Genomic DNA, 144,179 nt, shown 5'->3' with positions numbered 1-144,179 from the left:
TTGGATTATCTAATAAATTATATTACAAACTTTGACTACTGATATTCTTACTATTAGTTTGATTAATCGTGATTTTACTTGTAATTTAATCTATAATCACAAATATTTTTTTTATACTATTTTAATAAAGAAATTGAATTATTATGAAAAATTTGATTTCAATGAAAACTTATATATAGCAATGTATATATAGAATTACTTATTTTTGGATAAAAAATTTTTTGAGTGTGAAATTATCTCTTATTTTTCCATGTTTTGCATATAATTTCTTCTAGAAAAATATTTTGATCTCCGATGATACAGATAGAATTCAATATTTTATAATTTAATATTTTGGTTTATCTTGAATCATTACGAAATGAAAATATGTAAAAAAGAAAAATAATATTGAAACTTGAAAAATTGATTTTACTGTTTTGAAATGATTCCATAATAAAAAAAATTGGTATTATATTGTTATACTCACAATATTTCATATAAAATAAAATTATTGTCGATTTTGATAAGATAAATTCAATTGAATTTATGTAAAATATAAAAACTTCTGTGACTAATGTTCTTATTAACAAATTAATAGTGAAAAAGAAAAATAAATTTTATAAAGTGGATTATATTTAAATTAAAAAAAGTATTTCTGATATATTATCTAAATTAATTTAAAAAAATTAAGGCTGATCTTATTTTTAGTGTTTTTATATATATACATATATAGTATATATAATATCTGTAATGGTGAAAATTAAAGAAAAATTAAAGACAAAGAAAAAGATTTTTGATAATATAAATAATTTATATTTTTATAAAAACGGTCATATATCTACTAATATAAGTATTACTTTTTCGATAAATAAATTCATGATATCATATATTTGATAATTAATTAATTAGAACTAATTATATATCAAAATTATGTTAAAATAATACTGTTAACAGATATGGTACATTATTAATTTATAACAATGTGATTGATATATTGTATATATATATATATTTATATTTTATTATATATATATTATTATATATATAATACTTAAAATCATAAAATTTAATTAAATGCTGTTGTAGAAGATTTGTTTAGAAGAGCTAAAATATTAAGTTTAAGTTATTTAATTTAAATATCGTTTCTTGTCGTCACGTTTAATTATTTTAATAATTATTTTTAATAGATATTCTGTGAATTTATGTTTTATAGATCATATATGTATACACGAATATATACACATGTATTAATAATATATTTAAAAATACGATATAAAATATAAATTATGAAAATGTAAACAAATTTAATGCATAATTTCAAAAGATTGCTATGAATAATACATAACCTTAATGATTATAACCTATACGAAAGTTGAAAATTTTGTTGAAAAACAGTAAAAAGAAATAAAAAAAGAAAATCAATGGTTTGAAATAATAAATATTTTAATAAGTACTTAATGAAATGTTTCAGTTTTCATTAGTTTCCTTTATTTGTTTAATTTGAAAGTATAAATAATTTAACTATTTTTCTATGAAATATTTTTATCAATTTGTATTATAAAATTAACAGTTATTTATATAATAAAATGTTGGAACATATGTAAATATAAATCTCACATATAGTTTCTCTCCAATCTTAATTTTCATAGTTTTGTTATTTTGAAGATTATACTTTTTAAAATTATACGATATAATTAGAAGAATTATAATAATATAGAAATATTTAAATTCATAATAATTTTGGTGCTTAAATATACTGATAAACATTCGTAATAATAATAATCCATTTTAAATATATTTTGTTCCATAATAAGATTTATTACAAATTAAGAATAATATTATTTATCTATATTACGTGGAAATCGACAATGTGTAAATATACGGCAATGAGGAATTTATAATGGCCTCTCGTGTAAAAAATGTCGTGTAAGTTTTTCTAAAATCATAAAATTAAAAATTAAATTCTTTCTATTATTGCAATAAGACAAATATTAACGTCAATTTTATGTAATAAATATATCAATATTTTTTTTACATGGAAAAAATTAATCCAATATGCCTGTGCACACTGTCAACGTATATAGACAGGCTTAAGATGTTATGCAGAAATAGACCGTTAACTTTGAGGTTATTCTATTTTATCATCTTTAAACATAAATAATGAAACGAAGCAAGAAATTTGGTTACTAGATATAGGAACTTTTGGTACAACGTGTATCTAAAAATATAATGGCAATAAAATACAAAGCTTGGACATCCATGAGGTTAAAATATTCATTTTTCTCCTTCTGTTGTTAAAATTAAAATAGATAGAACCTAACATCATTATTTTTGTTTTTCTCCTACGTTTAATGTAAACGTAGAGATACTAAAAGCAATATTTATTTATGGTTAAAAATATTATTCATAAAAAAAATTAAATGGAATTAAAATCATATTTAAATATTAAGAAATAAATATAAGAGAAAGAATAAAAAAATCAATTCGATTCATTATTATCTGTATCACGGCTTATATCATTCGATTTATTTGACTCATGAAATGGATGATATTCACGTTGACCAGCTGAGGGTTACGACATCGGCATTATAATCGTATACGATATCCATGACTACAGGAAGCAGCTAGAAGTCGTTATAAGACCAACGAAGTCGAATTATCGAGACATCGTCCCAATGACACCCAATGACAATGAAGGAATTGGAAGTCATCCTAGAACCACCGAGGCTGATTTACACTGCAAAACCGCATTCGACGTACGGAACCAATCTCAAATTAATTGGCATCTAAAGATACCAATCAATAAGCGCACGGAACTTTGAAATATTCCGTTGGCCATCGGAAATAGAACATCAGTCCGATGAAATTGTGCAATTTTTGCGTGACGATTGATGGACAATGACTCGAATTAGAAAAGATAGAATTATTAAAAAGATAGTAATACTAGCTGTATAAAATCGATAAATTAAGAAATATAGAGAGTTTTATATTTCGCTTTTATATTTCGTTAAAGAGTATGTTTTTATACGAAATGCGCTTGCAATGAACTTAATCTGTGTATCTTGTAATCTTAACTTAAAATTAAGACGCACGCATTCTGCGATGATCCCACGACGATGTCACGACGCTTCCGATAATGATATAATAAAGTAATACTTGCAGTCCAGTCTAGGCGACCGGAAAATATTCAAAGGAAAATTGACACAATTTTCTGAATTGAACTGCAGGTACTGCATAGTTCTTAGCTTGATATTGATTTTTAAAAATTTATCTCTGGAAAATTTTCGAAGGAAACATTAAATTTAATAATTAATATAAATGAATTCGAAAAAGTAAAATATAAATAATCGATCGAAATGAATTATAATTAATAATTAATGTTAAATAAATTATGAAAAGAATAAGAGAAGAAAAATAAGAAATAAAAATTAAATAAATTTAAAAAGAAAAATTAATTCCGAATGAAATGATTATTTAAATTAGTATGTTTTACAATAGCAATTTATCACTCGCAATTAATCCCACGTTGTAACAACAACGAAGCTTAATTTATACCTTAATTTTTTCATTTAGTTTCATTTATCTTAATTTATTTATTATAATTAATTATTTATTATAATTAATAGTAATATAATAATTAATAGTTATAAATCTTAAATTTAAAACGCGTAACAAAGATCTTATTATATTATAAGACTCTTATTTCCGTTAAAGCGAAAAGAAGAAATTGTATAATTAATTTATTTATATTATTATTTATATTATTATTTATAAAAATTGCAATGCTTAGTAAGAGAAAACTCAAAATATTGTAAGAATTGTGCATGCAATCTAATGTAATAATTAAGAAAAATAATTAATCATGTAAGGTTTAGATTGGAGTGCATATACGCGCAGTTCATGGCTTGTCATCGATTTCCATCATAATAAATGATGAAATATTTTTAAGTTTTAAAATATTTTAGAAACTTTTTAATGAAATATTTTCTTTTTACGTGGACAAAATTTTGAAAAAAAGAATTAGAAATCGATTGCCGGATCTCACCAGCAAGGAAATAATTATATCGAGATCCACTCATTCAACTATAAATTAAAAAATAAATCAAAAAATAAATATAGAATAGATGAAAGAATAAATGAATAAATAAAATGAATAAATAAATAAATGAATAAATAAATAAACAAATATTACAATAATAAACTATAAATTAAAAAAAAAGAAATAAGAAAATAAATAGGTAAAAGGATAAATGAATAAATGAATGATTAATTGATAAATGATAAATTTTTCTAATAAAATATTTTTCATATACCTTTTTTAAGGGAAGATTTTAAAAAGAGAAATTTTGAAAAATGATGCCTATTACCAAATCTTACCATGAGGAGATAGTGACTATGCATCGATATCCATCTAAAGCTAAAAAATAACAAATAAAAAATTAAATAAATTAAAAACACGTAAATAAAGTACGAAACATTAAAATTAATAATTAATATAAATGAATTATGAAAAGTGTAAAATACAAATAATTAATATTTGGAATAAATTGTAATTAATGTAATTAATGTTAAATAAATTATGAAAAAAACGGAAGAAGAAAAAACAAGAAATAAAAATTAAATAAATCTGAAAAATTTGAAAAAAAAATTAATTCGGAATGAATGATTATTATTTTATTAAATTAGTATACAATTGTTTTTACAATGATGTTTTGCAATGATTAATCGCTTTTAATTAATCTTACGTCGCGTCGTGAAACAATGAGACTTAAGTCTAATTTAATTTATTTTAATAATATTTTAATATTATTTACACATCCATCTAATAATAATATACACTTTAAAAGTAAATCTTAAATTTATAAAGCGTAACAAAAATACTATCGCTTAACATGAAGCGAAAAAAAAAATTATAATTAATTTATATCAGGAATTATAATACTTAAAAGAGACATGATCGATACATGATCGATAAAAATGAAGAAGAAATTTAAAAAAAACCAACTTCCTATAAATCATTGCCATCTTCGTATATCACGACTTACATTGTTGGACTTACAAGAATCAGCATAATTTCACAAGATACATAAAAGATAATTTTATAACAATTTTACATACTTCAATAGTCTTTTGAACTATTTTGCGATTTTGCGATTTAGCAATTAACTACCAATTGAAATAATTGAATACTGGGTAATATTATTTAATTGTTTTGGAAGAAAAATTAAAAAAATCTGCCTTTGCACACTACTATATATTGTGAATTTAAATTTTTCAAATTAAATTATCGAATATTGCAGTTGTATAAATATTCTTATGCAAACAATTGAACCATCGAATGAATAAATAATACATATTGACAAAAGTATCAAATTCATCTAGAACAGAAATAAAATATAAAATATATTGTTAATAAAAAATAATTTTTACAAAAATAAATAAACTATTTTGTTTGTTTAAAATATATTATAAAATGAAGAAGATATCATTTTTTTGCAATATGCAATTTTAATTTTTAAATTTTTAAATTTTCAAGTTTAGAAAATTTAATACAAAACTAAATATATATTGTTTGGTTGTATATAATTGAATGATAGAATTAAGTTATTTGATTATTTATATTATATGTATCATTAAAACAACATTAACATAATGTTATAATATTTTTACGTGAATTTTTATGCGAATAAAATTAATTTTATTTAATTTTTTTATTGTTCTTATTTCTTAATTTCTTTTTAAAATCTTATAAAAATAATTAATGAAATAAAATCTAACAAAATAATTCAAACATAATAAGGAAGATAATTTCTTTTTTTCAACTTTTGCATTAATTTATCTATTTTATAGAATTATTTTTGTATAAATAAATTCATATATGGTAAATTCAATAATACAAAATATTAATATAATTATATTTGCGAACTTTGAAGAGTCAATTCTAGAAACCAAATAAATACGAAAAACTCAGTTGAAACTTTATTTATTAAATTACAAGAAATTGAAGTTTACATTAGATATAAATAGTAAGAATTGTATTATAATTGTTGTTTTCTTTTTCCGCTTCATTTAAATTATTATTGAATTTAAATTATTAATTGCTTAGTAGATAAATCTTAAAGAAAATGAACACAAAAATTTATATCAATTTTTGTGTTTATTTTATGTATATTTAGAATCGACCAAAAGTATCTGTTCCCGAACACTTATTACTCATGAAATTTATTATATAAAAAAATTAAATTTTTCATATAAAAATTCTTTTGTTTTTACCGCGCGCGGATCTTTTTAAGCCTAAATAAATCATGGTGTTATTTGAGAAGAATCTCTTTAAAAATTTAGTCGACACTTATATTGTATATTTCTGACGTACTTCAGACTAACTGAATCGATTCTAACAGTGATATTCCAAATAATATTGTTCTAGTTCGAAGAATTTATAAAAGAGATTCGCCGATCTGTTCTATTTATGAGATCTTTGAATAAAAAATCACGAAGCGAGGAATTTCCTCGAATTTGATGGATATCGCGTTATTATTGATTATTGGCGTGCCACAGCGAGAAACTATGACTCTCCCAATTGAATCAAAAAAGGATTTTTCTGAGGACACTTGCTAAGAAGAAGATCTCGTTGTGAACATGTCGTAATCCGATTGTCAGAAAAACTTACATTAGTTTTGTTTTAACACTTCATCGTATCTGACCGTAGACACGATTGCTTGCTGCTCACTTATTTTGATGAAAGACCGTGATCTTTAATAGACACGCGCTCCGCTTGTGTAACCATTTATACAATCCACTCATCTTTAAGAAGTACTCATCTTTAAGTCTTTAAAATTCCCATTTGTTGAGAATCTGTCGAAGGATATTTGATAAGTATTCAACTATTAACTTATATCCACCGAAATCGTTACAATACTATTATTACGGGTGCGAACAATCGTATTATATTAATATTTATTTTAATTTAACTCATTTTAATTTATTATTTTATTTTAATTTATTTAAATTAATATATTGTCAATTAATAATAATATTCAGTTATTCTATACAGAAATGATAATCCAATGTAAAACTGAATAACCATTAAGTTAAAATTTTAATTATCTCTATCAACATAGTCCTTTAATGCATAATATATAACGCACAAAATAATTCCCCAACATTTGTGAAAATATCCCAGAAAGTCTAAAATGACACTGATTTTTATTTATTATTTGGGATTTATATTTTTGAAAGTTCATTTTGCAACATGTCTATTTTAAATTAATAAAATTCGCACGATCATGATATATATTAATTTTTGAAGTAACTAATAAAAATATAATTTAATAACTAAAAATATATCCATAAATTGTTCATCAATAAATCTCGAATATCTGCATATGTCGATAACTAATAATTTGTTTACAGACTAACTCATTGGTACTCGATGTAATATAATATAAAGACATGAAAACATGTTTCGCGAATCTATTATACATATTCTCGCGATCTCGAAAATAATAAAGTTAAGAATGAATAGAAGGTGTAACTTCCGTTGTATATTCGATTTTTAAGAAGTTGAATCAATATTTCAAAAGAATTTGTGATTTTCACATCTCACTATGATTATCAAAATTAAGATTTCAGGATATGAATTTTAGAGAAAAGTACTACATTATTTTCTGTAATTGCTGTAATTTCTGTAATTTAAAATGCTTAAAATAAATAATTCTTATTTTTAATTTAAAAATTTAAATTTAATAATTTAACATTCTAAAATAAAAAAATGAAATCAGGATTCTCTTCTGATGTTTTTAGAAGTATTCTAGATTTACCGATGATATTAAAATCCTAATATCAATATCAAACAATATTTTTAATATTTTTAATACTTAAAACAATTTAAAATAAAAAAAATTTTACTGAAATAACAAAACAATAATTTTACTGAATATTGTGCAATTTTTAAGAATTTCAAATCATCTTATATAAAGTTCTATATTAAAAAAAATTAATTAGAAATAATTAAAAAATTAAAAAAAATTTTTGAACTCAGTTATTTTTTTTGTAAAAATTTTTTTAAAAACTATAACTAAACTTCATTTAGTTGATATCCATCTTTTTTTTAATATTCCTAAAATTAATTCTGTTAATAAGTTAATTGTTTATTCTCGAAAAAATAAGACGATGGTAGGAAAATTATCTGGAATCATGCAACAAACAAAATCGTTGAACAGTGGTGTCCCGTGGCTATAGACGGTAAGCAGATTCATGAAGTCAGCATCTATTCGCATGCATGCAAATGCAGAATATGTCTAATGCGTCGCGAACTACGTATTAAGATGCATAGTGAAATATTATTATATATAATTGTTATATATAAAAATTATCTTTATCAAATGATCGCAATTTTCTAGATATGTGTGTACACATGATAAGCATTAATCCATTGAAAAAGTAACTATTTAAAAATTTTTAAGTAAATATTTATTAAAATATTTAAATAACATTTATGCTATTTCATTTCATAGCTATTATAGTTGATCCGCTTTATAACCTTGTCGTTTAGCATTATAGTTATTTGCGATTATGATTATGTTTTGAACAATAAATTATTGAATAGTTTATTGAAATAACTTTATTCGTTACTTCAATTATTAAATTTTAATTTTGCCTATTACTTGACGACTCTAGTCATTAACTTTTAGATGGTTTATTTTTTTAATTTTTACTTTTGTTCTATTTTTATTCTTTTTTATTTTTAATCTTTCCACATTATATCGTAGTAGCTTAAATATGTTTCTATAAACTGTGTTTCTCATCAAGAAATGTTCAGTTTTGATAACATTTAAATAACACTTAATTATTCTTTTTTTCAATTAATTGATTTTCTATTAATATTTTTCGTTATTAGCTATTTATTAATCGTGAAGAATTTAAAAAAAAATTGAAAAAATTAAAATATTCCTTAAGTAATTAATTTAATTTTTATTTTTGAAATATTTTAATTTTTAAATTTTCAAATTTTAGACTCTCACAATTTTGGATATTTCGATTTTATCAAGTTTCAAATTTTCATTCGAAATGAATGAAAATTCATAAATTTAAATTTTATTTATAGAATTAGATATATAGATTTAAGAGATTTAAAAATAAATCGATTTTTTTATTTAATAATTTTATTTTTAATTTCAATATATATATATATATATATATATATATATATATATATATATATATTAATTTTAAGACCAAATATATTATCAATTATTTTAGGATGAGATGGGTTAGGTTTAATTTCTTATTGTTTAGTTATTTATTATATAAAAATAAAAGCTTTTACTTCAGGTTTTAATAATTTTTCAAAGTTTCAATTTTTTGGATGTAAAAATTTGAAATTTTAAATTTTGACAAATTTTAAAATATTGCGTTTGCTGTGATAAACGTATCATGCAAAGTATAATTCATATATGTGAAACAAATAAATCAGTTAAACTCTACAACACGTGTGAACGTGCATTCGTATTTTAAAAGGATCAATCTATTCGAAAAAAGATCTCCGGTATGTAAGGCCCACACTGATCTATACGCGAATATAGTTTATACGTGTTGCACCATAAACCACGAATTCTTGTTTCTCGTTTCTATCCAACACATCAACGGCATTTTCTGTACACCTATATCGACATATCAAAATTATTATGATTTATTAGCTCACGAATTTATTCGCTGTTCATATTGCGATACGATGGGGAATTACTTCAGTTTCGATCAATAATAAATTGAATTGAATTTGAAGAAACGAGATTATCTTTCTTCTACCGATTAAATCATAATTATAAATACTTAAATTTGTCTTTTCTACATGATTTTGGAATTGAAAAAATTAGGTAAAAGATACTACTATAACGAAGAGGAGAGTAAGTATTAAAAATATAATTTAAGACAATTTATTTGTTAAAAGATTTCAAAAGATTATTGAAATATTAAATAAAAAGATTTCTGATTTTTAAAAATATTCTTTACGCTTTTTCAAATTGATTGGTATTATCAATTAATACTGATGAAATTTTTATGTTTTTATATCTCAATCTAAGTTTTTCATTAAACAGATTTTTAATATCTTAAAAAAAAATTAATATAAAATTGAATCAAGAAATCCAGAAAAAAATTTCTTAAAATTTTAAATAAAATATATAAAAACACATAACGAAACTAAAGAAAATTTTATCATTCTTGCATCATCATTTCTTCTCTATAAAATATTAAATAATATTATGTTAATATTAAATAATATTGCGCAACTAATTTAAATATAGCGAACAAATAAAATCAATTCTATATAATTTTAAAAGTACATAATCTAAATAAATTATTTAGTTATTATTAAATAAATAAATTTACAAAAAAATTTTTAATTCAAATGTATCATAGTCTATAACGAATTCATAACGAGAAAAAACGAATGAGACAAATCTAGCTTATAGCTCTTAAGATTATCAATGATATCTATAATATAGTGTTATACAAATATTTATTTCGTCTAGAAACACAAAATAGAAGAAGAAAAATGCAAAAACTGTAACGAAAAATTGTGATTTCTTACTGTAAGTTCTTGTGATGGCACATTTTACGTATTATAGAAAAATCACGAGAGTCATATGAGACAATCACGACTCTTAAACATTGATAAATAATTTATTTGAAAATATTATCTTAACGTTATTTTAGAACAGAGAACATAATTCGATTCTTATGAACAGTATTAATTCTTTCTTCGTCATAATTGATATTGACATGATCTTCATAAATAAAGATATGATTTACTGTAAAGTAAAATGCATCCAAAATGTGATTCTTTTCTCTCTTTTTAAGAATCTTTTTACATTGAATATTATACAAAGAACTATATAAAATATAAAGAATAAATACAATTGTACTATACAATATATTAAGAAAATTATCAAATATTCTTGTTCTATTTTAATGATTTTTTATCAAGTAAATTAGTGAGAGTTTTTGTAATTGTATTTAAAATAAGTCGAACTTTTATAAACCTGTTTGAAAAATTGTATAAATTAATTCTGTAAAAGAGACATATATTACTTAATATATATGATTTGCTGAACTTTTTTTTTATTGTACTTATAAAGAATTGTATTTCCATTCTTTACTTTTAAATGATAATATAATGTAATTTCGATTTCACATAAATTTGTTATATACGATGAAAATTATAAAATAAACATATCTTTATTTTTGAATATTGATTATTATTAATAAGAGGAAAAATCAAATCAAACTTGAAGTAAAATAGCATAGAATTAAATAATATTAAATATTAGATAATTTAATATAAATAATTTTTGATAGATATATAGATCATAGAAAAATCAATTTCTTTTTTTCTTTAAAAATATAATCCTTTACGATTTGTTAAAAAAATTTTAAGATGTATTTATATAATAGTTTAAAATCATTCAAATCACTGAAAGTCAATTATTAAGAGAAAATAATTTACTTTACACCAACAATCGAATATATAATTCGTTTATGTAATTGTGATTTATTTATGTATCAGAATATTCTTTTGGATATTTCTTCATAAAAGAACGATAAAATGTATGACTTACTTATACAATTTATCTTCAAAAACATGATAAAAACAAAAGAAATCATATAGTTACATATAGTTACAGTGCAATCACTCGTTGAGATCTATTATTACTATATCTATGTGTTACTATTACTATATTACTATATTATATTATTATATTATCATATATATAAAGTAATCTATAATATTTTTATAAAATAAATATTTGAAAATATTATATATAAGACCAACTTCATAGTTGATTTCTTTAAAAACAAAATCTTATACCAAAATTATGTTTTTTGCACGAAGAATCATTCTTTTTCAGCTTGTATCATTATTTTCTGCAAATCACTGAATTTTTTCAGGATTTCATCATTTTTTTTAATAAGTCTACATTTTTGAATCATAATATTATTATTAAATTAATATATTAAATCATTATATCCAAATATCAAAATATAAAATGAAAAATAAAAAAATTACTTGCGTATCATCGTAAAACGTTTGAATTAATTTATAGAATTAACTTGATCGATCTTATTTGGTGAGATGAATCATTGTTTGACGCGTCATTATATTCTGTAATCGTAATGTATATCCATAAGTTTCATTGAGTTTATACAAAAATTCATGTAAAAATGAGTTTCTTGGCTTAAAGACATAATAAATCGTTCATATGTAAATTGAATAGATAAATGAATACGTATTGAGGCTTGCTTAAAACCTTCTGTGAAATAAGAGGCAGAAATTAGTACCTTTTAGAATATATCCATAAGAATTGTAATAGATTTTTCGCGAAATAAATTATATCTGTACAATATCAAACTACCTACGATATCCGAAAATTTTACATTTCTTCGGAATTCTGGAAGAAATATATATCGAATATGTATTAATACGTTATTATTTAATATGCTATAATTTTCTCAATTTTGTTTAATATACTTGTGAAGGACTGTATCACTATTTCCATTTTATATATATATATATATATATATATATATATATATATATATATATATATAAATTAAAAAAATCATTTAAATTGTCATATTAAGTAATGATTAATTGTTCCAATAACATAATTAATAAAACGATTGATTGTACAATTTTCTATAAATTAATAACAGAAGCTAATGGAATATTTAATTAGTTGAACAATATTATTAAGCAAATAAGAAAAATATATTTTATCTATATAAAGAGTATTATACTTATAAAATATATGTTTCTTTTTAATTATAATTATCTTCCAAACCATTAGCTAAAAAATTTTTATTTAATTATTTCCCAACATATTAAACAAGATTTTAAATAAAATTTATTTCGTTTCAAATTGAACATTATTTGATATAATTTTTAACAAGTATTAATGAATAACAAAAAAATATAAAATATAAATCTGGTATAATTTTGATTTCTATGCATGAAAATACGTGAATCAACAGAAATACTTTGTAAATGTTTTACGTATTAATGTATAATGTATAAATATCAAAAAATAAAAAAATATTTTATTAGAAACTATCTAATGAAAATTATAAAATCACGAACAGTGATATAATCGTGAAAGAAATAATTTTACATGAAGAATTAAATCGAAAATATAAAATTTTTATATTTAATTTCAACTTAGTGATGTTGAATCTTATTGAAATGATGATAGTTCATTAATAAGTGCTGTTGAAGTGACTTCTTTTGCGAATGATACTAATCAATCTTGTTTTCGCGATGATTGAATTTGTTTTGTTTTTTCCGTTGCTTATTCCGGGAAATTTCGAAATCGTCGTGTTTGCCTACAAATTAATATAGAATATAAAAATAGAAATTTTGTGATATCTAGTTTATTGTTAAAAACCTTCTAAAAATTTTCACTTTTCAAATTTTCAAGATAACCTTATCGCAGGTATATTAAAACTAACTTTCATGTATTTTTTTATATTCTTTTATAATTAATTTATTTTTTTATAATTCTTCTTTTTTCTTTTCATATATGTTTTTTTTAATAATGTAGAGTATAAATTTGAGGCTTTGTTTTCGAACAAATTAATTAATTAATTCAAATATTTTTCAAATACAAATAAAATTCCGATATAATACGAATGAATAAGTTAAATCTTTTTTTGAAAATCGAGATGGAACATTTATAATCGTATTAACAAATTTTCAAATTCAATTTTCTTAAAAACTAATTTTTGAAAATTTTTATTTTATATTTTCTATTTATTTTCATATATTGAATTTTTTTCTATCAATAATTAATTCGCATATAGTCAGTAATTAATTTCGCTTATACTTGATAAATTTTTGAATTTCATTTATTTGAAAAAAAGTCTCAAAAAAAAATTTTTTTCGGTTTCTTCTTTTCTATTTTTATCTCACTTCATCTAATATAAATTTAGATTTTTTAGAACTTAATAAGTAATATTTTTTTTTATATTAATCTATGCTTATTTTAGTCAATCGACTTTTCCACAAATATCTATACTATTATATTTTTAGATGACAGAAAATAAAAATTTTTCAGAATATAAAAATAAAAATACTATTGTTTAATATTAAAAGAAATTTTTTATTTATTTTTATATTATTTTAAAAATAACGAAAGACTTAACAAATTTAAATTAAAAGAATTAAAATATGTTATTTTATAAAGAATATTAAAAACTGAGTATTTAATTTCATTTGTTTATCATCATGTTTTAAATATTTTTAATATATTAAAAATTTCTTTTTAATCAGTGACTCTATTATATTCTTTTGCTAAATGAATTTCAAAAAAATTATTAATTTATTTAATGCTTTAAAAATTGATAAAGTCGAAATGAAAAAAATCAATCTTAATTTAAAATCATTTTAAAGGGATAAAATCAATCTTTGAAAATTCAGCTATTTTCCGCTTTTATAATGTTGTAACTTCCAAAAGAAATATAAAAAAAATATAAAAGACAAAGAACCAAGTCATAACTAATATCTGATAAAACATTTTTTAATTGTTTATTTAATTAAAAAAATTATAAAGAAAAAAATTAATCATTTTTTAAAATTTTTCAACATAAAGTTTTACTCAATAGCTTAAATAATATGTAATAATATGTAATAATATATGGAAATATTGTTTGTTTTTAATAAATAGCTTTATTGTATTTCGTTTGTAAATTTTCGAAAATAGGGAAATTTATATTATATGTTTATATATAATATGTACTTTTGTCTTTTATTAAATATTAAATCAACGTATCATATAAGAATAGAAAAAAAAAAAACTTATATAAACTTTTTATAAGAAATACTAATTAAATACTAAGTAAATACTATTAAAAATATTAATTATACTTTTTTTATTTTTACTATATTGTTTTTACTATATTTTATATTTACTAAAGTGTTCTATAATTTTTTCGCACCACGCTAGGAATGATTTTAACTGGTTATTTTTATATGAACATGCAGGCTTATCTATTAGCTGTTTATATCGGTTTCAATCATTCCAAAGCTCTTTTAAAGTCTTTCCATTAATGAAAGTCTCTTTTAAAACTTTTTTCCATTCAATGAATAGCCGAAGGAAGCGATATGTTATGTTATATTGTTTTAAAAAAAAGATAGTGCAAATGATACTGCAGATTTGTACTGTTTACGGGAGTAGTTATTACAGCTGTTACAACTATTACGACCATCCGCAATTGATTTAAAAGATTTAGAGCTGACAATTTTGACTTGAAAGATGAAGGTTGCAACGCCCATCAACGATGAATACGGGCTTTATCAAGGTCGTACTCGCTGTAAATCCGCAATAAAGTATGCAAGAGATAGTGGATGTCATTAACATTTTCAGGAAAACGGTAGATAATCAAGATAGAATATGTCAATCGATATGAAGTTTGGATTCCATAATTATTAACGGAAACCGATGAATCGTGTCTCTACATACTTCTCCAGTGACATGAAAGAGATTTTTTTTTAAAGAGGAGACTTGTATTTTGTATCAAAATATGCATCGAAAACGTACTTTATTTAAGGACAATAGATCTTCAACTATCACGAAGTTGGAACTTCACCCGAAGAAAGTTCTTTTATCCATTTGGTGGGATTGGAAAGATATAGTCTACTATAAACTCCTTTCTCAAGGAAATGAAACCATCAATTTTGGAAAATATTGCAATCAGCTTGATAAATTGAAACACACCATAGCAGGAAAACGGTCAAAATTGGTGAACCGACAAGGCCATTATAACAAAACCGCATGTTGCATTGACTGTAAGAGAAAAGCTGTTACAATTTAACATTCTATCGCATTTTCTGTACTCTTCGGATCTTGTTCTATCCGACTATTACTTGTTTTTGTTATTAATAAATGAAGCTTCCTGAAAGATGGAAGAAGGTGTTGAAACAGAATGATTCATATATAATGCAATAAATATTTACAATATCGAGAAAATTATAGAAATTATATGTGATGTGTTTAATGTTTATGATTTTGTATATAGAAAACTTATATAGAAGAATTTTACATAAAAATTTTATTATGTTGTTATAGTATATAATTACAACGTAAATCTACATCCATGTAATAATAATATTATTAAATTACAGCTTCTCATAATCAACTTTCGTCTCAAAAATATTATAAACTATTTACTTATGCATGATTAAACAGTATATAATGATGAGAATAATTTTAAAAATTCGTTAGAATTCGCTTTTTTACAAGATTTTGGATAACCGTTTCATTTAATATGCGATAATATTATTATACGATGTGTATAGTATTAAATTTTTTATACAACGATATATGTAATAAATTTCTATTATAATATTTTTCTAAGAAATTTCATTATCATGTATATTATAGAATAATTCATAATATTATTTATGTTATTTAAAAAATGTTCACTTCATTCTTGTTATTCACTTCATTCTTCATTGGATCCCTTTATTATCTATATTATTATCTATATAAAAAAAATAAAGAAGTCTGACAAGATAAAAATAAAAAGATATCATAAAATAATTATACATTATCTAATATGTTGATCCAATGTTTAGTAAAAGATAAAAATATATAATATAAATTTTTCTATTTTTAAAAATTTAGCAATGAAAATCAACACGACAAAATTATATTTATTAAAAACGAAAAATATTTTTTTATACTATTATAATTATTTATGCTGTCATTTAAAATTTTTTATTGAAAAACAAGTTTAAAAAAATTAATTTCTTTGTTTATAATTTTTTTAATTAATTCTATAAAAAATATAACAATTGTATAAAAATTAATTGTTTTATGTTATGTTAGATGTTCTTATGAAAAAAAACTTTTATCTAAAAACATTTTTTCGTATTTCTTATAGTTTGGTTATAAGATCGAAAAATAATTTAAAAATAGAATTTTCAAGAGTTGACTTTCTTCTTGAAGTAATTTCAAACAGGAAAAAATTATATAATTATGCATATCTACATAAGGATATATCTCGAAAAAAAAAATTTCATAATTATTTGAATCTCCAAATTTGAGATCTTTTCTTGCTTAAAAAAAATTGAAAAAAAATGATTGAACAAGAAAATTTTACAAGTTTCAATAAAAAACAATTACAATTTCAATAATGTGTATATAGAAAATGTTTATAATTTTTATAATTTAATAAATTATATATAAAAAAGGATTTCTAAAAGGAAATATAAAAAAGATTAGAAGATTTTGATTTACAGAACGAATTTAATACAGTTTCATGCTGATTACCGCACTAATTAAAAATAATTACAAGAAGAATAGATTAATGATACGAAATTCTTATCTAAGTGAAGAACTATATATATTGTATAACTATATTGTATAACTATATAATTGTTATGAACTATTATGAACGAAAAATTCATGCAACGATCGATAATATGCAATGATCTCAACATGATTTATTTTAATTGAATTAGATTTAGATTAGATTTAGAGAAACAATATATATGCGATGTATATATATATATATATATATATATATATATATATATATATATATATAAAGAAGAAAAGGAATTAAATTTTAGTTAATATTTTATAGATCTTTAACATCAATTTTAAAAACAAGAAATAATTTTAAATTAAATTATTAACGTTATAGTTATGTTATATATTGTTAATAAAATGAAAAAAGATGGAAGAGAAAAAGATCTCTTTTGAAATAATTATAAAATAGAATTAAAATAAAAAAGAAATTGGAATTTTAATTTAGCAATTTTAATTAAGCAATATTTTATCTTTTAAATTATTTCAAAAATTAATTATATTATTATATTATATATATAATTTTATTTTTATCATTAAAAATATTTTAACAATGAAAAATACATAAAATTTCAAACAAAGAAAAATATGAAAAATTGTCAATATATTTAATTTTTCTTTTAACATGAAATATCTTTTTACAAATTCAGTTATTATTTAATTTATATAATTTATATAAATTTATAATGATAATGGTAAAAAAATCAAAAATAATAAAAAATAAATCTTGTGAACTGATATATAAAAAAATTCAGGATCTTAGTATAAAATTAAAATTCATATACATATCCCGCATATCCACAATCTTTAATATATCTAATATATTACAATAAATCAAATCATTATAATCAATACTAAAAAGAGAATGAAGTATTTTCATAGATAATATTATTTGTTAATATTATTTATTAATAATTTATCGTCATTTTCGAATGAAAAAAAATTATGGAACAAATAAAACAAAATCGAGTATTCATAAAAATTATGAAATAATGCATGCTATAGATTTGATATTGATTTATGTATAATTAACTCAAACATAAATCACAAGCAAAAAAAAAAAAAAAGAACAATTAAGAAGTGTCGTCTAACACACTTTCCAAATATAAAGAATCCAAAATTTCATGCTTGAATTTTTTAAGAAAAATACGAATTATAAATATATTAAACATTTTAAGTTATATACTACATTTTTTAATATTACTATATTTTAAAATAATTTTTTACTAAATAAATAATTTAAATAAATAAATCAATAATTATAATATTGATTATATTAAAAATTCACAATATAAGAAAACAAATTTGATCTTCATACATTTTCTAAATATTTAGTTACAAAAATTGCGTAAAAATGAATTAGAAATTGTAAAAAATGAAAAAATAACATTAATTTCAAAATAGATTTATTAATCAGATAATTTTTCGTAAAAATGATCTATTTTTGAAGCTTACATATTCTAATATTCTTTGTAATTATTAATTCTAATATTCTAATATTCTTTGTATTATTAAAAAATATTTTAATTTTTATGTTCCGATATTACTTGAATATTGAATCAAAGTTATGTCATCAAGTTATATAGCTATCATAAAAGTTTCCAATCGCGTAATGTAATTTTATTATCAAACAATATTTAAATTTATTTATATAATATATTATATTAAAATTATTTATATATTTTATTATAAATTTTTTTTTTAATTTAATATATATTTAGAATAAATCTCCAATTTCTATTTTTCATTGTAATATAATAATATTATCCTTTGCGTTTAAATAACAACTTGAAATTTTAATTTTAAGAGAAAAACATTACCTTGTTTAAAAATTCAATAATTTAAGTGTTGCTAAGCGATTCAAATGAAGTGAAAATAACTCGAGATAATCAAGGATGCAAAGTCTAATCAATACTGCATGCAATTATGATAATAAAATATCACCATTGCGCGCATCTTTAGCGAATTATCATCTTTAGCATAAAATTATTATCATGAATTACTATTTTTTTTTAACACACAAATTTATCAGTTTATTTGAAGTCTAGAAGGCCAAAAGGCGATTAATTATTAATTAGCTAGAAAATATTGAATACAATGCTATCGCATGATAAATTCATATAATAGTAAACGATAGCATAATATCAATTGTATAGATTATACTTTGTCAATATTTCGATTGATGGTAACTTATTAGTTATCGATTTCTCGCATGTTTGCATCTTCTTCTGTGTATATTTACAATACATGCAAAAAGATTTTTTGGATAGAGTATTAGAAACTGAAACAAAGAAAATATAGAAATATATTATAATTATAAATATATTTATAATAATTTTAACATATTCATACTTTAAATATTTTAAAATGTACAAATAAAGATAATCAAGATAAAATAATTCTAGAAAATAAGTTGTTAGATAAATAAGAAACGATAATTCCGATAATTAAATTATTTTGAAAATAAATTGAAAAAATTTGAAATATAAAGAAAAATATCAAATTACATTAGTCTTGATTTAATCATAAATGATTTAAAATGTTTTTATCTCAAATACGATCTATGATATTTAAATGATAGATCAAAATATCCTTTGTAACAGCCTTAATAGAAGAAAAAATAGAAAAAAAAATTGTTTATATTATATATATATATCTTAATTTTTCGAACTTTTAAACTTCGTAATTCTCGAACTTATAGAACCTTGTGAATTCAATGATAAACGTAAATAAACTTTAATAACGTATAAATTTCATTTTTGATCGTTTTAAAATAGAACTTTGTAATAAATTAATTTTATTATTATATATCTTCAGGGATGGATCGAAATATAATGCTTGTGTTATATATGAACTGAAATAATTAATATTTAATAATATTTCAATTACGCTGCTTGATGTTAAATTGTGTTACTTTCTATTTGAGATTTGTTAAATCATTCGATAATTGCATGGAATATGCATGCACGTGCATATGTTTGCGAAAGATATAACAAATGTGATATTCGATAAAATAAAGAAGATACAAATATAGATAATATGAAATTAAGAATTTTCTGAAAGATTATTGTAGAAATGATTAAACATAGGATCAATATATATTTCATAGATTTTTAACTTACAATGAAAAGCAATAACTTTTAAATATTTGAAATATATTTATTCTAGAGCTCGTATTGAACTCGGGAATTTCAAAACAAATTTTGAAAAATAATTTATAAGTGACGATATTAAAAAAAATCGAAATAATTTATAAATAATATTCTTGAAAATTAGAATTATATTACAAGTTTTAAGTATATTAACGTTTTTTTTTATATAATTGCATTTAATTTGTTGAATTTTTAAGAAATTAAAAATAATAATTAATTTGCAATTTGATTTTATTTCTTGGTTTTATTTACCTAGGTTATTACAAATGAAACATATATAGCACATAAAGAATGCAAACAAGTTCAAAATTGAAACGAAACAATGCCTGTAAACATCTACACGTTATGTGGAATAAATTATAGATAAAAAAAGAATATTTATTTCTCAATACAAGATATATTATTTATAAAATTTATAAAAAGAAATTATTTTTTATTATTTAAAATTTAAAATTAGATTTAAAATTATTTTAAAAATTTAAAAATAATTAATTTAAAATTAGAAATTAATTAATTCATTAAAGTTGAAATTTATTCTTGAACGATCCCTTTCTTTCAAAATTTTGAAATTTTTTGTTCATAAATTATTGATTATTAAATGGATTAATTTTAATTATAATATTTAACAATGAAATTTCTATCAGGCAATTTAGATAAAAACTGATTTATTGAATCAATTATAATAGATCAATTATAATAAAATTGAAATTCTCCAATTCAAAAGACATAATATTTCAATATATAAATTAAATAAGTCTTTGATGCAAAAATAACATAATTATCACAAGATTACTCACAAAATGTATTCGATCCTTTAACTCGAACATTACAGTATTTTACTGTTGATTCGAGATACAATAACAATAACAACAACAGCAACAACAACAATAATAATCAATATCTTCCAAAATATAGAATACATATTTCTAAATATAATGAATACATATATATACAAATATATACAATTTAAAAACTATGATAAACTAGATGTAAAAATATCTTCAAAAATTAATATTTTTCGTTTCCGAGAAATATAATTTTATAAATACAGGAAGAATTTGTCTTATAATTTCGTGAAATGTATCGCGCATATATTCCGGTGCATAAATCTAAATGATCTTATGTATTAGATATATGGCTCATTATCACATAATGCAAATAGCAATCGCACCAACAGATTCTGAAAGCATTTAGTGATATATCTATGTTTTTAATATGAAGGATATTACCTCAAAATTTTTTGATGCTAGATAAAACGAATATTTTTTCGAAACAATCTTTTAAATTATTAAAGAACAGTGCCGATTAAAAATAATAATTTATTGAATATTTTGATCGATGCATCATGATATGAAAGCAAATCATTTCCTTTATTCGATAAAAGTTTCTTGAAATGAATCAAAACCTATTCCGTCGTTGTCATTTTTTTCAAAATAACGAATAAATTCATTGTTATCGGAGCAAAGTAAAATTCTAATATATATATATTTTACATTCTGAAGAACTTTTGAAATCATCTTTATAATAGATTGATAGAGAATCGATAATAGATTAATAGAGAATTTTACATTTATTATTATTAATGAATTTTTTTTACAAATTATGAGATTATCATTCTTGCTTTAAAGTGTTTACTTATATATAAAAATAAAATCATGCTTTTTCCATTTAAAAATGTAAAAATATAAAATATTAAAAATTTGATATTATATAATATTAAATTGATATTGGTTTGACATTATAAAAATGTAAAGTAAAAAAATTTTGAAAAAAGTAAAAATTTTTACATTTTGTTTATTTTTAATGTTTTTTTTAATGTGTTTCCTATTGCTTCCTATTTTTATTCATTATAATATACAAGTTAAATCGAATTCCTATTTTACTATATCAAATTAAATTTCTCCATATTTTTTATTTCTATCAAATTCGTTTGCAATTTTCTTTAGATTGAGAATTCAAATTATATCTAATATAATGATAAGTATTATATCTAATATTTATATCTATTATCAATTCATTCTCTGTTTTGTGATACCTTTCCTTGATAAGTTTGAAAAAAATAACGAATTGATCAAATAGAATGAATATCAAAAAAAAAAAAGATGATAATTGTCATAAAAAAATAAAAAGGAAAATTTCGAGTCAAGGATAGATTCCAATAAATCTTGAAACTTAATAATCGACGTGCAAATGATTGGCGTTAAATTATAAAATAATTGAATGAATTATATTTAGATATAAATGGCGAAGAATTAATAATCCCACCGAAAGAAACGAAAAAAAAATCGAACAACTATATAATCAATTTGTTTGTGATATGCAGACATAAAACAAATTGAAAAATATCAGAAAAATGAGTGTATTTTCGAAATTCTTTTATTTTTGATCATTATTATTATTTCATCTTATAATTGCGATAACTATCTACTTATATCGTTTTGTTCAAGAAAATTCACAAAATCATTTTTTCCTTTAGAAGAAAATGAATAACCATTACTATAAAAATATAAAATACTTTCAAAAATAAAAAATTGCAATTTTTTAAAAATTGATGTTTTTGAAAACTGTCGATTCTGAAAAAAAGCGTTTGCGTATTCGTATTTAACACATTAGAATATAAACAAATCACAATATCATTAATATATCATTTAATATATAAAATCGTTTTAATATGATCATAGTTATATTAATGGAGAGAATTATATAGGATATTTAATAAATTTTATTAATTCTATTATGGAATGACATTGTGATTAAATTAGATTTTATTGTTACAAAAGATTTATATTTTTACACATAATAAATCATGACTTACAACTAATTTAATTCTGTTTAAATAGCAATATGTTTTAATATTTTAGATATATTATATTATATTATATTATATTATATTATATTATATTATAGATTATATTATATTATATTATATTATATTATATTATATTATATTATATCATATTATATCATATTATATCATATTATATCATATTATATCATATTATATCATATTATATCATATTATATCATATTATATCATATTATATCATATTATATCATATTATATCATATTATATCATATTATATCATATTATATCATATTATATCATATTATATCATATTATATCATATTATATCATATTATATCATATTATATCATATTATATCATATTATATCATATTATATCATATTATATTATATTATATTATATTATATTATATTATAGATCATAATTTAAACGACCGTTTTTTAAATAAATTTTCATAATAATATTAATATTAATATAAATTTAATTATTTCGATGTTTATTTTTTTTTAATTTAAATTTATTTATTAATAATATAACAAATTATTAAGAAAAGTTTTTATTTTTAATCTTTTTAATTACTTTTTTAACAAGGAAATTTTAAATTATATCATTAAATTATGTTTTTCTCTTTTTAGTTGTATCCAAAGAAATAATAATTTTTGGTATATCAAAATTATAATTATAAGATAAAATAAGAGATATCGATATTATTATATAATTATACAATTATATGATTTTTGTCATATTATTGAAAATTATAAGATAACAAATCATCGAAATTCTTTTTTGATATTATTAACAATACTTGTAATTTATAAAATGGATGATTAATTATGCCAATAAATTTAACAATACTTTTATTTTAATTTAATATCAATCGGAACATAATCACATAAAAGTAATCTAAAAAATTTAAATAACATTTTCATTTCAATTTAAATAAAATATATCAACTTGATGAAAAATAAAATAAGTTGTGAATGATGAAAATAATTTTTAATTCTAATTTTTCTTGCGTCATTTTGATTCCATTAATAACTAAAATATCAATACAATTTCATTATTAAAATGAATTTTTCAAATTTATTTTTATTTCTATCAAATTGTTTATATCAATTTCTTATTCTTTCTATGCATTAATTTGATAAAAAAAATTGGATAAATAAAATGAGAAATATATTATGTTATTATAATTCTCTTTAATTTTGAAAATATTTAATGTATCTACTAACAAGCAGTATACATATAATCGCAATATTACATATTAATCTAAAGGAAATATATAATAGATTATATATCATATCAGGTTTAGATTTCTTCATATTAAAAAATAATCAATGGTGTTTCAATCTTTTTGTTAGAATCGTTTAAGGATGATTTATTATTATGCCGAGCTATTTAAAATTTTCTCTTTCCTTTCTTTTTATAATGAATATTTTTGCGATCATCAGTATTTCATATCCACGAGAAAACAATAATATCGGCGATATTCACGTTGAACATTTTACAATGTGGTACGTTGTTGGATCGGAATTGTATATTGCGTGCGTATCAACTTACCCATGACGGATCGAAAACAAATGCAAAACTATATGCAAAACTAAAATATTGAGAAAAATAAGAGAAACCGATCGTGGAAATATGTATATGGGAAAATATCATCATTAGAATTAAATGATTTATAAAAATCAAAATTAACTCGACATGTGTCTACTGTCATCCTTTGTAAGTTAAAAATCATATTTAGCATTAAAAACATAAAAACTCATATTTCAACTTTTCTTATAATGTTTTTTTTAAGATTCTTGCAATAATATTTTGAAAAATAAAGAAATATTAGATAGAACATTTTAATTAAGAAGCATCATCCTTGAAAAGAATTATTGCAAACATTTTTAGTTTTCTGGGAAACGGCGGATTCTATTAGTGGCGTAGTTTTTCAGTCTCATTCTAGGAATTTTTCTTAGATTGGGATTGTCGCTCAATCAGAAAGCTGGTCCGCAATATTATTGATCATTTGTGTATCCCATTAAAGATTTGCAATCTCGCGAGATAAGCATGGAAGAAGTTTTAGAATAAGTATGAGTGTTTTGAGAGAATTTTGAACTTCAGAACTTTTCGAACCATTTTAATCTTCAGAATTTTCTGAACTCCTCAACTATCAAAATTTTAAGAACATTTTAATTTTTAGAATTCTTTTGAATTTGTAATTTCGAATATTGTTAATTTAGAGATAAATGTGAACTTTCATTAGCATATGAATGTTGCTTTTGATCTTTTTACAATAACTTATTAACAATGAATCTTGTAATAAATGAATTTTATTATTACATATTATAGCTTCAAGAATGAATCAGAGCTAACAAATTCTATCAAAGCAAAAAATTTAAAATTGCCAATATTTTCTGTAAATTTAAAAATTTAAAAGTTAGTTAATTTAAAAATTAGAAAAGTTAGGTTAAAATTTTATAAATTTAAAAGAAATTTTCTTTTTCTTCTTTTAATGAAAAATTTATTAATAAATGAATTAAAACTGAAATTAATATCGGCATCTTTAATTTCTATTAATTTTTAAATTCAAGAAATTGATTAAAAATTAAATTAGAATTTTATAACTACGAAAAATTCTTATATCCAATATCTATTGATATAAACGAAATTATGCTATTGATATTTATAGCATTATAGCTTTTGAATTAATAACAAAGAAAAGCAAAAGATTGCATTATAATAGAAAAAATTATTATTATTCTAATTAAAAATTTAAAAATGTTTGTATATAAAGACAAATTATAGATTATTAATTTCTTTTTATATCAATTAATATTTGTTAACTGGCTTAATATGTTCATTAGATCTGATTAATTTCGAGCAAATTCAATTTTCAATGTAGATTCAAAATAGATATTCCAGAAAAACTTTTTTAGGAAGCGCAAAACAACGAAACTAGTCTGATCCCTTATCATTGCTGATCTTTCCAGGAAGAAGAAACCTACATGATTCTGTAAAACGTGGTCTTTATCTGGATCCTCAGAATGTTGTTTAGAATATTCGATATATTGAAATAGTTGGATGAACCTGTACACAAAATTCTGCAAAATTCCTTGATATTAGCACAAGAAAGACAAGATATGACTATCTTTTGTGAAATCAAGATCACCGAAAATAAAAAAATTGCGATCACTTTTAAATAATACACAAAATAGATTTTTAGACGGAAAAAGTGAAATTAGAATAAAAAGAAAAAGAGTCCCTTTTTGTATTAGTAATGTATCTTACAGAAAGTTATTGATTATAACCTGCTTTATGGTAATTTATCATTATTTAATATATGATGAAATTTAATATATTGATGAAATTTGTCTTTCATTTTCTGTTTCCACGAGAAATCCACGAGAAACAACTAATCTAAGTGTTCTTTAAATCCATAGTAATAATGTAATAAGAAGTATTGATAATACACTCCAGAAACAAATTCAATTATTAAAAATAGAATAATTTACTATTATTTGTGTTTGATATGATTGAAATTATAATTATCCTCTTTTGTTTACCATTTCATGTATAGTAATGCACGTTGGAAGCATGTTTATTATATGTTAATTACTAGTGTGTTCATAGCAGTTTAATGTTAAAAGAAATCATCTAACATGATTTTAATATTTATTATTCATTTTTCTTTTAACATTTGCTCTTTAAACCTTATGGAATTAAGTAATAAGAAAAATTGTGGTAGAGAACTCTGACATGATTTATAGATATCTTTTTATAGATTTTATTTATAATATCGTTTATTGTCATATATTATATTTGGTATAATGATAGGATTGAAATTAGTTATTTTAAATTTCAATTTTGCAGAATTAGACATCATTCTTTAAGATATATTTTTCTAAAGTAAATACTAAGAATATATTATAGTGAGATATCATTAGTTTATTGGTTTTAATTTTTAACATTAATAGTAAATATTGGAATTGAAATTAAATATTAAACATATCCAAAGTTGAACGTGATCGTAAAATAATAGCTACCGTTCTATGAGAAATTGTTCTTTTTATGCTTTCAACTGATATGTACGAGATACTTTTATCTTTAACAATCAAACGAAATTGAATTATTATTTGAATAATTATAAAAATTCTCTAATTATTAACATTGTTATATTAAGATTGATAAAATAATATACAACTTTAGATTTTTAAAAATGAAAATAAATTAATGATTACTCTAATATGTGAGATATACATCATTGTATATCATTGGTATTAATGAGATCGAAATTGTCATTATCGTGGATATTGTTTCAGTAATTTTAAATGAACTAACGTAATGGACTTTATGCTTATGCTCAATCATGATTCTCAAGATATTCAATTGAGATTACTGCTTGATTAGTTGTGCGATCGCATTTCACATTCCAAAAACACAACGAAATGATGTAGAACTGACTTTAAATATTTTAATATTACGAAATGAAATACGAATATTACGAATATCTAAATTTGTTTGAATTTTTTTTCTCTTTTTCAAATATTAGAATCGTAACATTAATTTAAATTATGCAAATTTGTTGAAAATTATTTAAATTTCATGTAAATATAGTTCTAAAAATCTAGATTCTGTTTTTAGAATCACTTCCTAACGTTCCCTAGCATATATTTTGTCGAAAATATTTAAATTTAATTTTCATTTCTAAACGATAAAATTGAAATAATAAATTGATGAAAAAAACATGATTCAAATCTAAGTTATATTTTTAATTGAAATTATTTTTAAGAGAAATTTTATTACGAAAATAATACTTGTTTATTATAAACTGGAATATTTTATTATAACATTAATATAATTATATTGCAATATAAACGTATTGAAAAATTTATTGGCTATTATACTATTGTATTGATACTATTTACTAGATTTCTTTAGAATCATTTCTTAGTTCTTCCTAACATTTTTATTCCGCCAAACTAAACACATTTAAAAAAAATTATATTTAAAAAAATTTAATTATAAAGTCTTATTAACATTTTTGCATTTTAAGTTAGAACATTCCACAATCACAATTATATATATTCCACAAATTTTTACAAAATTTTTAAGCCTATTGAAAATTATATACACAGTATTTCCTAAAATTATCCTTTAGTGCTCTCTAGAATTCTTCTAGAACATAGAAATAACTTAATTAATCCTTTTTCTCTCTCTTTTTCACAACCAATAAGTCTCGTTTAGAATACGTATCCAAGACAGAAAGGTGTAGTCATATACGTATTCGATACAGCCTCGAAAACCATCTTCGTCTACGGCATGGCTTCCGGTCAGTATCGTTCTATCGTTCTCAAATCGTCTGTGTGAATTATATCAGGAGAAATATCCTTTATCTTCTCGAACATTCAGATGGCAGTAATTTTCACTTATTTAAGCAGTAGCTGAAAATTATATTATCGATAAGAACCTTGAAATGAATTTACAAGAAAGAAGATTCATGATTTCGGCATGAAACCGAAGAAAATGGTTATCTTGGGCATGTTCTCTTCTTCCAATATGAGCGTGAAGCGGATATTTAGATGGAATGCGATCAATCCTTTCGATCCAAGATGTTTCAAACAGATATTCACAAGTTCAGAATACAACATCATCACTTACGTTACCGATTATGCGAAGGAAAGCACAAAAATCGAATTTCCCGGAATATACATAGTACATACATATATACATATATACATAGTACATATATACACAGTACAGTCGAACATAACTTATCGAAATCTATTTCTCGTTGCTGAATTTGTTGCAACGGGGCGACAATTGGATAACGTGTCTCTGAACGTTTTCGATTTAGAATTCGATTTATATTAGGCGTATAATCATTTTTCTTGACCAAAATTAACAATTTTCATACAAATTGATTTTTCATGGAAGAATTTGACATAATAATGCGAGTTTATGTTAGATATCGTATCTCTGATTTCAATTTCGATGACGGCGAATTCGCCATAACAGCGATTTTCGTGTGTATTTTTACAATTTTAATCAAAATTGATTATTCATAATATATCTTTGTTATATTCTAAGATTAAGCGATTTTAAGATTATAGAATTTGAAATTCTATTGATTCCAGAATTTTCTTTTTTTTATACACAGATAGTGTTTTAGTCGCTCGTCCTAGAATAACCAGCGAAAATTGGGTGTAATATTTCTCGCTTACAATCTGCACAAAAATCGCATGTATCTCTATTATCTTCGGAGATACAACCGTTTTAATAATACACAATTAAAGTTTCTAAAATTTTCCCATCTTTATTTGACAATAGATTTGAAACGTTTATCATAGAATAACTAGAGAAAATTTAGTGTAAATGGCAATCTTTTCTGGTTGAAATTATAACAAAAATTATATATATCTCTACTATATTCAATGAATCATCTTATCATCTTTAAATTACCGAATTCTAAGGATTCCAAAATTTCTTCATACGAGTATGGTATTCGAAACCCATGCTTGTTGAGATAATAATACATTCAATTTTGGCTGGCTATTCTACATTATGATCGTATAACGAACAGGAAATTTTGAAATCTTTAGAATTAGGTAATGTTAAAATCACTTTATCTCTGGATATATAATAATAATATAATACATAAATCATATATATATAACTATTTTATTATATTACAGTTACATTATAGCTATATACCTATTCATATATAAATCGTATAAGTACATATACAAATTCATACACATCAGAAATAATACATATACAGATACATACAGAAACTATATATATACATAAGATAAAAAGAAAACATATTTTCATTCGTTACTTTACGTTCCTGGATTTACGTATTATATTTAGATAAAAAGAAAAAATTTCATATTTAAAACTGTTGAATTTCCGAAAATATATCGTATATACAACGTAATATAAATATAGTAAGTAAACGATACAGCGCTATACAAACGCACAAAAATAACATATACACACATACATTCGTTTAAGATATACATACACATACACTATTCGAATAATACATGTGTAATAGATATATAAAAATGATACCTCGAGAAAAGTTTTAACGTTATTATATTAAAGTATTAAGTTCTTACGTATAAGAAAGATTAAGAAACACATAAATACGGACAGACAAAAATGGTATATATATATATATATATATATACACACGAGAGTTAAAACGATATATATGTATAAATATAGTAGGAATATAACATAATATAATACGATATAAATATAGTAGGTATGTAATAATAATTTTTAACGAATATACACACATATAAAAATCATATATACATAAGCACACACAGGAACGATATATACATAAACTAAAAGGAAATGTATTTTCCGTCATACTTTGGAAATATAAAATATATATATAATAATAATAAATATACTGTAACATAAATATACCGAATATATAATAATAGTGATATACATTCGAACATTAATCACATACGTATATATACATACGTATATATACATATTTATACACGAACACATACAGAAAAGACGTATATACATACAAATAAGAAGAAGAACATTTTCATTAAATCATCGTTAAGTATCCAAGTTTAAATACATATATTCCGATATATTTCAAAGATATATAACATATATATATATAATAATAACATAATAAATATAACATAACGCGATATAAACATACGCATAACAATAGCAATGCACAAATAGACGAAAAAACCGTATATATATTGAATGAATATGTAGTAAATACATATATACATATATACATATAGGCATATATTGAATAAATATGTAGTAAATATAAAAACGATACAATACATGTATAACGAAAGATATAAGAGATTACCGAATTATAAGGAATCCAAAATTTCTTCATCTTTATACGACTATAATATATAACTTTTGAAATCCCTTAGCGAGAGGAGCTCTTTACACTCAATTTTGGCCGTTTACTTCTCTACAAGCAGTTCATATATTACGATCGTATAAAGAAGAAAAATTTTAGAATTTTATGAATAATGTATTTTTTAACTGTATTTTTTAGTGTATTTAATTAAAACGATTGTAAATCTCTGAAAATAAAGGAGACAAATATAGTTTTCTGCGTACTTTACAAGCGGGAAACGTTGATCTTTATGCTCAATTTTGGCTGGTTATTCTGCGGCAAGCGATTCGTACGCTATGGTACATTATCATGCTTTTAACATTTCATTTGTGCATTTTTAAAATAAGATACAAGATGTCAGAGGAATTTAGTTGTGAATATTAATTTAGATGAAAATTATTTAAGCGTATCAAAAGAACATTAATGTATCATGTAACAGGATGAACAAGATAAAATAGTAAGCATTGGAAGTAATTAGAAGATTGGAGAAGATGAAATATTTTTATGAAAAATTCATTTTACTTAAATAAAATTTTAGATTTCGATAATTTAACTACGGATGATGCAGATACACAAGTTTTCGAAATGATACTTTAATAGTTGAAAATTTAGATGGAAATAGATTATATTTGGATTTAACAACTCAATACAATTTAGAATCTACAATTTTACTACACAGTATTGAAAATTTTGAAGTTGTATGTTATCGTTCCTTATTAAAAAATAATACGATATCTATCTAATATATTTTTGTATATTTATATATTACATATATTCAATGCTTATATATTACATATATTCAATGATAGAGATTGGCATGATGAAATTAGAAAATGATAGAAATTTGAAAATAATATGATAAGCGATATGTAATTGAACGAATGAGTCAGAAAAAAATTGAAGATAAATTTATGAGCGAAAATAATAAATATAAATCTGATGATATCTTTCTTAACACTATTCCCAAGCATTTAGAACTACTGAAAAAGAAAAAAAAAGAAGGAAATGCAATATAGTGCTAGCAATTTAAAAAAATAATTTGATACATAAGAAGGAAAAGAAATAAAAAAGCTGAAAAAACTGATTGAAACGAACATATATATATATACATATACATAATATGTGCATACATATATATATATATACGTATATATGTAAACAGATAATATACAGTAAAGCTACACACACACACATTTCATGAAAATGTAATAATATAAATTATTGGATTATCTAAAAAATTATGTTACGCACTTAGATTACTGATATTACTACTATTAGTTTGATAATTCTTATTTGTAACTTAATGTATAGGCATACAAATTTTTTTATACTATCTTATAAAGAAATTGAATTATTATTAAAGATTTGATTTCAATGAAAATTATATAGTAACATACAGTAATATATTAAAGTTATGTATAGAATAATTTATTTTTGGACAAAAAATTTCTTTGAGTATGTAAAATAAACTCTCATTTTTCCATGTTTTGGATACAATTTTTGCTAGAAATATACTTCTTTTTATCTCCGATGATAGAGATAGACTTAAATATTTTATAATTTAAAATTTTATTTTATTTTGAATAATTACGACATGAAATTATATAAGAAAGAAAAATAATGTTGAAACTTGAAAAATTAATTTCACTGCTTTGAAATGATGTTCTATAATAAAAAAAAATAGTTTCATATTATTATACTCGCAATATTTCATAAAAACAAAATTACCGTTGATTTCGATAACACGAATTCAATTCAATATGTGTAAAGTGAATGAAAACTTCTGCGATTAACTGTACATATAAAGTTCTTATTAACAAGTTAATAATTAAAAAATAAATAAATTTTATGCAAAATGAATTTACATATTTACATTAAAAGAAGTATTTCGTTCAAACATATTATTTAAATTAATTTAAAAAAAATTAAAGACTGATCATATTTTATGTGTTTATATATGTATAGATGTGTGTGAATGTATACAATACAATGTGTATATATATATATATATATGTGCATATATAGTACGCATATATTGTATCCTTTTATAAAGGTGAAAAGTAAAGAAAGATAAAGATTTTTGATAATATAAATAGTTTATATTTTTATGAAAAATGTCATATATATCATCTGATAATATTTGTGTTATTTGTTCGATAAATAAATTCATGATATCATATATTTGTTAATTAATTTTTTAAAACTAAATATATATCAAATTTATGATAATTAAAATAATTAAAATAATATTGTGAACAGGTGTGACACATTATTAATTTATAATAATGTGATTGATATATTGTAAATATATATATAATACTTTAAATCGAATGCTGTTATAGAACAGCTAAAATACGTTTAGAATATTCAATTTAAATGTCGTTTTTTGCCGTCACGTTTAATTATATTCCAATAGATATTCCGTGAATTTATATTTCATAAATCATATTCGTATATATATACACATACATATATTAATAATATATTTAAAAATACGATGTGAAGTATAAATTATAAAAATGTAAACAAATTTAATGCATAATTTCAAAATATTGCTAAGAATAATACGTAATAACACGTAACGTTAATGATTATAACCTATATGAATGTCGAAAATTTGACAGTAAAAAAAAAAGGAAATCAATGATTTGAAACAATAAATATTTTAATAAGTGCTTAGTGAAGTGTTTTTTAGTTTTCTTTATTTATTTAATTTGAAAGTGTGAAAATGTAAATAATTTAACTATTTTTCTGTGGAATATTTTTACCAATTTGTATTATAAAATTATAACAATTATAACAATTATAACAATTGTTTATATAATAGAATTTTAGAACATACGTAAATATAAATCTCACATATAGTTTCTCTCCATATTAATTTTCATAGTTTTGTTATTTTGAAGATTATACTTTTTAAAATTATACGATATAATTAGAATACGAAGAATTATAATAATGCAGAAATATTTAAATTCATAATAATTTTGGTGTTTAAATATATTGATAAACGTTCGTAATAATAATAATAATAATAATAATCCATTTTAAATATATCTTGTTCTAAAATAAGATTTAATTGTCTATATTAATGTTATTTAACTATATTACGTGGAAATCGACAATGTGGAATTTATAATGGTCTAATCTCGTGATTTGTCTTGTAAAAACAAATTCTATGACGCAGTGTTTAAAGAATCATGTGGATAAAGAAAATTCATCAATTCCGAAGCACACGTAACCTTATTACGGGCACGATTGCCTTAATTTTTTTCTGTAGAAGATAAAATCGAGATAAAGGTCGAAAGATCCGTGGATTTGTTCAATTGTCATTAATAAATGCAAAAATTTGTAATGTAATGTCATCTCGTGTTTCATTAGAATCCATTGCATGCATTGAATCCATAGAATCCATAGAATGCATTGTATTTTCTTGTAAAAGTGGTGAAGAAAGTTTTGACTCTAGTGTTCTTAAATGTCGTGTAAGTTTTCATAAAATCATAAAATTAAAAATTAACCTCTATATATATTATTGGAATAAGTCAAATATTAACATCTGACTTTTATGTAATAAATATATAAATATTTTTGTTTTTTTATAAGGAAAAATTCATCCAATATGCCTGTCTGACACTGCACACTGTCAGAATACACAGGCAGCCTTAAAATGTTATGCAGAAGCATGACTTTACAGCTATTCTATTCTATCATTTTTAAATGTAAGTAATGAAACGGAACAAGAAATTTGATTGGATTAGATATAGGAATACTTTTGGTCCTTCGGTAAAACATATATCTGAAAATATAATGGCAATAAAATACTAAGCTTGGATTAAATGTCCATCAGGTTAAAATATTCATTTTTCTTTTTTCATTAGAAAATTAAAACAAACAGAATCAAACATTGTTATTTTTGTTATTCTTCTATGATTATAATCTTTATAATTTAATATTTAATTACAAACATATTTGCGTACATTTTTATGCTTTTTATGTTTCATTTGTGCATTTTCCAAATAAGATACAAGAAGAAGAATTTAGTTGTGAATATTAATTTAGATGAAAATGATTTAAGTATATCAAAAGAACATTAATATCAATGTATCATGTAACAAGATGAACGAGATAAAATAGTAAGTATTGGTAAGAAGATTGATATGAAGTATATGATAAAAAAAATGCTTTCCAATAAAGACTCTCCAATATTTTTAATTAATTTTATAGTTATTATTGAATTAGTTAAATTAATTATTTGACTTTATCAATGAACTTTATCAATTTGATTATCAGCAAATTTAATTTCAGGACATTTAATTTTAACATTATTAGGTATTTTTATTAGAAATTTTATTGCAATAATTCCAATTAATTTATTAATTCAAAATACATTATTAACTTTAGAAATTTTTATATCAATTATTCAATGATATGTATTTTCAATTTTCTTAATTTTATATTTTTCAGAATCAAATGAATTTTAATTAATAAATAATGAAGAAAAACTTTTCATTTAATGTAATCATAAACTGCCCATGACCAATTATTTTATCTTTTAGATTATTTGAATTAACAAGAACAATTTTTTTACTTATAATTTTAAATATAATTAATACCACTTTATAATTATAATATTTTGATTTTGTGATATTATTCGAGATAGAATATTTTATTATAAAGGATTACATACATTTTTATTATTAATTTTTAAAAATTTAGAATAATTTTACTTATTTTAGAATTAATATATTTTGTATTTTTTTTTTTTTTTGACTTTTTTTCATACATCAATTTTCCCAAATATGAAATTGGAATTGATATATTATGATCACCAAAAAATATTAAATTTTTAATTCAATAGAAATTCCATTATTAAATTCATTTACTTTAATTTCTCCAGGTAAGATTTACAGTAACATTAAGTCATTATTATTTAATTATTAATAAATTAAAATATAGAAAATTTTATTTAACACAAACAATTTTATTAGGGATTTATTTTACTATTTTATAAACAATTGAATATTTAAATTCTTTTTTTTTTTTTTGCTTTAATGATAAAATTTATGATTCTATTTCTTTTTTTTATTCAATTTTTTTTATAGCTATTAGATTTCATGGTTTACATGTACTAATTGGATCATTTTTCTTTTAGTATCTCCATATCGACTATTAAAAATTCATTTTTGAAATAAACATAATATAAATTTTGAATTAGCCATTTGATATTGACATTTTATTGATGTAATTTGATTATTTTTATTTATATTTATATTTTGTTTATTTATTGATTTAAATTTAAAAATTAAATTTTAATTATTTATATATATATATTGTATAAATAAATACGTTTAATTTTCAATTAAGAAAATTAATTAAATTTAATATAATTATATATATATATATCTTTTTATGCTTTTATTAATCACTTTAATTTCATTAATCCTTTTAATAAATTTATTTCAATAAAAAAAAAGATTTTGAAAAAGATCTCCTTTTGAATGTGGATTTAGCCCTATTAGAAAATCTAATTTATCCTTTTCACTTCCTTTTTTTTTTTAATAACAATAATATTCTTAATTTTTGATGTTGAAATTATTTTATTTTTACCTGTTATTTATTATTTAAAATCTTATAGAACATTAATTTCATATTTTTTAATTTTATTAATTTTAATATTATCATTTGAGGGAATAAACAATTATTTAGATTGAATATTTTAATTAGATTATAATAATTACAATAACTAAAATAATATAAGGATTTAATTAATTGAATCAATCTTTAAGTCGAAATTAAATGTAAATTATTACTTCTTATATATTGTTATAATAAATAAATTTTAATAAATTTTAAATTAATTAAAGCTAATTATTTAGCAATTTATTGTTAATAAATTATTTAGATATTATATTATTCTAACTAAATTATATATTATTATCTATTTAAAAATTTAAAAATTTTCATTAATATTTTCAATATTACACTCTATATATAAGCTATTTAAATAAATAATTTAATTAATTAATTAATAAAATTAATTATGTTAATTAAAAAATAAATTACATAAATTATACTAGTTAAAAATACATTAATTTTAATATAATATTAGTAATTTTAAAACTATGTAAATTTAATGTTAAAAATAAAAATTTACTTGATAATATTTTAATAATTGATTTTTCAATGAATACTTTATAATTAAATATTGATAAAATTAATTTTTTTTATAAATTCTTTTATAAATTATATTTATAAATATAAATAATATTTGCAATAAACCAATTATTACTTAATAAAACAAATTTATAAAAATTATGTCCTATAGTTATTCTTATAATTATTATTTTAAATATTATTAATTTATAAATTCATAATAAATTAATCTTAAAATTATTATTATTATAGAAATTTCCATAATTTCATCTTCTTTTTTAAATACAACATTAATTATTAAATATTTATTTGTTATTACTAAAATTATTCAAAAAGAACACGAAACGGTTAAAATTGTTCCAATAATTAAATTTACTGTTGAAAAATAATATATTTTAGAGAAAAAACATTCAATAATTAAATCTTTAGAATAATAACCAACTAAAAATATAATGTTAAAATTGAACAAATAATAATTATCCTTTTTAATGGATAAGCATAATATATTTGAAGCATAATATAATTGAATATCTTGATTTCAATTTATAAAATGTATATATCTTCCAACACATTAATAAATAAATATTAATGACTTAAATTTTGCACGAATAAATAAATAAAATAAATAAAAATACTAATTCAGTAAATCCTAGATAATATTCTTATTATAAAACCTAATTGTCTTAATGTTGAATAAGCAACAATTTTTTTTTAAATCTAATTCAAAATTTGCTGAAATTCAGCAAATAATATTGTTAATTTTGAAATTAATAAAATAATATTTTTATATTTACGCTCTAATAAATCTACATAACGAATTGATAAATAAATTCCAGCTGTTATCAATATTGAAGAATGAATTAAAAATGAAACAGATGTTGGATCTTTCATTGCCATTGATAATCAAATTGAAAAAGGAATTTGAGCTCTTTTAGTGAAAGCTATTAACAATAAAAAAATCATTATAAATTTATTTATTTTATAAAAAGATAAATTTCATCTTCCGTAATAAATTATTAAACATATAATTAATAATTAATAATAATCCAATATCACGTTTTAAAATAAACTATATGTAATAGTTAAAGTTACCTGAAGTAAATGATTTTATTTTTATGCGATAAATTACTAAAAAATAAAAAATTAATTCTAACTTATCTCAACCTAAAATAATTGATAATATATTTGGTCTTGAAATTAATATATATATAGAAATTAAAAATAAAATTATTAAATATAAAAAAATATAAAAATATTTATTTTTAATTCTCTTAAATTTATATATCTAATTCAATAAATAATAATTATAGAAAAATCCTTACTAAAAAAATGAGTATTAATGATTTATAATCAATTATTATTAAAAAATTAAATTTTATAGAATTAAATGTATAAATATTTTATTTAAAATAACAATTTTACTTAAATATAAAAATCTTAATAATATAATAAATAATCTAAATTTAAATAACAAAATTCCAATTAATTATATTTTTATGATAATTTAAAATAAATTTATATTTATATAATTTCACAAATCAATATTTTTATTAAACTATTTAAATAAATATTAAATAAAATATAATTTTGAAAACATTAAATTTAATGGAATTCAATTATTAAAATAATGTATTATTAAAATAAAATATTCAACCAATAAATAAAATTATTAATTTTAAATCTTATATAAGTTTTTCCATGATTAGTTAATATAAATAAATAAATCTAAATAAACGATATATTTTTAAAATAATAATTATAAATTTTAATCATGATACTAAACCATAAGTATTAATATAATTTCACTTACTAAATTTAATGAAACAGGTGATCCTATATTATATAGATTATATAGATAAATATAGATGAACATATTACAAATCAAAATAAAAATATTGTAGATATAAAGTTAATTATATCTTTATTAACAAATATTAAACGTCTAGTTTGTTTATAAATTATATTTACTAAGAAAAATAATCCTGAAAATTTAAGACCACGAGAAATTATTATTAAATAACCACCATTTATTCTTATTTTAAAGAAGTTAATATTCTTATAATTATTAATCCTATATATACAATTGATGAAATTGCAACAATAGATTTTATATCATACTGAGATAAACATATTAATCTTAAAATTAAAATTCCAAATGAATTAATTACAATTAAAATTTTTGTATAAAAATAAATTGATTCTTAAAAATTTTTATTAATCATAATATTCCATATCCTCCTAATTTCAATATAATTGAAGCTAAAATTATTGATTCATAATAACCATCATGCTTCAACATGAGTCTTTAATAATCAACCATGAAGTAAATAAATTGGAATTTTAACTAAAAATGATATTAATAAATACATAAATAATATTAAATTTAAATTTAAATTTAATTTTTCAATTAATATTAAATTTAATCTACAATTAATTTAATCTACAATTCAATAAATATAATAAATAATATATAATATAATTAATGAAAAAATTATTGTATAAAATATTAATTAAATTTGATAATTAAGGATTTTCTTAATCATCATCATTTGGCAATTAAATAAAAAATCAATAAAATAAATCTAATTCATAAAATAAATAAAATACCAATAAGTTTATTGATATAAAAACTAATAATAATGAAATTATTAATAATAAATTTATAAACAAACAATTTATTCTATTATTATTTAATTATAAAAAAATTAATCAAAAACTCATAAAGTTAATATTATTAAATAGTAAGAAATATTATTGAAACTAAAATTACAAAAAATAAAAATTCATTCAATTCAATTAAAAGTAAGTAAATTAAGTAAATTTATTAATAATATTATAATTAAATTTAAATTATTTTTTAATAAATAATATAAATAAATATACAAATATTAATAAAATTATAATAATCCTAAGTTAATAAATTAAATCTAATATTCTTAATTTTCGATGACATAATTCATAATTTATTCTTGCTAATAATGATATACCCAAAACTAATTCACAAACAGAAAATATTAAAAAATTAAAAATAATCATGTATTAATTTCATTATCAATAATATAAAATAAAACTATAATAACCAAAAATTCTGTTAAAATTAAAAATCTTAGAAAATTTAGATTATAGTATAATGTAAATATAAAAAATAATAAAATTATTAAAAATATTAATTTAATAAATTTTAATTATTATTTAGTTAAATAATTTAATTTAAAATATTAATTTTATAAATTAAAAATATATAAAATAATATTTTAGCTAAATTTATTTAAAATTTCAAGAAATTTAAATTATTAAAAATCGATAATTACCAAAAATTACCATTTTTAATTAAACTATTTTGAAGAATATATATTTATTATATATATATGTAATTAAAATTATAATTTATAAAAAATTATTATAACAACGATTTTAATTTTATCTAAAATTTTATCATCAACTATAATTTTAACAATCTCAATAAATATTTAAATTATATTTATAATAATCCATCCATTTTATTAATTTATTTAATTGTATATTCAGTTTATATTTCTATTATATTATTTTTAACTTGGCCAATAAGTTCATTATTAATTGTAATAACATTAATTGTTTTTTTAAGAGGAATATTAGTAATATTTTCATATTTTATTTCTTTAATAAATGAACTTTTAAAATTTAAAATTAAATTAATTTTAGAAATTTTATTTTTAATAATATTATCGTTTAAATTATATAAAAAAAGTAATAATAAATAATGAAATATATTTTAATCTAATTAAAAATATTGATTTAACTTATTTATATACAGAAATAAATATTACATTATTTATTATTATAATTTTTATTTTAATTTTCGCCTTATTATTAATAACAAAAATTACATATATTGGAAAAAAGTCTTCGAAAGAAAAAATAATTCAATATTTAAATTAAATCCAAAATAAAAATTTTTTTAAATTTATTTAATTCTAATAAATTTTTAAAAATAATTATATCAACAATCTATTTACCAACACCAATAAATATTAATTATATATGTAATTTTGAATCAATTTTAGAAATTTTTTTAATAATTAAAATTATTTCTAGATTTATATTATCAATATATTATTGTCTTAATACTGATATTGCATTTTGATCAATTACAAATATTATAAAAAATATAAATTCAGGTTGATTATTTTGATTATTTCATATAAATAGTTCTTCATTTTATTCTATAGTTATATTTTTATTTTTTATTTTATAGTTTTATTTTATAGTTATATACATTCATATTAATCGTAATATAATTTATTATTCATATAAATTACCTAAAATATGAGGAATTGAAATTTTAATTCTTTTAATATCAATAGCACCAGCATTTATAAGTTATGTTTTACTTTGTGACAAATACTTTGACAAATATCATATTGAGGAACTACTATTTATTACAAATTACTAGTTATTACAAGTTTACTTTCCCAAATTAAATTTTATATATCACTATTTTATATAATAACAATTTAATAAATAATAAATTAAATCTATTTAATAAAATTTATTATTAAATATTTATTAATAATTTTATTTTTCATGATTAGATAAACAATTAATTGAATATCCTTTTACAAATATTAATATATTATTTACTATCACATACTTTTTATATTTTTTTATATCATTTTATTTAAGAAAATTATGAGAAATTTAATTTGAAAATCTTCAAATAAAATTATCTAAATTTAATTAATTTATAAAAATAAGTTAATGAACTTGAATAAGTATATATTTTGAAAATATAATATAGAAATAAAATTTTCTATTAACTTTTAATACTTATTTTATTTTCTAAAATTATATATTTATATTTATTATTGAATAATTTCTTTTATATAATATAAATATAATAAATAAATTATTACTAATATTAATATATCAGTCCAACACATATATATTAACTTATCATAACGAATTCGACGAACTCAAATAATTAAACAAATATGAAATAAATAAATAATAATAAATTTAGTAAAATTCCACGAATTCAAATAATTAAACAAATATGAAATAAATAAATAATAACAAATTTAATTGATCAATAATTAAATCCATAAAATGTTAATCTTAAAATTACTCTTATAATATAAAAATATAATATAAAATATAATATTTATATATTCAGATAAAAAAAAATTAATAAAAATATTCTTCTGTGATATTCAATATTAAAACTAGAAACTAATTCAGACTCACCTTTAATCAAATCAAAAGATTTAATTCAATTAATATTCTAATAAATATTATTAAATAAATGGATATAATAAAATTGCAAATTTAATTTTATTTTGATAATTAATAAATTCACTAAAAAAAATCATTCAATTAATATTATTAATCTAAAAACTAATCTAAAAAAAAAATAAATTAATTTCAAAAGAAATTATTGTTGAAACTAAACGTATTAAACCTAAAATAGCACAATTACAATTTGAAATTCATCCAACAAATAGTACTGGATACACATTTAATCCTAAAATTAATAATATAAATGAAATAAATAAATTCCATTATATAAATAATATTAAGCCAAGAATATAAAATTCATATAACTAATGATAAAAAGAATATTATTATTGGTCTATAAATATATAAATTAGAATAATTAAAAAAAATCATTCTTTTGATAGTAATTTTAATGCAATCTCTAAAAGGCTGAAATAAACCAAATAAAAAAACTTTATTAGGTCCTTTTAAATCTTGAATATGTTCTAAAATTTTTCGTTCTAACAGAGTTAAAAATGTTACACTAATTAAAATATTATTATAACTATTAAAATTAATAAATTAATTAAAATTTAAAATTCAAATTATTATTTATTAATTTAAATAAATTAATATAATTAAATTTTAAATTTAATGCACTTTATATGCTAAAATAATAAATTTATTAATTATTTATTTATAAATAATTTACAAATTAAAGTTCTTTCGTACAATTAATTTATTTTTATTGTAGATAGAATATATAAATAAATAGAATATAATATAGATAGAAACCAATTTGATCTACGTCGATTTGAACTCAAATCATGTAAAATTTTAAAAGTCGAACACTTAAAACTACTAAAACTTAAATTCCTATGTTTAACTTTTATCTTAATTCAAAATCGAGATCGCAATTATCTTTATCAATATGATCTATCAAAAGATATTATGCTGTTATCTCTAAGGTAATTCATTTTTTAATTATAAAATATAAATCAAAAATATCTTTTAATCAAATTTAATTTTTAAATAAAATTTATTGAATTTATAAATCCTTCCAATCAAATTTAATTAATTATTTATTTAAAAATAATTTAAATAAATAATCTAATCTATAGGATCTTATGATATAATTGATTGGAATTTTACTAAAAATTTAAATTTATTTTATAAATTAGAGTTATTATTTCATTAATTCGTTCATTCTTCAATTCTTCAATTAAGACAATTTATTATGTTATCTTTGTACAGTTAATATACTGCAGCTATTTAAATTTTACTTCATGAAACAGATCGACCTAAAATTAAATTCAATAGGACATGTTTTTTTTGATAAACAGATGAATAATATATTTACCGAATTCCTTTAAATTGTATAATTTAAATAATTTCAATTTAAAATTTACTTTTATTATTAATTTAATCATTATTTCTGTATTTTTATAATTTTAATATATAGTTTTGTATAATAAATAAAATTTTTAATTTAAATCTTTATTAAAACAAATTAAATTTTTAAATTTTTTAAATTAAAAAAATATATTATTTCCATAAATTAAAATTTAATTTATTAAAATTTTTATATCTAAATTAAATTATTTATTTCTAAAAAAACTAGATATTAATAAGTTTGAATGACATTTAATTTCTAAATTTATATTTATAATTTTAATATTACAAAAAAAATTTTATAAATTTAGCTCTCTTATTTTTGAGATATTTCAAATTCTTAAATAAATTTTAATCAATTCTGATACTCAAGGTACAAAATTTATTCTTATATTTAATAATTTTCATTTACACTTTAATTATAAAAATAAAAATGAATTCAAAATTAATTAACTTTAATTAATTTAACTTTAATTTAATTTTTTTTAACTTTAATTTTTAAACTTTTAAAAATTATAATTTTAAACTTCAAAAGAAACTTTAATAAATTAATTTATAAAATTTAAAATTTTTTTTAATTTTTTTAATGTAAAAGAAATATTTTTTTTAAACTAAAATTTCAAATCTAAAAACACTTTCTAGTACTTTTACTACGTTACGACTTATTTTAACTTTAATGAAATAAACAGGCGATTTGTAAACTTTTTAAAACTATCTTTAATTAAAGTAATTAACTTAATTTACTTTTAAATCCTCTTTTATTTTTATATTAAAATAAGTAATCCAAAAATTAAATTTATTGAAACTCATTTATTATCTTGAATATATTACATTTTGATTTGAATTGTTATTATCTAAAATATTTCTAACTCAAACTTATTCAAATTAATTAAAAGAATAATACATAAATATAATATTTAATAAATTTAAATATTAGTTTCAAGTTTCTTATCGTGGATTATCGAATTAATAAACAAGTATCTCTAATTTAAATATAAAAAGTCGTCATATTATTTAATTTTAATGATTCATAATGATAACATTTAATTATATAATATTTAATTTATTTTTCTATAATAGAGTATCTAGTTTTTATTTAACTTTAAAATTTTAATTAATCTTAATTATAATTTAAATTTTTATATATAAATTTTACTAGAATAAATTAAATTATAAATCAAGTTTAACCGCTATTTAGCTATTGCTGGCACTAATATTTATCTTTATTAAAATTAATTTCCGAATTGAACTTTCATTTATTATTTCAGAATTATCTATTAATATTAATTTATACTTTTAATAATAATTTAAATTTTATAATTTATTAATATAATTAATAAATTTAAGAATTATAATATTTATTTTTAATATTATTCTTTTAAACTTTATAAATTCATATATATTTATATATACATAAATAAATTAAAAATTAATTATTTCAAATTTAATTTTCAATTTTTTACAAACAAATAAACATATTATTCATATTTTTTAATACTTTATAATATATATTCGTATAAATTCTTAATTCTCTTTTTTTTTACATATGTGTATGTGTGTGTGTGTTAATAAATATATTTATTTAAATATAATTATATAATTTTATATATATATATATTATTTGCAATATTTCATTATACTTGAAACATTGCAATATTATACTTGCAATATTTCAAAACGAAATTATTGTTGATTTCGATAACACAAATTCAAGTCAATGTGTGTAAAGTGAATGAAAACTTCTGCGATTAACTGTACATATAAAGTTCTTATTAACAAATTCATAATGAAAAAATAAACAAATTTTACAAAGTGGATTATATTTACATTAAAAGAAGTACTTCGTTTGGATATATTAACTAAATTAATTTCAAAAAAATTAAAGATTGATCTTATTTTATGTGTTTATATATATATATATATAGATGTGTATGTATGTATATATGAAAGAATACAATATTAATAATACATGTGCATATATTGTATCCTTTTAGATAAATGAAAATTAAAGAGTGATAAAGATTTTTAATAATATAAATAATAATATAAATTCATGAAAAACTGGTCTGATAATATTAGTGTTATTTTTTCGATAAATAAATTCGATGATGATACCATATATTTGTTAATTAATTTTTTAGAACTAAATATATATCAAAATTATGATAATTAAAATAATTAAAATAATATTGTGAACAGATATGATACATTATTAATTTATAACAATGTGATTCATATATTGTAAATGTATATATATATACATATATATAATACTTATATAATAGAATTTTAGAAGATACATAAATATAAATCTCACATATAATTTTTCTCCATATTAATTTTCATAGTTTCGTTATTTTGAAGATTATACTTTTTAAAATTATACGATATAATTAGAAGAATTATAATAATGCATAAATATTTAAATTCATAATAATTTTGATGTTTAAATATATTGATAAACATTCGTAATAATAATAATCCATTTTAAATATATTTTGTTCCATAGCAAGATTTAATTGTCTATATTAGTAATTAAGAATAATATTATTTAACTATATTACGTGGAAATCGAAAGTGTGTAAATGTTCGACAATGTGGAATTTATAATCTCGTGATTTGTGTCACAAAAACAAATACAGTGAAGTATTTAAAGAATCTGGTGAAAAAAAAAATTCATCAACCGAAGCACATGTAAACTTATTACGGATACAATTGCTCAATTCTTTCCTGTAGAAGATAAAGTCGAGATAAAGGTCCAAGGTAATATCGCATGGATTTGTTACATTGTTAATAAATGCAACAATTTGCCAGCAACACTATTATTTCATAATTGGTACTTATTTATTTTTCTTCAATACACTTACTTCAAATGTTTTGTAAGCAGATATTATGCAATTATTATAATTAAATATATTCATTTAGCTCATACTAAACATTTTTATTTATTTGTTTCACCGCTTAATCAACAAAGGAAGTAATTGTAAAAAAAATATATTTAACTTTTTAATTTGAAATATAGAATTTTATAAATTCATATAGTCAGATTGAATGTCATTCAACGATTTATTTGTGGATTTGAATAAAATGATATAAAAGATTTATTTATTAATTTAATTTTTTTTAATTTGTCTATTAAAGAAGAAAACGTATTATATAATAAAATTTCTTATAATTTTTCGCAATAAATTGTTAAATAATAAATTTTTATAATAGTTTACAAAAATTATATATAAATAATGTATAAAAATACAAGATTATTATTTCATTGATACATTGCAATATTATAATGTAAATGTAGCACACTAGAACGCTTTACTGTCATTTTGTTCTACCTGAAATGGTTATAACTCAGTCATTATGGTAAATATAGTCATTGTGGAACATATAGGAATTTTTCATTATTTTGATATTTGGAATTTATCATCCAAGAATATTTTTACAAACATTGTATATATGTATATGTATATATTTAGATTTTTTCACTTAACTCAGATATTTTGTACATTATAATAATTATATATTCAAATAAATTATTTTTCTATTTTGATTTTATTTGGATTGTTTGTTTTATATTTTGATTTCATTTAAATTTTTTTCATTTTTTAAAATATTGAAAAAAATGCTATAAATAAGAAAATATATATATATATATATATATATATATATATATATATAAAAGAAATTGGTAAGAATTAATATTTCTGAAAAAAATTGCATAAAAAATTAAATTAAATTTTTTGATTTTTACATATTTATATTTAATATTCTATTCTTTAAAAACAAATATAAATTTTTTAAATTTAACCAAAAAATGTGTTTAAAAAAGATTTTTCATAAATAGTGTAAAATGTCTCAAGTTTTCACTTATCAGAAGATCGATAAATTTGTGGAAAGCATGAAAAACAAAATAGTTTATTTTCTAAAAATTTCATAATAAAACATGTTTGTTCGAATGCTTATATTAGCACATTGTATGAGCCATTATTTGAAATATATTTGATATTAAATCCAATGCTCATTTAGTTTCGAATATAAAATTTTAAAGCAAGATTTTTATTTTCTATATTTTCTACTCTCAATACTTATATTATTTTCATTTATATTAACAGAAACATACAATATAACAAATATCATAATTAAGATTTGTTGAAGTTAATAAATATTTCATTAATAATTTTTCTTCTTCAATTTCTAGATGTTATAAAATTTGAATAAAAATCTGTTATTTTCATATTTAATTATATTAGCTGTTTGTTCTTATTAATTTATTTTCATTAATAATTTTCGATATAGCATTTTTAATGTATGATTAAGTGAATTTATTCGACAACTTTTAAATTTCTATTTAAACAACATTTATTAAAATATATAAATTTCTATCATAATTCCTTTATATAAGAATATTTATTATAGATTATGTAAAATTAAATTATTTCAGAAAAGTTTAATATATATATCAAATTTTTCTTGACTGTATGTCTCTTACCTCTCTAAATATAGAACTTTAAAACAATAATTATAACAATATTTAATTTTACTGAAACTAATAAACTGATAAAGTTGGCATATAATATTGTATTTTCATATAAAATTAATAATATTTCATAAAAATCACTATATACGTTACTATTTTACGTAAAAAAAAATGAGAAACGAAAATATCAAGGGACGAGAAACAAAAGAGACTATTTTTCAACATGTCTTTCATTATTGAAAATATATCTTTGTAATTTGCTTTTCACTTTTTTTAACATTTTAAATATTATTTCTTCATATGTATTAATTATTCTTTAATTTTTCTAATCTCATTGTATTTCTAAAGTATTTATATTGAAAGCTATTTATATTGCACGTAATCTTATCTTAAAAAATTGTATGATCAAAAATCTGGAGAAATCACTGGCCATACTAGATTATTTTCAATTCAACAGAATTTATAACGGTAAAATATAAATATAACATACATATAAATTTTGAAATTTAATAAATCCATAAAAAAAATATGAGTAACATTTTGAACATGTAACATATTTCAATATAATAAATTAATATCAAGATATATAATAAAAAATATAAAATTTCATTTAAAAATTTAAAAATTTAAAAAAAATGTGAAAAAGAATTTCCGTTTTATAGAATAATTCAAAGTTATTCTATAATTAATACTTAACTTAATACCATTACAATATATTCCTATTAATATCATACAACTTATATCTGAAATTTTTATTATTTCTGATACTTTTTATAGAAATATAATATATTTTATTATTTTTATAGAAATATAATATAACGTAAATTAAATATACTTTTCATAAATATTTACATAATTTTTTATAAAGTTTTTTCATATCTTTCATGCATTATTATCTATTGTGTAAATAATGTTTTTTGTCAAATATATTAATGGAGAATATAATAATTAGGAATATAATAAGCGTAAATATATATAAATATAGTGCTGATATACAATATAATAACAATAATATAATAATAATATATAATACAATCGTTAAGTAGAAATGCATTTAAATATTTCTGATGTATTTATGTGTATCTAAATATTTTCAATTTTACAATTTATTGATTACAAATATTCATTTATTTAAAATATTACGTAATTTAAATCTTCAATTATATTATTAAATAATATTTTCAATTATAAATTTATATTATACTTTTGAATATTTATTTTGAATATTTCGTTTATTATTTGTTTTATCAATACGTTACGAAATAATATAAATCGATAATCTGGAATTATATCTGTTCGTATATCTTTTCACTTGATTTTTAATCCTTAATTCATTTCTGAAAAAACTCGGGATTTTCGTGTTTTGTGTAATTTTGAATTATTTCTTAAATACATGTATTTAATATTTTAATCTTATTCGAATGTTTAAAGATAATACATGATTTTTATTTACTGAAGAATATGTCATATAAAATAATATAAAAATAATATATAAAAAATGTTCATTTGCAATTTGAATTTATCATAAAAATTTGAATTTATCGAAAAAATGTATGAGATAATGTGATTTACGAAGTAAGTTACGATTATATTATAAGAAAAATTTCAGATGTAACAATTTTTATTATAATTTTATTCTTCTTTAGTATATTATTATTAGTTATATAACAGATTATAAATATTAATAAATTAAATGAGTACAACATTCACTAATTTAAAAATTTAATCTTTACTTCATAATACTATATAATCTTTATTTTTAATATTATAATAATTTATTATTAGACTATATTATTTTTAGACTATATTAAAATTAATTAAATTCAATACTTAAGATAGTTTCGGATCCATACTTTAAACAATTAATATACAATTTATTTAAGAATCATAGGTTTACAATTATTCATATATTTTATAGTGCGTTATTGCATTTTTGATGAGATCTTATAAATAAAAAATTACGTCTAATTCTTTTTTGTCATTAAATTAAATACATATAATATAATCTGGCATTTTCATCATAACATTCATTCAAATTAAATTTTGAATCTTTTTTATCGTTAAGGACAAAAACCAGGATTAATTATGAAGCAGTCAATATAGTTTGAATTTCGTTTTCAATAGCTTCAGTATTTTTAATAGTTTAATAATTTACGAACGAATACAATTCCTTCATATTTTCCAAACTCTTAATAACACTCGAAACTAAGATATAACAATTGCTAGTTCACAAGTCACACTTTCATGCCAAATATTTTGCAATAAAAGCAGTCGCAAGAATTCTGATACTTATGCGTTATAATGAAACCTCGCAAGTGTCCATTTTTGGAAACCGATACTGTCATTAGTTTTAATTTGCATTTTTGCCGAAGATATCTATTGGAGGAAGAATCAAAACTTCCGACAGTTTTCCAAAATCGTAATCTTAAAATAAATTTCAGATCAGATTGTTAGATAGAAATAAAACTCAGATTGAAATTAAAATTGAGATAGAGTTTAGATCAGATCGCAGTTAAATGTTACAAAAATCGCATTTAATCATTAATCATTATTAGAATGTGAGAAATCATAGAATTTATTCAGTTACTAACCGCAAAATAGAATAAATTTTAAGATCATATATAAATATATAATCTTATATAAATTTTATATAAGATTTAAATAAATTTTATAACAATAAATGATTAAAAAATATTCCCAATATTATAAAAATTTAAAATATCATCGATCTTCTTGATACGTAAATTCGTTAAGACCGCTCTATCGCATCGCATCGCATGTATAGAAGACCGCTGCCACTATTACGAAGTTCGGCGAAAATTGTATGTTTTCTATCGGTTGCATCAAATCTGATTTTTCGAGTAAAATATCGACGAATAATCCAGCTATTTTTTAACTTTTATTATTAATTATATAAATTATTGATCAATATTAAATTCATAATAATTTATTACGATAGAAAATTGACATATTTTTATTATTTTTATTGTTTTATTATATCTTTAACAATTTCTTAAGATAGTAAACGTAATAATCGATATATTTTTATAAAATAAAACTAAATTTACTAATTAATTTCTATGATATTAGTTTTCGATTTATTCAACTATAATTGTATTAAGATATTTTAAATATCATTTTACGTGGAAAACAATTATAGATTATTCATATGCAATAGATTGTTTTATAACTGTTATATAAATTAAAATTATATTAAAATATAAATAAATATTATATTAAAATAAATTAATATTATATTAAATAAATTATATTAAAATAAAAAATAAAAATAAAAAATATTGATTGAAATCTTAACTGTAGAACTAATATGTGCAATACGAATAATACCAATAACCTCAAACGATAAAACTATCGATCGAAGGAAAAAACATAAAAAATCAAAATATTAATTAATTTTGTTGTCACAATATTTAATAGGTTCTACTAATAAATTCCACGATAATGTAAGAATAAATGGAATGAAGTATTTACCACGTTTTATGTATTTACCACAATTGAGATATCATTTGCACCGGTAATATATCTTGTCACGATGATTTTCTACAAAAAAGAATCACATTATACGCTATATAGGTTTCATTACTTAGGACTTTCTGATTGGCTGAAACGATGCAAATTTAATTTTCTTAACTGCGCGAAACTTGAAACATTAAATAAGTTAATATTAATTTTAGTTTTCTGTACATTGAGATCTTATGAATGTCCGTTAATGAAAAATATAATAAGAAATAAAAATAAAAATTAATTACCAATAAAAATTAATCAAATTAGACAGAATTAAAAACGCAATGAAATAATAATATTTAAGAAACTAAATAAATATGTAAAAAGTATAATATAAAAAGAAAAGAAATACAAAAGCTCATTAAATTAGGAAAAACTAGAACTAGAACTTAGAAAAATTAAAGCATAGTAGCTTAGCTTCATTCATAGTTCTTATCTTTTCCAAGGAACAAAAAATTAATGAATGAATGAAATGAAAATTATTGAATCTCTTTTAATAAAATATTTTCACATATTCTTTTTAAGAGAATTCTGAAAAGAAAAATTTTGGAAAATGATGCCAATTATCAGATCTCATCACGAGAAGGTGACTACGCGCTACTATCGAGACTCATCTATAGCTAAAAATTAAGAAAATAAATTAACAAACTAAGAACATATAAATGAAGTACGAAACATTAAAATTAACGCTTAATATAGATGAATTAGAAAAATATGAAATATAAATAATTGATTATTGAGATAAATTATAATTAATGTTAAATAAATTATGAAAAAACAAAAAAAGAAATAGAAATTAAATAAATAAAATGAAATAATTATTTAAATTAGTGTATAATTGTTTTTACAATGATCTTTTACAATAATTAATCGTTCGCAATTAATCCCATGTTATCCAAATCCAACAATGAAACTTAAGTCTAGTTTAATTCATATTTTAATATTATTTAATACATATCTTGATATATAGTTGATATATATACTTGATATACACTTATAGTAAACTTTAAATCTATAACGCATAACAAAAATATTTTCGTTTAATTTAAAGTGAGAAAATAATAATAATAATTAATTTATAAGAAGAATTGCAGTGTTTAGTAAAAAGAGCTCAACACATGATCAATAAAAATGAAGAAGAAATTAAAAAAAATCCAACTTTCTATGAATCATTGCCATTCTCATATCACGAATTATATCGTTGGACTTATAAGAATTAGTAGACAAATAATTATTACCAGTCGTGATTAATCGAGAGTTACGTCAACAGCTTAATAGAAGAACTATTTATTCCAACGACACAGGAAAAAGTACAGAGTTGTAGATTCTAGTCCACTAGAGCCGGATTATAAAGATAAGTTCGACCTTAAGCAAGACCTTTGATTGAGTATTCGAAAATACTAATCACGGACCTAAACACGGACTCTTGACTGACCACCAGAAATAGAGCATCCATCCAACGATTCTTGTCATCGTTGCGTGACAGTGAATGATTGACAGTGAATTAAGAAAAGCTAGAAAAACTTAGTAATCATTATAAGAATAATTATAGAAATAAATACAAGAAAAAATAAGAAATAAACGTTTCGAATAACTACAGAAATGGAAATTAGAGATGAAAGTGGAAAACGAAAACTATAATAAAACTCTAGATACTCGAGATCTATTTTAAAGTAAAAAAAATGAGATTTTTATTTTACGTTAAGTAATAAAGTTAAATAAGTTAAATGATATATTTTTGTTCGCATTAATCTATATATTTATCTTATAGTTTAATTTATTTTTTATTTGAATTATTATAACATGAAATGATTATTTATATTAAAAGTAACACAATTGTTTTTATAATAGTTATTATTATTTTTTTTATAATGTAACAATTATTATTATAATGATCCTTACAAAAATCTTTTATATTTATCGTGTGAAATTTAAATGTAGTTTAATCCAGATCTCAAAAAATTTTACGAATCTTAAATCTACGATTCAAGTATTCGCGTTAAAATTCGCATTACACTAACATTTTATTTCGCACGAAAAAAGTTAAATAAAGTTAAAATTATACTTAAATATTAAGGAATAATATGAGGAGAGAAAGAAAAAAAAAATTCGAATAATCTTCATCACTATTACATCGACTTATTTAACTCATGAAACAGATGATATTCTCATTGACAAGCAAAGGATTACGATATGGTCTTATGCACGAATACACGATGTCGACAATTATAGGAAGGAGTTAGAAATTGTTCCAGGGCCATCGAAGCCAGATTATTAAGATCTCATCCTAACGACACGCAGAAAGGAACTGGAAATCATCTTAGAACTACCGAGATCGATTTACAAAAGACCGCATTCGATGTAAAAGTTCATAATAATTTTATTAAACTATAATATTAAATTTATATAATTATTTTTATAAAATTGTAATTTATATAATATAATTATATAATTTTATAAAAATCTGTGGCAATTCATATTTATGATAGATTTGTTTATCAGAATTTTAATATGCACTTCTAGAAATAATTGATGCATTTAAAACAAAAATCTTAGGATGGACCAGAAACTTAATATGCTTCACTAATACGTATTATTATTATTAATGAAATATTTGGTTTACGTGTATTTGAATCTAAAAGACAATTACGATATGACTGATGTATAATATACTCTAGCATATGTATCATTTTATATGCTACATATATGAATGAAATAATAAACATAAGTTATAAAAATTGGTTTAAATCAAGAGATTAGTTATAAACTGACAATTAATATTAATATTAATATTATAGGCAATAAAAACTCATAATTTTTATAATTCTTGGAATGCTGAATATAGAAATAAGTATTTCTAAAATAACAATAATATATAACAATATATATAAATAATTAAATAAACTAAACTAAAAAGCTTGTTTAATTGGTATATATAGTAACGTTCGTTTTAACATTCCGTTTTTATATCAATTTTAATGTTCATTGTTATTTCCGTTAATTCTAGAAATAAAATTTCAGGGAAATGCATATACTTATTTCCAAGTAAGTATATCGAAAGTATTGAACTAAATTTGATTCTTTAATTGATTCTTTATTTCATTCGTATACATTTCCTCTTTTTCGATTATATGTTAAAATTGTATTTGTCAGATATTCGATTTGAACTTCAAATGTTAAAATTAATACTATTTTAATTAATCGTATATAAAACATATTAATACAATATGGATTAATTTTATTGATATAATACATAATATTATGCTAAATCAAAGAAATAAAACCTTTTAAAATATATTATATTTGATAATTAGTATTTACCATTATTAAAATAGGAATATTTTACCAATTTGTATTATAAAATTGACAATTGTTTATATAGTAGAATTTTAGAATATACAAATATAAATCCTTCATATAGTTTCTCTCATATTAATTTCTTCATAGTTTATATTTTGAAGATTATACTTTTTAAATTAGAGTACGATATAATTGAATACGAAGAACGGCAATAATGCAGAAACATTTAATCTATAATAATTGGTGTTTAAATATATTGATAAACATTCGTAATAATAATAATAATAATAATCCATTTTAAATATATCTTGTTCTAAAATAAGATTTAATTGTCTATATTAATGTTATTTAACTATATTACGTGGAAATCGACAATGTGGAATTTATAATGGTCTAATCTCGTGATTTGTCTTGTAAAAACAAATTCTATGACGCAGTGTTTAAAGAATCATGTGGATAAAGAAAATTCATCAATTCCGAAGCACACGTAACCTTATTACGGACACGATTGCCTTAATTTTTTTCTGTAGAAGATAAAATCGAGATAAAGGTCGAAAGATCCGTGGATTTGTTCAATTGTCATTAATAAATGCAAAAATTTGTAATGTAATGTCATCTCGTGTTTCATTAGAATCCATTGCATGCATTGAATCCATAGAATCCATAGAATGCATTGTATTTTCTTGTAAAAGTGGTGAAGAAAGTTTTGACTCTAGTGTTCTTAAATGTCGTGTAAGTTTTCATAAAATCATAAAATTAAAAATTAACCTCTATATATATTATTGGAATAAGTCAAATGTTAACATCTGACTTTTATGTAATAAATATATAAATATTTTTTGTTTTTTTATAAGGAAAAAATTCATCCAATATGCCTGTCTGACACTGCACACTGTCAGAATACACAGGCAGCCTTAAAATGTTATGCAGAAGCATGACTTTACAGCTATTCTATTCTATCATTTTTAAATGTAAGTAATGAAACGGAACAAGAAATTTGATTGGATTAGATATAGGAATACTTTTGGTCCTTCGGTAAAACATATATCTGAAAATATAATGGCAATAAAATACTAAGCTTGGATTAAATGTCCATCAGGTTAAAATATTCATTTTTCTTTTTTCATTAGAAAATTAAAACAAACAGAATCAAACATTGTTATTTTTGTTATTCTTCTATGATTATAATCTTTATAATTTAATATTTAATTACAAACATATTAATTATTTCCAATAGATATTCTGTGAATTTATATTTATGTACATTTTTATGCTTTTTATGTTTCATTTGTGCATTTTCCAAATAAGATACAAGAAGAAGAATTTAGTTGTGAATATTAATTTAGATGAAAATGATTTAAGTATATCAAAAGAACATTAATATCAATGTATCATGTAACAAGATGAACGAGATAAAATAGTAAGTATTGGTAAGAAGATTGATATGAAATATATGATAAAAAAAATGCTTTCCAATAAAGACTCTCCAATATTTTTAATTAATTTTATAGTTATTATTGAATTAGTTAAATTAATTATTTGACTTTATCAATGAACTTTATCAATTTGATTATCAGCAAATTTAATTTCAGGACATTTAATTTTAACATTATTAGGTATTTTTATTAGAAATTTTATTGCAATAATTCCAATTAATTTATTAATTCAAAATACATTATTAACTTTAGAAATTTTTATATCAATTATTCAATGATATGTATTTTCAATTTTCTTAATTTTATATTTTTCAGAATCAAATGAATTTTAATTAATAAATAATGAAGAAAAACTTTTCATTTAATGTAATCATAAATTGCCCATGACCAATTATTTTATCTTTTAGATTATTTGAATTAACAAGAACAATTTTTTTACTTATAATTTTAAATATAATTAATACCACTTTAATTATAATATTTTGATTTTGTGATGTTATTCGAGATAGAATATTTTATTATAAAGGATTACATACATTTTTTATTATTAATTTTTAAAAATTTAGAATAATTTTACTTATTTTAGAATTAATATATTTTGTATTTTTGTTTTTTTTTTTTTTTGACTTTTTTTCATACATCAATCTTTCCAAATATGAAATTGGAATTGATATATTATGACCAAAACCAAAAAATATTAAATTTTTTAATTCAATAGAAATTCCATTATTAAATTCATTTACTTTAATTTCTCCAGGTAAGATTTACAGTAACATTAAGTCATTATTATTTAATTATTAATAAATTAAAATATAGAAAATTTTATTTAACACAAACAATTTTATTAGGGATTTATTTTACTATTTTATAAACAATTGAATATTTAAATTCTTTTTTTTTTTTTTTTTTTTGCTTTAATGATAAAATTTATGATTCTATTTCTTTTTTATTCAATTTTTTTTATAGCTATTAGATTTCATGGTTTACATGTACTAATTGGATCATTTTTCTTTTAGTATCTCCATATCGACTGTTAAAAATTCATTTTTGAAATAAACATAATATAAATTTTGAATTAGCCATTTGATATTGACATTTTATTGATGTAATTTGATTATTTTTATTTATTTATATTTTGTTTATTTATTGATTTAAATTTAAAAATTAAATTTCAATTATTTATATATATATATATTGTATAAATAAATACGTTTAATTTTCAATTAAGAAAATTAATTAAATTTAATATAATTATATATATATATATCTTTTTGTTTTTATTAATCACTTTAATTTCATTAATCCTTTTAATAAATTTATTTCAATAAAAAAAGATTTTGAAAAAGATCTCCTTTTGAATGTGGATTTAGCCCTATTACAAAATCTAATTTATCCTTTTCACTTCCTTTTTTTTTTTTTTTAATAACAATAATATTCTTAATTTTTGATGTTGAAATTATTTTATTTTTACCTGTTATTTATTATTTAAAATCTTATAGAACATTAATTTCATATTTTTTAATTTTATTAATTTTATCATTTGAGGGAATAAACAATTATTTAAATTGAATATTTTAATTAAGATTATAATAATTACAATAACTAAAATAATATAAGGATTTAATTAATTGAATCAATCTTTAAGTCGAAATTAAATGTAAATTATTACTTCTTATATATTGTTATAATAAATAAATTTTAATAAATTTTAAATTAATTAAAGCTAATTATTTAGCAATTTATTGTTAATAAATTATTTAGATATTATATTATTCTAACTAAATTATATATTATTATCTATTTAAAAAATTTAAAAATTTTCATTAATATTTTCATTAATATTACACTCTATATATAAGCTATTTAAATAAATAATTTAATTAATTAATTAATAAAATTAATTATGTTAATTAAAAAATAAATTACATAAATTATACTAGTTAAAAATACATTAATTTTAATATAATATTAGTAATTTTAAAACTATATAAATTTAATGTTAAAAATAAAAATTTACTTGATAATATTTTAATAATTGATTTTTCAATGAATACTTTATAATTAAATATTGATAAAATTAATTTTTTTTATAAATTCTTTTATAAATTATATTTATAAATATAAATAATATTTGCAATAAACCAATTATTACTTAATAAAACAAATTTATAAAAATTATGTCCTATAGTTATTCTTATAATTATTATTTTAAATATTATTAATTCATAAATTCATAATAAATTAATCTTAAAATTATTATTATTATAGAAATTTCCATAATTTCATCTTCTTTTTTAAATACAACATTAATTATTAAATATTTATTTGTTATTACTAAAATTATTCAAAAAGGACACGAAACAGTTAAAATTGTTCCAATAATTAAATTTACTGTTGAAAAATAATATATTTTTCTAGAGAAAAACATTCAATAATTAAATCTTTAGAATAATAACCAACTAAAAATATAATCTTAAAATTGAACAAATAATAATTATCCTTTTTAATGGATAAGCATAATATATTTGAAGCATAATATAATTGAATATCTTGATTTCAATTTATAAAATGTATATATCTTCCAACACATTAATAAATAAATATTAATGACTTAAATTTTGCATGAATAAATAAATAAAATAAATAAAAATACTAATTCAGTAAATCCTAGATAATATTCTTATTATAAAACCTAATTGTCTTAATGTTGAATAAGCAACAATTTTTTTTTAAATCTAATTCAAAATTTGCTGAAATTCAGCAAGTAATATTGTTAATTTTGAAATTAATAAAATAATATTTTTATATTTACGCTCTAATAAATCTACATAACGAATTGATAAATAAATTCCAGCTGTTATCAATATTGAAGAATGAATTAAAAATGAAACAGATGTTGGATCTTTCATTGCCATTGATAATCAAATTGAAAAAGGAATTTGAGCTCTTTTAGTGAAAGCTATTAACAATAAAAATCATTATAAATTTATTTATTTTATAAAGAGATAAATTTCATCTTCCATAATAAATTATTAAACATATAATTAATAATTAATAATAATCCAATATCACGTTTTAAAATAAACTATATGTAATAGTTAAAGTTACCTGAAGTAAATGATTTTATTTTTATGTGATAAATTACTAAAAATAAAAAATTAATTCTAACTTATCTCAACCTAAAATAATTGATAATATATTTGGTCTTGAAATTAATATATATATATAGAAATTAAAAATAAAATTATTAAATATAAAAACCGATTTATTTTTAATTCTCTTAAATTTATATATCTAATTCAATAAATAAATAATTATAGAAAAATCCTTACTAAAATGAGTATTAATGATTTATAATCAATTATTATTAAAAATTAAATTTTATAGAATTAAATGTATAAATATTTTATTTAAAATAACAATTTTACTTAAATATAAAAATCTTAATAATATAATAAATAATCTAAATTTAAATAACAAAATTCCAATTAATTATATTTTTATGATAATTTAAAATAAATTTATATTTATATAATTTCACAAATCAATATTTTTATTAAACTATTTAAATAAATATTAAATAAAATATAATTTTGAAAACATTAAATTTAATGGAATTCAATTATTAAAATAGTGTATTATTAAAATAAAATATTCAACCAATAAATAAAATTATTAATTTTAAATCTTATATAAGTTTTTCCATGATTAGTTAATATAAATAAATAAATCTAAATAAACGATATATTTTTAAAATAATAATTATAAATTTTAATCATGATACTAAACCATAAGTATTAATATAATTTCACTTACTAAATTTAATGAAACAGGTGATCCTATATTATATAGATTATATAGATAAATATAGATGAACATATTACAAATCAAAATAAAAATATTGTAGATATAAAGTTAATTATATCTTTATTAACAAATATTAAACGTCTAGTTTGTTTATAAATTATATTTACTAAGAAAAAATAATCCTGAAAATTTAAGACCACGAGAAATTATTATTAAATAACCACCATTTATTCTTATTTTAAAAAGTTAATATTCTTATAATTATTAATCCTATATATACAATTGATGAAATTGCAATAATAGATTTTATATCATACTGAGATAAACATATTAATCTTAAAATTAAAATTCCAAATGAATTAATTACAATTAAAATTTTTTGTATAAAAATAAATTGATTCTTAAAAATTTTTATTAATCATAATATTCCATATCCTCCTAATTTCAATATAATTGAAGCTAAAATTATTGATTCATAATAACCATCATGCTTCAACATGAGTCTTTAATAATCAACCATGAAGTAAATAAATTGGAATTTTAACTGAAAATGATATTAATAAATACATAAATAATATTAAATTTAAATTTAAATTTAATTTTTCAATTAATATTAAATTTAATCTACAATTAATTTAATCTACAATTCAATAAATATATAATAAATAATATATAATATAATTAATGAAAAAATTATTGTATAAAATATTAATTAAATTTGATAATTAAGGATTTTCTTAATCATCATCATTTGTAATTAAATAAAAAATCAATAAAATAAATCTAATTCATAAAATAAATAAAATACCAATAAGTTTATTGATATAAAAACTAATAATAATGAAATTATTAATAATAAATTTATAAACAAACAATTTATTCTATTATTATTTAATTATAAAAAATTAATCAAAAAACTCATTAATATTATTAAATAATAAGAAATATTATTGAAACTAAAATTACAGAAAATAAAAATTCATTCAATTCAATTAAAGTAAGTAAATTTATTAAGTAAATTTATTAAATATAAATTTATTAATATTATAATTAAATATAAATTATTTTAATAAATAATATAAATAAATATACAAATATTAATAAAATTATAATAATCCTAAGTTAATAGATTAAATCTAATATTCTTAATTTTCGATGACATAATTCATAATTTATTCTTGCTAATAATGATATACCCAAAACTAATTCACAAACAGAAAATATTAAAATTAAAAATAATCATGTATTATATTCATTATCAATAATATAAAATAAAACTATAATAACGAAAAATTCTGTTAAAATTAAAAATCTTAGAAAATTTAGATTATAGTATAATGTAAATATAAAAATAATAAAAATTATTAAAAATATTAATTTAATAAATTTTAATTATTATTTAGCTAAATGGTTTAATTCCAACTTTATTCGATAATAGATTTGAAGCGATTGTCATAGAATAACTAGGGAAAATTTAGTGTAAATGACAATGTTTTCTGGTTGCAATTATAACGAAATATATATATGTCTATTATCTTCAGTAATTCACCTATTTTAAGATTACCGAATTCTAAGGATTCCAAAATTTCTTCATACGAGCATGAAACCCATTGTCGAGAGAACTCATTACATTCAATTTTGGCTGGTTATTCTACATTATGATCGTATAACGAATAGGAAATTTTGAAATTTTTAGAATTAGGTAATGTTAAAACCACTTTATCTCTGGATATAATAATAATATAATACATAAATCATATATATGTACTATAGCTATTTTATTATATTAGAGCTACATTATAGCTATATAGCTATCCATACATAAATCGTATAAGTACATATATAAATTCATACACACAAGAAATAATATATATACAGATTATATACAGAAACTACATATATAAGATAAAAGAAAACGTATTTTCATTCGTTACTTTACATCTCTGGATTTACGTATTATATTTAGATAAAAGAAAAAATTTCATAATTAAAACCGTTGTATCTCGAAAATATATCGCATATACAACGTAATATAAATATAGTAAGTAAACGATACAGCGCTATACAAACGCACAAAAATATATACACACATACGTTCGTTTAAGATATACATACACATACATCATTCGAATAATATATATATAATAGACATATAAAAACGATATCTTGAAAAAAGTTTTAAAAGTTCTTATGTACAAGAGTGGTGGTGTTAAGAAACACACATATATGGACAGATAAAATGGTATATATATAAACACACGCAATTAAAACGATATATATGTACAAATATAATAGGAACATAACATAGTATAACACGATATAAATATAGTAGGTATATAATAATAACGATTTACACACACATGTAAAAATCATATATATATGTACAAACACACACAGAAACGATATATACCTAAACTAAAAGAAATGTATCTTCCTTCATACTCCGAAAATATGAAATATATATAATAAATATATTGTAACATAAATATAGCGGATATTTAATAATAGCGATATACATTCGAACAATAATCACATACGTATATATACATATTTATACACAAAGCATACAGAAAAGATGTATATACATACAAATAAGAAGAAGAACACTTTCATTAAATCATCGTTAAGTATTCAAGTTTAAATACATATATTCCGATATATTTCAAAGATATATATATATATCTAATAACATAATAAATATAACATAACGCAATATAAATATAGTACATACGCATAATAATAGCAATGCACAAATATACGAAAGAACCATACATATATTGAATAAATATGTAATAAATATAAAAACGATACAATACATATATAACGAAAGAGATTACCGAATTCTAAAGAAATTCAAAAATTTCTTCATCTTTATACGATCATAACGTTCGACATTCCTTATCGTGAGAATCCTTTACCCAATTTTGACTGTCTACTCCTCTACAAACAGTTCATACATTACGATCATATAAAGAAGAAAAAATTTTAAAATTTTATGAATAGTGTATTATTAAAACGATTATATCTCTGAAGATAAAGGAGACAAATATAGTTCTCTTCGTTCTTTACAAGCGGGAAACGTTGATCTTTATGCTCAATTTTAGCTGGTTACTCTACAACAAGCGATTCGTACGCTATGGTACATTATCATGCTTTTAACATTTCATTTGTGCATTTTCAAAATAAGATACAAGATTGTCAGAAGAATTTAGTTGTGAATATTAATTTAGATGAAAATTATTTAAACGTATCAAAAGAACATTAATGTATCACGTAACAAGATGAACAAGATAAAATAGTATAAGCATTGGAATAAGAAGATTGGAGAAGATGAAATATTTTTATGAAATATTCATTTTACTTAAATAAAATTTTAGATTTCGATAATCTAACTACGGATGATGCAGATACACAAGTTTTCGAAATGATACTTTAACAGTTGCAAGTTTAGATAGAAATAGATTATATTTGGATTCAACGACTCAACACAATTTGGAATCTACAATTTTACTACACAGTAAAATGAAAATTTTGAAGTTAGATGTTATCGTTTCTTATTAGAGGATAATATGATATCTATCTAATATATTTTTATATATTTAACATATATTCTATGGTAGGCAATGATAAAGATTGGCATGATGAAATTAGAAGTTTGAAAATGATATAATAAGCGATACGTAATTGAACGAATGAGTCATAAAAAAAAATTGAAGATAAATTTATGAGTAAAAATAAGTATAAATTTAATATCTTCGTTAACGGTATTCTTACGTATTCAGAAGCATTGAAAAAGAAAGAAAAAGAAGGAAATGCGATAATAGTAATTTGGAAAATAATTTGATAGATAAGAAGGAAAAAAGATGAAAAAGCTGGAAAAACTGATATATATATATACAAGCATGCATATATATATGTATACGTATATATATAAACAGGTAATATACAGTAAAACTATCATATTTCATGAATAATATAAATTATTGAATTATCTAAAAATTATATTACGCTCTTAGACTACTGATATTACTACCGTTAGTTTGATTATTCGAGGTTTTATTTGTAATTTAATATATAGGCATGCAAATTTTTTTATAGTATCTTGTAAAAAAATTGAATTATTATGAAAGATTTGATTTCGATGAAAACTCATATATAGCAATATATTAAAGTGTTATGTATAGAATAATTTATTTTTGGACAAAAAATTTTTTTGAGTATGTGAAATCAACTTTCATTTTTTCATATTTTGGATACAATTTTTGGTGAAAATATACTTCTTTTATCTCCGATGATAGATTTAGAATTAAATATCTTGTAATTTAAAATTTTATTTTATCTTGAAACATTACGTAATGAAATTATATATAAAGAAAAATAATGTTGAAATTTGAAAAATTAATTTCACTGCTTTGAAATGATGTTCCATAATAAAAAAAAAATGGTTTCATATTATTATACTCGCAATATTTCATATAAAACAAAATATATAGATAAATATAGATGAACATATTACAAATCAAAATAAAAATATTGTAGATATAAAGTTAATTATATCTTTATTAACAAATATTAAACGTCTAGTAAATATAATTATAAATTATATTTACTAAAAAAATAATCCTGAAAATTTAAGACCACGAGAAATTATTATTAAATAACCACCATTTATTCTTATTTTAAAAAAGTTAATATTCTTATAATTATTAATCCTATATATACAATTGATGAAATTGCAATAATAGATTTTATATCATACTGAGATAAACATATTAATCTTAAAATTAAAATTCCAAATGAATTAATTACAATTAAAATTTTTGTATAAAAATAAATTGATTCTTAAAAATTTTTATTAATCATAATATTCCATATCCTCCTAATTTCAATATAATTGAAGAATTGAAAATTATTGATTCATAATAACCATCATGCTTCAACATGAGTCTTTAATAATCAACCATGAAGTAAATAAATTGGAATTTTAACTAAAAATGATATTAATAAATACATAAATAATATTAAATTTAAATTTAAATTTAATTTTTCAATTACTATTAAATTTAATCTACAATTAATTTAATCTACAATTCAATAAATATAATAAATAATATATAACATAATTAATGAAAAAATTATTGTATAAAATATTAATTAAATTTGATAATTAAGGATTTTCACATCTTCATTTGGGAATTAAATAAAAAATTAATAAAATAAATCTAATTCATAAAATAAATAAAATACCAATAAGTTTATTGATATAAAAACTAATAATAATGAAATTATTAATAATAAATTTATAAACAAACAATTTATTCTATTATTATTTAATTATAAAAAAATTAATCAAAAACTCATAAAGTTAATATTATTAAAAAGTAAGAAATATTATTGAAACTAAAATTACAAAAAATAAAAATTCATTCAATTCAATTAAAATTAAGTAAATTTATTAATAATATTATAATTAAATTTAAATTATTTTTTTAATAAATAATATAAATAAATATACAAATATTAATAAAATTATAATAATTCCAAGTTAATAAATTAAATTTAATATTCGTAATTTTCGATGACATAATTCATAATTTAGTTTTGCGGATAATGATATACCCAAAACTAATTCATAAACAGAAAATATTAAAAAATTAAAAATAATCATGTATTAATTTCATTATCAATAAAACATAAAATAAAACTATAATAACCAAAAATTCTGTAAAAATTAAAAATCTTAGAAAATTTAGATTATAGTATAATGTAAATATAAAAATAATAAAATTATTAAAAATATTAATTTAATAAATTTTAATTATTATTTAGCTAAATAGTTTAATTTGAAACATTAATTTTATAAATTAAAAATATATAAAATAATATTTTAGCTAAATTTATTTAAAATTTCAAAAAATTTAAATTATTAAAAATCGATAATTACCAAAAATTACCATTTTTAATTAAACTATTTTTTGAGGAATAAATATTTATTATATATATATGTAATTAAAATTATAATTTATAAAAAAAGTATTATAACAACAATTTTAATTTTATCTAAAATTTTATCATCAACTATAATTTTAACAATCTCGATAAATATATTATATTTATAATAATCCATCAATTTTATTAATTTATTTAATTGTATATTCAATTTATATTTCTATTATATTATTTTTAACTTGGCTAATAAGTTCATTATTAATTATAATAACATTAATTGTTTTTTTAAGAGGAATATTAGTAATATTTTCATATTTTATTTCTTTAATAAATGAACTTTTAAAATTTAAAATTAAATTAATTTTACAAATTTTATTTTTAATAATATTATCGTTTAAATTAATATAAAAATTATAATAATAAATAATGAAATATATTTTAATCTAATTAAAAATATTGATTTAACTTATTTATATACAGAAATAAATATTACATTATTTATTATTATAATTTTTATATTAATTTTCGCCTTATTATTAATAACAAAAATTACATATATTGGAAAAAACTCTTCGAAAGAAAAAATAAGTCAATATTTAAATTAAATCCAAAATAAAAATTTTTTTAAATTTATTTAATTCTAATAAATTTTTAAAAATAATTATATCAACAATCTATTTACCAACACTAATAAATATTAATTATATATGTAATTTTGAATCAATTTTAGAAATTTTTTTAATAATTAAAATTATTTCTAGATTTATATTATCAATATATTATTGTCTTAATACTGATATTGCATTTTGATCAATTACAAATATTATAAAAAATATAAATTCAGGTTAATTATTTTGATTATTTCATATAAATAGTTCTTCATTTTATTCTATAGTTATATTTTTATTTTTTTATTTTATAGTTTTATTTTATAGTTATATACATTCATATTAATCATAATATAATTTATTATTCATATAAATTACCTAAAATATGAGGAATTGAAATTTTAATTCTTTTAATATCAATAGCATTTATTGGTTATGTTTTACTTTGTGGACAAATATCATATTGAGGAACTACTATTTATTACAAATTACTAGTTATTACAAGTTTACTTATCTAGCAATTCCATATATTAGCGATAAATTATTATGAATTTGAGGTGGATTTTCAATTATTAATACCACTTTAAATCGATTTTTTCATTTTATTTTATTTATTTTATTATATTTTACATTTTGTTTTACCATTAGTAATTTTATTTATATTTATTTTATATTTATTTGCACTTCATTTAACTGATTCATCAAATCCATTAGATTTAAATTACAACAATTATAAAATTTCATTTCATCCATATTTTTCAATTAAAGATCTATTAAGATTCTATATTATTTTATTTATCTTTATATTTATTAATCTTTAATTTTCATACCATTTAGGAGATAATTTTAAAATTGCAAATCCAATAAATATTCCAACATATTAAACCTGAATAATACTTTTTATTTGCACATTCAATTTTACATGCAATTCCTAATAAACTTGATAGAGTAATTGGATTAGTAATATCAATTTAAATTTTATATATCACTATTTTATATAATATCAATTTAATAAATAATAAATTAAATCTATTTAATAAAATTTATTATTAAATATTTATTAATAATTTTATTTTTCATGATTAAATAAACAATTAATTGAATATCCTTTTACAAATATTAATATATTATTTACTATCACATACTTTTTATATTTTTTATATCATTTTATTTAAGAAAATTATGAGAAAATTTAATTTGAAAATCTTCAAATAAAATTATCTAAATTTAATTAATTTATAAAAATAAGTTAATGAACTTGAATAAGTATATATTTTGAAAATATAATATAGAAATAAAATTTTCTATTAACTTTTAATACTTATTTTATTTTCTAAAATTATATATTTATATTTATTATTGAATAATTTCTTTTATATAATATAAATATAATAAATAAATTATTACTAATATTAATATATCAGTCCAACACATATATATTAACTTATCATAACGAATTCGACGAACTTAAATAATTAAACAAATATGAAATAAATAAATAATAATAAATTTAGTAAAATTCCACGAATTCAAATAATTAAACAAATATGAAATAAATAAATAATAACAAATTTAATTGATCAATAATTGAATCCATAAAATGTTAATCTTAAAATTACTCTTATAATATAAAAATATAATATAAAATATAATATTTATATATTCAGATAAAAAAAATTAATAAAAATATTCTTCTATGATATTCAATATTAAAACTAGAAACTAATTCAGACTCACCTTTAATCAAATCAAAAGATTTAATTCAATTAATATTCTAGTAAATATTATTAAATGTAATGGATATAATAAAATTGCAAATTTAATTTTATTTTGATAATTAATAAATTCACTAAAAGAAAATCGTTCAATTAATATTATTAATCTAAAAACTAATCTAAAAAAATAAATTAATTTCAAAAAAATTATTGTTGAAACTAAACGTATTAAACCTAAAATTAACACAATTACAATTTGAAATTTATCCAACAAATAATACTGGATATACATTTAATCCTAAAATTAATAATATAAATGAAATACTAAATTCCATTATATAAATAATATTAACTCAAGAATATAAAACTCATATAACTAATGATAAAAAAAAATATTATTGGCCTATAAATATATAAATTAGAATAATTAAAAAAAATCATTCTTTTGATAGTAATTTTAATGCAATCTCTAAAAGGCTGAAATAAACCAAATAAAAAGCTTTATTAGGTCCTTTTAGATCTTGAATATATTCTAAAATTTTTCGTTCTAACAGAGTTAAAAATGTTACACTAATTAAAATATTATTATAACTATTAAAATTAATAAATTAATTAAAATTCAAAATTCAAATTATTATTTATTAATTTAAATAAATTAATATAATTAAATTTTAAATTTAATGCACTTTATATGCTAAAATAATAAATTTATTAATTATTTATTTATAAATAATTTACAAATTAAAGTTCTTTTGTACAATTAATTTACTTTTTATTGTAGATAGAATATATAGAGGGATAGAATATAATATAGATAGAAATCAATTTGATTTATATCGATTTGAACTCAAATCATGTAAAATTTTAAAAATCGAACAGACTTAAAAACTTAAATTCTTACGTTTAATTTTTATCTTAATTCAAAATCATCTTTATCAATATGATCTATCAAAAGATATTACGTTGATATACCTAAAGTAATTTATTTTTTTAATTATAAAATATAAATCAAAGATATTTTTAATCAAATTTAATTTTTAAATAATGTTTATTAAATTTATCAATCCTCCCAATCAAATTATTATTAATTATTTATTTAAAAATAATTTAAATAAATAATTAAATTAAATAAAATTCTATAGGATTTTATCATCCTATAATTAAATTTTGAAATTTTTACTAAAAATTTAAATTCATTTTATAATTTAGAGACAGTTATTATTTCATTAATTCGTTCATTCGTTCTTCATTAATTCTTCAATTAAAAGACAATTTATTATGCTATCTTTGTATATACCAGTCAATATACTGCAGCTATTTAAATTTTACTTCATGAAACAGATCGACCTAAAATTAAATTCATCAGGACATGTTTTTTTGATAAACAGGTGAATAATATATTTACCGAATTCCTTTAAATTGTATAATTTAAATAATTTCAATTTAAAATTTACTTCTATTATTAATCATTATTTCTATATTTTTATAATTTTAATATATATTTTTATATAATAAATAAAATTTTTAACTTAAATCTTTATTAAAACAAATTAAATTATTAAATTTTTTAAATTAAAAATTTTAAAAAATATATTATTTCCATAATATTAAAATTAAATAAATTAAATTTTTATTTAAAATTTATGGTTTATCTTATAAATATTTAATAAAAAAATTAATAAAATAAATTAATATTTAATTTTAAAATTAAAACTTTTATATCTAAATTAAATTTATTTCTAAAAAACTAGATATTAATAAGTTTGAATGACATTTAATTTCTAAATTTATATTTATAATTTTAATATTACAAAAAAAATTTTATAAATTTTAGCTCTCTTATTTTCGAAATATTTCAAATTCTTAAATAAATTTTAATCAATTCTGATACTCAAAGTACAAAATAAAATTTTATTCTTTATATTTAATATTTTCTTAATATTTAATAATTTTCATTTACATTATTTAATTATAAAAATAAAAATGAATTCAAAATAATTAATTTAATTTTAATTTAATTTTTTTTAACTTTAATTTTTAAACTTTTAAAAATTATAATTTTAAACTTCAAAAGAAAATTTAATAAATTAATTTATAAAATTTAAAAATTTTTTTAATTTTTTCAATGCAAAAGAAATATTTTTAAACTAAAATTTTAAATCTAAAAACACTTTCTAGTATTTTTACTACGTTACGATTTATTTTTACTTTAATGAAATAAACAGGCGATTTGTACACTTTTTAAAATTATCTTTAATTAAAGTAATTACTTTAATTTACTTTTAAATCCTCTTTTATATTTATATTTATATTAATATTAATATTTTATATTTATATTAAAATGAATAATCCAAAAATTAAATTTATTGAAACTCATTTATTATCTTGAATATACTACATTTTGATTTGAATTATTATTATCTAAAATATTTCTAACTCAAATTTATTCAAATTAATTAAAACAACAATACATAAATTTAATATTTAATAAATTTAAATATTAGTTTCAAGTATTTCTTATCGTGGATTATCGAATTAATAAACACGTATTTCTAATCTAGATATAAAAGCCGTCATATTATTTAATTTTAATGATTCATAATGATAATATATGATAATAATTTAACATATAATAACACGATAACATTTAATTATATAATATTTAATTTATTTTTCTATAATAGAGTATCTAGTTTTTTATTTAACTTTAAAATTTTAATTAATCTTAATTATAATTTAAATTTTTACATATAAATTTTACTAGAATAAATTAAATTATAAATCAAGTTTAACCGCTATTTAGCTATTGCTGGCACTAATATTTATCTTTATTAAAATTAATTTCCGAATTGAACTTTCATTTATTATTTCAGAATTATCTATTAATATTAATTTATACTTTTAATAATAATTTAAATTTTATAATTTATTAATATAATTAATAAATTTAAGAATTATAATATTTATTTTTATATTTATTATAATATATATTCGTATAAATTCTTAATTCTCTTTTTTATATATGTGTATGTGTGTGTGTGTTAATAAATATATTTATTTAAATATAATTATATAATCTTATATATATATTTTATTTGCAATATTTCATTATACTTGAAACATTGCAATATTATACTTGCAATATTTCAAAACGAAATTATTGTTGATTTCGATAACACAAATTCAAATCAATGTGTGTAAAGTGAATGAAAACTTCTGCGATTAACTGTACATATAAAGTTCTTATTAACAAATTCATAATGAAAAAATAAACAAATTTTACAATGTGGATTATATTTACATTAAAAGAAGTACTTCGTTTGGATATATTAACTAAATTAATTTCAAAAAAATTAAAGATTGATCTTATTTTATGTGTTTATATATATATATATATATATAGATGTGTATGTATGTATATATGAAAGAATACAATATTAATGTGTGCATATATTGTATCCTTTTAGAAAAATGAAAATTAAAGAGTGATAAAGATTTTTAACAATATAAATAGTTCATGAAAAACTGGTCTGATAATATTAGTGTTATTTTTTCGATAAATAAATTCGATGATGATACCATATATTTGTTAATTAATTTTTAGAACTAAATATATATAAAATTATAAAATTATGATAATTAAAATAATGAAAATAATATTGTGAACAGATGTGATACATTATTAATTTATAACAATGTGATTCATATATTGTAAATGTATATATATATATACATATATATAATACTTATATAATAGAATTTTAGAAGATACGTAAATATAAATCTCACATATAATTTCTCTCCATATTAATTTTCATAGTTTCGTTATTTTGAAGATTATACTTTTTAAAATTATACGATATAATTAGAAGAATTATAATAATGCAGAAATATTTAAATTCATAATAATTTTGATGTTTAAATATATTGATAAACATTCGTAATAATAATAATCCATTTTAAATATATTTTGTTCCATAGCAAGATTTAATTGTCTATATTAGTAATTAAGAATAATATTATTTAACTATATTACGTGGAAATCGAAAGTGTGTAAATGTTCGACAATGTGGAATTTATAATCTCGTGATTTGTGTCACAAAAACAAATACAGTGAAGTATTTAAAGAATCTGGTGAAAAAAAAAATTCATCAACCGAAGTACATGTAAACTTATTACGGATACAACTGCTCAATTCTTTCCTGTAGAAGATAAAGTCGAGATAAAGGTCCAAGGTAATATCGCATGGATTTGTTGCATTGTTAATAAATGCAACAATTTGCCAGCAACACTATTATTTCATAATAGGTACTTATTTATTTTTCTTCAATATACTTACTTCAAATGTTTTGTAAACAGATATTATGCAATTATTATAATTAAATATATTCATTTGGCTCATACTAAAGATTTTTATTTATTTGTTTCACCACTCAACAAAGGAAGTAATTGTAAAAAAAATATATTCAACTTTTTAATTTGAAATATAAAATTTTATAAATTTCATATAGTCAAATTGAATATCATTCAATGATTTATTTGTGGATTTGAATAAAATGATATAAAAGATTTATTTATTAATTTTTTTTTCTTAATTTGTCTATTAAAGAAAAAAATATATTATATAATAAAATTTCTTATAATTTTTCGCAATAAATTGATAAATAATAAATTTTTTATAATAGCTTACAAAAATTATATATAAATAATGTATAAAAAATACAAGATTATTATTTCATTGATACATTGCAATATTATAATGTAGCACACTAGAATGCTTTACTGTCATTTTGTTCTACCTGAAATAGTTATAACTCAGTCATTATGGTAAATATAGTCATTATGGAACATATAAGAATTTTTTCATTATTTTGATATTTGGAATTTATCGTCCAAGAATATTTTTTATAAACATTGTATATATGCATATGTATATATTTAAATTTTTTTCATTTAACTCAGATATTTTGTACATTATAATAATTATATATTAAAATAAATTATTTTTTCTATTTTGATCTTATTTAGATTGTTCGTTTTATATTTTGATTTTATTCAATTTTTTTCATTTTTATAAAATTTTGAAGAAAATGCTATAAATAAGTATATACATATACAAAAGAAATTGGTAAGATTTAATATTTCTGAAAAAAATTGCATAAAAGAAATTAAATAAAATTTTTTTGATCTTTTTACACATTTACATTTAATATTCTATTTTTTAATAAAAACAAATATAAATTTTTTAAATTTAACCAAAAAATGTGTTTAAGAAAGATTTTCTCATAAAGAGTGTAAAATGTCTCAAGCGTTTTCACTTATAAGAAGATCCATAAATTTGTGGAAAGCATGAAAAACAAAATAGTTTATTTTCTAAAAATTTCATAATAAAACATATTTGTTCGAATGTTTATACTAGCACATTGTATGAGCCACTATTTGAAATATATTTGATATTAAATCCAATGCTCATTTAGTTTCGAATATAAAATTTTAAAGCAAGATTTTTATTTTCTATATTTTCTACTCTCAATACTTATATTATTTTCATTTATATTAACAGAAACATACAATATAACAAATATCATAATTAAGATTTGTTGAAGTTAATAAATATTTCATTAATAATTTTTCTTCTTCAATTTGTAGATGTTATAAAATTTGAATAAAAATCTGTTATTTTTATATTTAATTATATTAGCTGTTTGTTCTTATTAATTTATTTTCATTAATAATTTTCGATATAGCATTTTTAACATATGATTAAGTGAATTTATTCGACAATTTTTAAATTTCTATTTAAACAACATTTATTAAAATATACAAATTTCTATCATAATTCCTTTATATAAGAATATTTATTATAGATTATGTAAAATTAAATTATTTTAGAAAGGTTTAATATATATATCAAATTTTTCTTGACTGTATATCTCTTACCTCTCTAAATATAGAACTTTAAAATAATAGTTATAACAATATTTAATTTTATTGAAACTAATAAACTGATAAAGTTGGCATATAATATTGTATTTTCATATAAAATTAATAATATTTCATAAAAATCACTATATACGTTACTATTTTATGTAAAAAAAAATGAGAAACAAAAATATCAAGGGACGAGAAACAAAAGAGACTATTTTTAACATGTCCTTCATTATTGAAAATATATCTTTGTAATTTTCTTTTCACTTTTTTTAACATTTTAAATATTATTTCTTCATATGTATTAATTATTCTTTAATTTTTCTAATCTCATTGTATTTCTAAAGTATTTATATTGAAAGCTATTTATATTGCATGTAATCTTATCTTAAAAAAATTGTATGATCAAAAATCTGGAGAAATCACTGGCCATACTAGATTATTTTCAATTCAACAGAATTTATAACGGTAAAATATAAATATAACATACATATAAATTTTGAAATTTAATAAATCCACAAAAAAAATATGAGTAACATTTTGAACATGTAACATGTTTCAATATAATAAATCAATATCAAGATATATAATAAAAATATAAAATTTCATTTAAAAATTTAAAAATTTAAAAAAAATGTGAAAAAAAATTTCCGTTTTATAGAATAATTCAAAGTTATTCTATAATTAATACTTAACTTAATACCATTACAATATATTCCTATTAATATCATACAACTTATATTTGAAATTTTTATTATTTCTGATACTTTTTTATAGAAATATAATATATTTTATTATTTTTTATAGAAATATAATATAACCTAAATTAAATATACTTTTCATAAATATTTATAATTTTTTATAAAGTTTTTCATATCTTTCATGCATTGTTTTCTATAGTGTAATAAATCTATTGTGTAAATAATGTTTTTTGTCAAATATATTAATGGAGAATATAATAATTAGGAATATAATAAGCGTAAATATATATAAATATAGTGCTGATATACAATATAATAACAATAATATAATAATAATATATAATACAATCGTTAAGTAGAAATGCATTTAAATGTTTCTGATGTATCTATGTGTATCTAAATATTTTTCAGTTTTACAATTTATTGATTACAAATATTCATTTATTTAAAATATTACGTAATTTAAATCTTCAATTATATTATTAAATAATATTTTCAATTATAAATTTATATAATACTTTTGAATATTTATTTTGAATATTTCGTTTATTATTTGCTTTATCAATACGTTACGAAATAATATAAATCGATAATCTGGATTTATATCTGTTCGTATATCTTTTCACTTGATTTTTAATCCTTAATTCATTTCTGAAAAAACTCGGGATTTTCATGTTTTGTGTAATTTTGAATTATTTCTTAAATACATGTATTTAATATTTTAATCTTATTCGAATGTTTAAAGATAATACATGATTTTTATTTACTGAAGAATATGTCATATAAAATAATATAAAAATAATATATAAAAAATGTTCATTTGCAATTTGAATTTATCATAAAAATTTGAATTTATCGAAAAAATGTATGAGATAATGTGATTTACGAAGTAAGTTACGATTATATTATAAGAAAAATTTCAGGTGTAACAATTTTTATTATAACTTCTTCTTTATTCATTCTAATTTATTATTAGTTATATAACAGATTATAAATATTAATAAATTAAATGAGTATAACATTCATTAATTTAAAAATTTAATCTTTATTTCATAATACTATATAATCTTTATTTTTTAATATTATAATAATTTATTATTAGACTATATTATTTTTAGATTATATTAAAATTAATTAAATTCAATACTTAATACGATAGTTTCGGATCTATACTTTAAACAATTAATATATAATTTATTTAAGAATCATAGGTTTACAATTATTCATATATTTTATAGTGCGTTATTGCATTTTTGATGAGATCTTATAAATAAAAATTACGTCTAATTCTTTTTTGTCATTAAATTAAATACATATAATATAATCTGGCATTTTCATCATAACATTCATTCAAATTAAATTTTGAATCTTTTTTATCGTTAAGGACGAAAACCAAGATTAATTATGAAGCAGTCAATATAGTTTGAATTTCGTTTTCAATAGCTTCAGTATTTTTAATAGTTTAATAATTTACGAACGAATACAATTCCTTCATATTTTCCAAACTCTTAATAACACTCGAAACTAAGATATAACAATTGCTAGTTCACAAGTCACACTTGCATGCCAAATATTTTGCAATAAAAGTCGCAAGAATTCTGATACTTATGCGTTATAATGAAACCTCGCAAGTGTCCATTTTTGGAAACCGATACTGTCATTAGTTTTAATTTGCATTTTTGCCGAAGATATCTATTGGAGGAAGAATCAAAACTTCTGACAGTTTTCCAAAATCTTAAAATAAATTTCAGATGAGATTGTTAGGTAGAACTGAAATAAAACTCAGATTGAAATTAAAATTGAGATAGAGTTTAGATCAGATCGCAGTTAAATGTTACAAAAATCGCATTTAATCAAAAATCAATCAGAAAATATTAGAATGTGAGAAATCATAGAATTTATTCAGTTACTAACTGCAAAATAGAATAAATTTTAAGATCATATATAAATATATAATCTTATATAAATTTTATATAAGATTTAAATAAATTTTATAACAATAAATGATTAAAAAATATTCTCAATATTATAAAAATTTAAAATATCATCGATCTTCTTGATACGTAAATTCGTTAAGACCGCTCTATCGCATCGCATCGCATGTATAGAAGATCGCTGCCACTATTACGAAGTTCGGCGAAAACGTACGTTTTCTACCGGTTGCATCAAATCTGATTTTTCGAGTAAAATATCGACGAATAATCCAGCTATTTTTTAACTTTTATTATTAATTATATAAATTATTGATCAATATTAAATTCATAATAATTTATTACGATAGAAAATTGACATATTTTTATTATTTTTATTGTTTTATCGTATCTTTAACATTTCTTAAGATAGTAAACGTAATAATCGATATATTTTTATAAAATAAAACTAAATTTACTAATTAATTTCTATGATATTAGTTTTCGATTTATTCAACTATAATTGTATTAAGATATTTTAAATATCATTTTACGTGGAAAACAATTATAGATTATTCATATGCAATAGATTGTTTTATAACTGTTATATAAATTAAAATTATATTAAAATAAAAAATAAATATTATATTAAAATAAATTAATATTATATTAAATAAATTATATTAAAATAAAGAATAAAAATAAAAAATATTGATTGAAATCTTAACTGTAGAACTAATATGTGCAATACGAATAATACCAATAACCTCAAACGATAAAACTATCGATCGAAGGAAAAAACATAAAAAAAATCGAAATATTAATTAATTTTGTTGTTACAATATTTAATAGGTTCTACTAATAAATTCCACGATAATGTAAGAATAAATAGAATGAAGTATTTACCGCGTAATTGAGACATCATTTGCACCGGTAATATATTTTGTCAAGATGATTTTCTAAAAAAAAGAATCATATCATGCGCTATAGGCTTCATTACTTAGGACTTTCTGATTGGCTGAAACGATGCAAATTTAATTTTCTTAACTGCGCGAAACTTGAAACATTATATAAGTTAATATTAATTTTAGTTTTCTGTACATTTAAATCCTATGAATGTCCGTTAATGGAAAAATATAATACGAATTAAAAATAAAAATTAACTACCAATAAAAATTAATCAAATTAGACAGAATTAAAAAGCAATGAAATAATAATATTTAAGAAACTAAATAAATATGTAAAAGTGTAATATAAAAAGAAAAGAAATACAAAAGCTCATTAAATTAGGAAAAACTAGAACTTAGAAAAATTAAAGCATAGTAGCTTAGCTTCATTCATAGTTCTTATCTTTTCCAAGGAACAAAAAAATTAATGAATGAATGAAATGAAAATTATCGAATCTCTTTTTAATAAAATATTTTTCACATATTCTTTTTAAGAGAATTCTGAAAAGAAAAATTTTGGAAAATGATGCCAATTATCAGATCTCATCACGAGAAGGTGACTACGCGCTACTATCGAGACTCATCTATAGCTAAAAAATTAAGAAAATAAATTAACAAACTAAGAACATATAAATGAAGTACGAAACATTAAAATTAACGCTTAATATAGATGAATTAGAAAAATATGAAATATAAATAATTGATTATTGAGATAAATTATAATTAATGTTAAATAAATTATGAAAAAACAAAAAAAGAAATAGAAATTAAATAAATAAAATGAAATAATTATTTAAATTAGTGTATAATTGTTTTTACAATGATCTTTTACAATAATTAATCGTTCGCAATTAATCCCATGTTATCCAAATCCAACAATGAAACTTAAGTCTAGTTTAATTCATATTTTAATATTATTTAATACATATCTTGATATATAGTTGATATATATACTTGATATACACTTATAGTAAATTTTAAATCTATAACGCATAACAAAAATATTTTCGTTTAATTTAAAGCGAGGAAATAATAATAATAATTAATTTATATGAAGAATTGCAATGTTTAGTAAAAAGAGCTCAACACATGATCAATAAAAATGAAGAAGAAATTAAAAAAAATCCAACTTTCTATGAATCATTGCCATTCTCATATCACGAATTATATCGTTGGACTTATAAGAATTAGTAGACAAATAATTATTACCAGTCGTGATTAATCGAAAGTTACGACAACAGCTTAATAGAAGAACTATTTATTCCAACGACACAGGAAAAAGTACAGAATTGTAGATTCTAGTCCACTAGAGCCGGATTATACAGATAAGTTCGACCTTAAGCAAGACCTTTGATTGAGTATTCGAAAATACTAATCACGGATCTAAACACGGACTCTTGACTGACCACCAGAAATAGAGCATCCATCCAACGATTCTTGTCATCGTTGCGTGACAACATATGATTGACAGTGAATTAAGAAAAGCTAGAAAAAACTTAGTAATCATTATAAGAATAATTATAGAAATAAATACAAGAAAAAATAAGAAATAAACGTTTCGAATAAGAATGAACAGAAATGGAAATTAGAGATGAAAGTGGAAAACGAAAACTATAATAAAACTCTAGATACTCGAGATCTATTTTAAAGTAAAAAAAATGAGATTTTTATTTTACGTTAAGTAATAAAGTTAAATAAGTTAAATAATATATTTTTGTTCGCATTAATCTATATATTTATCTTATAGTTTAATTTATTTTTTATTTGAATTATTATAACATGAAATGATTATTTAAATTAAAAGTAACACGATTATTTTTATAATAGCTATTATTATTTTTTTTATAATGTAACAATTATTATTATAATGATCCTTACAAAAATCTTTTATATTTATCGTTTGAAATTTAAATGTAGTTTAATCCAGATCTCAAAAATTTTACGAATCTTAAATCTACGATTCAAATATTCGCGTTAAAATTCGCATTACACTAACATTTTATTTCGCACGAAAGAAGTTAAATAAAATTAAAATTATACTTAAATATTAAGGAATAATATGAGGAGAGAAAGAATAAAAAAATTCGAATAATCTCCATCACTATTACATCGACTTATTTAACTCATCAAACAGATGATATTCTCATTGACAAGAAAAGGATTATGATATGGTCTTATGCACGAATACACAATGTCGACAATTATAGGAAGGAGTTAGAAGTTGTTCCAGGGCCATTGAAGCCAGATTATTAAGATCTCATCTTAACGACACGCAGAAAGGAACTGGAAATCATCTTAGAACCACCGAGATCGATTTACAAAAGACCGCATTCGATGTAAAAGTTCATAATAATTTTATTAAACTATAATATTAAATTTATATAATTATTTTTATAAAATTGTAATTTATATAATATAATTATATAATTTTATAAAAATCTGTGGCAATTCATATTTATGATAGATTTGTTTATCAGAATTTTAATATGCACTTCTAGAAATAATTGATACATTTAAAACAAAAATCTTAGAATGGACCAGAAACTTAATATGCTTCACTAATACGTATTATTATTATTAATGAAATATTTGGTTTACGTGTATTTGAATCTAAAGGACAATTACGATATGACTGATGTATAATATACTATAGCATATGTATCATTTTATATGCTACATATATGAATGAAATAATAAACATAAGTTATAAAAATTGATTTAAATCAAGAGATTAGTTATAAACTGACAATTAATATTAATATTAATATTATAGGCAATAAAAACTCATAATTTTTATAATTCTTGGAATGCTGAATATAGAAATAAGTATTTCAAAAATAACAATAATATATAACAATATATATAAATAATTAAATAAACTAAACTAAAAAAGCTTGTTTAATTGGTATATATAGTAATGTTCGTTTTAACATTCCGTTTTTATCAATTTTAATGTTCATTGTTATTTCCGTTAATTCTAGAAATAAAATTTCAGGGGAAATGCATATACTTATTTCCAAGTAAGTATATCGAAAGTATTGAACTAAATTTGATTCTTTAATTGATTCTTTATTTCATTCGTATACATTTCCTCTTTTTCGATTATATGTTAAAATTGTATTTGTCAGATATTCGATTTGAACTTCAAATGTTAAAGTTAATACTATTTTAATTAATCGTATATAAAACATATTAATACAATATGGATTAATTTTATTGATATAATACATAATATTATGAACAAGAAATTTTTAAAATATATTATATTTGATAATTAGTATTTACCATTATTAAAATATAATATTATCGAATATGCTATACTTCATAAAAAATAAATAAATAAAATTATAAATAACGTGCCGTCTTTTGTTAATATAAAATACTTTTGTTATATTACTATTTTTTTTATACTGAAATTAAAAGAATACTTATAAATATTATAAATTTTTATCAAAAGCTATGATATTTAAATTATTATAATTTAAAAAAAAATTGTATTACAATTTTTTATCTGAGTTCATTTTAAATATTTTTATTTTCTCATTATTAGATTTAATCCAATGATTTATTTTAAATCATTAAAAAGATCTTTTTTTTTCCTTTGAAAAATTTACAAAATTTTTTCCGGCATTTTATTATTAAAGAAAATCTGTTTTTTATAACTGTAAAAATTAATATACTATTTTCTGATAAAATCTTTATTTTATCTAACTTAAAAAAAGTTTTCTTATCGATTTTGTTGATTTTTGGATATTTCGAAATCATTTAAAAGTCAACATTTTAAATAACTTTTTTTTTCTCTGTCATTTAGTCTTATTTTTCGAAATATTTCCAAAACAAAAATTATTATTATTATGCATAAAATTTTTTTATATATTATTTTTTATACATTAACATTCACGTTACTTGTACAGTATACGGTCCATATTTATCTTCTTGTTAATATGAATATATATAGCAATATGGATTAACAAGATATAATAATGACTAAAAATTTACTTTCTGATTTATAATAGGCTTTAAATATCTTAAATCCAAAAATTATAAAATATAAAACAATCCTTAGACGTTCGAAATTACAATGATCAAATTACAATAATATCTTAATTTTCAAAAGCAAAAGATCATTAAAAAATATTAAAAATCAATTTTATTATTCTTTCCTCACTTTTACGATATGTTATAAAAATCAATATTGTAAGCAATTCTTTACTATGCATATAACTGCTGCTTAGTCATAATTTTTTAATCTTATTCTCTTCTTTTCATATTACCTCTAAAACAAATAAAACAATTGATACATACACGAAAATATTAGAAATTTTTTTTTTAAATTTTGACAATTTAAATTAGTAATAAATAAAGCAAGTGAAATAAAACCAATTTTTCTCTGCCATAATGCAGCTTACTCCGTTTCATTTCATTTAATGTAACTAAATTGCTTAAACTAAATTGCTTAAACTAAAAATTGTACATGACTTATTAAAGAATAAGATTCAATCAATTTTTCAATATCAATTTCCATGTTTGTTTTGATCTTTCAGAATCGAAAAGTGACATACAAATACATTAACATCTAATATTATATATTTTTTGATTTTCTAAACTTTTCTTAAATTTTTATATTTCTTTATCCTTTTCTCTTTTTTTCATTGTAGCGTTCAAGGAAAATTATTACAAAATGTGAACAAATATACAATATTTTAAAATCATTCATAATTGAGAAAAATTACAAAAATTTCTTCCAAATAATACAAATATTAATTATATCTAACACAATAATGATAAATATGATTTTACTAAATTTGTTTTATTATTTCCAAAGAAGAAAGAGAAAAATTCGATTTAAGTATTCTCATATATATATATATATATATATATATATATATATATATAATAAAAGCAACTATATATTTTTACTTTCATAATATTTATAAGGTAAATTATATATAAGAGAAAAGTGCTAATAAAAATAATTGAATAAAAATATATATTTCTGAATTTAAGATTATGTTTTTTTTTTCAAATGTATGTAACGATATGTTTTAAATTTCTCATAACTTATGGTAATGTAATTATTAATTGTCATATTATATATCTGATAAATTTAAGAAATATTTATTTTTCATGAACAACTTCAGTATTAGTATTTTATATGAATACAAGTTTATTTGTATTTTTTCCCCAAAAAATTGTATATTCTTATATACAGAATATATAAAAAGTACGTGTAATGAACGTGATGATTATAATCTGACTTTTTATATCTTTGGATCAATAAGAATTTGATAAATAAAAATGCGTGCGAAAATAATTTTGATAGTCATTTTCACGTACTGTTTATAAATCTTTACGAAAGATATAAAATAATGCTATAATGTATTTTATATTTATTATTTACATATTCCATAATGTACTATAAGTAATTATGAAATTATTTATATTATTACAATTTTTATAAAAATGAAAGAAAACTTATTTATATGTTTCGATACAAAAAAAATGGGGAAAAGAAATATGGAAAAAAAATTTTTTTTTTTTAAATGAAAAAGAAATATTCTTTGTTGTATTTTAGATTGTGATAAAATCAATATGTAATTTTAATCTTTACATTTAATATTCATTAAATTTTTTATTTTATTTTTCATAATTTATGATCAAATAATCACAAATATTAATAATTAAATTATTTAAATTTTTCTATCATCTCCATTCAATATCATATATAAATACATATATAACATAAAATTTTAATACAAATATTTTTTTGATGAATATTTTTATTATTGAATAAAATATTCTTCGAATTAATGAAAATAACACTGGTTTTGTATAATTTATAGACTATATTATACAATAGCAATAATTATATAAAAATTTTTGCATGATAAAAGAGATAAAAAAATCTACCAAGATCGTAACTATAGTAAAATTTTACTGTATTATCTTTTATCATGTTGCTAATGTAAAGAATCGAAAAAAAAAGTAATCTAACCGAAAATGGATCAATATGTATCAATAATTGAATTCAAATTATTTAATTATAGATATTTCTATTCTTCAATATAAATTCAATATATAAAAATAAAATTATATTTAATAATAAATATTAAATATAAAAATACTAAACCTAAAAATATTAAAATTATATTTTTAAGTTATATTTTCATATACACTAAAATATAATTTAAAAAAAATTTCGTTTTTAAATTTACATGAAAAAAAATTTGTTCCTTCGTTTTATTTCCTAATTTTCTTTTGTATCCTATTCTAGAAATAAGTAAGAATTTTTGTTTCATTCTTGAAAATTATAAAAATATGAATTAATTTAAATTAGTTATATTTTTTTATAATACTAATCATTTTTAAGATTATGATTCAATTATTATTATTTTTAAAAATTATATTATTTGAATTTTTTTAAAGTATTTTACAGGACAAATTGTATAAGATGAACAAGGTTATAAAAGAAATATATGAACTATGAAATACGACAAATATTGATATAAGATATGAGATACAATTACATATTGCACAATTACATTGCATAAATTTATATAATTATTATTACAATATTTTGTTTAACATTTCCTTCAAGTTACAAAATGAGATCACAATAATGTATGGAATTTTATAATATTATTGAATTGAGAAACTTCAGAGTGGATCTAGATATTTTTAATTTCTTCAAAATAATTGTAACATGCATATCAAACTAATCAAACTAATTTATTTTCTTATTGAAATTGATATTACCGATATCAATTTTTATCAATGTTTATTAAATATATTTATCATATATATTATTGATTTTATATTTATTATATATTTTAATGATTTTAATTCATATATTCGTATATTTTATAATTTTTTAATATAAAGCTAATATTCTTTCATATTATACAAATTAATAGCAAAGATATTGGGTGAGATTTAATTAATCAGAATTTTTAAGAATCTATATCATGTTTCAAGACAAAATCAAATATTTTCAAAGATTTATTAAATTTATTAGACTTGAAATAGCACAAAATCAATTTGTTTTTTAAATCGTAATATATTAAGCGATATCATAGTTCTTTTCATAAATTTTTTTCTTTTCATGTGATAATTCAAGATCAAAATTTATTGATTAGTTTTCTATAAATTCTCTTCTGAACAGTTTTCTACAATAATTCCATAGAATTTCTATTTAAACATCCAATAGCGTCAACGAGCAATATAACATGCGATATAAAAATATTGAAATAATTAAAATATTGTTTTTACCTATTATTTTTAAAAATAAAATTTTGTATTTTATTTACAAAAAAATGAAATTTTAATCTTTTTCAGTTAAGGATGAACTTATTATAAAAGAAATTGCCATTTTATGTAAAATGTCATGATAAAATAAAAATTTAAACTAAAAATTTTTTTAGTATGAGATACAATGCCTTTTTTTGTGAAGAAATGTTATAATCAAATATTATAAAATAAATAAAAAGATTAGACGTATGAATGATAAGCAAATATCATATTTATGTATTATATATTATGTATCATATTTATATTATTATCGTGATGATTTGATGTATGTAGGAATACATAAAAGATAATTGAAAATTATATCTAGAATTGTCTAACAAGTATAATTTTTTTTTCTTCTTTTTTTTTGCGTATTTTAAGTATCTGATTATTTCCTTTCTCTTATTGATGACGATTATATTGATAAATATGATAATATAACGAAAATAAAATAATATTAATATTATTTTATATTTATATTAATATTAATATTATATTATTTTCTATTAACTTATTTTTTTTTATCTATTAAAGATATGTTTATTTTGAGATTTTAAAACTTTCGCTTGAACTTAATCAAGCATATACTTATCAAATTCTATTTGAGTTAATAATAAAATTTTCATTATTATTGTAATAAATTTTATAATAAATATATATTCTCAGAAGGGTTATCAGATAAATAAAATATAAAATTTTTAATATGGATTTACTTATATTCTACAAAAGTTATTTATATAAATAATCAATGTATTAAATTCTATCGCGAGGTAAGATTATATTTTTGTACATTATAACGAAGAATTATATAATAGAATTAATATATATATAATATGTAAGAATTAATATTCAGATGGTAAAATTTTATAGATAGATGTAACAGCATATTTGTTTCAAAAACTAGATATTTATTATTTAGATAACTTCATTAAAGAGAAAGTAAGATCAAGATTAATATAATAAATTGAATTAAAATTTACCTTGATTTATTTTTGCCAAAGATTATATCTATATATGTAGTCCTTTTTTATTGATTTTCATGATTTTAAGACATTTTTAAGAAATCATCATTTTAAATATTTTTTTCATATATAGTCACTTTTAATCCATAATGATAAATTTATAATAATAAAATTTTGAATTATTTTGATAAAAATATTATATATTGTGTTATTGAATTATACTTATACAGGATATGAAAAATTATTTGTCATTAACTTTGATTATAAATATTGATTTTGAAAGAAGATTTTACATATCTTTGAATCGGTAAAAATCTGTTTAAAAAGTGATTGTAAAATCGATTTTACAATTGTGTCGTAAAATTCATCATGAAAAATAACAGTCTCAAGGAAATCATGAGTTTCAAATGTATGTTTCAATTGTATGTTCTCTTACAAAAATATTTATTTAAATTTATTTTATTTATAGAATATACATTTTTTATAAAATAACTTTTTTTACGAAATGAAATTGTAAAGATTATAGAATTTAATATAGATTATGAATATATGTAATAAAATATTTCTGTCACTATTTCAATTGTTTATATAAACGCAAATGTATATATAAATGTATCATTATTCTTAGTATTTGTTCATAGAGATTTTATTTCGTGAATTCTTTGGATGCAAAAATAAATAAAAACAATTTTTTAAAAATTGAAATTGCAATAAATAATGTTACAAATATAAATATTAACTTATAATGATATTACGATATCATTCAACTCCTCTAATTTCCCTCTCCCAAGTTTAGTTGTGATGATATAACTTAATCATTATATATATATATATATATATATATATCGAATTGAAATTTTAAAGTGAATGGAATAAAAGACAGGATTCGAAATATTATATTTTAGTTGTGATATATATATTAGTACAGTGTATTATCTAAGAAATTAACGAATAATTATTAAAATTATATATTTATTTTTATTTTATTTTTATTAAAAATATCATTTTATATTTATTAAAAATGTTTTATATTTATTAAAAAATATAATCTTACATTTTATATTTATATATTTGTTAACATAGTCATAATGTTTATTGCAATATATTTATCAATTTATATATTTGATGATACGATAATATTGTAGATTATATGTTTATAAGAGAAATAGATAGCAATCATATATTTATGCATATATTGTAATATTATTTTAATTATAGACGGATGATCAAAATTCAATTTAGTAATAGTAACAATTTTTTGTAAATACAACAATTTGTTATACTTTACAACAATTTACAACAATTTAGACCATAATAAACATAATATTCTTCGAGATATATTTCAATAAAACTATCATAAATATTCATTGTTCCAATATTATATTAATAACAAAGAAAATATACAGTAACACTAAAATATATTTGCTAATTTTTTTTATATCTTATGAACCTATAAATGAATGAAATGAATATATTAAGCACTTAATAGTAGTTTTTCTAGTTTTTTATATTTACAGTACATATATAATATTGTACATTACAATAAATAAATATATCTGATAAATATTTATTTATTTTATATCATATATTAATTGTTTACTTATTTTCCTATTTGAAATTTATTTTTTATTATTTATAAAAAAGTTCTTCAACTCGGAAATTCAAAAAGCTATGAAACTGTAAAGATATGTAATATTTATGTAAGTATGTATTATGCAATTTTTATTTTGCTGTCCAAAATCATTTAAAGATGATTAATCAATCTTTATTAAATTCGACTTTATGTTATAACTATTTCTTATAAATTATAAAAATAGAAAAAATTATTCAAACATATATTTCATTTTAAAAGAATTATTGTAAATCTAGCAAACATTTATTAATTATTTATGTATTTAAAATAGCTATAAATAAAAAATTAATAATTTTTTTAAATTTGTTTTTTAACTAAAATTTTAATCAAATAACTATGCCATGATATAAAAAAACAAAATAAATATTGTTCGTTTTTAATAATAAATAAACTTTTTTATGATGCTGATTTCTGTTGAATTTTTAAAAATAGAGAAATTTATATTATACATTTTTATCTTTTATTAAATATTGGATTGATATATTAGATGAGAATAGAGAGAGAGAGAAAAAAGAAATTTATACATATATATTTTATAAGATCTTTTTATTTTTAATATATTAGTTATTAAAAATAACTTTGTTTTTCTTTATGTATTATATATAATCATAATCAAAAAGATAAAAAATGTTATATAATAACAGTATCTGTATCCGCTACTTTATATAATTACTATATTTCCAATAATATTAACTTTTTGCAAATTTCTTTCTTCTCTTTGTTCTATAAGAACATTAAAAAATAACGTTCAATTTTTTATATACGTACATTCTTTCTACTATACTTATACTTACTATATACTATACTTACTATATACTACTATACTATATTTTTATAATATATAATATATAATATATATAATATATAATATATATAATATATAATATATAAGAAACTGAAACTTAATTAAATTTTATAGATTACTTAATTCATAAGCTTGAAAAATGAAAAATAGATGAATCGCTATATTTTTGTATGTAAGTGCGTATATACATCTAAATCGATTTTTATTAGAAACAAGAGAATAACAAAAATGACTATTGCATTTATTCTTTCCGATAACACCGAATAACATCGTTGTTTATACAGTTTTTTATTTTTGCAATTTAAACGATTCATATCAAGATATGATTATTTAAAATATATTATATATATGGTATCTTGCAATATATCATTTTCAATGAAATTTTAAACAAAATCACAATCAAATTTTTTCTCGTAAAAGTATAATAATTTTTTATAGCTTATCGAATAATAATAATTCATTCGAAATTTAATTTTAATTCCTATATTTAAAATCTTTTAAAGAAATTCAATGAATGATATTCCGTCGATATTATAAAAAAATATATTATAAAAAAAATGAATTTTCGAATATTCAATTGTATCATTCTGGAATAGAAAAATGCAGATTATTATTTCTTTCATAAAAATCATATCATATCATATCATGAAAATAATGTAGACTTACCTCTATCTTATATCTAAAATTTTTATTAATGAAATAAAATTAAACTAATATATTTATAATTGTTTCATTATATTTCATTTTTCACTCTTCAATTAATTCACTGATACATTTAATGATCTATGAAACTGATTTAAGTACAATTGATTTTTTATTATATAAATCAAGCAAATTTGTATTAGAGCAAAATTTTAGAAAGTAATTAAAGGAAGCAAATAATTGTAAAAATACATTCAATTTTTTTAATTTGAAATATATAATAGAATTATATGAATTGTTCCCATAAATTTCAAATAGATAGATTGAGTATTATGTATGGATTTAAATAAAATAGTACATAATTTATAAATTTAAATAACGTACAATGTTGTACTGAATATTATACAATTTGCGATAAATTATTTGCATTAAATTTTTCTTATATAAATTATATAAATAAATAATAAATAAAAAAAATAATAAATTATCTATCATACATTATATATATTATATTACTAAAATTTTATTAAAAAAATAATCTAAAAAAATAATATAAGATTATTATTTCGTTAATATAAAAGCGATATTGTGATACGATAAATATAGGTCACCAACTTAAGCGCTTTTAATTCTATTATCATATCATTCAATCTAACCCAAAATTAATTACTTAAACTATTATAGAACATATGTATAAAATTTATTTTGTTATTTTGATATGTAGAATCGTCTAAAGATGTTTCATATTTTTATAAACGTTCTATATATATATAGAATGTCTATATATATGTATATATAGACAGAATATATATAATATGTAGAATATATATAATATGTAGAAAATCTATATATATGTATATATAGATTTCCCTTCATTTTTCACCACTATTCTCTACTAATAATCTATTGTTCATATTCAAATATTATTGAAAATATCAGATTTTACACTTTACATATTTCCGTACTGTAATAATATAATAATAATTATTATATAATAATATTTATTATTTATTAATTATTAATATAATAATTATTTCAAGCAAATTCTTTTTCTAATTTAATTTTTTATTTATTTTTCTTTTTCTTATCTTTTTAATTTTATTTAAACATTTTTCTTTTTTAAAATGTTAAAACATATTATGAAATGTGAATATATGAATATGATATATGAATATTTTTTTAAACTTTTTCTTTCTTATGTACTATATAAAATATTTTATACTTATATAAAACATTGAATCCCCATTTATAATTTGTTACTATAAAAACGTTTACAGAATAAAAATTAATAACAACAATAATTTCAGGTATAACAATTTTTACTACAACTTTTTCTTCATCGCTTAAAATTTACTGCTGATAGTTATATTCTTAACAATAGATTATCAATAATGGTGAATCAAGTGTCATGTTAATAATTTCATTATTTAAAAATTTAAAAATTTTTCTTTCAGTTTTTTAGTATTATAATCTCTTACTTGATTGTATTAATACAAATAAGTTCGTCGCCAAGTTTAATGAAACTTTTAAGCAAAAGCCTGTAAGATTACTTTTATGATTTATTATTGCTAAAATCATAATTTACTTATTGTATTTCATAACACATCAATTGTAATTTATAAATAACAAAGTATATATAATAAAGAAATTGTTGGAAAAAAAATTTAATATTAATTCTTATCTATTTATATAATATTTTAAGTTTAAAATTATTATTTCAATATTTAATATAAATATACTTTTTTTCATTTTATTAGATTTACTATCTTTATCTTTCTATCTATTTCGATATAATAATTTTTCTTTAGCACTTATAAATTCGAAACAATAATAATTTTGAGATCGATAATTCTTCTTATTTAATAAAATGTTTACAATTGAGAAAAATAAATAGAAATAAAATAGAAGAAAAATAGTAACAAGATATAAAAAACATTTTATTTTTGTTGCAATTCTAAAAATTTGAAAAGGAAAGAATTCAAAATATCGTAAATAAAGTTCACGTTCAATTACGAAAAATATTTGACATGCGATTATAAATTTTTAAATTTGGAAATTTTGGAAGATTTTGGAGTTTAGAAATAATTTTTTGATGTTGTAATTGAGACTTGTATTAAATGTATATACAATCTTTATTTTTTACATCTTATGTCCTAACTTAACCTTATTTATTGTGATTCTCAATCATCATACAAAATAATAGCTACCAATATTTAAAAGTGATCGCAATCATTTAATGGAAACATTAAGTTGTTAGTCGCGAAAATCTATGTATTTTTATATAACGAAAAATTGTATTCGAAATTGAAAAACGGATTAAATTTTTGATGCGAGAAATAAATCTGACTATTTTTCCTTGCTGTTATTAAGATTAAAATTATTATATAACTTACTTATTTTATTACGATAGTTTACAATTTACAATTAATTTATAAAACAATATTATACTATATTTATTTTAAATTTGAAAGATCTTTGAAAGAATTAGAAGCTCATTCTATGGATCTTTTAAAAGAAATACAAAAATAAAATAAAGAATTTTTAAATGATGAAAATTAAAATTAAAAGTTATAATGATAACGATTTTGGTATGTACATCTGGTAATTTAATTATAATCTTCTTGACTTAAACCTCAAGTTCTATTTTTTTCGGACTTTTTTTAGGAAGTAAGATATTTTTTTTTAAAATTGACAATTGACAATTATGAATAATTTTTTAAGTATGAAGATTATAAAATATATATTAAAAATAGCGAAAAATATATAAAAGAAATATAAAATATAATAATGATGTGTTTAATGTTAAAAATTTGTTTGATACATGTGTGTACATTCGCTATGAAAAATTTATTGACACATAAATATTATCTATTTCTAACTATTTTCTCTTAAAAGCAAAAGATATATTTTTTTCATTTTTTATGATGATTTATTATTATTTTTTAATATAGTTCTTATACTTGAAGTCTATTTTTAATTTTTAATTAATTAATATTTTTAAAATTAAAACTTATATTAATAAAAAATTATTATTATTTTCATATTGGAAGTGAGTCGAAATATTTTCAATTATATTATACTTTATTACTTATGTTTAAAGATCAATTTTTAAAATAATTTTTTTATTTTGCAATATTCTTTATATTGTTTTATATTTAAGTTGTTGTACATATATATATCTTTTTTAAAAAGCGACATTCTTCAATTCTTGAATATAAAATATTTATAGAAATAAAATTATGCGAATATTTTAACTTGAAAGAAGACATTTAGATATATTATATAGTATATATATATATATATATGTGTATATATATATGTATATATATATATATATACATATTTATATGTGTATATATATATATATGTATATATATGTATATATATATAATATATAATTATAAATGTTTGCAACATTTATTAATCGCGAAATTTATAAACAATTTATTCGGAGAAATTTTTCACATAAAAACTCTTTTTGTTCTTATCGCACGCGGGTTATTATTAAACCTAAGCCAAGAACGATGTTATTTGAGAACACTGTCTTTGTGAATTTCATCGACATTTGTAATTATATATTTCTGACGTATGTTAAATCAATTGAACCGATCCTAATGGTGATATATTCCAGATACGATTAACTCAACGGCAATTAATATTATTCTAGTTCGAGAAAATCTATAAAAAAAATTAATAACTGATTATCAATATCTTGATATCTTCTTATACTAATCACCAAATTCGAGGAATTTTTCTCTAACTTGGAATTCTGGCGAATCAGACACTAATCACGATATTATTATCGTACCTCATTGGAAAACTGAGATTGAACTAGATTGAAGGAATTTTCTGAGGGTATGAACTTCATTTGTAAAGAAAGTTTTATTGTGATCAAATCGTACATTGACAGACAGTTAGGTAGTTTGTGAATACATCATGTTCTCATTGTCGAACACGCACATTTATGTTGCTGCAACATTCTGAAAGACTGTCCTCTAATAGACAGACTTTTAACAGACCTGCTCTCGCGCTCTGCACGAACAATTACTTATAGAATCCATTCAATTTTAAGAACGTATATCATTTATTACGAATTTTTTGAAGGATATCATTTATTATACAAATATCCAACTATTATCTTATATCCATTAAAATCATTACAACTACATTACATATTATTTAATATACTAAAAAAATATATATGTATAAAATATAATATATATATATATATATATATATATACATATATATAATAAATATATATATAATAAAATATAAAAAATTAAATATTATTATATCATTAAATATTATTGTGAGCGCGAATGTAATTAGATAATTATAAAAATTTATAAAAATATTATATATAATTATATATAAAAATATAACAATATAATTATAAAGAAACATTATTTTGTTGTATTTATTATATGAAAATTAAATAAAAATTGTAAATTACATAATAAATATGATTTTTTCAATCGTTAAATCTTATATAATATAATTAAATATAATAATTATTAACATTTATTATGACAAAGAATAAAAATAAATATATTATTGGAAAATGCTTTGTCAATCTCTGCATAAACTAATCTACTATCTGATGATTAATATTTTTGAAAGATATAGAAAATTATTTATAATAATTATTTAAAAGATAAGAGATTTACAGAAAAACTTTTAAAATCATATTATATTTTTCTAAAATAAAAAAAAATTTCAATCTTCTTTTTAATATAAAAGTTCAATTATCATTGATAAATTATATTATCAAAATATATAATATAATTTAATATTAATTGTTTATCAATGACTTGTCAATTCGAAATTTATCTATTTTTTACAGAATAATGATTTTATATATTTATATGAAATTTATATTATAGAGAAATTTTTAAAAATAAATTTTCAGAGAAAAGTAATACTAATTCAGCCTGCATAATATATTAATTTTATTTTCTTTCATTTAGATAAAATGTAACGAAATATTAAAAAATAACAAATTGTTATATTTTAAGAAATCAAATTAAATGTATAATTTGAAATTGATAAAATAAATTAATAGAAAATATATTAAAAAAATTTCACGAAATTATAAACAATTGCAGAAATTTATACTAAATGTGTGCTGTATATGTATATGCAATCCTGGATCATTCAAGTTTTTGTTTCTTATATGATTTATCTTCTAATCTCTAATTAGATATTAATAAATATTATTATTTAATTACTAAATCTATTTAATTCTCATTTTTATTTTAATAGTGAAATATTACATTTTAAGGTTGTTAACATTCTTTCAGCGATGAATATATAATCTCATTTACACAAAGTGAAATTATATAGCTTTATTTGTGAAAATCTTCTATCTTCGATTGAAGATAGAAATGAAATCCAAATAAATAATAAAAAAAATGATATAAAGGAAGGATAAGAAAAATATATATACGAAATACATTCATTAACTTCCAGATAATTGAAATTTAAATGAAAGAAAAAATTGAATAATATGCTCTATCATTATCACATTGAGCTTGAGATAATATAATTTTACCATGTTATGAATTTTTTTTCTAAATAATTTATATTAACTTTTTGCTATTTTTTTGTTGATTGGTTTTTTAATTCATCTTTTGTTTTTATTAATAATTAAGATTAAATTTTTTATAAATTTTTAATTGAATGTAAATGAATGTAAGGATTAGAAAAAGAAATATATAATTTATAAACAATTGAACAACAAGTGTTTATAATTTATGCTTTATATATACTTATGATCTTATTTTGCTAGAATTTAAACATTTTTTCAATCTATAATCTTAATATATATTAGATTAAATTATTTTTGATATAAATATTTACTTATTATTGTTAAAACAGAACACATTAATTAATTATTTATAATATTTTTGTTTAAGAAACTGTTCAGGAAATTGAACAACTTCACACGTGATACTATTATCACTAGAATCACTTAACATATGTTTTATCCAATATACTCGTATCGTAATTATTCTAAAACCTATAATACACGATAAATATCAGTTTTATAATCTGAAGCTAATCTAAAGTTGATATAATTTACGTACTATGAATTATTTACGTTTATGAATTACGTACTATTTAATTATATTATACATTATCTTTCAACAATTATATTATATAAATTCATCAATGCCAAAATTAAATATTGGTCCCTATCACTGATACAACCATTACATTTCATTGTTGGTTACAAATATTTCAAATTGAATATTTTTTTTCTTCTTTAATTTTATTGTTTTTTCCATCTTTTGTGTATGATTATATAATTTTTCCTTTTTTTTTTGATTATTTAATCATAACAATCTAAGTATATTTTCTATATACATTATAACTCCATAACTTCTTCATTGAATAATTCTTCTGGTACCACTTATTGCGAGATTAACCGCAAAACAACTTACTCGCAACAGCTTACTCACAAAAATTCTTTATATGGAAAACGTTTTCTATTATTTTTGATTGCTGACTTCCATTCAGCCTAAACAAAGAATGGTGTTATTTAAAAAGATTGCCGTTTTAATCGACACTTATATATACATATATACACGTATATTTTTGACACACTTTAGCCTGATTGAAGCGGAGTTTGATTCCAAAGGTAATATATTCCAGACACGGCTGACTTAACAGCAACATCATTCTAATTTGAGGAATTTTCCTCTAACTTGGATGTATCGAGAATATGGCATTGACTGCGATATTATTGGTTATTATCGTGCCCTACCGGAAAACTGTGATCCTCCCAATTGAATTGAGAAAGAATTTTCTGAGAGCACTCACAAAGAGAACTCTCATTATGAACAGATCGTATTCTGATTATCGATACAAATAGACAGTTCTTTGTATTTACATATCGTGCTCTAACTGTCGAATACGATCACCGTTGCGACGTTACGAGAGATCCAGCCATGAATTTTTAGAACTTTCAGAAAAAAAAAAGATCAGAAAAACAATCCACAATGAAGATATCTATATATATTGAAGTCTAAATTATTAAATTTCTTATAGAGATATTAAAAGAAATAATTAAAAAAAATTTTAATCTTAAACAAATAAAATAAAAGAAAGTCATATAAAAATTCCAATAAATAGCACTAAGATTTTTAGCAAATTAGTTTTAATTCTTAAAAAGAAAAATACAAATTTTCATAGTTATCAATTAAAAAGAATTAAAAAAGCATTAAATTGTATTAAGAGGAATATATTTTCAGACAAATATTAATGAAACAATTAAGAGATTCAAAGAAATTAATCATCATAAATACGGACAAATAATCAAATATAAAAAGAACAATCATTATATTTTTTTTTAATTGCTATTTTTCATTGATCTTAAAGAAAAGGTAAAATAATATGTCTAATAAAACCTTCAATAAAGAAATAACAATTATAAAATACAATAGTAAATAAATAAAAATTATTAAATATGATAGTAACTTTTCAAATTTTTAGAAACAAAAGAAATATCTCGATAAAGGTTATATCAAATATGTTCTTGACTTCACTGCCAGGTAAAATAAATAATGAAAAATAACGTTTTTTAAAAATGTCAGAATTATATAGGTTATAAAATTAATCTGTAAATATATAAAATAAATACAATGAGAAAACGAAAGCACTATTTCTCATATTAAAATACAAAAGAATTACATAAAAATGTCAATTCAAATCTTTTACTTTAATTTGAAACTCTAGACAACAACAATGTACCCAAACAAGATAACGTTATTATGCAATATAGCAACTCGAGCAAACAATTCGAATATGGATAACTCGAAAAAAAATTTCCTTTAATAATTTATTAAAAATTATGAATTAATATCTAGGAAAAGGAAAATTTATTAATAATATTAATTAAAAATATAGAAGTGATATTTAGGATGACTATCAATCAATATTTATGTATGTGTTAATGTATGTAACATTATGCATATACATGACAATAGAAACTAATTTAAAAATTATAAATATTTAAAATATGCAAGTATCTATCATAAAAAATGCAAGATACTCATAAAATTTCCAAACAGCGAAAATAAATTTTACAAATATAATTTAGCCATCAGACAAACGTTAAAAAATATTTTTGTTTTATCTGTAATATCTTATCTATAAAATCTATTTTGCAAACAATTAAGCTAAAAAATTAAATTAAAAAGTAAATTGAAAAATATCTAGCAAATACAAAAACACAATTTAAGAAAGACAATTATTAATTGAATGCAAGTAACAAAGAAGTAAAGCAATTATTTAAAATTTATTATTATGAATATTATTGTAAATATCATATTTCTATTCTCAATCTTTTATTCTCAAATGAAATTATTATTTATTATTTTTTTAATAGAAAAGGAAAACGAATAGGAGATTGAAAGAATCAAATATTTTTTTATTTGCCATAAAAAAAATACCTTTAAAAATCATTGTTTTTGAACATTTACAATATATATTTAAATCCAATATAATTAATACTATAGCTAATCCAGATTTATATTCTGTCCATACATGATGAAATTAAGATAATCTAAAACAAGCTATGAAAAATATAAAATTCATTACAGAAATGTGGAATAAAAAGTCTTTAACTCATGATAACATTCTGTTCGATTAAAAAATTTAATGAATTGTTATAATTATGATATGATATGATAATTCAGAAATTCATATAATTTCTGCAATTTTTATGTAATATTTATTATTTCTGTAATTTTTATGTAATACTTACAATTTCTACAAGTTTTACACTATATATAAATACTTTATTTAAATATTGCAAAAATATAAAAATATTCAAAATTATTTTTAATTTTTCATATTGAAAGTAAGAAATAAATAAATCAAAATTAATGACATTAAAACAAAAAATAAAATAAATTCAATGGCAATACTGCAAGAATTCAATTACGCCATAAATAATCGATAACTTCTAAAATACAAAAAAAAATTTCAAAATGCAATCGATGAAATAATAAATATCCCTAATAATAAATATCCCTAAATATCCCTAAATAAAGTATAATGAAAATATTATTCAATCAAATCATACACAATAAGATTAGATTATATAAATTTTACACCAAGAAAAAAAGTATCTACTATAAAATAATATAATAATACTATAATATAATATAACGATGTAACATGGAATAGTTATATAAAGTATTTAAAAATGAATATCTCCAAATTTAGATGTGAAATAAAAAAGAATAAAAGAGACGTGAATTAATCGCAAAATATAAAAAAAAAATATTACTAATTATTAATTAGTACTATACATGATCATAATTTTTCTTATGAAATAATATAAAATTCTTATATAAAATTTATAAAATTTCTAAAAATAATATAGAATATTCATAATTAATTACACTTGAAAAATTAATCTGAAAGAAAATTAGAAGTAAACATTTTTTTAAAAAAAAATTATACTCTTCGTATTAATTTGTATCTTCGTCGATAAATAAATAAAATGACACGTGCAATATTCGATTGATCTTAAAGAAAAATTATGTTGAAAACATACGATTTCGAATAATACGACGATTATTTGTATCGCAATAATCATGAAATGCAAAGGAAACTATAAAAACAGGCCGATAGATAAACCTATTCATTTTAAAATTTGCAATACTATATAGCAAAAAAACATAAAATAAAAGAAATTGATAATTTATAAAAAAATAAGAATTTTTAAAATTAATTAAATATAATTTTTTTATTAATAAGTATATTTGTTTATAAGTATATCATGTAATTATTTACATGAACAAAATTAAGAAGAATATGAAAAGTAAATATTAATATGAATTCTCATGTAAAAAAATAATTTTTTTTATATATAACGAAGTAACAGAGAAATATTATTTTTGTAAAAGAAGTTCTCTCACTGAGTCCTAAATTGTTTACATTGATTCATTCTTTTTGTTTATTAATGTTATTTACTATGTTATTTTATAAAGATATTTGAGACATTTATAAAAATCAACTAATATAATCAATAAAAAAGTTTCGTAAATTATTTTATTATTATTCTTTTATTATATTACATTATATTATATTAATATTTAAATAAATTTATATACTATATAATTATTTTTATGAAATTATAGTTTAAATAGTATAATTATAAAAATTATATAATTTTATAGTAATTTCTGAAAATTATTATTTTATAAATTTGTTTATTAAAATTTTAATATATGCTTTTGGACATAATTGTGGCGTTTAAAACAAAAATGTTAGCATGAATACCAGAAACCCAATATGCTCCCGTAATATATATCATTACCATTAATGAGATATTTACTCTATATATGAATCAAAAAAACAATTACGATATGGCTGGAGTATAATATGTTATGATATAGTTAGCACATTATTTCATAAATTATATAATTATTATTTTAAATATTATAATTATATGATTCTGCAAAACGTGGGATCTTTACCTGGGATCCTCAGAATGTTGTTTAGAATATTCGATATGTTGAAATAGTTGGACGAACTTGTACACAAGTGTCCTGCAAAATTCCTTGATATTAGCACAAGAAAAAATAAGATATCGCTATCTTTTGTGAAATCAAGATCACCGAAAAAAATTACGATCACTTTTAAATAATGCACAAAATAGATTTTTAGATGGAGAAAACGTGAAACTAAAGTGAAAAGAAAAAGAGTCCCTTTTTGTATTAATGGTATATCTTACAAAAAATTTTTTTTATTACGAAAATAATACTTGTTTATTCTAAACTGGAATACTTTATTATAACATTAATATAACATTATATTGCAATATAAACGTATTAAAAAATTTATTGGCTATTGTACTATTGCAGATCTCTTTAGAATCATTTCTTAGTGTCGGTTCTTAACACTTTTATTCCGCCAAACTAAACATTTAAAAAAAATTATATTTAAAAAAATTTAATTACAAAAATCTTATTAACATTTCTGCATTTTAAATTAGAACATTCCACAATCACGATTATATATATTCCACAAATTTGGTAAAAAATTTTTAAGCCATTGAAAATTATATACACAATATTCCCTAGAATTATCCTTTAATGCTCTCTAAAATTCTTCACATAGAAATAACTTAATTAATCCTTTTTCTCTCTCTCTCTTTCGCAACCAATAAGAACTGATCGATCCTCCACATCTCGTTTAGAATACGTATCCAAGATAGAAAGGTGTAGTCATCTACGTATTCGATACAGCCTCGAAAGCCATCCTCGTCTACGGCATGACTTCCGGTCAGTGTGTCGTTCTATTTCAAATCGTCTGCGTGAATTACATCAAGAGAAACGTCCTTTATCTTCTCGGACATTCAGATGGCAATACTTGTAATTTTCACTTATTTAAGCAGCAGCTTAAGATTATACGTTCTCGATAAGAACCTTAAAATGAATTCACAAGTAAGAAGATTCATGATTTCGACATGAAACCGAAGAAAATGGTTATCTTGGCCATAGACAACGGAAGTATCCTCTTCTTCCAATATGAGGATAGGGAGGATATTTATACAGGATATAATAGGATATAATAGGATATAATATTTAGATGGAATGCGATCAATCCTTTCGATTCAAGGTGTTTCAAGCAGATGTTCATAAGCTCGGAATAGAAAATCATCACTTACGTTGCCGATTAGGTGCGAGGGAAAGCACAAAAATCGAATTTCCCGGATTATACACGAAGGGTACAGTCGAATACGCTGCCACTCAAATTTTGAACATTGTATATGTGATGTTAGGAATATAGTGTTTTGGAATTGAATAAATTAATTAACGTGAAATAGTTTTTTTTCTCAAAACTAAAACTCTCGAAAGTTAACATAATTTAACAATAAATATTGTTGAAAAATTGAATATTTTAAATATTTAGAATACACGTTAATTTTATCGATAATTATTCTTATAGTAAAGTATTTCTATCTTTATAATTTTAATTGCAAAAGTATAAAATATAAACGGCTACTTTTACATTACTGCTCTAAGTTATTTGTATTAATAAAGGGTGTCCCAAAATTCATTCAAGGTTTGAATTTTGCGCTATTTGTGCGATAGTGTTGCCAACGAAAGAAATAATATTATAATAAATATTGAATAATTCGAATAATTATTGAACAATTTACCTTCATATAAATTCGCATTCACAATTACTGTCTGATGCGAATTTTGAACTGGAAGCATCGAACCATTTTATATTCATCGAAAATGAGGCTGATCAAACAATAGTAGTTAATGGTGCTCGTTATCGCAACATAACAATCCAGTTTTTCAGCTTAAAATGCAAGATATGGAAATGAACGATATGGTTTCAATAAGACGATACAGCCCGAAAAACAATTACTACATGAGTTATTTCCTGGTCATAATTTCCCGTTTTTAATCAGAATTGGCCAGCCAAATCGTGCGATTTAACTTTTTCTTGGGATTTTGAAGTTTAAAGTTTATATTATGGTCGACAAGCCCACCTACTCCTTGAAGGAGAAAATTGAACGCTGTACCAATGAAATTCAGCCACATTTATACAAAACAATCATGGAAAATTTCAATAAAAGCGTGTGTATGTGCCAGCAAAATGTGCGTGAAGACCGTTTATCCGATATGCTATTCCATACATAATCCTATACTGTATATTTCATGGATCAATAAAAATTTACAATTTTTAATTACAAACCTCTTTTCTCAAAATTACTTCTTGCATGAATTTTGGGACGTCCTTTATAATCAAATAAGTTACAATTATAGTACTAAAAATTAAAAGATGAATTAAATTTTTAAATGAATAGTTTTATATTTGTTTGAGATAGCATTGATAATCTATTAAAAATATAATCACCAACATTAAATTTTAAAAAAGAAGTTATAATGAAAATGAATGAATTTGATATTATTATTATGTTTTTATGATAAGTTATATTCAAATTATAGTAAATCGAATAAATGGAGATTATTTGTATTCGATATAGTTTTTGGAATGAAAAAAAAGTTTGAAAAATTCATATATCATATATTTAGAAGAGACTGAAAATTGACATATAGGCAGATTTGAAACATTTTTATATTTCCCACGTTAAAAATAAAAAGAAGCGTAGATTATATCATATCACTTTATATCTTATTATATATTTGTGTAGATTATATTAAGTTATGATTACTTTAAATAATTTTATTATCTAAAACTATCTTATTTTATCAAAGAAATTATTTTTAGTGCTGAAAAATATAAATATTTATTTTATTTATATAAGATTTTTATCATTATATAACGATATATATAATGATTTTTATAAAATATTATTAATTTTATACGAAAATACAATATTATATGCCAACTTTTGTTAGTTTCAGTAAAATTAAATATTGTTATAATTACTATTTTAAAATTCTATATTTAGAGAGATATGAGGCATATAGTCAAGGAAAATTTGGTACATATATTATACCTTTCTAAAATAATTTAATTTTGCATAATCTATTCAATAAATATTCTTATATAAAGGAATAATGATTTATATATTTTAATAAATGTCGTTTGAATTGAAATTTAAAAATTGTCGAATAAATTCACTTAATCATATATTAAAAATGCTATATTGAAAGTTATTAATGAAAATAAATTAATAAGAACAAAAAGCTTAAATATATAAAATTAATAGAATAACATTATCTGGATATATAATTAAATATAAAAATAATAGTTTCTTATTCAAATTTCATAAGATCTACGAACTGAAGAAGAAAAATTATTAACGAAATATTTATTAATTTCGATAAATCATAATTATGATATTTGTCATATTGTACGTTTCTGTTAAGATAAATGAAAATAATATAAGTATTGAGAGTATATATAGAAAATAAAAATCTTGCTTTAAAATTTTATATTCGAAACCAAAAGCATTGGATTTAATATCAAATATATTTCAAATAGTGGCTCATATAATGTGCTAGTATAAGCATTCGAACAAACATGTTTTATTATGAAATTTTTAGAAAATAAACTATTTTGTTTTTCATGCTTCTCACAAATTTATCGATCTTCTGATAAGTGAAAACGCTTGAGACATTTTACACTGTTTATGAAAAAATCTTTTTTAAACACATTTTTGGTTAAATTTAAAAATTTATATTTGTTTTTATTAAAAAATAGAATATTAAATGTAAATGTGTAAAAAGATCAAAAAAATTTTATTTAATTTCATTTATGCAATTTTTTTCAGAAATATTAATTCTTACCAATTTCTTTTGTATATGTATATACTTATTTATAGCATTTTCTTCAATATTTTATAAAAATGAAAAAAAAATTGAATAAAATCAAAATATAAAACGAACAATCTAAATAAGATCAAAATAGAAAAAATAATTTATTTTAATATATAATTATTATAGTGTACAAAATATCTGAGTTAAATGAAAAAAATCTAAATATATACATATACATATATACAATGTTTATAAAAAATATTCTTGGACGATAAATTCTAAATATCAAAATAATGGAAAAATTCTTATATGTTCCATAATGACTATATATTTACCATAATGATTGACCATTATAACCATTTCAGATAGAATGAAATGACAGTAAAGCTTTTTAGTGTGATACATTTACATTATAATATTGCAATGTATCAATGAAATAATAATCTTGTATTTTTCATACATTATTTATATAAAATTTTTGTGAACTCTATTATAAAATATCTGTTACTTAACAATTTATTGCGAAAAAATTATAGCAAACTTTATTATGTAATACGTTTTCTTCAATAGGCAAATTAAAAAAAAATTAATAGATAAATCTTTTATATCATTTTATTCAAATCCACAAATAAATCGTTGAATGACATTTAATCTGACTATATGAAATTTACAAAATCCTATATTTCAAATTAAAAAGTTGAATATATTTTTTTTACAATTATTTACTTGTTGGGTAGTGAAACCAATAAATAAAAATGTTTAGTATGAGCTAAATGAATATATTTAATTATAATAATTGCATAATATCTATCTACAAAACATTTCAAATAAATGTATTGAAAAAAAAAGGTATCAATTATGAAATTGTAATATTGCTGGCAATATTCAATAATAAAATCACAAATAAAATTTCAGTGAACTTTAAATTCTATAACAGTATATAATTATTTATTTAACTTATTTCTTCTTAATATTTTTACGAAAATGAAACAAATATTGAAAAATTGTTGGTATATATTTTATAATGTGATACAAAAAAAAAACAAGAAACAAAAATTTCTTTTTAAATAAAGATTGAGGAGTATTTTCTTAAATTTTGTACTTTTTGGACTGTGATTAATGTAATTTTAATATTCTTACATTTAGTATTTAATATATAATTATTTTCTTTTATTTTTGATTGTTTGTTATTAAGAAATCACAAATATTCGTAATTAGTTATTAAACTGATAATTACTAATACTAATAATTAAATTATTTTTATTATTTAATTCAAGAGAATTTTATGTATTTTTTTAAATTTTACAATATGATTTCTAACTTTTTCTGATTATAAATTTTTTTATAAGAAAAAAGATGAAATTTTCAATGTTATCAATAAGGATTTAATGTTTGTAATGACAATGAATTCACTCCAAATTTTTTAATCATTTAAATCATTTTTTTTTGAGAATGTATATTAATAATGATATCTCCTCAAAAAAGTAGTTTTCTCATTTTCTATCAGTATTATAAATAATATCAAATATTTTTATTACGTTATAGTTATCTTTATTTTGTCAATTTTATAAACAATATCAAATATATTATTGATTTAATTTGAAATGTGACTTTTGAGTGAATGCAGAGTCTGACAAATTAAATATCAGAAATTATTACAACATGACTTTTTATTTTCTTCTAAATCAATAATTATTATAATTGTTATGTTCATTTGATTAAATTTTTTCTTATCATTAACATAAAATATTGATACTACATAAATATCTAATGCTTCATTTTTCGATACAATTTTTAATAAATTTCAATTTTGCTATGTTATGATATTTAAATTTTTTAAAATAATAAGTTTTCTATTTTTTCATAGAATAATCATTATTTTTCATAGAAATGATTTGATTACAGTGATTCATATTAAATCATTTCATTTACAACTATTTGTTATCATTTATGACCTTAATAAAAAATAAAAGGATTCTTATTTAGCAAAATATATTTCTATATGTGCACTATCCTTAATATAAAATTATTTAAAGAGTTTGTAATTGATTTTTGAGATAAAAATATAATCTTATATTATAAATTTTTTATATTAAATTATATTTTTATTTCAATATTGCATCAATAATCTAATATTCTGATAAAAAAATTTTATAATTAGGAAAAATTAAAAATTCATAACGTTAAAAAATTATAGAATCTATTTAAACAGAAATGATAAATGAAACTTTGTCAGTAATGCTTTAATCTCACTTCAATTACATCCAAATAACGATTTTTGGAAATAATGTTTAATTGGAGCAAATTCGATGTTACAGATAATCACTTAGATTATAATATTCTTGTGATATTTTTGAGATTATGTAATATAACTATATTGTATTTTTTGATGACTTCATTTTTCTTCGTGAACTCATATAAATCATATTTTACTGTCACTAAATAAATGCATTGTTTTGCATTTTATTTTGCGAATTGTGTTTTGTTTTTCGAATGACTATGAATGAATTGAATTTGAAGTGTGAATTTGACGCTAATTTTAAATTTATCCAAAAAGAAAAGTTTTGATACATTTAAGATCTTTTGTCCATTTATTCTATCATTATTCATCTCTTTATGTGTTATATTGAAAAGACAAGAAGATTTAATATGTGTAAATGATAATTCTATTTTTCGAATTTTTTTCTTTTTGATAATGAATATTTTAATAGATAACAATCTGATACATTATCAATAAAATATTTTGGCAAGTTCAAGATTTATGGCACAGTGTAGAAACTATATCATTTAATTAAAATTATCCAAAATTCTGATGAATACAAATGAATGAATATTTCACAAAAATAACGATTGTTAACGTGTTAATAATAAACATGGTCTGACGACACTCGTAATATATAGTTTTCAATATTTAAACTTGCTCAAAACTAGACTGATAATAAATGAGTTTTCTGATATTGCCGAGAAATATTTATGAAAGTTAAGAAAGTTCTGAAATGTTAATTAAATATGATTAATAAAAATTATTAAAAATATGAAAAGTATGAAAAAGATATATGTATATATTTCTATATTGCGAATGTAGAAATATCGTCCAAATAACGATACTTGAAATTATTTTATAAGTTCGGACTTGTTGAAAAAAACTGAATATATATTATAATGTAATATAATATTATAAATATATATAATAATATAAATATATAATACATATAGTAATATTGTAATATATATACAAAGTAAATGTATCTCTCGATTTACTATTATAAAAAAATATGTATACAATGACAAGTAAATTATTAATATTTTTTTTAATTTTTACATTGATACACATATATATATATATTAATAAAATTTTAAATGAATTTTTTTATTTTTAGATTCTCATCGAATTAATGAAAATCAACGATGGTTTGTGTCGCCGATGATTTGTAATCGCCGTTCTATAATGACAATAATTACAAAAAAAAATAGGATAGAAAAATTTCTGAAATAAGACCATAACTGTAATAAAATTTTATCATATTGTCGTAATACAGAACTTATTAATGGATTAAAATCAATAAATAAATATATATATATATATATAATAAGAAATATAAAAAAATATATATAAGGATATTAAAATCACACATCGAATTTATGTTTTTCTACATATAAAATACTAAAATTCTTCTGAAAGAATTTTTTTTTCAACAAAATTTACAAGAAAAACTTTTGTTCTTTCATTTCTTTTTCTTATTTTTTTTTTTTTTGCATATTATATTATGGAAATAGAATTTTTTAGAATCTTTTTATTCATATGAATTAGTTTATATTTACTCATAACAATGTATTTATTTTAAAACCATATTATTTTTTTAATCTTTGTAATCATTGAAAAATTTTTGAATAAGACAAATTGAATAAGATAAAAAAAATTATTAAAAGAAATACATCAATTATCAAGTACAGACGAAATTAATATATAACATAAAATGCAAACTTATAATTATAATGAATTCTTATAATAAAGACTATTTTTTTCAACATATTCTTCAAATTACAAGGTATTTGATACATAGCAATATATAGAATTCTGTAATTTTGTAAAATAATACTATTTAATATAGAGAAGAAATATAGATCGTTTCATATAGTGGATAGCTATAGATATTATTAATATAATATAATCTAAAAGTAAATTTTGAAATAATTGCAAACAATTTCGTGAAAAAGTACAACATTTTAATCAAAACGAACAAGAAATACGATTATATTCGAGAAATATTTTTATGAATAATATAATACAATAAATATAAAAAATTGTAAATGTTAATGCATCAAATTTATATTGGTATTATTTTAAGTATATGCGTATATAAAAGATATCGCAAAATTCATGCAAGAAGTAATTTTGATTGAAAATATAGATTTACAATTAAAAATTGTAAATTTTTCATGTATTTTTCATTTATTGATTCATAAAGTGTACAGTATGGGATTATGTACGGAATAGCATATCGCATAAATGATCTCCACGCTTTTGCTGGCACATATCCACTCTTCTGGTGAAATTTTCCATGATCGTTTTGTATAATGTCTGAATTTCATTGATACAGCATTCAATTTTCTCCTTCAAGATGTGGGTGATCGTGGGGTTGTCGATATAAATTTTAGACTTCAAAAAATCCTAAGAAAAAAGTTCAATCGTTAAGTCGCACGATCTGGATGGCTAATTTTGATTACCAAAACGGGAAATTACGATCAGAAAATGATTTTTACAGTAATTGAATTGTTTTTGGGACTGCTTGTTGAAACCATATGTCATCCATATCCATATCTTGCAATTTATATCAGATACAAAAAAACTGGATTATCATGTCGCGATAACGAGCACCATTAACTGTTATTGCCTAATCAGCCGCATTTTCGAAGAAGAATGGTTCGATGATGTCTCTAGCCCAAAATCCGCATCAAATAATGACAAGTTTTGAATGCATTTGTTTCTTAATAATTACTGATGGATTTTTCGAACTCCAAATACGACAATTCTCTCATCATCAATCAAAAATGATTTTGTTCGAACTATAGCTATCAAACCTTTATTATTTTTAAAATTTTTAAAATAATTTATAATTGCTCAACAATGAAAACGCGTTATTTTTTCGGATAATGTTTCATTTTTAATAATCCTAAACTATCAGCTGTCTCGCTGTCTTTTTCTTTTTCTGTCTTTTTGACAATACTTAACCGCACAAATGGCATAAAATTCAAATCTTGCGTGAATTTTGAAACACCCTTTATTAAAATATGATGAGCGTTATTATTGTATGTTTGTATAAGCACAGAGTATAATATAGTACATGATATTTTTTCTCCAAATTTATTTAAGAAATATGTATTTCGTATTCATTTATAATAAATTAGAAACATCGTCAAACTTGTTAGAAGCGTCAAAGAAAACGTCAAATAAAAAAATTATAAGATATTTTATATAGGCTCTTTTACATTCTACAAAAATTATTTTTATAAATAACTACTATATTAACTTCTATCGTGAAATAAAATTATTATATTTTTTATATTATATACAAAATATATAGATTATATATATATTTATATATATATATGTAATATTAAGATTTTATAATTAGAAATAATTATTATATTTGCTTCGAGAATTAGATATTTGCTACTTAAATAATTCCATTAGAAACGAGACAAGATGTATATTAATATATCAATTATGTTAAAGTTTATTTTGATTTACTTTTATGAAAGATTATTTTTATATATTTTTTATATATTATTGAATTCTGCATATAAAGAAAAATTATGAAAAATTATTTGTCATTTTAATTGTTGATTTGACATTTGATCATTGGTCTTGCGATATAATATTGCATTTTCAGTGGAACAATCATTAAAAATAATTATCAAAATTGAATTGGAGCATAATTTTCAAAATCAAAATATTTTTTTATTCTATTATATAATATGCATTACCAAAAGATTAAAAAAAAATTGGGTCATAAACGTACTGTTTTTTAATTTTATGTTTATTTAAATTCATTTTATTTATAGAATATCTCTTTTTTTATAAATTGCTCATTTACAAAATAATTTTTTTATATTATATTTTATATTATATTATACATTTTTTTTATATAAATATTATTTTTAATATATTTTTTTAAACTATTTAATGATTTTTAGAATTTTCAAATCTATTTCTTAATATTATTTATAATTAAATATTCTATTGAAAAAAAATTTCTATGCTCATATTATAATACGTTATAATATATATATATATATATATATATATATATATATATATATATATATATATAATATATATATATATAATATTTATATAATATTATAATATAATATATATATATATATATATATATATATATATATATATATATATATATATATATTATAATATAATATAATATTATAATACATTAAGAGATTACTACATGCAAGATTGCACAATTTTATTATATCTATGGTGACAAAATTTCTATATAATAAATTTTATGACAAAAATTAGAATATGTTCATGGATTTTCATCACAGATTTTAATCAAACAATAACATATAAATTTTTTTAAAATGTGAACACAATCAACATAAAATGGCGATATTTTTTTTTTAATGCGAAGCAAACTTGATATAAATAATTTGGTTATTAAAGATTGCATTGAACTGGTATTAAAAATCTTGTATATAACATGTTTCTTTTATTACGATATATATAATGAACTCAGGAAGTTCTCTTTTATCAATAGAACTAGATGCAGATTTTAAAATTAGAATTAAGAAAATTCATTTATTTTGTAAATACATATTTAATAAAAAAATCATCTTTTAAATTTGTAACATACAAAGAAATATATTCTATAAATATGTGTCTCACAATAAAAACATTCTATAAACAAGAGTATTATTAAAATATAAGTATTCTCTTTTTTTTAAAAAACGACACATTTATAACTGATGATTCATTTTAGATTATTGTTTTTTGTAACAAAGAAAAACAAAAAATTGATATTAAAAATTACATATAAAATCAACTTTGTAATTATTTTTTTTTAAGGGATCTCTACCGATCCGAAGAAATCATCTATAATCATCTATAATGTATGCGATTATAATATTTTTTTTTTCATAGTTTAATAAATTATAAATAAAATGTTGAATTTCTCAATTTTTGAACATAGTTAAATATGTATCTTGATATTTTGATAGTTTATTTTAATTTAATTTATTCAACTCAAATTCAATAAAAAATCTAACAATTAAAATAATGTAATGAAATAAAAATTTTTGTTTTATAGTCTTATGAATTAATTTTAATTAAGTTAAATTAAAATTTGATTGCTTATACTGTAATAATTATTCATCTAATTATTTATTCAATTGTATTTACAAATTAAATTTATTAATTACTTTATTAATTTATTAATTATATTTAAAAATATGAACTTTACAATTTATATGTAATATAATATGTTTTATATTGTAGAAGAATATGCAACATAAGAAAAGATATTATTATATTCATATAAATGGGCAAAATTCAATTATACAATATCAAAATCTTTTGCGAATAATTTAAAAATAAAACTTATCCAATTACATTAAAAAAAAGGTTATTTAAAATAATTGTAGAAAAGGTATCTTCTCTTTAATTTCGATATTCTTATATATAGAGAACAAAATTTGGGAAAATAATTTTTTGGTACAGTAATATAATAATACAAAGATTCTCATATCTATACTTTCTATTATCCGAATATCTTAATATACGGACGTTCCATTATCCGTATGTTTTCCGTACAACGTTTGGTAGCAATGTTTAAATATAATATACTTAATTATACTTAAATTATAAACACAATAACACAATTATAAACATAATAACAAATATAAATATAATAAATATAATAAATATAATAAATATAATAAATATAATAAATACTTTCGTGTATTCAACCGATCAAATGTAATCATATCAATTCTGAAGCAGAGAACGACAACATATCACAACAGCAAGTAATCGAAAACGTAGTTTTCACTATTCAACAAAAGAAATACAAAATAGTTAAAAATCTTGAAAGTGGTAAAAGTGCAACAAATTAGCAAGAATATATGATGTTGGGAAATCTGGAATCACAGATATTAAAAAACAGAAAGGCAATATTGAAAATTATATACAGAATATAGATTCGATGGTTTGAGGCGCAACAGAAATGTAATTCCTTACGCAGCTGCTTGTAAAACATTTATGTGACTTGCCTGCTAAAAAGATATAGGATTCTTAGATGTTGAAAGAAACTATTAATTTTTTTCATTTCTATTTGAATAAATAATGTTTAATGCAAAAGAAAGTAATTGTTTTATTATACGAAATTTCCACTATCCGGTCTCTTTGCGATTACAGGAGTCTATTGTATACCGATATATATAATTATTTTCTGCATATATAGTTGGTATTCATTTTACAATAATTACAAAAAATGATTGCTATTATATAGAAACCTGTTTATTTTATATATATATATATATAAAATATGTATTAAAATATTAACATTTCTCTTGTTTACATAATGGATCAATTAATATCATTTTCAATATGTACTAATAGAAACTAGATATTTTATAAATCCTTCGAAATTGTAATGAACAATGTAATAATATTAGTGAAATAAATAAATTAATATTATTATTGGAAATTCAGTTATTATAATTTTGAACTTTTATACATTATTTTTGTATTTTATATATTTAAAAATTTCGCAAATAAAATGCACAAATGTGATATTAGTTTTATTAACATATATTTAGTTAATATATATATATAGTACATATATATATATATATATATATATATATATATATATATTTATATATGTACTTTAAATACCGATAATTGCAAAGTAGACGGACAGTAAATAAGCGATTATACATTAATATTATCACAAACGCACACACGGTCGTAAATAAATAGTCAAAATTCAATAATAATAATAATTTTATGTAAATATCTGGAAAAATGAATTTAAAATAATTATGATCACAATCATTATAATCATTAAAATTGAGACATAAACTTTCGATCAAACTATCACACATATTGTGCTATTATAATAATCAATTTCAAAAAAATGTAACACTAAAATATATTTGTTAGTAATATTCATCTATAAATTTATAATAAATGACGACATAAACATATCGAGGATATAATAATTTCCTTTCTAATTCTTATATTTAATTGCATAATATTTTATAAATATTTATTTGTTAATATATTCCAATTTGAAATTTGATTATTATTACTCAGTTAATACAAAATTTATAAAATTTTTTTTCTTTTTTTTTTTGCAATGGAAAATTAATATTTTCCCATATCATTTCTATTAATAAATGCGTCATTTTTTACAAGAACGTTATTAAGCATGCTACTATTTTTTCATATTTCATTTTATAATATTCATTATATTCTAAAGTTATTATTGTCATTTTATATCTAATTATATTTCTATCCATATCATATTTTAATTTGAATGAAATATCCAAATAGTTTAGCTTTCGAAAGCTAATACTCTGTTATTTTCCACATAATTATTAGTAAGGAAAAGCATATTTTCATTTAATGCTTTATTAACCTTTAATAATATTACATTCATTGATCTAGATTCGGTTACATCTTTGATACTTATCTGGCAGTCGGACTATGATGTGTTCACAATGAAATCTTCTTAACGAAACGTGCGTGCCTTCAGAAAAATCCTTTTTTAATTTAATTGAGTCAAAATTTTTCGGTAGAATACACCAATAACTAATAATATCGCTGCCGATTCGCAATTAATATCCATCAAATTCAAAGAAATTCCTCGCTTGCGCGGTGATCTGTATAAAAAGATTTTATGATAAACAGATCGGCGCATCTCTCTTATTAGATTCGCGGAACTAGAGCAATATTATTTGTTTTGTCTTTGAATCAGCCGTATTTGAAATATGCCATCGTTAGGATCGGTTCAGCTAGTCTGAGATATGTCAGAAATATACAATTATAAGTATTGACTAAATTCTCAAAGACAATCTTCTCACATCACATCGTTCTTGTTTAAACTCAACAGAGACTCGTGCGCGGTAAAAACAAAAAGAATTTTTATATGAAAAATTTTTCCGAATGTAATGTTTATAAATCTCGTGAATAAGACTCGCAAACAGTTTATATTTAGATAATTTCAGAATATTTTCATTTTCTTTATTCTATGCATTCTATTCAGTTATTTTATCACATGTTTTATCATTTCTAATTCTATATCTTTTTATTTTCATAATCATATTTTTTTTCGAAATTCTTTTAATTTGCATTTTTATATTATTGAAAAAAATAATACTCGATTCATTTTTATTTGTCTTTAAATCTATTAAGCGATTTTGAATCTCTCATTATATCCCAGTGTAATTTCTTAATTTTGTTATCTAATTTTCGTTTACGTTCTTTTAAAATTTGTAAATATGTTTTATGCATAATTTAAATATATTTAAATGCATATAATTAAAATATGATTTTATCAAATATCAAATACATAAATATTCACGATATCTTATGATGTAATAAATAAATTGTTTTATAGAAAAATTGCCGTTATTATTGTTTCACCTCAATATTTTTGTCATTTTCAATAAATTTACATCTTATTGTTTCAATTTGTATCTATTTTTTTCTTTTTTTTTTTTTTTTGCTGTTCCATTCTTTTACAGTGAGTTTCACTTTTATTTCTTAATTCTTTAAATAATTTATCGATTCATCATTAATATATTTCTTTTCTTTATCTATAGCTAATCAAATGGCTTTTAATTAAATTAATTAAACTTTTTTTTAAACGCCATATATATTTTTTAACGTTTTTACATACTTTCGATTATATGCTAATAATTGAATTTCAATACATCCATTAAAATCATTAATGGATATGTATTTTTTTTATTGCTTGAATTTATTTGTATCACATTATAATACATCAAAGTGCATTATATCGAGTAAAGTTCTTAAATTTATTTGATATTTTTATTCTTTTTGAATATCATAGTTTTCAATTTCTGTTTAACATTAATCTTTTTTAATTATTCTGCGCATAATAATCCGAATTCTTTTTTTCTAATTTTCTGTACTACTAGGAATGTATGCAATTATTTTTGATTGTGCATTTAATATGTTAACGTTTTGTTCCTTCATATATTTATAAATTATAAATTATTTGATCTAATTTATATAAATAGTTATTGCAATTATTTCACTATTTTTTATTATTGCATTTATTATCACTAAACTTTATTTCAAAATGATCATCAATCATTTTTTAACTGATAGTTAATTTTCGTATAATATTATACATATGTTATATATTTTACTGTAATAATGTAATAATAATTCTTCCTACATTGAATTTATTTAAATATTTAATACTACTTATATCTTCTAATGTGTGATCGTTTTAATACTTGTTGCACTATTTATAGAAAATAAAAAATTTTTTATTTTATTTGTCACGTGATTTATTCTTTTTGAATCATATTATTCATTTGACGATTATATACGAATTTGCATTAAAAAAAAATTCATTGTTATTATCTTTTTCTTTATTTATTTATCTTTTCTTTCTTTTGTTTTCAGATTTTATATTTTCTCTTTTACAAAAATAATTTTAGCTCGAATGAATTTTCTTTTCTTGGATTAGAACTAATTTGTAATTTCTATACTATATAAAAATATGGTAACTTGTTTCAGATAATTCAATTGATGATATTCGTTCTTTATTTTTTCTTTATTTTTTCTTTAATTTAGCATTGAAAAAAAATTTTAATTTTTGTTCGAGTTTGTTTTTAAAAATATTTATTAAATAATTATAAGATTCCGATAAATTATACAGCATTATCATGAAAAAATATATCATTGATAACTTCTTCAATTACTTCTAACTGATTATATAAGTCGATTATATTTTTATATTTCCGAGAGTTTTAGATTTTGAATATTTTTAAAGAAAATAACGAATCTTACTTTGATAGATTCTTAATGTAATTTTACAGTGCAATCTAAACCTCTTTTTCTTTATTGGCTATGAAAATATACACAATATCTTTCATCAAGAAACTGTGGTTTTAATTGTTATTTTTGATTAGGATTCATTCATTTTAATATCTCTAATCGATTTTGATTAATAAAATCCTATACTTTTTTTTATTTAATAACAATTCTATTTTATAATCTATGATTCGTAATGATTGGTTATTTCCATTTTCTTTAAAGTTTATAATTTTTTATATACTTCTTGAATTGTATACTATATAATAATATTATAATATACAAGAAATTGAATTTTAATTAAACATTTTACCGAGTTCTATGGTAATCTCTTGAAAATTAAAGTTTTTTTTAGATTCTCTTTTAATATCTTTATTTTTTGTTTTTATGCGTACATGTGTAGATCGACGAATGGTATTTACGAAAGCAAATAGAATAACAAAGATAGTTCTTTCACATTAATTTTTTTTTCATAATATCGGATGATATTGTCAATACATTTAATTCTTACTTTTAAATACATTAAAATGTGACCAATTAATATAAATAAATATTTGATATTTAAAAAAATTTTTAAATTATTATATTATAATCTATCTTGTAATTTTCCTATCATTTTTGATGATGAAATTTCATATATAGAAATAAACAATGCTCTTTGTGCGCAATTTTAGTATAAATAAATAGCAATATAATAATAATACAATAGTCAATAATAATATTTTGAGAATATACTATGAATATTAATAACAATAACAAAAATATTAATTATTATATCTTTATAAAATTTGATTTGCTCATTTTTCTTTTTAGAAAATAAACACTATTCTATTTGTTTTTGATTTCATTTTCAACAATCAACATGTTCTTCAAATTGCAAGGTATGCTTGATGATTTTACAGCAAAATTTATAATATATATAAAATTTTGTAATTTTGTAATATTATTTAATAAAGGTACCTCAAATAATAACACTCAATATTTTTAATATTTTCTATTATCTATGACTATAAAGAATTATATGTAATATTATATATATTAAGCAAATTGCATATAAAATTAAATAAATTATAAATATAATAGGAATATTATTAATATACTCATATTAATTTTTATCAACGATTATTATTAAATGTTCTATTAATTTAAATAACAATTCAACATATTTTAAGATATAAACATTATTTATAAACTTATAAACATCATTTGACAAATTTTCATTTATATTATATTGGCATAAAATTGACAAAAGATGAAATTAATATTTTTAGATATTTTTAAGAATCACAAAATAATTTTAAAAACATAAAATTAAATATCTTTTAAAATTAATAAATTTAATAAATCAATTAGATGTAACATAAAATTTTAGTATTCCCGAATTTAAATTCTTTGATCCTTTGAATCGTGATTATATTTAACGATATCGGTTCTTTATCGATCAATGATTGATATAGAAACAGAATTTACTTAATTTTTTATATAAATACTTTAATATAATCTTCTATTCGATTAATAATCTTAATAAGTAATCTTAATCTTAATACAATAAACTATTGCCATTTTTGCATCAATATTTAAAAAAAACATTTAATATTTTAATACGAAAAAGTGAAATTTTAATATCTGTTTCAATTGATGATGAATTTTTTATAAAAATTGCTACAAAAATATTTTGAAAAAAAATTATAAAATCTTTTTAATGGAAATGAATATTATAAAACACGATGTATTCTTTATGTAAAATATTTTCGAAAAATTTAGTATAATATAATACATATAAAAATGAACAATTGAATGTATAAATATTGATATTTATATTATATTACATTATTCTGATATTTTTAAGTTATATTCGAATACGCAAAATTATGTATACGTTATATATACGTTAAAAATTATGTTTAGGATTACCTATTTTTTCATTGTATGTATCATTTTCTGATTGTATAAAGATTTACACAATCTTTACACAATCAAATAAATTAGAAAGTTTTTTTATATATTTATTTTCTGAAAGAAAAGTTTCATTATAGAAAGAAAATTTATAGATTTCTTTTTTTGTGTCATTCAAATATTTAAAATTTTTCTCCTATTATTATCTATAAGTTATTGATAAAAATAATATTGATGTTATTTTATTTTCTTTTTTTTATCTATTAAAGACACATTCATTGTGAGATCCTTTCACATGAACTTAATCAAGCATATACTTATCAAATTCTATTAATTCCATTAATTCCACTCAATAGTGGAATTTTTATTAGTACTTTATAATTTATATTTTTATTTAAAATCATTCAACATATCAGAACCATTATCAAATAAGAAATTATAGAATGTTTAATATGGACTTTTCTCAATTTAACAAAAATTATTTTTAAATAAATAATCATTGTACTAATTTGTATCGTGAGGTAAAACTATACTTATTTACATATATAAAGGAAAATTAATATAAAAATATGTATATAATACTAGAATTTTATAGGTACAAATAACAGCACATTTACTTCGACAATTGGAAATTTGTTATTTAAATTAATATTAATTCTATTAGAGATGAGATAAGATCCATTTATAAATATTAAACTTGAATTTAGTATGATTTACTTCTGCCAAAGTAATTTTATATTCCTCTCTTTTTATTAATTTTCATAATTTTGATATATATAAAAATAACCATTTTGAGTGTTTTCTTCACACATAATGAGTGAATAGCTTTAATTTTTTAATCATTTATCAAATACTTTTGATATTATATTATTGAGTTCTATTTATATTAGTTTATGTTAATAAATTATTTGTCGTTGACTTTACATTGGTTTATGCAGATGATTTATAAAATTAATTATAAGATCTATTTTCTGATATAATATAATCTAAAACTATTTAGAAAATAGTTTCTTACGGGCAAAAGTTTCTTACATCAATAGCAACATTGAAGAAAATTTTATATCTTAAAAAAAAATATCAATTTGTAAATTAACATTCATTAAAAAAGTCATTTCGTAGTATTCTAAAAGGAATTATTTTGTAAATAAGTATTCTATTTAAAAAAAGATGATATTCTCTATATAAATACTTTAAATAAAATGAATCAGAGAAAAATATATTTATAACCTATGGTTTCTTTGAAATTTTTCTTTTTTGTAATGAATACTATATGAGATAAAAAAATTTGAAAATCATAAATCAATTCTGCAATTATTTCTTTAATCTTTTATCGATTTAGAACCATCTGAAGATAAGAAATTATTTTTCAAAGCTGTGACAAATAATTTTTAAACATTATTTGCATGATGCAGTTATGATAATTTATAATTGCACTAATAAATGTATAATAATAATAATAATAAATAATAATATATACAACATATATATGATAAATATATATGTTTATAAAAATATAAGACATTTTGAAGATTGGATATAAAAATGAAGATAATTCATATATATCTAAGATTTAATTTAGTTGTAAGCATTTTAAGTTTACATTATATAAAATAAAATAGTTGAAGAACGAAAACTTTCAATTAGATGCAGTAGTAATGTCTTTCATATATATATGGCAATATCACTTACATAGAACTTCTTAACAAAAAGTAAATATATATAATATAAATAACTCTTTTAAATGTATATAGAAATGAATATTTCTAAGTTTTAGTAAAATGTAATATACAATGATCATAATATACAATGATCATAAATATTATTATGAAATATATTTATCATTAAAAAAAATTTTATAATTTTTAATTATGCAATTTTACATAATTTGTTATTTAACTTATTTAAGATTTATTTCCAAAAAATATTCAGAATTCAGTACGATGATTATATAACTTCGTTTACTGAGTAAACAAAAATGTGATACGTTACTATTGCGCATCTTTTATTTTATCAGTATTCTATCTAACACAAAATTAAAATTAAGATTTCTAAAACCTTATGAAACATTTATAATTCATTAATTAAATTATTCTGGATCACCAATTTCGCCGTAACAGCGATTTTTCTGTCGAGAAGTTATAGTTTTTCATTTTTTCAATTCAACATTTTTCATCCAAATTGAATTTTCATGGAAAAATTTAATCATTATCAATGCGAATTTGTTGTGTTGGATTAACTAACGTCTCTCTGATCATTTTCTATCGCCAATTCGCCGTAACAGCGATTTTCTTATCGAAAAGTTTTAATCAAAATCAATTTTTCATGTCAGAATTTGACATAATTTGCTAAATTTTTTGTTGGATGTCTTTGTTTTCGAATCCGAAATCGCTGTAACAACGGTTTTTGCGACGAAAAACTACAATTTTGATGAAAACCGAATTTTCGTGTCGGAATTTAACGTATCTATGAGAAATCGTTACTATCAACGAAATCAAAGCGGAATAAGCCAAGCCAACAGAAAAACACAGACGCCCACACCCACACACACACACACACACACACACACACACGCGCGCGTATCTAAAAAAGAATATATACAAACCAAAACGCAATTTTATTGATTATTACACGTCAAGGTGTTTATAATGAAAGCGTATGAAGAAGAGGAAATTTTAAAATCTTTAGATTTGGGCACTATTCAACCGACTATAAAATATATATAAGAAGTAAATATAAGAGTAAATATATATGTAAGAAGTATATATAAGAATTTTCTTAGCTCATTCAAGCAGTAAATATTGCACATTACATTCAATTTTAGCTGATTACTTTTCTACAAGCGGTTTATACGCTACGGTCGAATAAAAAAGTAGAAATTTTAGAATATCTTGAATATTTGAAACAACATTGAAACGACTGTATCTCCGAAGATAATAGAGATACATATTGTTTCCTCCGCTCATTGCAAGCAGGAAACATTGCTCTTTATGTTCGATTGTAGCTGGTTACTGTACGACAAGTATTATATGCTATGATATATTTTTATGTTTTTTACGTTTCATTGCATTTCATGCATTTTCCAAATAAGATACAAAATTGTCAGAAGAATTTAGTTCCGAATATTAATTCAGATCAAAATGATTTAAGCGTATCAAAAGAACATTAACGTAACATGTAACAGGATGAACAAGATAAAATAATAAGCATTGGTAAGAAGATTAGATTTTAATTTCGTATTTTTTTAGATTTTAGATTTTTGTATTAAGATCTAGACTAAAATATTTAAAAATTTTATGATTGAGTAATGTTGAATGATGTGAAACTTAACTTTATTTTTTAATGTAAATGATATGGGTGATTTTTTTAAAATGATCTATGTATGGTATAAGAATAAAAAATTGAAATTAATATAAAAATTTATATACTTTATTGTATATTTTATTTATTTTATATAATTTTTATATTAATATTAAATTATATTAATATTTATATAAAATTTTTTAATTTATTTTTCGGCATCTTTTTTAATTTAACATTTATCTTCTATTATGTACAAGAATTCTCTTTATTCTTTTTCCGTTATACTTTGTAATTTAGATATACTTTACATTAACTTCTGTTTCATAATATATTTTTTCAAATTTTCAATTTTTACTTTAAATGTTTAATTTTACAAATGGATAATTTTTATAATAAATTAAATTAAATAATTTATTTTTATTATATTTTCAATTGACATATGTTTGTAAGATTATGATGTATTTATAATTAAATAATGAATATTTATAATATATATATTCGATTTTCGCGCGTAAAATTAAAATGAATAAAAATAAATTGAAGTAAACCACATCGCTTCAACTAATCAAAAAGGCCCAGTAACGAAACGAGTCAGTGCGCATCATAGTGCGCATCATAATGCGCATGGCAGTAGTTCATAGTTGAAAATCGTGGTGCCGGCTGGTCACGTTTTGTTCTGAAGTGCGAAATACTTAAAATTCTTACCGATAGGATATGATATTATAATTATTATTTATATTTAACAATAAGTTTTAATAAGTTTTGTATAATATGCATTTGTTTAATCATTATTATAGCAGAATTGAAGATTTTTGATGAAGATGACGAAGGATAAAGATCAATTATCATTTCATTGGAACTTCGAAGACAAGATGGCTTGAAAAATGTAAGTGAAGATGTAATCCATTTTTCACAAATATGATGAGATTTATTTTAAAGAAATATAATTATAAATTTCTTTTTATTGACATAAAATTGTTAGATTACAATCAATATAATATTTCACGTATCTTCGTATATATATATTTTACGTATATGTATATTTTGTGTATACATATATAAATTTTACGTATATATATATTTTATATATATATATATTTTACGTGTACATATATATTTTAAATATATATATATGTTTTCATGTATGTATTTTTTCCGATACTATTGCTATAATATTATTTATAATATTATTATATTAATTAATATAATATTATTTGTTTCTTTTGATTTTATGATCAGTTTCAAAACTGAAAACATTTTTTATAATTCAATCTTTCAGAAAATTGGTGGTTCGTTATTGTATTATATTCTGTATGTTCAATTTGTCGAATTGTTGTTGAGCATATTCTCTTTCTGTTTTGAAATTCGATACATCGAATTAGTTACGCTAAATTTCATTCTACTGTTGACATTCGTGACGATTAGAATTTCTTCAAGTGTGCTTTATCTATTTGGTAATATTTATTTAATATTTATTTTCTTTTACTTTTTATACTATTGTTTTATAAATACATGTTTATTCAATTATTTATGGAATATTATTGATAATTCTCTGATGAATTTATTTTTTTTTTATTTGTTTATTTGATTAGTTTATTTGATCAGTATATTAATTTGTATTATGAATTTTTATGAAAATAGAACTAGATTATTTCAATACAATTAGCTTAATTTTTTGCATACATATTATTCTTTCATTGCACATATATGTATATATCTATATATATATATATATATATATATATATATATATATATGTATATATTTGTATATTTGTGTATATATTTATTTTAAAGATTCAATTTTTATGCATAATAATTGATTGTTGAGATTTTATTTTATTTTATTTTATTTTATTTTATTTTAGGTTGGAAAAAATTTTCAATATGGATGTCATGATATATTTTACATAAAGAAAAAAAAAATATAAATAAATATTTAAAATATAAATAATATAAATAAATAAATATTTTTATTGTAAAAAATGGTAAGCACTTCTGCATTTTTTTTATTAAATTATTAATTATTAAGTTACATAATATATAGATATCATTTTTTATATAATTCATAATTTGATTACTTACATTATACTATTGTTTTATAAATACATGTTTATTCAATTATTTATGGAATATTATTGATAATTCTCTGATGAATTTATTTTTTTTTTATTTGTTTATTTGATTAGTTTATTTGATCAGTATATTAATTTGTATTATGAATTTTTATGAAAATAGAACTAGATTATTTCAATACAATTAGCTTAATTTTTTGCATACATATTATTCTTTCATTGCACATATATGTATATATGTATATATGTGTATATATATATATATATTTGTATATATTTGTATATTTGTGTATATTTGTGTATATTTGTGTATATATTTATTTTAAAGATTCAATTTTTATGCATAATAATTGATTGTTGAGATTACTTTAGGTTGGAAAAATTTTCAATATGGATGTCATGATATATTTTACATAAAGGAAAAAAATTTAAATAAATATTTAAAATATAAATAATATAAATAAATAAATATTTTTATTGTAAAAATGGTAAGCACTTCTGCATTTTTTTTATTAAATTATTAATTATTAAGTTACATAATATATAGATATCATTTTTTATATAATTCATAATTTGATTACTTACATTAATAATTGAAAATTTGAAGATAATAGGAAAGATTTTGAAATGATCTATAATTTGTTATTTTTCTTGTAAATTTTCTTGTAAACTTGTAAACATTTTCAAATATTTCTATAATATGACATAAATATTATATTATATGACATATTATATGGCAAATAAATAAAATATTATTACAGAATATAACATTATATTTTATACATACATATATTATATAGAATATAACATTTTATTATATTCGGTGTGTGAAAAATAGAATCAGTCTTTCTCTTAAGATAATAGATAATTAGAATAAATAATTATTGATCATGCAAAGAAAATTTCAATAAAAAAAATCAATCTAAATTTCAATCTTTTGTATTCAATGTTTTTGAATAGAATTTCAATGTTTATTATTATTAGAATTATTAGAAAAATTCAATTCTTTATTTTCTTATTGAAGTTTAAGTTTCTTATTGAATATAATTTCATTTTTTATTATTCCAAAACTTCAATAAATACTATTTTTAAGAAAAAAATTATTTTACATTTTATAACAGCTTTCAAGAGACAGCTTCTCCTGCATTTTATTCTTAAAAGATGTTTGTATTCAATGAGCAATGTGGTCAGTAGAGTCAATGTTTGTCTCATAATAGTATTTTTTGTTTTTTAGTGCATAATAAGTTAGTTCTAAATAAATTTAATTATGATAATTATATGCAAAATTAGAGTCAATGCTTATTTATCAATTACTTAACATAAATGCACATGTTAATAGTTTCTTATTTTTATTTTTTTATTTTAAATATCTTTTTTTTCTTTTTTCTTGATATAAGAGAAAATCAATGTTTTTTTCAAGAAATCATCTACTATGCAAGAAGCTAGTTATCTTTTTATCTATAAAAGTTTTCACTCTATTGTTATCCTATTGAAAAATACATTGTATATATTATAAAATTCCAACTTTTAAATATTTTCAAATTTAATTTTTTTATTTAAAGATTTTATTATTATTTTTATTATCACTTTATCTTATTATTAAGATAATAAGATAATTGTCATATTATTATCTTATTAAACTGCTGATATTTACATAAGTGCATATTTTTATAAAAAATAGATAAACCATTTAGACAGAAATTTGTCATGATTAAATAATTCCAAAAATATTTTTTATGTTGCATATTTTGCATATTTTACATATTTTTGCATATTTTCTTTATATTGTACGTATTTATATATATATATTTTTTGTATATATTTCTTTGTGTGTATATATATATATTGCATATTTTGATAAAATTTGTGTAAATATCTGGAATTTAGAATTTATTATTAGAATTTATTTAATATTATTTTTTATTATTATATTCATATATATATATATTCTAACGTTCTGTTTTGTGTTAAAAATTTTTTCAGTTCTCATCGAGTAAATCCCATGAACCATAATGTCATTGATGGCAGATTCTACGCATCTAATGGTGAGTCGCATGTATTTTTGTTATTCCGATCATTCAATCATGTAGGATGAGAGATCCAAATCGATATGAATGTTATATATGTAGAATTTTGCACAAATACAGTGATCATGGGTATTTATTATACCCATGAGTAGTAACAGTTTCTTTTTATTATTAGCTCAGGTTAGGTCTTTTTATGTATTTTCGAATATTAATAATTTTTCAAATTGTTTGATATTAAATTATTGTTATCTTTAATTAAACATTAAGATTATTAAGAATAATCTGAATTAAATGTCAAATATTTAAATAATATGCATTTATATTATAAATTAGACGATTTAGATATATATTATAAATGCAACGATATTTTGAATATTTTTAAAATATTTTATCTTTTTTTTCATTAAACATTATAGTTGTTAATTTTCAAAATGGTATATGTAATAATTGTTTCTTTTGATTTGTTGAAAATACATAAGATATTATATATAAAGAAATACTTCGCGACAGACAAATTTTGATATCGAAGCTATAAGTTTTGAATATTTATTTCTTTTTTTAAAAAATTTATTTTGATAGAAAAATCATCTGAAAATATTTTCGTTATTATTTATTTTTGAGTTAATTCATTAATTTTTTAATGTTATTTTAATCATTTTTTAGAAAAATTCCTGTTACTTAGTTTATTTTGTTAAACATAAAGTAAAATTTCAATTATTAATAGTTTAAAGTAGAATTTCATTAATATTTTGATGCAATGAAATTAATACAAAAGTTCATTAGCTCGTTAAATATAAAATATTTATACTAATTTATTTTTTTAGCTTAGGATTTTCAGATAAGCCTTTCCGTATTCATTGCTAGTATCTCACTCACGTGGCTAGGTGCCATTTGAGTGAGAGAAAGTCGATGAGCATAATGATCCTAATCGATAAGTTTATTAAAATTTTTTAATGATTGATGATGCGTTATCATCAAGTGTATCGTGCACAACATATTTTTCACATTCTGTATGCGTTAGGCTGTGGAATTCGTTTTCACTATTAATAATAATTACTTCAAATTATAATAATTATATTTTATTTTATATTATCTGTCTGAATAACATGTTTTTTTAGAAAAGTATTTTTTTTCGATTAAAATATTTTACGCAATGATCGCTAGGTATCATCAGTTGATTTCAGAAAAATGGTACGTAAAATTAGTATTCGAGTAATATGCCAAATCCAGATATCGGAGATGTTTCGAAACATTTTCTTAGTATAGGCTTTTGGACCCGGATATTTATTTTTTAAATATAGGATTAGGATAGGTAATATATATCTGCACTAAAGTACGGATCGTTAAGGAAAAGACGGTCCAAAATATGGAGATAGAAAAATTAAAAAATTTGTTAAATATGTAAAATAAGAGGAAATGATCATCGTTCAATTAACTAATCCAGCATGATGTTTTCTTTTTTGATAATATATTTTACTAAGAGCGAATTTGTGAGCATTTTTATATTGTCTAATGTGCATATGAAAGAATAAAAACGCTTAATATTCATTGAAAACATATACGATAAAAATCTGTAAAAAGTGATCGTTCAAACGAAAAAATAGTTAAAATTAAAATTTGTATGTTGAATTATTCACCGTCAAACGATTGACGTGGAAATAACTTTTACGGCATTTTAATGTAAAATGCTGTAGAACTATTTTTATTTTAGACTAATTTTGTCGAAATTTATAAATATTCGACTAAATAATTACGGTTATATGATCATAATATGAAACAAAAAAAAAAAAAATGTAAAAAAAATTCTTGATTATCTAGTATTGTTACTGCTTGCATTCGTAATATACATAAGTTTTATCTATACATATCGATAGAAATAAAATCCTATATTTTTGAGAATAAAATATTGTTTATACGAATCTCGTGGAATAGAAATTCTCATAAGATTTTTTATAATATAATTTTTATAATTTTTTCTAATTATAAAATAATTTTGATTTTATTTCTAAATTGCTTATGTTCTAAATTGTTCTAAAAATGATTAAAATCGATTTATTCGATGATATTTACCGAATTTTAAATTTTATCATTAATTTCCTTACAGAATTTTATTTCTGTATTATAAGAAAGAAGACGCAATATAAGGAAATTGAAAAACATATAGGCCAAACCATTTCATTGCAAAAGTGAATAAAAAAAAGTTTTTTCGTTTAAATATGCAAAAACATGTATTTAAATTTCATTCTCAATTTACAAACCATTTAATGATCCACTAAAAATACTTGCAACATCCAAGCAAGGATTTTCAGGAGCGCGAAAAATTGTCTTCGCTTAATTTAGCAGTCAAATCCGATATATCTGGGTGCATCGTGTATCATCGTTAACATCATTTTAACTTTCCTCTATCTTTTATCTCCTCTCCCTAGCAGACCATGTATGCACCTACTGATAAGGTATTCTGATGGATGATTCGATGCGATTCAGGTCAACTTTTTATAAGACAGAAGAAGCTAGACATTGGACCGGTAATGGTCCCTCTTTATATACCTTGTATACGCAAGTTGGAAGAGCGAGTCTTGCTTAACGACGCGATTCAGCGATGCGAAAGGAGGCAGAAGCGTGCAACAACCGCCTTATTGTTCGATGTGCATCTACAAATACCCGATAGCCACGCGCGCGCCGCTCTCATTAAAGTCACGTGACCGCTTGTCACATCTTATTAAGTGGCAGGAAATTTCATTTTGAGATCCGATACTAGCGCGGCTCTAGTTAAATGCGATGTATCGCTTCATCAGTCGCGTTATAGACCGCAACAAGAGTCGGGTAGTGGTGCATGCCTCTGCAACTGGCATCATCGACAAATCATTGAGGGTGAAGTGACGTCCAGAATAAAAATTGTCGTAGCCAACTAGGTAGAGTTGTCAGTGATCGAATGGACACTTCTGATAGGCCTTTTCTCGATAAAACGACCTGTTCGTTCGGTGATGTTTCAGTGCCACATGAAAAAGCAATGTAAATCAGCCAATTTGAATATTGCTCTATTGGATGTGAAAATTTATAATGATTAGGAACGATTCGATTTGTTTATAGTCATAAGAATAGTAGTACTTTAATACTATTCTTGAAATTTGAGAAACAAGAATTCTTAAAAGTCAAAGGGAAATTTTTAGATTCAATGTTTAATTATTGTATTACGTATAAATATACTCGATTCTTCAATGACTCTCTTGCATAAACGATGCAATATATTTGATATAAAGCTAAAGAATATTCAACTTGATTAAATCTGCATGATAATTATATAGTTATTTATCCATATATCTTATCAATTTATATGTCATTTATACATAAAAGTTGGATATTCTATAATTGATACGTTATAAAATAATAAATGATATTGCGAATTTTAGTAATTACACGAAATATGAAATTTCAATAAAATCATGAATTGTTCGTATCTCAATTTGTATATTTTAATGAAATAAATTGACAAATGAAAGATTTCGCGAATAATGTGTCAATTAACATATAGATTCTATTACAAGATATTTTTTCATTGTTATGCTGATAGTAATTATTCATCATTTATAAATAAATATTGTCATCAATTCTTTCACAAGTAATTGCTCTTCTATTCTCTATCTCAAATTAATCAAAGCAGTAATAATTTTGAATCACTGTATCTTCAAAGATAGTAGCGATACCTATAATTTTTGGAAAGTCATTGGAAGCGCAGAATCTTACTCTTTAAATTGCATTTTCATTTGGCACGATCCATCTTCGGGTTTCAGTCATCATCATTCAAACGAAAAGGCAATTTTCAAATTTTTATTTTAAAAATTCGGAAAACTTTGAACCATATCTTCAAAGATAATAGCGCTAAAAGTAATCTCTAATTTTTGAGATTAGATCGTTGGAAACGCAGAACCTTGTTTTTTAAGATTCCAATATCTTACATTACTAAAATCAAGAAATTTTATATATATATATATATATATATGTAAGAAATTAATCTTCACATTATATTTATATTATGAAATCAATGAAGCACTATTTATTATTTGTGTTCTGTTGCATAGAAATTATTGTCGAAATGTACTTGCTTTCTATCTGTTTATCGAGTTTCTTTCTCTTCTATAAAATGAAAAATGAATCTAGATGTCATGGAGTAACTTATTCCCGAGATAAAGCTACGTTACAGATCTATCTCTCTCGTGATAAAATTACGATACTTTCCTTATCTGGTAATTATTCAACAACTGCGAAGTGAAATAACTTAGAGATAAAAAAGAAAAAACAGAAGGTAGATAAAATGATGGTTCAGGCATAAAAACCCAAGACAAACCTGCTAGATACGAGCAGATTTCCTTAAGATGGAAACAATAGCAACAATAGGAAAGTACAATGAAGTTAAACGTGCCGTTCTGAAATCTCTTAAGGCTGTAATTTTTATTTAACGGCATTCCTTTTCTCTATCTCTTTTTCTCTTTTCTCTGTTAAAAACTTATTCGTTATCGCGTGAAATCGTAACGGGAACATTAAGGGAATTGTTTCATCCCCAACCTCATTTCATTGATTCCTGCAAAACACTGACAAAGGTTTCTTGGCGTATTTCGGAATATTTGAAAAATTTTAAAACTCGATTAGTTCGTTCATGAGATTGAAACACTGAAATTAACAAAATTATTTTGCATAGCAATTTTGAATAATAATTATTGATTTATAGGTATATAGATTAATAGTTTTTATTTTAAAGTAATAAAAATTGCTTTAAAAATTTTACAATTTTAAATAATTTTAAATACGAATAACTCTCCAATGACAAAAGGAATTTTTATTTTTTTATTTCAAGATTATATTTTTTCTTGTATATAAATTGTAAATAAATTGCATAATCTGATTGTTGATTCTTAAAATTTTTTAATTTATTTTTCTACGAAGTAAAATTTATTTCGTTTCTTTATATCTATTTAATTTTAAACATTTGAGATTAATTTTTCATGTTAAAATTATGATAAATTATGCATATTTAAATTACTGTTTCACTTTTATTTTGTTACTGCGTTAAAATATACATTTTAAAGATCATCATCTTGGTTACCAAGATTCTCTTCCTCGAGTAGTCCCTCGAACATTATATACACAATTCCCTATCGTACAATATTCAGGACTACGATCATGTCTGTAATCATAAGAGACCATATTGTGGCTTGAATAACATGTATGGTGTTGTTCCAAGAATTCCGTAACAGTATAGAGAAGTTAAATAATATAAAATTGTAATTTTACATTTATGAAACGCGTTGAATAAAGTTCTTCCAATTATATTTTTATTATCTATTGGAGAAATTAAGAAAATATTAAATAGTGATAATCAAATATGAATCTATATCGACATTTTTCTGGATTTTGATGTATAAATATGTTTTAGAAGAAAAGATTTCAAACAACTTTTTCCTATACGTAACTATCAATCGATATTAGTTTTCGATAATCAAATAGTTGAATTATATAATTTTAAGTTATATATAAATAAAATTTTGATTTTATTCAACGATATATAAAAGATATATTTACTTAATCTCTGATTATTTTGATTACAAATTGAAACACAAATTGAGAATTAAATCCAAGATGATCTAATCTTTCATTTTCACGTTTTTAGATATTGTCGAACCAAAGTTAATATTTAGTGTTCCTCTTATTATTAAATAATAATTGATTTAAATAAGTCTAGTTATTTTCGTTTGTTTCTCCAAAATTAATAAAACGAGAAAGGAGATGCCTCGAAAAAGGAATCTCTTCAGTTACCTCGACCTTTGTTTCACCGCAGATGGCCACTGGTTGTCCTACTTTCAAGCAGGACTTCCCTTTTATCGAATAAAGTTGGCCATTTTGTTCCCGCCAGTAGTCTCGAGTCGGTCCAGTTGTTCACAATACATTTCCGTTCGAACGATTGTCCGATAGAATTCCGGTGAATCAAAGCGAATTGCTCTTCACGTGCTCTCAAACCTTCGATCGGAATATTTTCTTTCTTTCTTTCTTTCTTTTTTTTTTTATTTCTTTTTCTTTTTTTTTCGCCGCGAAACTGATTATTCGATGGAAAGTGAAGTATCAGCTTTTAACACGGAACCATGAAGAAGAAAGCTTGCCTCAAAGAGATTGCGTCTTGGGAATTTCGTGTCTTTCGTTTTGTCATGTCTTTTCCTCGAAACGAGCGGAAATTATATCTTTATCGTAACGTGAAGTCGATACAATCGCATCGGGAACGTTTGTTGAATCGAGAATGTTTGTCTTCCGTGCCTCGATCCCCTCTCCCCCTCAATCGAATCAGAAATGCTTTATCGTATTTATTAAACGATTTAAATCTATTTTCGTATCGTTCAATCGATTCGAATTCTATTTACTCGTCATTCAAGATATTTTTGCTATTTCGTTTAATTCAAAACTTATTTGTTAAATTATAATTTTTTTAAAATATACGAATAAATCTTTCATGGATATTTTTTCATTTTAACAAATATACTTTACTATAATTCTCATATAATTCATTGTGATAAACAAAGAACGAAACTGTAGGAATATATAAATATTATATATATATATATATATTGTATATATATGTTTCTATATTAGAATTGTAATAATTACCAAGTATTAAATATTAGTTCTCGGGATCTCCTTCCTGCAATATTAATGTTGATTTTTGAAAAACTCATTACGTTAAAATAATCTTCAAATATTAATTACCCCTATTCATGGCACGAATTTTTTTCCTATCTTTGCTTTCTTTTACGTGGTTACAATTCCGCGTGCTATAGAATTACAAGGATATTAATACATCTCGTTAAAAAATTTAATTCCCGCGTGCCGATAAATAAATTTCCTCGTTTTATTAAAATCCCGGTTAGTTTGATCAAGCGCATTTACGAAGAATGAAAATAAAAAGAAAAAGGAAAAAAGAAATGAATATGTCTTCTGTATTTTATTAAAGCTTCTCCATTGCACGCGTTTTATGAAATTATAAAACGACTATAAAAAGATGGTACATAATGGCGGTTGGTCGTTAATGAGATCGCCAATTAATTAGGTTTCATAGGTTTTATTAACACTATTTTATTAATGCGGCTTCGCTAATAGAAAAATTAATTGTGCAAAGTAAAAAACTTGAAATATTGAACAATGGAACACGTTAATTCATAAAAAAAATATTTAATTTATTAAGTCCTCTCCATTATCCTCTTCGTTCTTTTTATTTTAATTATATAAAATCTTTTCTAAAATGAGATATTTATCAAGATATCCATCAAATCGAACGCGAAAAATTTCCTTTCGACGAACTTAATTTGCGCTTTATAACTCTCTTTACTCGATGCATTCGAACACACTAGACTAAAAAAGAATTCAGCGAATACGAATCGTTGGAAATGTTTCCGATACTTCGTTAACATCTGTGCAACTAACTCTGAGCTAACATGACTTTCTCTATTTATTTAGTTTCCTCGTTTTACTTCCATCCTTTTTTCTTCTTTCTCCTATTTTACATTTTCTGTCTTTTTTTTTATCTAATTAACATTCAATGCAATTTTTAGATACTCTGTTTTCAATACGATACTAGAGAAATTTGATTACATATTTATATTTGAGATGTTCGAATGTCGAATGTTCCTAAGAATTGCTAAAGTATTAAGGAAATTCGTTTTTTTCCCAAGGCATTGTATGAGAAATCTGAAATTTTTTTCTTCTTTTTATATAATTTTTGACTCGATTTTTCTTGTTCATAATTTTAAAGATATCGTATGTTTCAATATAATAAAATTGAACGTTAAGAAACTAAAAAATTAATTAAAATTTCGAATAACATTATTTTAAATAATAACTTATCTAAAATATTCGAATAACATTTATTTGTAACTACTAATTTTCATATAATCTTTTTTCTTTCTTAATATTATAATTACATTATTTCAGTGAATAAGTTATTTTAAGTAATTTGCTAAAATAATTTTATTTTTAATTTAACCATTAAAATTTTTTTCATCTTTGTTAAAAAAAACTTTCTTTATTAAAGAAAAGAAAATATAATTATTTTCTTAAGTGAAAATGAAGAAATATTTATTCATTACGAGCTTAACAAACAAGCGGTAAAAATCTAGACACATGGTATCGAATTTAATGAATCAATTATTCCATCTATATGCTTGCAAATGTTTCGGGAAAACGCGATAAATTTCCAAGCTATTTTCTTCTCGATAATGCCGATTTCGACAAATCGCTTTGGACAGATGCAAATTTATTTACCGCAAAGTAGCAAACATCGTCGACATTGCGTACAAGCGTTCTTTCGAAATAGAAGACGGTCTGACAGTATACTAAGCAATAGCACACACGGAATCATCGTTCCAGTGTTTCCTGCGTGACGTCCGATCCAATACCGAAACCAAAGAAAATAGAAATTTCCATTGATTTACGATTGTCGGAAACTTTCGACGGGAACAATTTACATTTAACGGCCGTTCTCGACGCGTACATCGAATAATTTGTATTCGTCGAGGAGAATTATGATATTTGAGATTTTTGGTAGGTTCAATGCAACCGGCCGATTTCATTGAAATCTCATTGAAATCTCCTATTATGTTTATTGTATTTATCAAGGAGAAACAATTATAGAATTAGAATTATAAAAGTATAATTTTTTATTTTTGATTAAATTTTATGTATCTATTATAGCATGTTAGGTAACATCTGAAAAAACAATCTGATTTTTTTTAATTTAAGATTGAATATGAGAAGCAAAGTTCTATAAAATATCGTGTCTATTTTTTTTTCATTTGTAGTTCGAAATAATTTTTCTTCATTTGTAGTTAGAAATAATTTTTTCTTCGTTTCTCCAAGTTTATTTTTTGGAAGTTTATAATATTTAAATAGGATTAAGTTGGAAATTAAAAGCTGTAGCATACTTATGAGATTACGAAAAATTGTACATTGATTATGGATTGATATTATTGATAATGGATATAGGAATTATTTGATCGATTAATTTTGAGGTTTGAAAAATAAGAAAATATTATTGTATCATTCCGGTTAAATGTTTACTATACTTTTGTTTTTCTTTTTTTTTTTGTAAAAAATTTATTTAATATTATTTAAATTTATTTAGTATTTATAACATAGTATAACATAGTATAACAGTATAACATAGTATAACATAGTATAACAGTATAACATAATGAAAAATACAGCATTAGATATAAAATAAAAATAAAAATATATAGACAGGAGATAGATAGGAGAATCGATTCTAGAGAAACAAATGCAAAAGTTGGCATATAAAAATATTGATTGTGCATGAAACCATTCAAATTTTAATAGTTTATAAATTAATAACACTTCAACTGATATTTTTACATAATAATTTTTGTATTTATTTTTCAAAGATTTTTCATAATGTATGAATGTATTAACATCCTATAAATAATATACAATCTATAATCTATTATTTGAAAATAAAAAATAACTTTTAATCTCGTTATTAGTTTCAATTTATTATAGTCATAAATTTCTTCTCTTTAGTTTGTACGTTACATTCTTATCTACTGTTCGTTTTTCCAATTTTTTCCTTATTAAATTATAATAATTAAAATAATTAAAAAATCGATACAACGAAGATATCTAAATAATAAACTTTAATTTCTTTAATGAAAAATAATTAAAATGCTTGAAAATACACGAATATTAATAATAATAAATTTAATAATATTAAAACAAATTTTTAGATGTAATATATATACGAATAATCGAAAAGCTTAATCTTCGATTAACGATGATTCAAGATTATTATTCTCAGATTAAATATCGTAAATGGTACTCGAAATGAGAAAACAAGCGATTAATACCGAAGTTAAATAGAAATATCGAAATTTCGCGAATTATCGAATAATCTGCACCATCTAATTGGAAACACATACAAATAGTGGCGTAAATCTTCTTTAATTGGCGGGAAACGAGGTTCGTAAGGAAAGGAAATCCTCGCACAGATATTATTGCACAGGGTGAAGTTGAAGAGGCGGCATGAATTGGCAAAATTGCAGCTAATAGTCGTTCTATCGTGCGTTCGATCGGAATGATTTTAACTCCGGTATTACGTGGCATCTCGAACAAAATATCGGTCGATTGCTGGAACGGTAAATCCCCCTAGGGGTATATGAAGAGCTGGCTTCCAGAAACGGGATATAGCCGGCTTACGAAACTTGGAGCAGCCTAAACTTTTCCGGAGTTTATTTTTAATTCACTGCAACTTGTATCGTAGCCACGCGAAGAGTATATTCGAGAATATTTTACTACGTTCGCAACCCATGTATTTACCCGAAGTCATCGCTGACGGGAAACAAGGCGATCCCGATCGCTTTGAATTTACAATGGAAAATTTTCGAATAAATCGAACATTGCCATGCCCGTCTTCGTTTCGACGAAAATTTTCACTCCGTTTTCCTACGATGCTGGTTCCTTTTTATATTTTCCTAAAAATCTCTCTTTTTTTTTTTAATATTGTGTCATTGATTCAATTTCTTTTTCATTTTTTTTTTCCTTATCGTTCTTCGATAAATCAAAGTAACTTTATACTTTTTAAAAATTTTTATACTTTAATTCAAGTAAAAAACGGGGAATGAACGATATTAATTTTTATTTCAGATAATTGCAACGAGTTTTTAAATATTTTTATATTTAACATATAAACTTTCATTTCTTAAAAATCAAATTTCAAATAAGGGATTGTTAACCACTGGGCAAAATTATGCCTTAACACGAGGTTAGATCAGTGGATGCATTTGTGCAAAAGATAATTAGAATGCTAAATTCCTGTAGAAGATGAAAAATAATCTCAAAATCAATCGTACTTCAATTAATCGTTCATTTTTCGGAAATTTTGTTGAATTATATAACATCCTATATATATATTTTCGTATATTTTCAATACACATGTTTAATAAATTCTTAAAATTACACTATCAATATCGGTATTTTCACCAGACATTTATAAAATAGATGCGATGATGAAAGGGAGGAACTCGGGAATGTCATTCCGAAATGCTATGAGGAAAAACGAAAGATGCACAGAATGACCATCAATTTGGGGGATTGAATTGATTTTATCGAAAGGCCAGCGGCGTCAGTATTACGAGCTTGTCCGTTGTTTAGTGTTTTCTTTTACGGTTGTCTATACGGCGAGAGTATTGTCAGTATTTCGTCCAGAATTCGGTCGAAGTAGTCGAACGCTACATAAAAATTTCATATAGAACGGATTGTATCGACTCTTGTTGGAACATTGCGTTGTGACTGAGTTAAGATTGTAAAAAATGATAAGAATAAAAATCTTGGAATCCATCGATCATATTCTCTTTTTTAGAATTCTCTTATTTATTATAACTATTTTTCTTCGTAAATTTTCCATCTTGTAATCTTGATACATAATAAATGTACAAAAGTGTTTATACTCATTATCCTACAAGAAAATTTATCCATTTTCTGAAAAATTTGATTTTAATGGAAATTTGTATACATGTATGGATCATAATGAGTTATATATAAAACAATTTATTTCTTTCGACTTTCGACTGTTTTATTCAATTGCAATTATTTAGATAATTATTTTTGAATCTGCTCGAAATTCACTCGTCGATCACATCGATCAGGATCATCTTCAAACTTTAAACATCGCTTTAAATATTTTATCAAGGAAATAAAAGAATATGACCATATAAATAAGATGGAACAAACATCGATAAAATGCAATATAGTAAATAATGGCTCCATCGTTCGCTTCATCGATGTTCAGCTTTATCCGTAAATTCATAAATTACGACACACATAGTTTCCTTGTACAAAAGTTGTATCGTATCGATCCATATATACTTCAACAATACTCTCGTTATGTATCATAATTCACATTCCAATGACGTTTTCTCGAAATATTTAAGTATTCTTGTCATTTTTCCACGGATCTATTCGTTTCCCCACGCAACTGCGGAATTACTTATTCTGCGTCTTTACGACGAATTCTCTGATGGCATTTCCTATGAATATGGAATATTCTCTCGTCTGTTGCGATTTATCTCGATACCATCGAGATACCGTGAAATTTGAATCGATTTAGAGTTTTATCGTCTAAGCTTCTTATTATTTGCAATCGACGAATTTCGTAAAATAAGAGACTATATCATATTGAAAAAATAATAAATTTAATTATTTAATTTTTTTTATAATGAGATATTTATTATCGTAGATGTTTATGCAAAATAACATTTTTATAAACTTAACTAAAGAAATTGAATTTAAATAGATGATAAGATTTGTTCTTATTTTTTTCTTTAAATATCATAATGCGTATTATATTTGGAATATTTTGTGTTGTTTTGCATATTATGTGCATTCTGCGGATTTTTGTAGATTCAAATTTTGCATAAATGCATAAACACAGAATCTGTTTATCGTATAATATTTAGAAGTTAGTTTCTTTAAAAGTGTTATTCGAGGAGTTTCTTCTTAAAGAAAGGGACAAAAATTAAATCAATTATATTATATATAAAAATTTTAGTTGTAGTTTTTATATTTATTTTAAATACAATAAAAAATGATATTCGATACAATAATAATTGTAGAAAATATTATTTTATTAGTTGATAATTAAAAATTATTTATCAAAAAAAAAATTTCATACTTCATAGTCCCAAACATTTACGTATGTCATAAATCATATATGATTTATCAGTTTAAAAATAAAATTTAATTCGAAATATGACATTTATCACAAAACATTCGTTTTATAATTCAATTATTTTTATCTAAGAAAAGTGTGATCAATAATGACTCGATGAACAAAATTTGTATCAAAGAATAAAGAGATAAAATTTCAAATTGGAAAGACAGTGAAGGAAAATACGCGTAACAAAAATTTGCAAAGTTGGAGAAAACGCGAGAATCGCGATATGAGATGTTAGCGAACAAAATATTCAGCTGGCATTAAAAATAAAAATACAAAAGCGGTAAACGTTTAAACTATCCTCGAAACGACAAACAATTTAGCGAACGAAAGAATAAAAATTTAAATTCTCCACGCGTGTTATTCGCTCGGGTATGTAAGAAAAAATATATCTTCGTTATTCGAAAGAAAGAAAAAAAGGAAGACAACGAGTTGAAGAAATGTTAAAACGTATGTACATACATTTTCGAAGGTTTTTCGAAGCGAAGAATTTCAGATTTCTGTTTTTATTCGAATCTGTACTGTTTTCACGAGGAATTAAGAAAAAAGAGGAGGGGAAGGGGATGGTATATATAAAACGAAAGAAAAATTCCCTCCGCTCTGGTAGACACGGGAGCGAAACTTGCATGGCTGATTTGAATGTCCAATATTTAAATGCGCGGTTGACCTGTTCGAATTGGAATTATTCACATGCACCTCTATCCGCCTAACGTAAGTTGGATACGATACGGGAACGAATGTGTTAGTCTATTTGTCCATGTTCGGTTTAATCGCAACTCGTTGCCCGTCAATCGAACTATTTCTGTACGTTACGAAAATTTTTCATGGCTGTTAATGATTATTCTCGAACAAATATATTTGCATTTTTCCTGTTGGACATATAATATCATCGCGGTATAATATATATAGGGGAAATAAAAGGGTGTACGAAGAGTTACGCATTCGAATTTTTCGAATACGACGGTTGATTAGCTTCAATTGTGAATCTTTGAATTTTAATGAGAATCTGTTTTACCATCGTAGCGATAACTCGCCATTTCTTCAACCTTATATAATTCGTGATAATTTCCATAAAAATTTTTGACATGAGTTAATTATAATAGCATTTGGCGAAGCTGAAATTTAAAAAAATTTTAAGTCTTGATATATATAGTATAAGTTTCGTGACTTAATTTTCGATTAATCGAATGGTAAAAATTTCTAATTTATATAATATTCTTAATAATCAAAGTTTCAATAGGATTCAATGATAATAAAAATAGAAAAAAAAAGTTTCTATTTGACGTATTCATTTTGATAGTTTTTTTAAACTCTTTACTTGTTTCAAATACTTCGAAATCGATAACGTTGAAAGAGCAAAAGTATTAATTTTATATTATTAAAACTTGTTCAATTTAAAATGTGTCCCATTTTTATATTGTTATTTTCAATAATTCAAAATTGAATGAAAATAACGAAATGAAAAAACAAGAGAAGCGTTTTATCGCTTTAAATGCACATTCGATTTCAATACATATTTTATGGTACCTATATTCTTCTTCGACGTTTTATAAAATCTTATTTTAATGGAACCATTTTTAATAATCGATGAAATTAATAAAACGATAAAATTATTTTCGAGTTTCAAAATATATTATAAATATATGAATAAAAAACAAAATTTATAAAAAATATACGTAAATACGAAATGTTATCGTCCCAAATTAAGATCAATTTATATTATAAAAATATTCGTCCATTTTTTTCTTCGATATGATTATTAAGAAAATTATTAAGAAGAAATATTTCAATAAATTTATTGGAATAATAATTTTTAATTACATTTATCGAAAAAGATATGGAAACAGATCGATTTAAATGTGCCGCCGTATTCAATCGACAAAACGAAAAAAAACATGTGTAATTAACAATACAAATCCATTTTCCTAATTTGCCTGATGTATTCGGTGGAAGATCAACAGCGATTGGAAAACAAGTGCAATGATGATGATGATAAAACAGCAAAGATAACGTGAGGAGAGATTTCGACAAAGAAGTTGGAAAAAACGTGGGAGAGGTCGATCGGGCGAGTGATTAAATCGAACGAGAAAATAATCAACAGAACGTTTGGCAAATTGATTAGCTCGAATCGAGACAATCCCAGTGGCTCGATGTTTCGCTATCCACTTCGAAGTTTTCTCGAGTGAAACGGGTGAGCTTCGGCGAAATGAAAGAATATCAACCGCGAGCCGATCGACTGTTTTAATTAGTTCGACAGCGCGACGTTCGATTCGCGCGATTCCTTTTATCGACTTTATCTGACTTCGATTCTCCAAACTCGAAGATGATAGCGAACCTCTATATCGTGAAAATTAACTTTCGACCAATCTATTCGAAGGATAGATTTTACTTTTTCGAAAACTTTTACGAAAGAATCAAGTAAATAGAGTACATGTATATTTGTATTTTATTTATCGATTCGTGCAAATTAGTCTATTATTGAAAAGTCTATAAATTAATCTATTTGCTTTGATGATGAAATTGATTTTTAATCAGATTTTCGAGCATAAGATCGTTTTGCAAAGAAAATTTCACCATAAATTCAAAAAATATAAAATAATTAGATTATAAAACAAGATATATATCGATCTTTTTAATATCTTTTTAATACACGAATGATTTTAAAAACTTTTATCGTTTTGCGATTTAAATTATTCGCACGCACGCACGCACATACGCACGCACGCTTGCACATACGCACGCACGCTTGCACATACGCACATACGCTTGCACATACGCACGCACGCTTGCACATACGCACGCACGCTTGCACGTACGCACATACGCTTGCACATACGCACACACATACGCACGCACATACGCACGCACGCTTGCACATACGCACGCACGCTTGCACATACGCACGCTTGCACATACGCACGCTTGCACATACGCACGCACGCTTGCACATACGCACGCACGCTTGCACATACGCACGCACGCTTGCACATACGCACGCACGCTTGCACATACGCACGCACGCTTGCACATACGCACATACGCTTGCACATACGCACGCTTGCACATACGCACGCTTGCACATACGCACGCACGCTTGCACATACGCACGCACGCTTGCACGCACGCTTGCACATACGCACGCACGCTTGCACATACCCACGCACGCTTGCACGCACGCTTGCACATACGCACGCTTGCACATACGCACGCACGCTTGCACATACGCACGCACGCTTGCACATACGCACGCACGCTTGCACATACGCACGCACGCTTGCACATACGCACATACGCTTGCACATACGCACGCACATACGCACGCACATACGCACGCACGCTTGCACGCACGCTTGCACGCACGCTTGCACGCACGCTTGCACATACGCACGCACGCTTGCACGCACGCTTGCACATACGCACGCTTGCACATACGCACGCACGCTTGCACATACGCACGCACGCTTGCACATACGCACGCACGCTTGCACATACACACGCACGCTTGCACATACCCACGCACGCACATATGCACGCACATGCACGCACGCACGCGCACACAAATTTACATGCGAAGCTATTTAATTGTTTTTCTTCTACAATCGAAATAATTGATGAAAATCAATTATTCTCTGTTTAAAGTAAAATTTTAAAATTAAACGATTTTTAAATCGAATTTTAATTTATCATAAAACATTAATGTTTAACAAATAGATTTTTTATATCGATTCATCTAGAGAATTGGAATAGATCACGATTTCTTATAAATATCATTGCATCATGGGAACATGCCAGTTCGAATCAATTCGCAACGATCCAACGGTAGATGCATTATCAGATTTTCAAGTGACAGACCTTCTTTTCCCAATGGGGAAAGCTTCACCAAGAAAGAAGCATTATCGATTTTCTTTATATTCGATAGGACATGATTCAAATATCCGAACAATCTCCTTTGTTAGATTTCTATGATATTTTTCGTTACACGTTTTTCATTTACGAGCAATTAAATACAAAATTGCGACGTCATTTAAATATCTTTATTCATTTTGATATGGTAAAACTTTTCGAGACGAAATTAAATTATATTTTCTTAAAATTATTAAGAATACTCTTAAGAATACATAAATTCTGCGATCTTTAATAACCACGCGTGATTACGTAAGAATCAAAGGAATTCGCATTTCGAAATGAAAATAAAATTTTTTAAAAATTTAGACTACGTTGTTACATTCATTCATAGACGTTCGCTCATAGATATATACATACGATTTAAAATTTCCAATAGAAATTTCTATTAATAAGTAAATCCGTAGCGATAAACTGTTATTTGTCAAATATAAATCGTAATTCAGATTCGATATAGCGGATTTTCAGGATATGAACATACGAGATACTCTTGAATCGGGCAACATCCGCGATACAGAATTCATCGTCAAAACTTGATAACAAGACATGATGGTACTCGATATCGAAGTTACGTTAATGGGCTTATGATCTTTCCATTCGAAGTGGAATTCAATGGGTTACAGCGCTAAATACACTAAATTAGCCTACTAGATTAACTTGCACGTCAAATGCAATCTCGCTTACGTATCAAACGGATCTGATTAATAAGCTCATTACTAGATATTCAAAGATGGATTTCCTTTGGATGCTACGCAGCTGCACGTATAATGCACTCTATTTATTGATCTATTGATCTATCAAAGTGTCTTGCTTAATAGCTGTGATAATTCATTGATAATCAAGTGTGAAAAATCTGTAGAAGTATTGTCTTGAATTACAGCTTTAAAGGGGAGAATTACATTTGACTGATTTTCAAATTTAAAAATTTCGTACAATGTGGGAATTTATTATTGGGGAATTTATTATGTTGATTCGAAGAAGTATATTTATAATTTTTAATTATAAAATATTTCCAATTGTTAATAAAATATTGAATATATCGAAAATACCGAGACGAAATAAAAAATTTTTAAAGTTTTTATAAAAAAGAAAATGGGAAAGAAATTTTTCAGAGAAATTTCAAGTATCCTCGCGAGATTGAATCTTTCAGCAACTAACGTTGAAACGAGTAGTGCATAATTAGCATTTATGTAAAATGTTTGGATAACTAAGCTTAACGAAGAGATATGAAATTCCTCGAATATAATGGATAAAATTCAAGTAATTGCACGAACGAAAGGTATCTGGAACATCTTCGTGTATTTCTTTAGTTTAGACAGAAGTTGTAATATCCAGAAATTAATCGTAGTATTCAACATGATTCGTATAGACATATTCATTATATAATCTTCTAATGTAATTTCATTCATTGAAGTAAGAAGTAATAAATTAACTGAAATTATATTGTGCATATCTTGATAAGTGATTGTGTAAATTTACAATCGTGTCTCAAATATATTTTTTCGTTGTATTTAAAAATTATTGCACGAAAGAAAAACGACATTTTGGAATTCATTTAAATAAATAAAAATGAATAAATAATACAAATACTTTCTTCGAAAATAGAATATAACAGATGATAATATTTTTATTTATCCAAATCCTGCAAATCTTCTTATTAGATTTCAACGTTACACAGTTTCTTCGAGACGAATATTTTCTCGTTTTAACTCTTTGTTTTTCTTTGGCAAATACTTTTTTTTTTCAAGAATTTTTTGATAATATATATTTTCTAGTTTTTCTTCAAAAAAGCAATCTCTGTTGTCTTATTATTGTATTATTGTATTATTTACAACGTTGATGATACTTATGCAACAAACATTTGATTAGTAAGCTGATTATCATGTTTCCAGGAAAGGATTTATATCAAATGCATTACCAGCCTTGCAGCACGTTCGTTCATTAAAATGATATTTGCTACTAATGCTTGACGTATCGTTCGAAGATGTGACGAACCGGTTATCACAAGTCATTGCCATAACATCATTTACATAACGTGAAATTTTGTTCCATTTACAACATGAATTATTAGTCATTATTATATTTTATTCAATATTTCAATTGCTTCGATTCCCTTGCATTAACTTGATACGTTGAGAGGGTAGCATTTTATATCATTTTATTATTTCGCAAATATGATGAAATAAAATTTTAAATATTTCTGTTTCAGATTAAAATTGTTTTAGATTAAAATTATAAAATTTAATTTTTTCTC

The sequence above is a fragment of the Apis cerana genome, unplaced genomic scaffold, assembly GCF_029169275.1.
Source record: "Apis cerana isolate GH-2021 unplaced genomic scaffold, AcerK_1.0 Chr0_AcerK, whole genome shotgun sequence".
NCBI classification, from domain to species: Eukaryota; Metazoa; Arthropoda; class Insecta; order Hymenoptera; family Apidae; genus Apis; species Apis cerana.
Note: the sequence above shows the minus strand (reverse complement) of the source record.